At 37.9% G+C, this 132,122-nt stretch overlaps 4 protein-coding genes, 3 long non-coding RNA genes and 2 pseudogenes across 8 annotated transcripts in view; 4 read left to right on the top strand and 5 right to left on the bottom strand.

The window, feature by feature from the left end:
• LOC144642991 (uncharacterized) overlaps positions 1–1,428 on the top strand; it is a 1,813-nt gene extending 385 nt beyond the window's left edge. Inside the window, exons 2-3 of the long non-coding RNA XR_013568826.1 lie at positions 223–246; positions 848–1,428. This is a non-coding gene — a long non-coding RNA (uncharacterized LOC144642991). The remainder of the gene's footprint in view (positions 1–222; positions 247–847) is intronic.
• A 1,778-nt stretch (positions 1,429–3,206) lies between these two features.
• LOC144642988 (uncharacterized) lies at positions 3,207–5,973 on the top strand. The gene is made up of 3 exons (XR_013568823.1): positions 3,207–3,832; positions 4,422–4,500; positions 5,615–5,973. It is a non-coding gene; the product is annotated as an uncharacterized LOC144642988 (long non-coding RNA).
• A 6,329-nt stretch (positions 5,974–12,302) lies between these two features.
• Positions 12,303–49,711, top strand: LOC144642882 (uncharacterized; annotated as a pseudogene).
• LOC144641770 (uncharacterized) lies at positions 45,423–47,584 on the bottom strand. The gene is made up of 3 exons (XR_013568618.1): positions 47,221–47,584; positions 46,632–46,682; positions 45,423–46,343 (listed from the first exon to the last, which is right to left on the bottom strand). It is a non-coding gene; the product is annotated as an uncharacterized LOC144641770 (long non-coding RNA).
• A 4,353-nt stretch (positions 49,712–54,064) lies between the features above and the next one.
• Positions 54,065–79,695, bottom strand: LOC144642891 (uncharacterized). Of its 2 annotated transcripts, none has more exons than XM_078501993.1 (19): positions 79,553–79,695; positions 75,171–75,278; positions 74,474–74,802; positions 73,850–73,994; positions 72,557–72,702; positions 71,559–71,730; positions 70,835–70,950; positions 66,496–66,640; positions 65,506–65,625; positions 64,649–64,798; positions 63,536–63,760; positions 61,509–61,810; positions 60,086–60,436; positions 59,618–59,864; positions 58,759–59,093; positions 58,179–58,271; positions 57,646–57,868; positions 56,073–56,287; positions 54,065–54,516 (listed from the first exon to the last, which is right to left on the bottom strand). In XM_078501993.1, the coding sequence occupies exons 1-19, from the start codon at positions 79,614–79,616 to the stop codon at positions 54,352–54,354; spliced, it is 3,651 nt and encodes a 1,216-aa protein (XP_078358119.1). In that variant the 5' UTR covers positions 79,617–79,695; the 3' UTR covers positions 54,065–54,351. The 2 variants fall into 2 exon arrangements, with proteins under 2 accessions (XP_078358119.1, XP_078358118.1); XM_078501992.1 differs by lacking the exon at positions 79,553–79,695 and adding an exon at positions 78,007–78,140.
• Positions 79,696–83,486: 3,791 nt separating this feature from the next.
• Positions 83,487–118,824, bottom strand: LOC144642893 (uncharacterized). The gene is made up of 18 exons (XM_078501995.1): positions 118,738–118,824; positions 118,071–118,399; positions 116,886–117,030; positions 116,407–116,552; positions 115,564–115,735; positions 115,039–115,154; positions 112,856–113,003; positions 108,603–108,722; positions 106,743–106,892; positions 101,471–101,695; positions 99,789–100,090; positions 96,261–96,587; positions 94,043–94,289; positions 92,308–92,642; positions 87,724–87,816; positions 85,656–85,875; positions 85,359–85,573; positions 83,487–83,850 (listed from the first exon to the last, which is right to left on the bottom strand). The coding sequence occupies exons 1-18, from the start codon at positions 118,778–118,780 to the stop codon at positions 83,686–83,688; spliced, it is 3,498 nt and encodes a 1,165-aa protein (XP_078358121.1). The 5' UTR covers positions 118,781–118,824; the 3' UTR covers positions 83,487–83,685.
• On the bottom strand, positions 88,192–89,929 carry LOC144637960 (uncharacterized; annotated as a pseudogene).
• On the top strand, positions 89,947–91,104 carry LOC144641771 (uncharacterized). Its single transcript, XM_078500797.1, has one exon. The coding sequence runs from the start codon at positions 89,963–89,965 to the stop codon at positions 90,866–90,868; it is 906 nt and encodes a 301-aa protein (XP_078356923.1). The 5' UTR covers positions 89,947–89,962; the 3' UTR covers positions 90,869–91,104.
• LOC144637966 (uncharacterized) lies at positions 102,735–103,621 on the bottom strand. Its single transcript, XM_078497058.1, has one exon. It carries the CDS (start codon positions 103,476–103,478, stop codon positions 102,735–102,737), a length of 744 nt encoding a protein of 247 aa, XP_078353184.1. The 5' UTR covers positions 103,479–103,621.
• Positions 118,825–132,122: the final 13,298 nt, after the last annotated feature.

Below are 132,122 nucleotides of genomic sequence, written 5' to 3' on the forward strand. Positions count from 1 at the left end.
ATGTAATTGTTATTTATACTTCAATTTAATAAGAATCGCATCTTTTCATTATTTTTACGTGAGGAAATGTTTGTCAAAATATATATTGACCGTGTGGTCATTTCCGGCCGCAAAGAAATAAATAAGACCTTTTCTGAAGTTTAAATTTCTATCTTTCCATGATGTGTATTGTATTGCCAGACATATCATAGATTTACGTTTCTTTTGCATTTTTGTATACAGAACTGAGGACTTTCTGAATTACTGGTGAGTTAAACTATGGATTATATCAATTTCAGGTAGTTATTGATCTCTTCAGCCAATCTCAGCAATTCCCATCCTCCTCTCTACACACATTCACTACCTGAGACATTTTTAAAAGATCTACTTTTTGACCAGACATTTGCCTACTTTATAAAAAAGCTGTTTGACATTTTTTTTAAGGCATGTATTTTCAGTTGTTGGATGGCCTTCAGTAGCATTTTAAACTACAGCTAGCAATGTAAAAAATTCTAATGAAGACTGACATTTTTTTCTGCAAAATTATAATTAATGAAAGGAAGGGTGCAAAGAAAATTGATTTCTTCCTGGCCTGACCCAGGTAGACTGTGCAAGGTGAAACCATTATATGCTTACCCAAAGTCCCATGTTTTTCTGGAAAGATCAACAACAAAAAATAAAAATCCATAAATGTCATTTGGCTATCTAGCAAGTGGAAAAAATTATTGAATCCACTAGCCCAACACGAAAGCAGTCAGTTTTTTTTTTCACACACTGAAAAAGGCCATTTAATATACAGTGTGCATGCTGGAAAAATAGCAAATTCATAAAAAATAAACAGTTTTTGTTGTTTTGTTTCTATTTACAGGTGACTTGAAGAGTGCAATGACATTCCTCTTAGTCAAAATGAACTCAAAAATACACATTGTGTTAATGTAATGAAATTGTCACATGATTGATTCCCACATGTTGCCAGTTTAAACCTGAATATACTTTAGTGACATTTATAGCTATTTATGTAATATGAACATCCCAGAACCCAATAAGGCTACATGTGAATACTGACACTTTATTAAATGTAAGTTTTGAAACCATTCTGGGTTCATGACAAAACTATTTTGTTTTGGCATGATTGTAGAATACCCTGGCACTTTTTTTGCATACTGAACTGAAATGACTGCCCCCGCAGTCCGCAGTCACCATACAAATATCAAAATTTCATGCTGAACTGATTTTAATGTCACTGCAGTCCACGGTCCGACACAAAAAGTTTGGTGTTTAGATTGCCTGCCACCACTGTCATAGTCACCCATTTCTTGTTTGCCACCGTGGTCCGCAGTCCCATAGTGAACACATGGGACAGAATGTTTTGTGTTTAGAGAGGCCTACTTATTCATTTCGGTTAGCCTAATATGCACTTTGGTTAGCGTGTTCACAGTTAGCTATCTATAATTGTAAGGGCAACACTATATATTGTTAATAATTATGTAGAATTCTGGGTACACTATGGACTGCGATTAGGTTGCTTGCGGTTAGCCTTTATATTGTGTTCAGGATATCTACTGTTCTTAAATCCACTACGGGACTGCGGACCGCGGTGGCAGGCGATTATAACATTTACTAGCATTTCTTAGAATCGACTACGGGACTACGGGCCCCTTTTCAAATAAAACACTACGGGACTGTGGGCCCCGGTGGCAGGCGATTAGCAGACTTTGTATTATTTTCAAATAGAACACTACGGGACTGTGGACCGCGGTGGCAGGCGATTATAACAATTAAATTCAATTTTGAATCAATGGACTGCATGACTGCGGACTGCGTTATGAGTGAAATATAACTTAACAACAAAATTTCACTGCGGACAGTGGACCACGGGAGCAGACGAATAATGGCGGGGTATTCTACAATTGCTCCTTTGTTTCAATAAAAATAATGAAATTACAGAGAATTTACGAAATTATTATCGCAGGCCATAAATTTACTCTAGCACGGGCTAAAGTGTCTTCAATAGTGTAAAGGTCGGGACAAACTATGCGACAAGTCGCAGTGACAGGTCGCGGCGACAAGTCGCTCCGTGTGTACTGCTTACATCTAAGTCACTGCCACAAGGTGTTTGTTTGGTGCACAAATAGCGAATTTGGAAGAGTGGGAATGCAAACTAGTTTTCCATATTCAATATGGCGAAAATACATGACGCGCTTTCATTGGTTAATTCATATTTTGTCGCGACTTGTCGCAGACGTGTACACACGCTGCGACAACGCTGCTATCGCTCATTTTGTCGCTGCGACGTGTCGCACAAATTCAAACCAGTTTGAATTCGTGCAACACATCCCAGCGACAAAATTCTGTTGCAGCGACATAGTTTGTTGCATGTCACACGGGGCGACTGTCACCGCGACGTGTCGCCTAGTGTGTCCCGACCTTAATGGCAGTTTAATTATAATGTGTGGTTCCAAAAATATCCATACCTACCCCTTGCAAGGATGAACCCTTCCGACCCCCTGGAACTTTCAGTTTAGCTTCATACTTTCTTTTAAAAATTTGGGCTATTGCGCCCTCCCTTCGGAATTTCCATTGACCATCCTTGGGGTGAGTATGGAATTTTCTGGAACCGCACAATGTAGGCATTTACTTATGAATGTATGCTGCAGATTGATACACACTAATCTATTTTTTTAACCTTTTCACATTTTCCTGTTTTCTATGGAATATATAATTATATATTGTTTTTACCGGTTTCACTTGTAATAATAATTATAAAAACAATATATAATTATAATAAAAACCTTCCCAAACTCCTTTGCAACTGAAAAATCGTCAATGCCAAATAACTTGGTCAGTTTGAAGTCAGCAGGAGTAGTACGTCGTATAGAAATAACTCTTACCATAAACTACTTCTTGTATAAGTCGTTGGACGATGACGTCATTAGTCACGTGACATTGCCCTGAAGTTCGTTTTTGCTCACTGTGACAAAGATATTTTGTTACTAAAAAAGCAGTCATTGCAGTTTGAAGCACATTGGTGTGAGGTATTTCAGACTGCCCGGGTACCGAAAAAAATATAAAAAATTAAGGGGGCTATGTACAATTTTCAAAAAGTGGGAGTCTGGGTACAAGTGCGTATCTGGCGTTGCATTAAATGTGAGGAAGCAAAAAATTACATGTTGGTAGATATTTATATGTTAAATACATTTTTATAACTTTTATTGTTATGACGTCATTGGTCACGTGACCAGAACGGACCGCAGTTTTAAATTCGCTTGAAAACTTTACCTGTATCTCTCTCTTAAGATTTTTTTACGCCAAGTTGTAGCTTTTTAAATAGTGTTTTTAAAAATGGCCATTATTACTTTTTCCTAAAAAAGGACGGCAGTAAAAAATACAACTGAAAAGTTTGTTGGCTTCCTTCTCAACAACAATTTGCGGTAGGAATAAAAGAAAATTTTGCCAAAGGGAAGAGTGTATGCTCTTTATAATAGCGTTGTCAGTTATTTCTCATTTCAATTGCTTTTCGCGAGGTTGAATGTAATATTTTCCAGACGAAAGAAGTGGGCCTGGGGAGAAGTTAAATAGCTGCCCCTCCCCCTCCCCCTGCTGGTTGTCACCCCAGCGGATTCCCCGTGGTCCGTATTGTGGGCTCATGAAGAGCATTTTCAAAATGGCGACTATGCGACAAAATTTTGAATTATAGAGGACAGTTTTGTCGATGTTTTTCCTTCTTGACGCGATCAAAACGAGTCCCCAAACGTAGGGAAAACCTCCTTTATTTGTATTCCGGATAAAGAAGAATATGGAATGAGTAGAAACGTGCGAAAACGTGGGCAAAAGAAACTAACAGGGACCTGAGGTGAGCGTTTCTCATTGAACAATGATTTTTTTAGACTGGTTAAAGCTTATGTCTTCGACGTTTATCATGATTATCAACTAAGCTTACTGGAATTAAAGCCTGGCTAGGCGTAAAAAAATAAATGGTGAGAACAAGGCGATAGTATTAAATGGCAGTCATTTCGTCGAGGCATACAACTGTTATTTATGTTCGTTATCTGAATTTTAAGCTACTGTTTTCCAAATTAATAAGACTCGCATCCTTTCATTATTTATACATGAGGAAATGTTCCTCAAAATATTGACCAAATGGCCATTTTAGACCGCAAAGAAAAATTACGTCAGGAAGATTTTATGTGATACCTTTGAAATTGGAAGAAACGTTTCAGCTCAGTGTGATCTCTTTTTTTAAGTAAGACTAGAGACTACTTGCAGTCAACCTGGTAGCTAATCTAGACTTTAATTGAACAGTGCTACTCACGTTTTGGAATGCCTTTTTGGGTATGTTTAATAAATGAGACATTTCTTAACTCAAAATTTGTTCTTCCCATGATGTTTTATTGTATTGGTAAACATAGATTTACGTTTCCTTTGCATTTTGTGGTTTACAGGTCAGGGACTAATAGAATGCCTAATGTTTTGACAGGACATTCTGGATTACTGTTCAGTGAGTTTAACTATGGCGTTCAGGTAATTGTTGATCTCTTAGTTTTACACATAGTTATGTGACAGTCAATTCTGGCAATTCCCTTCCTTTTCTCTACACACATTCATTACCTGAGGCATTTAAGATCTGCTTTTTGTCCAGACATTTGTCTACTTTACACAAAATCTGTTTGTTTTGAAGGCCTGTATTTTCAGTTGTTGGATGACCTACAGTAGCATTTTAAAGTAGCAATGTAAAAAATCGTGAGGCGTTAAACTTAAGCAAGCCAGAAAACCCTAATCCCAATATAAAGCTAACTGCAAGCAACATGATGTACCCTTTGGCAACTAAAGTGCTTTTAAGGCTAGCCAGAGTACTATATAGGCTAACCGGAATCTTATGTAGGCTAACTGGAATGGCTTTCATGGCTCGTATGTTCCATGACACATAAGTGCCATACAAGCCAAAATACCTAACTCCAATAAATAGCATAACCTGAAGCCACCTCAGCTAACTATACTCAGGCTAACCAGGGAGCTTTTTAAGCCAACCAATGTGCTATTTGTATATAGTGGAATGGCTCTCCTGACTTGTTGGCTCGCACTTTGTCAAGACCCAAGTTTTTTTAACTCATATTAAAATTAGCCAAGCAGTAGCTGTAAATTCGATTTAAATAAACTTCAGCTTAGTTTTTGTTGGAAACTTGCTCTACAAGAATTCCAAACATAGATTTCAGTGATGTAATGCTTTGAAATGAACAGATTACAAAATTCAGTTTTAGGGTCCAAAACATTTTTAAAGATTATTAAAATAATATGACATTTTTCTGCAATAATTTATGAAAGGAAGGGTGCAAAGAAAATTGATTTCTTCCTTGCCTGACCTAAGTAGACTGGGCAAGGTGAAACCATTATAAGCTTACCCGAAGCCATATGTTTCTTTCGAAACAACTACAACAAAAAATAAAAATCCATAAATGTCATTTGGCTATCTACAGTAGCAAGTGGAAAAAAATATTGGATCCACTGGCCTAACATAAAAGCAGCCAGTTTTCACACACTGAAAAGGGCCATTTAATTTAAATATACAGTCTGCATGCTGGAAAATAGCAATTTCAGCAGAATAATAATTTTTTGTTTGTTTTGTTTCTATTTACAGGTTACTTGGAAGACTTTGCAAGGGCATTCCTGTTAGTCAAAATGAACTCAAAAATACACACTGTGTCAATGTAATAAAATTATCACATGATTGATTCCCACATGTTGCCAGTTTAAACCTGAATATACTAAAGTGACATTGATGGCTTTTTATATAATATGAACATCCCAGAACCCAATAAGATGGGAGGCGCGGTTGCCTAATGGTTAGTGCACCGGACTCCGGATCGAGCGGTCCGAGTTCGAGCCCCGGCCAGGGTCACTTGTGTTATGTTCTTGGGCAAGACACTTTACTCTCATAGTGCCTCTCTCCACCCAGGTGTATCAATGGGTACCAGCGACATAATGCTGGGGGGGGGACCCTGCAGTGCACTAGCATCCCATTCAGGGGGTAGTAGAAATATTCCTAGCCGCTTAATGCTGCAGAAACCGGGAAAAGCTCCGGCAGTGTGGGCTGCTTGGCTCGTGGCTTCTCCTTGAACCCAATAAGGCTTCATGTAAATATGACACTTAATTACATGTAAGTTTTAAAACCATTCTGAGGTTCATGACAAAACATTTTTGTTTCAATAAAAACATGTAAAAATAATGAAATAACAGAGAATTTACATAATTTTTATCGCAGACCACAAATTTTACTCCAGGTTAAGTTAATGTGTCAAGTTTTTTTGCAGCACAGGCGTGGTTCCACAGGGTGTGGTTCCAAAAAATATCCATACCTCCCCCAAGGATGGTTCTTTGGTTTGGACCCTCCCACCCCGGTTTCACTTGTAATAATAATAATAATAATAATAATAATAATAATAATAATAATAATAATAACAACAATAATAATAACAATTTAGTTAATAATAATAATAATAATAATAATAATAATAATAATAATAATAATAACTTATATCACCAACACTTCAAGTTCGTAACAGTGATAATCTTCGACCGTTTGCACATATTAGTTCTCTTCATTTCTTAGAGTTTACAAAGAACGCCAGTGATCCGCAATGAGGCGAAAAGCGGAATTCTCGGGTTATACGTCATCCGCGTGTAAATACTGTGCTCTCTGTTGTCTTAATTTTAAACAATTAGATGTTAACACAATTACTTTATTCCAATCATGTTGTTTGTCGCTTACCAAACAACAAGCTAAATGGTTGTAAAAAGGCTTCTGTACGCGAATGTCATCAAAATTCATGCATACTTCAAATTGGCGAAAATTAAAAGGAAAACTAAGGGTCAACAACGTTTAAGCATATTTTTACTTTTATGATAACATCATCATTATCAATATCATGTATCATATTACTGCCTAGATGGTGCACAAGGCTTGGACAAGTTATAATCACAGCCATGAATAATTAGAGCTTTTAGACAGATCAAAGGTTGATGTTTATAAAGGCAATGGATTATTATTGCCCGGCGAAGCTGCATAACAGTGTCTTTAGAAACAAATAACTTTGAAAGTTTCAAATTGCAGGACTGCGCTCAACCTGTTAATAATAATTTGATTTGAAGGGGAATTAAACGCCCAACACGAACGGTCCATTAGTTGATAAAAAAAAAAGAAAAGAAAAAAAAAAGCTCGTAAGATAGAGGTCATTCGTAATGCGAAATTCAATGTCCGTCGTGCGAAGAACCTGCCTCAGTTTCTCGGGAATTCATTTATTTCTTATGGTTTGCCGCATGTGACAGGTCTACATCCCTTCGAAGAGTCTTTAAGCAGCTAATTAGTCGCCACCGAAACGTATTTGTAAACAATCAAAGAGCTAACTAATGAAATGTTCACCATGATTAAACGAACCCCCTTGACTTGAACTTTGAGAGAAGTACAGAACAGTAATGAGAATTTGTATGCTGACGATGAGGCCCACAATATACTAGAAATTTCCATAATCTCGCCTTTCTTTTCTATTCTTCTTTGTTTATCTGATATTATCTCCTCGGCTTGAGTTAGTAACAGGCGAGGCATGTTATTGATCAGCCAAGGACTAAAAGCTAAAAAACCTGTCCTATAAAACCTACAAAAACCCTTAAAAGCTATAAAACCTCTGATAGCTTTCGGCGCGCCGATGTTGTTTTTGAGTCTTGAAATGAGGGGGGTGGGGAGGAGGGAGGAGAGAGAGGCTTGTTCCCATGTTTGGTTAAAATTTTCCTTGTGTTCCCTTACGTCTGTCGATTGTAATGATCCATACTCCTTAACATTTCAGAAACACAGCTTTTGTCGCCGTGTTCCCGGCTTTGTTTCCTTTTGTTTGCTTGTTTCCAATTATTTTATGGCCATGTCCCCTTGTTCCCTGACATCACTGGGAGGAACTCTAAATCAGATTGTTGGACAACGAAATCTAAAGTAAATTTTCTTAAACTGTTCTTAGTTTTGCTCGTAGCAGAAAAAAAAATCGAAGACATAGTCGTATATTTATCACATGCAACAATAATAAAAGACCCAATGTAAGATATTGAGGTTCGGTAAAAGGTCTGCTCCAAAATAAAGAAACTTTCTTGAATAGTTTAACATCTTTGTACAAAATTCATTACCTTGGTCTTTTTATTCCGTCTTTATACAGTGAATAATTAAAGTTTACCTTACGGTATTAAAATTATATTTATCTTTTTTATAGGCTCAGTGTTAGTAAATTAATGCTGCTACGCAGATACACAATGTAACGTAGTTAATGGTTCAGAAACACCAAGATTATGGATTATTTTACTCAGTACATAGAGAGACAAAGAACACCTTTAACTCTGAAGCATTAATAACTCAAGTTTTGAGGTTAAAAGTTCCGTTTGGAATTAGTCTCCCTTTTGCGTATTGTGCTTGTAACATGCGTCAGCTTGCATGACAAAAATCATTCGTCGCAAAATCAACCAAGTTTGTTTATTTCTTGAGTGCATCTCACACTTTCAATAAAATCTCTAACCTTGACCCTTTTATCGTAGCTCATATACAGTTCGTTTGGAGTGACTGATCAAATTTTGATTTCCTTTACGGCTTAAAGGGTGTATTAGGAAAAAAGTTAATTGACCATTTTGTGGGTGCAGTGATGGAATTTTCATAACAAGGTAACGGATGAAGCGTAAATTATTAGAAAATCGGACTGCATTGTTTTACTCAATTGTTCAACACAAACAATGGGTTTTTAAATCAGTGGGTGGTTCTGTGTCTTCACGAAATGCTATCGTATTCATTTTGTTAACATTTCTGAACTGTTTTAACCTTATTCTGCCTTTGCTTTTTCTATCAAGTAAAAGACGTCCCTTGGAAAACCTCAGCATACATTGTTATTAATAAAGTAACTTTGAATACGTACGTATTAGGCGATATATGACATTATTAGCATCCATTAAGAAAGCGGAACTTTTTAAACAAAAGCCAAACATTTTTTTCCGCTTTGACCGAATAAGATATTGTTGTTAACCCCACGCTCATGACAGTCAAGGCTGCAAGCTTTGCAAGCTAAAGGTTGCAGGCACGGACCAGCCATGAACAAGCTTGTGCTATTTTGCTGTCTTGTGATTTATACAAAAGCGTTCAAACTATCTGACAAAGCACTTCTCGAAGAAGGTAAAATACCTAATTTGGCGAAGCGTACATTATTGGAAAATCTGACTGCATTGTTTTACTCAATTGTTCACCACAAATAATAGGTTTTTAAATCAGTGGCTGGTTCTGTGTTGTCATCATATGTTATCGTATTCAATATTTTCTTCCAACATTCAATTTGTTTTTTCATACTTCTTTCTATTTTTGTGTTTTTCTATCAAGTGGCCCGCTTAAGGTATGCGTTTTATTTTCTTGCGTCGCTAAGTTTTCAATGTTTTACATTGTTTATAATTGTGACTTTATGGACAAAGAACGCTAATTAGTGCATTTAATTTTATAAGATCGGAATTAAATTTCCGTTTTTCCTTTACACGAGTCATATGCAGTATTTCAAACACTGGAAACCTTTACTTAAGTAAAGGTCGACTGAACTTATTTAGGACGACGTAACTTCAGGTTTGGGACGACGTGACTTGGATTGGGGCGGCGCAACTTGACGCGACCGTGCAATGGGGCGACATGACCTTATTAGCATCCAGCGTATATTGTACTCGGCTTATTGCGCAGGATTGTTTTTTTCCGCATTCAAAATAAAACAATGGGCACTAGGTGTTGTGTTCGCAAACAATTTACACTTTAACTTTTAATAACAACTAGTCTTTCGGAAGCTAGTCTAGCACTTTCACAATTTAGTTACTTATATCACCAACACTTCAAGTTCGTAACAGTGATAATCTTCGACCGTTTGCACATATTAGTTCTCTTCATTTCTTGGAGTTTACAAAGAACGCCAGTGATCCGCAATGAGGCGAAAAGCGGAATTTTCGGGTTATACGTCATCCGAGTGTAAATACTGTGCTCTCTATTGTCTTAATTTTAAACAATCAGATGTTAACACAATTACTTTATTCCAAGCATGTTGTTTGTCGCTTACCGAACAGCAAGCTAAATGGTTGTAAAATGGCTTCAGTACGCGAATGTCATCAAAATTCATGCATACTTCAAATTGGCGAAAATTAAAAGGAAAACTAAGGGTGAACAACGTTTAAGCATATTTTAACTTTTATGATAACATCATCATTATCAAAATCATGTATCATATTACTGGTGGTGCACAAGGCTTGAACAAGTTATAATCACAGCCATGAATAAGTAGAGCTTTTAGACAGATCAAAGGTTGATGTTTATAAAAGCAATGGATCGGATTTAAATTTATTTTGCCCGACGAAGCTGCATAACAGTGTCTTTAGAAATAAATAACTTTGAAAGTAAATTGCAGGACTGCGCTCAACCTGTTAATAATAATTTGATTTGAAGGGGAACTAAACGCCCAACACGAACGGTCCATTAGTTGATAAAAAAAAAGAAAAAAAAAAAAGCTGGTAAGATAGAAGTCATTGGTAATGCGAAATTCAATGTCCGTCGTGCGAAGAACCTGCCTCAGTTTCTCGGGAATTCATTTATTTCTTATGGTTTGCCGCATGTGACAGGTCTACATCCCTTCGAAGAGTCTTTAAGCAGCTAATTAGTCGCCACCGAAACGTATTTGTAAACAATCAAAGAGCTAACTAATGAAATGTTCACCATAATTAAACGAACCCCCTTGACTTGAACTTTGAGAGAAGTACAGAACAGTAATGAGAATTTGTATGCTGACGATGAGGCCCACAATATACTAGAAATTTCCATAATCTCGCCTTTCTTTTCTATTCTTCTTTGTTTATCTGATATTATCTCCTCGGCTTGAGTTAGTAACAGGCGAGGCATGTTATTGATCAGCCAATTAAGCACTAAAAGCTAAAAAACCTTCTCTATAAAACCTACAAAAACCCTTAAAAGCTATAAAACCTCTGATAGCTTTCGGCGCGCCGATGTTGTTTTTGAGTCTTGAAATGAGGGGGGTGGGGAGGAGGGAGGAGAGAGAGGCTTGTTCCCATGTTTGGTTAAAATTTTCCTTGAGTTCCCTCGCGTCTGTCGATTGTAATGATCCATACTCCTTAACATTTCAGAACACAGCTTTTGTCGCCGTGTTCCCTGCTATGTTTTCCTTTTTTTTTGCTTGTTTCCAATTATTTTATGGCCCTGTCCCCTTGTTCCCTGACATCACTGGGAGGGACTCTAAATCAGATTGTTGGACAACGAAATCTTAAGTAAATTTTCTTAAACTGTTCTTAGTTTTACTCGTAACAGAAAAAAAAAAAAATGGAAGACATAGTCGTATATTTATCACAACAATCATAAAAGACCCAATGTAAGATATTGAGGTTCGGTAAAAGGTCTGCTCCAAAATAAAGCAATTTTCTTGAATAGTTTAACATCTTTGTACAAAATTCATTGTCTCGGTCTTTTTATTCCGTCTTTCTACAGTGAATGATTAAAGTTTACCTTACGGTATTAAAATTATATTTGATCTTTTTTATAGGCTCAGTGTTAGTAAATTAATGCTGCTACGCAGATACACAATATACCGTAGTTAATGGTTCAGAAACACCAAGATTACGGATTCTTTTACTCAGTACATACAGAGACAAAGAACACCTTTAATTCTGAAGTATTCATAACTCACGTTTTGAGGTTAAAAGTTCCGTTTGGAATTAGTCTCCCTTTTGCGTATTGTACTTCTAACGTGCGTCAGCTGGCATGACAAAAATCATTCGTCGCAAAATCAACCAAGTTTGTTTATTTCTTGAGTGCATTTCACACTTTCAATAAAATCTCTAACCTTGACCCTTTTATCGTAGCTCATATACAGTTCGTTTGGATTGACTGATCAAATGTTGGTTTCCTTTACGGCTTAAAGGGTGTATTAGGAAAAAAGTTAATTGACCATTTTGTGGGTGCAGTGATGGAATTTTCATAACAAGGTAACGGATGAAGCGTAAATTATTAGAAAATCGGACTGCATTGTTGTACTCAATTGTTCAACACAACCAATGGGTTTTTAAATCAGTGGGTGGTTCTGTGTCGTCACGAAATGCTATCGTATTCATTTTGTTGACATTTCTGAACTGTTTTAACCTTATTCTGTCTTTGCTTTTTCTATCAAGTAAAAGACGTCCCTTGGAAAACCTCAGCAATACATTGTTATTAATAAAGTAACTTTGAATCCGTATTAGGCGGTATATTACATTATTAGCATCCATTAAGAAAGCGGAACTTTTTAAACAAAAGCAGAACATTTTTTTCCGCTTTGACCGAATAAGATATTGTTGTTAACCCCACGCTCATGACAGTCAAGGCTGCAAGCTTTGCAAGCTAAAGGTTGCAGGCACGGACGAGCCATGAACAAGCTTGTGCTATTTTGCTGTCTTGTGATTTGTACAAAAGCGTTCAAACTATCTGACAAAGCACTTCTCGAAGAAGGTAACATACCTAATGACAACTTTTTATATATATATATTTTGCATATAATTTAGTAGTTTTCAGGATAAAGGGTAGCAGGTCATGTCATCCCATTGCGCGGTCGCGCCAAGTTTCATCACCTCAATCCATGTCACGTCGCCCCAAAACTGAAGTTACACCGCCCCAAACCCTAAAGTCATGTCACCTTGAAATGAGTTCAGTCGCCCCCTAACTAAAGTAAGGTCTTCCAGTGTTTGAAATACCTTATATCTAGCTGAACTTGTGCAAGGAAAAAAAAAGCAAAAACGATCTAGTTACGCGAGTCGCGTAAAGCACTGTAGAAATTATAGTTATTTGGATGTTTTAACTTGCTATGTTTCGTCTACACGATATGAGTTGTTTTGGCTATATCGAAGATAGAACAGACGAAAACAAATATCATTTAAGTCGATGATACGTATGCGCTGAGTGTTTATTTACTATGCATTTACTATGCATAGAGCGACAAAATTTATTTTCTTCGATTGTCAACACATTTGCGATAATGGACCAATTTTCCATTTATACAGGAACTTAAAGGCAAGTATAAATATAGCAAACAAAACCTAAACTCATTTCAAGTAAAGTTAAAGCGTTCTCTGTAATATTTAAATTTGCTACATGGCAGCCAACATATTTACTTTCTTTCTTATTTCACATGCTTGATTTATTATGTTCATTAGGCGGGTTCGCCGTTGTGATATTGACCTTAGAGCCCGTATTAGGTCTCGAAGAATTCAGTTTACTTTCTTTGATTTAAACCTTGACTGAAACAAATATTTTTTTTTCTAAGTTGACTAGCAAAATAAATCTTGTATGTGCATAGATCAAAGACCTTTTAAACGCTATGTAACTGGACTCAACAGTTGGGCCTGAAGTATTGCGAATGTTTTCAGTAAAGATCAGTGACAGAAACGAGGAAAGTTGAAAGATTTGAACATTTTGTTTCGATAAGTTGAAACAAACGAGAAAATTTGAAATTTGTATTTGGATAAGTTGACAATGCACAAAAATCATTTTCAAGGGGCGTACATGTCTAATTGCGCAGGCGCAACAATTTTTCCGCATTCAGAAAAAAACAATGGTCGCTAGGTGCAGTCGTGTTTACAAATCGCTTTTAATATGAAGTCGTCTTTCGGAGGCCAAGTGTGCAAATCAAAAAAAAAATTCTTTTGAAGGAATTGTACCCTCTTAAAAAAAAATAAATAAATAAAAAAACAGTCAAAGAACTAAAAAACATGTTGTTTTGTAATGCGCGAAAGATGTGGAGTTCAAGAGAAGATGAACTTAATGTATGCTGACAGTGCTGTTACTGAAACAGAAATAGGAGCCTTTTTGGTATAGGGGCAATATTATTTCGTCGCAATTCGAGTTGTGATTATTATCATCATTATGATTCAACTGAGTGATCTGCTTTAGTCCTATCCAGTGTTTTTGAACCATTACGATATTTCCCTTGATTTGAAATTTGTTTGTAACAAAACTATGTAAAACCGTCATGACCTTAGAACTTTAGATTTTACTGTAAATGGAGTGGTAGGAAAGTTAAAAAAAGGTTTGACCAGATGCGAATTACGCTTCTTTAATTACCAGCTTCTGAGGATGAGATGATAGAACATGTCAATGGCGCGCTTGCTGGAGACGAAAGTCCGCTAACAGAAGATGAGAATAAAAAACAGGCGGACAGCAATAATGTGTCAATGGAAAAGTTTCTGATCAGTGGCGAAGAAGTTGGACCAGAGGATGTGGAGTTTGATCCTGCTGAAGGTCCAACTGATACAGGAACTGTCATTGATGGTGAGCAAGGAGATGAAATGCATGAACCAGCCCGAGATCAGGCTCTTTATGGTAAGAACTAAAAACCTTTATTAAAGACGGGAGAATAAACGTAATCAATGAGCAAATGTTATTTCTGTCTTTCGACTTAGACCGGTTCCCCGATCAGAAGGTAGCGGGAAAACTTGTTTCTGTTGGGTTTGCTTGCGACTAAATTGATTGAATTCATTTTTTAAATAAAAAAAAAAAAAGATAAAAAAGAAAACCAATTTTACCTTTGAAAATAAGGTATCACATTGTTTAAAAAGTTACATAAAAACTGCACTTATTAAAGAAAACATTAATGGGATGCTTGGAAAGTAAGTGATCATGATCAGAGAGTAGTTAGTAAATCTCTTTGTTTATGGCAGCCCTTAGAAGTGCAGTCATGAAAGCCAAAGTTGCTGTAAATAATTTCTTCTTTTAAATTTTCACGGCTTTTCAAAGACAGATATACAAATCGGATCAGTAAGAAAACTGAATACAAAACATTTTATCATTTTGTTTCCTAGGATGGACAAAGCACCCATTTAGCTGGTGCACGGTTCAAGGCAGGACGGAAATATCCAGAGACAGAAATAATCCTATAAATTTTACTGAATGTCAGAGACGCTGTGAAGTCAGGCAAGGATGCAAAGCAATTGAATTCTGGGAGACATACAACTACGCGTGTTTCGTCTGTACGGATACATCGAAAATAACGCCTTACACAAACAAGAATGATCTGGCCTATCCTGCACATGTCTGGGTGCAAAGTAAGACTTATTTCAAATACTATATTCCAAAAGAATAATAATGGAAATCAACTATGTGCAATAAATGTAATTTAAATTCCAACGAGCTCCCCCGATCGGTTCTATGAAAAGAAAATTGAAAGTTTTGGTTTAAAACGTGCGCTATTAAAATATCGAACGGTAGTTACTTATGAAAAGTAGTTACTTAATGTGAACGGCAACACGTTATCATTACACTTGCACGATGTCGTCATTTAACTACAACGTTAACTAAATGAATTTATTTCATTTTTTAAAATTATTATTTATATTAAAATCTTGAAACACAGGATACAAGGCTGAAATTTAAAATTTTGAAACAACAATGGGATTTAGATGACACTTATAATCAGCAAGAAAGAAACCGGAGAAACAGAAAGGTTCTGGTTATTGTAGTCATATCATAAACTCTTACGACTCTAAATTATATTAACGACAATTATAGTCAAGATAAAAACAGTAATCTTGTGGAATTTTATTATTTTCCTGCCTGGGTGGCCACGATGTAAACGTACATAGATGAATACATAAAGAAACTAAAATGTAATTAAAGTAGCAGTCGCTTATACAGCTAGTTGCTTTTCTCTCTTCAGATCCAGCCCCCCCAACAACGGAACCACGTAAGTAATTGTACTAACGAAACAAAGGAGTGTCATTTTTTAATGTTATTAAAAAAACATTTACTGACTACCCTTGCAATAAGTCTGGCAATGGTGTGAGACCACAAGGAATTCAATTCACTCTGATAGATTTTTACTATCATGAGGCAAAATCAGACAAATCGATATTCACTTCACTACTTTATTTTACGCGGAGGCCTCCCCGAGGCTGAAAAATTGTCTGACAAATAAGAAAGTTGGCCGAGAAGTGAAGCATCGAGGGCAACTGAAAGTTTTAGGCCAAATGCATTATTTACAAAGGTGTTATCCTACAATAATACCAAGTATTCAGAACCTTTCTTTCTTTGTTTTTTTTTTTTTTTTTTTTTTCATTTAGAACCCTTTGATTAAATTCTACCACGTGCTTTATCGGGGATGAAAAGAAAAACAAAGTGTTAGTTACGGCGTTATTGCAGATATCAAATCGGAAAGTTTATATTTATCAATTATCCTTTGACATTGCGCGGGATATCGCCTGATACTTAGCCGACGAGGCCGATAGCCAAGTTGGCTTAATCAGACGATATTCCGCAAGATTGAGCAGGATAACTGTTTTATAATTCAACAATTTGTCAACGAAAAACGTTTTGCAGCTAGAAAAAGACGGAAAACAGTGGTTATGCAGCGCTTTGCAAGACTTCGAACAAACCTTGGCAACCTACAATAAACCTACTTATATTGCAGGATATCCGTTAGACCTGTTATGTACGGATGACGAGTAACAAAAACATTGTGACCATGCATATGTGGGTAATGCGTGCATTTGTTGAATAATAACGTGTGAGAACTGTTTTAATTTTTTGAATCGCTTGATGTATTTTTTTTTAACTGCTTGATGTGTTTTGTCCAGTGATAGCACACGGACATATATGGTGGGCCATAATTTCCGGTAGACTGTAGGGTGGTTATATTCTAAGTATAAAGTTGAGTAATATGTGATGTTGAATATTCATCTAGCATTTGACCCATGCAACCCTGGCAGTTACAAAGAACTCAACACATACGACCGTCTTGTGGGAAACTCTGATCGAAGCTCAGTGAAATGCATGTGTGATCAGCGAGATCTCGCCTTGCCGGGCTGGTATCGCTTCACGGGTGAGGCTGGTGACCATATACCAACTAAATGTCCAAGCACACTTCGCTGTGGTACGCATGCTCCAGGATGGCTGAATGGATCACATCCTTCGGTCGCAGATGGTGAAGTCACTCGTGAAGTTTGTTATCATTGGTCGAACGACTGTTGCCGATGGAAAAATGACATTAAAGTGAAGAACTGTGGGAACTTTTACGTGTATGAGCTGCAAAAACCGCCTGCATGTTCACTACGATACTGCGGTAAGTAATGTTTTCATATATTGGCTCGATTTTCAAACAGTACTTGCAGTCCTTATATTTACAAAAGGAAAATATACTACTATTAGCGTAGCTAAAGCACGCATTGCAAAAACATACTACCTAAATTTAATTTATTTCTGTAGAAAATACACCATATTTACTAAATTTTATGAATTTATGCTCCAAAAACGGCTAAATTATGCCGAGGCAGTGCTCGTTAGCACAATCCGCCAAGGCCTACCTTACATGATAATACAAGCAGTGTTTCTAATTAAAATGAAACAGTTCCAAGCTAGATGGCTGAGCTGGCAGTTGTTTTTTAAGGGATTTCACAGTGATTATCTCTTACTATACAGGAGAGCCCTCTGAATGTTCTGATCAAGGCCACCAAGATCTTGATCAAGCTGATCGTGCAATGGGTAACGCTGACCAAAAAGTAACGTAAAATGCGATGGAAGAGCACCAGATAACATAGTGTCACCTAAGTGGTATCGCATGACGGGAGAGAGTGGTGACCAGATTCCAGAGGCTTGTGTTCCCATGAGACGTTGCGGTACTCACACTCCAGGTTGGCTTGATGGTAAACACCCGAGTGTCAAGGAAGGTGAAGTGATTCGTCAAGTTTGCTACCACTGGTCAAACAACTGCTGTAACTGGAAAAACAACATAGCGATCCGAAACTGCGGCGACTTCTATGTGTACAAGTTAGAAAAGCCTCCCGCTTGTTCCTTACGTTACTGTGGCAACAAACAAGGTAAGAATTTATCTTTACTCTTCTTGGTGAGAACGTAGAAACAAAGCAAACGCTTACCATTTCAAAGAGGGTTACAGATGGCTAAAGTAAGCTTTTGGATGTGCTGGATTTGTAATCCGGAGGTCCCGGGTTCAAGCTATCCTCCCTGCCACTAGCTGGATATCGATTTGATCTCGGCCGTCACGAGTTCAAATTTTCGAACACGCTTAGTATATAGTCAACTGGTATATCTCCATAATTTCGGGTTTTTGACCATGTTATTATTCATTTAAAATATTAGTTACTATGCCTGAAAACTACCTACAACGAAGCTAAGTGCATTAGAAGTATTAATAACATTTACATTTTACATTAATATTATATTGCATTCATTTTGTTGACATTTTATTTCTACTGTCCAGATAACTTAAGCTTTATTCTTGTTCTCTGCACTTAAGTAAATGCATTGAATCATATTTTATCTAGGTTAATGCGGATTCTGATTTCCTTCGAGATTCTTCGCAATCGAACAACTGTCAGCAATCACGTGAAAAGAGCCTTCAATAGTGTTTACAGGTGTTTGGTATAACAAAGATGATAACACTTATTCGAATAACCTTGTCTTGGTTTGACTTTAATTCAAACTTTGTAATCATTTTCAGCACCCACCACGCTGCCACCCACCACAACACCACCGCCAGGTAAGGACATTGGACGTTTCTCGCAGCTCATCTTATCAGGAGTTTCATGTGACACTGATCTAGTGCGGCATTACTCTACTTTTTGTTTTCTGTGTTGCTGGATTGCAGTCGTCAATGTTAAATTTATAATAACTAGCTCGTTACAACACTCCTCGTAAAGAGAAACTCGTCAATTAATCTTTTCCTTAACCCTATTCAGACCGGGGGGGGGGGGGGGGGGTTTTGAGGCCCGCGCTGACTTTGAACTTTTATAACTGTTTTAAGATTTAACCAAACGCTGCCAAACTGTTTGAGTTTTCCTAAAATTTATCTGGCAACAATTTGGTAGGTTTGAATGATGTGTCAGGAACTTGACATCACCATGGCAACGGCATTTTGACAGGGATGTTTTCCCAAATTTGTAAATTTGCGTGTTTCTGTTAATAAAAATCAACTTAAATGGAATTATTTTTACATTTTTACGGGTTTAAAGCACATTTTTATTTATTTTGAGTACTTTGCAGTGATTTTGGGTGGTTTTCTGGCATTTTGGAAAAATTTTGAAATCCAAGATGGCGGATCCAAGATGGCGGCTGTTTTGACATCATGATGTAATTGTCACGTGATGTGACGTCACCATCCCACGTGACATATACCAAAAGAAAGAGTTTCGGACAAACAATATATCCTATAAGTTTCATGGTGTTTGCTTAAATATTCTGGAAATATATTCCCCCCCCCCCCCCCGGTCTGAGAAGGTCCAAAAAAGCCCGGTCTGAATAGGGTTAAATTGAACTTTGTTGCACAAAACCTAACTGAGTCAAAGCAAAAAGTACTCGGTAAAATTGATAGTGATGAAAAGATAGTGACAGAAAGGAAATCATGAGCTTCAGGTGTGTTTCAAATTAAAATCCCGGAAAACAATGAAAGAACGAAGCTTGTATGCAAGCATGAACAGAAACAACGATAATTCACATACCCAACAGTAAGAAATTGCAATTTGGTCGCTAAATGATCTGTTTTTACTCAAATAGATGAATGTAAAAATTACCAAGTCCTAAATTCAGCAGACCGCGCTATAAGCAACGATCTGCAGAACAATGTAAGATGCGATCAACGGGACCTGCCTGGACCAGGATGGTATCGTTTCGAGGGGGCTGCAGGAGATCGCATACCGGATACGTGTGTTCCCATGAAACGTTGCGGTACTCACGCTCCAGGTTGGATTGATGGCAATCACCCGACACAAGCCGAGGGTGTCGTGACTCGTAAAGTCTGTTATCATTGGAGCGGCAACTGCTGTCTTTGGAATAACAATATAAGAGTGAAGAACTGTGGTGCATATTTCATCTACGAGTTACAGAAGACACCAGTTTGCTCACTTCGTTATTGTGGTAACGCCGGCGCTGGTAAGTTGGCATGATGGGTTCGTTCAGTGTTTCAGTAAAGAACCAAAAATCAGGTTACGGTTGTGGTTAATGAAACGGTTAAGGTTAAGTCAATGAGAACGCACCTGCCACTATCCAAGACACTATCCAAATATAATTAAATAAATTGGTCTTGCATTGAATCATATTTCATCTAGATTAAAGCGGATTCCGATTTACGTCGAGCTTCTTCGCAATCGAACAATTGTCAGAAATCACTTGAAAATAGCCTTCAATGGTGTTGAAAAGTGTTTGGAATAAAGAAGATCAAAACACTTATTCGAACAAGCTTGACTTAATTTGACTTTAATTCAAACTTTGCATTCATTTTCAGCACCTACCACGCTGCCACCTACCACCACACCACCGCCAGGTAAATAGCACTGATTAGAATTAATAAACTTTTAAGTTTTGTTGGTGAGGAAATTGGATGTTTCAAAATCCTGGGAAACAGAGAATGAACAACCTTATTAGGCAAGCATGAACAGAAACAAAGTTAATTCACATATCTGACAGTAAGAAATTGTAATTTTGTCGCAAAATGATTTGTTTTTACTCAAATAGATGAATGTAACAATTACCAAGTCCTAAACTCAGCAGACCGCGCTGTAAGTAACGAACTGCAGAACAATGTAAGATGTGATCAACGGGACCTGGCAGTACCAGGATGGTACCGTTTCGACGGGGCTGCCGGGGATCGGATACCGGACACGTGTGTTCCCATACAACGTTGTGGTACTCATGCTCCAGGATGGATTGACGGCAATCACCCGACAAAAGCCGAGGGTGTCGTGACTCGTAAAGTCTGTTATCACTGGAGCGGCAACTGCTGTCGTTGGAATAACAATATCAGAGTAAGGAACTGTGGTGCATATTTCGTCTACGAGTTACAGAGGACACCAGTATGCTCTCTTCGTTATTGTGGTAACGCCGGCGCTGGTAAGTTGGCATGATGCGTTCGTTACGTGTTTCAGTCAACAACCAGAAATCAGGTTACGGTTGAGATTTGGTTACGCGAATGTGTTAGGGTTAAGTTAATGAGAACGCACCTGCCACTGTCAAAGCAGTTATGCTTTTAAGTGTAAATAGCAACAAAACAACACAAAACAGAAATAAACAAAATCATGGGAATATTGGTTGAGTAATATTCTTTAAGACGACAGTACACTCCTCGTTGATCGTCTAGGGTAAATAGAAGTCAATGTCATTAATTTTACAATTAAATTTTCAATGTCAGTGATGAAACGTAACAATAGATGCTAGTTCTCAGTTTGTGGGTTTCTAGACGATCTCTTTTTCTCGCTGAAGTTTCCTGTTATGCATACCAAATGTTTGTTACCAAATTTAAGTTCAATTATAACTTTTCTTTAAGAACGCCATTTACTTTCAGTTTAAAGGCTAAACTTTAACGACTCTAAGACTTAACTTGCAGCCTGAAAATGTTTTTGTTGATACAAAATGGGGTAATTTTTAACTCTAAAAAGCAAAGCTGAATTATACTGTCTGCTGATTTGTCTCGCTAAATTCTTGCTTCTCTACCTGCAAGGTGCCATGTTCTTAAAGAATTCCTTTGAGTTGTTTTTTATTAAAAAAAAAAAAAGAATAAAATGGTCATGCATTGGATAACATATTCGATCTAGATAAAAGCGGATTACGATTTACGTCGAGCTTCGTCACAATGAAACGATTGTCAGAAATCACGTGAAAATAGCCTGCAATGGTGTTCAAAAGTGTTTGGAATAATGAAGATGATGACACTAATTCGAACAACCTTGACTTAGTTTGACTTTAATCCAAACTTTGCATTCATTTTCAGCACCTACCACGCTGCCACCTACCACCGCTCCATCGCCAGGTAAATAGCACAGATTAGAATTAATAACCTTTCAAGTTTTGTTGGTGAGGAAATTGGATGTTTCAAAATCCTGGAAAACAGAGAATGAACAACCTTGTTAGGCAAGGATGAAAAGAAACAAAGATAATTCACATATCTAATAGTAAGACATTGTAATTTTTTCGCTAACTGATCTGTTTTTACTCAAATAGATGAATGTAGCAATTACCAAGTCCTAAACTCATCAGACCGCGCTGTAAGTAACGAACTGCAGAACAATGTAAGATGTGATCAACGGGACCTGCAAGTACCAGGATGGTATCGTTTCGACGGGGCTGCCGGGGATCGGATACCGGACACGTGTGTTCCCATACAACGTTGTGGTACTCATGCTCCAGGATGGATTGACGGCAATCACCCGACACAAGCCGAGGGTGTCGTGACTCGTAAAGTCTGTTATCACTGGAGCGGCAACTGCTGTCGTTGGAATAACAATATCAGAGTAAGGAACTGTGGTGCATATTTCGTCTACGAGTTACAGAGGACACCAGTATGCTCTCTTCGTTATTGTGGTAACGCCGGCGCTGGTAAGTTGGCATGATGTGTTCGTTACGTGTTTCAGTCAACAATCAGAAATCAGGTTACGGTTGAGTTTCGGTTAAGGGAATGTGTTAGGGTTAAGTTAATGAGAATGCACCTGCCACTGTCAAAGCTGTTATGCTTTTAAGTGCAAGTAGCAACAAAACAACACAAAACAGAAATAAACAAAATCATGGGAATATTGGTTGAGTAATATTCTTTAAGACGACAGTACACTCCTCGTTGATCGTCTAGGGTAAATAGAAGTCAATGTCATTAATTTTACAATTGAATTTTCAATGTCGGTGATGAAACAGTAGATGATAGTTCTCAGTTTGTGGGTTTCTAGACGATCTATTTTTCTCGCTGGAGTTTCCTGTTATGCACACCAAATGTTTGTTACCAAATTTAAGTTCAATTATAACTTTTCTTTAAGAACGCCACTTACTTTCAGTTTTAAGGCTAAACTTTAACGACTCTAAGACGTAACTTGCAGCCTGAAATTGTTTTTGTTGATACAAAATGGGGTAATTTTTAACTCTAAAAAACAAAGCTGAATTATACTGTCTGCTGATTTGTCTCGCTAAATTCTTGCTTCTCTACCTGCAAGGTGCCATGTTCTTAAAGAATTCCTTTGAGTTCTTTTTTTAAAAAAAAAAGAATAAAATGGTCATGCATTGGATAACATATTCGATCTAGATAAAAGCGGATTACGATTTACGTCGACCTTCGTCACAATGAAACGAGTGTCAGAAATCACGTGAAAATAGCCTGCAATGGTGTTCAAAAGTGTTTGGAATAATGAAGATGATGACACTAATTCGAACAACCTTGACTAAGTTTGACTTTAATCCAAACTTTGCATTCATTTTCAGCACCTACCACGCTGCCACCTACCACCGCACCATCGCCAGGTAAATAGCACAGATTAGAATTAATAACCTTTCAAGTTTTGTTGGTGAGGAAATTGGATGTTTCAAAATCCTGGAAAACAGAGAATGAACAACCTTGTTAGGCAAGGATGAAAAGAAACAAAGATAATTCACATATCTAATAGTAAGACATTGTAATTTTTTCGCTAACTGATCTGTTTTTACTCAAATAGATGAATGTAGCAATTACCAAGTCCTAAACTCATCAGACCGCGCTGTAAGTAACGAACTGCAGAACAATGTAAGATGTGATCAACGGGACCTGCAAGTACCAGGATGGTACCGTTTCGACGGGGCTGCCGGGGATCGGATACCGGACACGTATGTTCCCATACAACGTTGTGGTACTCATGCTCCAGGATGGATTGACGGCAATCACCCGACACAAGCCGAGGGTGTCGTGACTCGTAAAGTCTGTTATCACTGGAGCGGCAACTGCTGTCGTTGGAATAACAATATCAGAGTAAGGAACTGTGGTGCATATTTCGTCTACGAGTTACAGAGGACACCAGTATGCTCTCTTCGTTATTGTGGTAACGCCGGCGCTGGTAAGTTGGCATGATGTGTTCGTTACGTGTTTCAGTCAACAACCAGAAATCAGGTTACGGTTTAGTTTTGCTTAAGGGAATGTGTTAGGGTTAAGTTAATGAGAATGCACCTGCCACTGTCAAAGCTGTTATGCTTTTAAGTGCAAATAGCAACAAAACAACACAAAACAGAAATAAACAAAATCATGGGAATATTGGTTGAGTAATATTCTTTAAGACGACAGTACACTCCTCGTTGATCGTCTAGGGTAAATAGAAGTCAATGTCATTAATTTTACAAAATTTTGAATTTTCAATGTCGGTGATGAAACAGTAGATGCTAGTTCTCAGTTTGTGGGTTTCTAGACGATCTCTTTTTCTCGCTGGAGTTTCCTGTTATGCATACCAAATGTTTGTTACCAAATTTAAGTTCAATTATAACTTTTCTTTAAGAACGCCACTTACTTTCAGTTTAAAGGCTAAACTTTAACGACTCTAAGACTTAACTTGCAGCCTGAAAATGTTTTTGTTGATAAAAAATGGGGTAATTTTTAACTCTAAAAAACAAAGCTGAATTATACTGTCTGCTGATTTATAAGTCTCGCTAAATTCTTGCTTCTCTACCTGCAAGGTGCCATGTTCTTAAAGAATTCCTTTGAGTTCTTTTTTTTAAAAAAAAAAAGAATAGAATGGTCATGCATTGGATAACATATTCGATCTAGATAAAAGCGGATTACGATTTACGTCGAGCTTCGTCACAATGAAACGAGTGTCAGAAATCACGTGAAAATAGCCTGCAATGGTGTTCAAAAGTGTTTGGAATAATGAAGATGATGACACTAATTCGAACAACCTTGACTAAGTTTGACTTTAATCCAAACTTTGCATTCATTTTCAGCACCTACCACGCTGCCACCTACCACCGCACCATCGCCAGGTAAATAGCACAGATTAGAATTAATAACCTTTCAAGTTTTGTTGGTGAGGAAATTGGATGTTTCAAAATCCTGGAAAACAGAGAATGAACAACCTTGTTAGGCATAGATGAAAAGAAACAAAGATAATTCACATATCTAATAGTAAGACATTGTAATTTTTTCGCTAACTGATCTGTTTTTACTCAAATAGATGAATGTAGCAATTACCAAGTCCTAAACTCATCAGACCGCGCTGTAAGTAACGAACTGCAGAACAATGTAAGATGTGATCAACGGGACCTGCAAGTACCAGGATGGTACCGTTTCGACGGGGCTGCCGGGGATCGGATACCGGACACGTGTGTTCCCATACAACGTTGTGGTACTCATGCTCCAGGATGGATTGACGGCAATCACCCGACACAAGCCGAGGGTGTCGTGACTCGTAAAGTCTGTTATCACTGGAGCGGCAACTGCTGTCGTTGGAATAACAATATCAGAGTAAGGAACTGTGGTGCATATTTCGTCTACGAGTTACAGAGGACACCAGTATGCTCTCTTCGTTATTGTGGTAACGCCGGCGCTGGTAAGTTGGCATGATGTGTTCGTTACGTGTTTCAGTCAACAACCAGAAATCAGGTTACGGTTTAGTTTTGGTTAAGGGAATGTGTTAGGGTTAAGTTAATGAGAATGCACCTGCCACTGTTAAAGCTGTTATGCTTTTAAGTGCAAATAGCAACAAAACAACACAAAACAGAAATAAACAAAATCATGGGAATATTGGTTGAGTAATATTCTTTAAGACGACAGTACACTCCTCGTTGATCGTCTAGGGTAAATAGAAGTCAATGTCATTAATTTTACAATTGAATTTTCAATGTCGGTGATGAAACAGTAGATGCTAGTTCTCAGTTTGTGGGTTTCTAGACGATCTCTTTTTCTCGCTGGAGTTTCCTGTTATGCATACCAAATGTTTCTTACCAAATTTAAGTTCAATTATAACTTTTCTTTAAGAACGCCACTTACTTTCAGTTTAAAGGCTAAACTTTAACGACTCTAAGACTTAACTTGCAGCCTGAAAATGTTTTTGTTGATAAAAAATGGGGTAATTTTTAACTCTAAAAAACAAAGCTGAATTATACTGTCTGCTGATTTGTCTCGCTAAATTCTTGCTTCTCTACCTGCAAGGTGCCATGTTCTTAAAGAATTCCTTTGAGTTCTTTTTTTTAAAAAAAAAGAATAGAATGGTCATGCATTGGATAACATATTCGATCTAGATAAAAGCGGATTACGATTTACGTCGAGCTTCGTCACAATGAAACGAGTGTCAGAAATCACGTGAAAATAGCCTGCAATGGTGTTCAAAAGTGTTTGGAATAATGAAGATGATGACACTAATTCGAACAACCTTGACTAAGTTTGACTTTAATCCAAACTTTGCATTCATTTTCAGCACCTACCACGCTGCCACCTACCACCGCACCATCGCCAGGTAAATAGCACAGATTAGAATTAATAACCTTTCAAGTTTTGTTGGTGAGGAAATTGGATGTTTCAAAATCCTGGAAAACAGAGAATGAACAACCTTGTTAGGCAAGGATGAAAAGAAACAAAGATAATTCACATATCTAATAGTAAGACATTGTAATTTTTTCGCTAACTGATCTGTTTTTACTCAAATAGATGAATGTAGCAATTACCAAGTCCTAAACTCATCAGACCGCGCTGTAAGTAACGAACTGCAGAACAATGTAAGATGTGATCAACGGGACCTGCAAGTACCAGGATGGTACCGTTTCGACGGGGCTGCCGGGGATCGGATACCGGACACGTGTGTTCCCATACAACGTTGTGGTACTCATGCTCCAGGATGGATTGACGGCAATCACCCGACACAAGCCGAGGGTGTCGTGACTCGTAAAGTCTGTTATCACTGGAGCGGCAACTGCTGTCGTTGGAATAACAATATCAGAGTAAGGAACTGTGGTGCATATTTCGTCTACGAGTTACAGAGGACACCAGTATGCTCTCTTCGTTATTGTGGTAACGCCGGCGCTGGTAAGTTGGCATGATGTGTTCGTTACGTGTTTCAGTCAACAATCAGAAATCAGGTTACGGTTGAGTTTCGGTTAAGGGAATGTGTTAGGGTTAAGTTAATGAGAATGCACCTGCCACTGTCAAAGCTGTTATGCTTTTAAGTGCAAGTAGCAACAAAACAACACAAAACAGAAATAAACAAAATCATGGGAATATTGGTTGAGTAATATTCTTTAAGACGACAGTACACTCCTCGTTGATCGTCTAGGGTAAATAGAAGTCAATGTCATTAATTTTACAAATTTGAATTTTCAATGTCGGTGATGAAACAGTAGATGCTAGTTCTCAGTTTGTGGGTTTCTAGACGATCTATTTTTCTCGCTGGAGTTTCCTGTTATGCACACCAAATGTTTGTTACCAAATTTAAGTTCAATTATAACTTTTCTTTAAGAACGCCACTTACTTTCAGTTTTAAGGCTAAACTTTAACGACTCTAAGACGTAACTTGCAGCCTGAAATTGTTTTTGTTGATACAAAATGGGGTAATTTTTAACTCTAAAAAACAAAGCTGAATTATACTGTCTGCTGATTTAATTTTGTCTCGCTAAATTCTTGCTTCTCTACCTGCAAGGTGCCATGTTCTTAAAGAATTCCTTTGAGTTCTTTTTTTTAAAAAAAAAAGAATAAAATGGTCATGCATTGGATAACATATTCGATCTAGATAAAAGCGGATTACGATTTACGTCGACCTTCGTCACAATGAAACGAGTGTCAGAAATCACGTGAAAATAGCCTGCAATGGTGTTCAAAAGTGTTTGGAATAATGAAGATGATGACACTAATTCGAACAACCTTGACTAAGTTTGACTTTAATCCAAACTTTGCATTCATTTTCAGCACCTACCACGCTGCCACCTACCACCGCACCATCGCCAGGTAAATAGCACAGATTAGAATTAATAACCTTTCAAGTTTTGTTGGTGAGGAAATTGGATGTTTCAAAATCCTGGAAAACAGAGAATGAACAACCTTGTTAGGCAAGGATGAAAAGAAACAAAGATAATTCACATATCTAATAGTAAGACATTGTAATTTTTTCGCTAACTGATCTGTTTTTACTCAAATAGATGAATGTAGCAATTACCAAGTCCTAAACTCATCAGACCGCGCTGTAAGTAACGAACTGCAGAACAATGTAAGATGTGATCAACGGGACCTGCAAGTACCAGGATGGTACCGTTTCGACGGGGCTGCCGGGGATCGGATACCGGACACGTGTGTTCCCATACAACGTTGTGGTACTCATGCTCCAGGATGGATTGACGGCAATCACCCGACACAAGCCGAGGGTGTCGTGACTCGTAAAGTCTGTTATCACTGGAGCGGCAACTGCTGTCGTTGGAATAACAATATCAGAGTAAGGAACTGTGGTGCATATTTCGTCTACGAGTTACAGAGGACACCAGTATGCTCTCTTCGTTATTGTGGTAACGCCGGCGCTGGTAAGTTGGCATGATGTGTTCGTTACGTGTTTCAGTCAACAACCAGAAATCAGGTTACGGTTTAGTTTTGCTTAAGGGAATGTGTTAGGGTTAAGTTAATGAGAATGCACCTGCCACTGTCAAAGCTGTTATGCTTTTAAGTGCAAATAGCAACAAAACAACACAAAACAGAAATAAACAAAATCATGGGAATATTGGTTGAGTAATATTCTTTAAGACGACAGTACACTCCTCGTTGATCGTCTAGGGTAAATAGAAGTCAATGTCATTAATTTTACAATTAAATTTTAAAAATTGAATTTTCAATGTCGGTGATGAAACAGTAGATGCTAGTTCTCAGTTTGTGGGTTTCTAGACGATCTATTTTTCTCGCTGGAGTTTCCTGTTATGCACACCAAATGTTTGTTACCAAATTTAAGTTCAATTATAACTTTTCTTTAAGAACGCCACTTACTTTCAGTTTTAAGGCTAAACTTTAACGACTCTAAGACGTAACTTGCAGCCTGAAATTGTTTTTGTTGATACAAAATGGGGTAATTTTTAACTCTAAAAAACAAAGCTGAATTATACTGTCTGCTGATTTTAATGGTCTCGCTAAATTCTTGCTTCTCTACCTGCAAGGTGCCATGTTCTTAAAGAATTCCTTTGAGTTCTTTTTTTTTAAAAAAAAGAATAAAATGGTCATGCATTGGATAACATATTCGATCTAGATAAAAGCGGATTACGATTTACGTCGACCTTCGTCACAATGAAACGAGTGTCAGAAATCACGTGAAAATAGCCTGCAATGGTGTTCAAAAGTGTTTGGAATAATGAAGATGATGACACTAATTCGAACAACCTTGACTAAGTTTGACTTTAATCCAAACTTTGCATTCATTTTCAGCACCTACCACGCTGCCACCTACCACCGCACCATCGCCAGGTAAATAGCACAGATTAGAATTAATAACCTTTCAAGTTTTGTTGGTGAGGAAATTGGATGTTTCAAAATCCTGGAAAACAGAGAATGAACAACCTTGTTAGGCAAGGATGAAAAGAAACAAAGATAATTCACATATCTAATAGTAAGACATTGTAATTTTTTCGCTAACTGATCTGTTTTTACTCAAATAGATGAATGTAGCAATTACCAAGTCCTAAACTCATCAGACCGCGCTGTAAGTAACGAACTGCAGAACAATGTAAGATGTGATCAACGGGACCTGCAAGTACCAGGATGGTACCGTTTCGACGGGGCTGCCGGGGATCGGATACCGGACACGTGTGTTCCCATACAACGTTGTGGTACTCATGCTCCAGGATGGATTGACGGCAATCACCCGACACAAGCCGAGGGTGTCGTGACTCGTAAAGTCTGTTATCACTGGAGCGGCAACTGCTGTCGTTGGAATAACAATATCAGAGTAAGGAACTGTGGTGCATATTTCGTCTACGAGTTACAGAGGACACCAGTATGCTCTCTTCGTTATTGTGGTAACGCCGGCGCTGGTAAGTTGGCATGATGTGTTCGTTACGTGTTTCAGTCAACAACCAGAAATCAGGTTACGGTTTAGTTTTGGTTAAGGGAAAGTGTTAGGGTTAAGTTAATGAGAATGCACCTGCCACTGTCAAAGCTGTTATGCTTTTAAGTGCAAATAGCAACAAAACAACACAAAACAGAAATAAACAAAATCATGGGAATATTGGTTGAGTAATATTCTTTAAGACGACAGTACACTCCTCGTTGATCGTCTAGGGTAAATAGAAGTCAATGTCATTAATTTTACAAATTGAATTTTCAATGTCGGTGATGAAACAGTAGATGCTAGTTCTCAGTTTGTGGGTTTCTAGACGATCTCTTTTTCTCGCTGGAGTTTCCTGTTATGCATACCAAATGTTTGTAACCAAATTTAAGTTCAATTATAACTTTTCTTTAAGAACGCCACTTACTTTCAGTTTAAAGGCTAAACTTTAACGACTCTAAGACTTAACTTGCAGCCTGAAAAAGTTTTTGTTGATAAAAAATGGGGTAATTTTTAACTCTAAAAAACAAAGCTGAATTATACTGTCTGCTGATTTGTCTCGCTAAATTCTTGCTTCTCTACCTGCAAGGTGCCATGTTCTTAAAGAATTCCTTTGAGTTCTTTTTTTTTAAAAAAAAGAATAGAATGGTCATGCATTGGATAACATATTCGATCTAGATAAAAGCGGATTACGATTTACGTCGAGCTTCGTCACAATGAAACGAGTGTCAGAAATCACGTGAAAATAGCCTGCAATGGTGTTCAAAAGTGTTTGGAATAATGAAGATGATGACACTAATTCGAACAACCTTGACTAAGTTTGACTTTAATCCAAACTTTGCATTCATTTTCAGCACCTACCACGCTGCCACCTACCACCGCACCATCGCCAGGTAAATAGCACAGATTAGAATTAATAACCTTTCAAGTTTTGTTGGTGAGGAAATTGGATGTTTCAAAATCCTGGAAAACAGAGAATGAACAACCTTGTTAGGCAAGGATGAAAAGAAACAAAGATAATTCACATATCTAATAGTAAGACATTGTAATTTTTTCGCTAACTGATCTGTTTTTACTCAAATAGATGAATGTAGCAATTAACAAGTCCTAAACTCATCAGACCGCGCTGTAAGTAACGAACTGCAGAACAATGTAAGATGTAATCAACGGGACCTGCAAGTACCAGGATGGTACCGTTTCGACGGGGCTGCCGGGGATCGGATACCGGACACGTGTGTTCCCATACAACGTTGTGGTACTCATGCTCCAGGATGGATTGACGGCAATCACCCGACACAAGCCGAGGGTGTCGTGACTCGTAAAGTCTGTTATCACTGGAGCGGCAACTGCTGTCGTTGGAATAACAATATCAGAGTAAGGAACTGTGGTGCATATTTCGTCTACGAGTTACAGAGGACACCAGTATGCTCTCTTCGTTATTGTGGTAACGCCGGCGCTGGTAAGTTGGCATGATGTGTTCGTTACGTGTTTCAGTCAACAACCAGAAATCAGGTTACGGTTTAGTTTTGGTTAAGGGAATGTGTTAGGGTTAAGTTAATGAGAATGCACCTGCCACTGTCAAAGCTGTTATGCTTTTAAGTGCAAATAGCAACAAAGCAACACAAAACAGATATAAACAAAATCATGGGAATATTGGTTGAGTAATATTCTTTAAGACGACAGTACACTCCTCGTTGATCGTCTAGGGTAAATAGAAGTCAATGTCATTAATTTTACAATTGAATTTTCAATGTCGGTGATGAAACGTAACAATAGATGCTAGTTCTCAGTTTGTGGGTTTCTAGACGATCTCTTTTTCTCGCTGAAGTTTCCTGTTATGCATACCAAATGTTTGTTACCAAATTTAAGTTCAATTATAACTTTTCTTTAAGAACGCCACTTACTTTCAGTTTAAAGGCTAAACTTTAACGACTCTAAGAGTTAACTTGCAGCCTGAAAATGTTTTTGTTGATAAAAAATGGGGTAATTTTTAACTCTAAAAAACAAAGCTGAATTATACTGTCTGCTGATTTAATGTCTCGCTAAATTCTTGCTTCTCTACCTGCAAGGTGCCATGTTCTTAAAGAATTCCTTTGAGTTCTTTTTTTTAAAAAAAAAAGAATAAAATGGTCATGCATTGGATAACATATTCGATCTAGATAAAAGCGGATTACGATTTACGTCGAGCTTCGTCACAATGAAACGATTGTCAGAAATCACGTGAAAATAGCCTGCAATGGTGTTCAAAAGTGTTTGGAATAATGAAGATGATGACACTAATTCGAACAACCTTGACTTAGTTTGACTTTAATCCAAACTTTGCATTCATTTTCAGCACCTACCACGCTGCCACCTACCACCGCACCATCGCCAGGTAAATAGCACAGATTAGAATTAATAACCTTTCAAGTTTTGTTGGTGAGGAAATTGGATGTTTCAAAATCCTGGAAAACAGAGAATAAACAACCTTGTTAGGCAAGGATGAAAAGAAACAAAGATAATTCACATATCTAATAGTAAGACATTGTAATTTTTTCGCTAACTGACCTGTTTTTTACTCAAATAGATGAATGTAGCAATTACCAAGTCCTAAACTCATCAGACCGCGCTGTAAGTAACGAACTGCAGAACAATGTAAGATGTGATCAACGGGACCTGCAAGTACCAGGATGGTACCGTTTCGACGGGGCTGCCGGGGATCGGATGCCGGACACGTGTGTTCCCATACAACGTTGTGGTACTCATGCTCCAGGATGGATTGACGGCAATCACCCGACACAAGCCGAGGGTGTCGTGACTCGTAAAGTCTGTTATCACTGGAGCGGCAACTGCTGTCGTTGGAATAACAATATCAGAGTAAGGAACTGTGGTGCATATTTCGTCTACGAGTTACAGAGGACACCAGTATGCTCTCTTCGTTATTGTGGTAACGCCGGCGCTGGTAAGTTGGCATGATGTGTTCGTTACGTGTTTCAGTCAACAATCAGAAATCAGGTTACGGTTGAGTTTCGGTTAAGGGAATGTGTTAGGGTTAAGTTAATGAGAATGCACCTGCCACTGTCAAAGCTGTTATGCTTTTAAGTGCAAGTAGCAACAAAACAACACAAAACAGAAATAAACAAAATCATGGGAATATTGGTTGAGTAATATTCTTTAAGACGACAGTACACTCCTCGTTGATCGTCTAGGGTAAATAGAAGTCAATGTCATTAATTTTACAATTTGAATTTTCAATGTCGGTGATGAAACAGTAGATGCTAGTTCTCAGTTTGTGGGTTTCTAGACGATCTATTTTTCTCGCTGGAGTTTCCTGTTATGCACACCAAATGTTTGTTACCAAATTTGAGTTCAATTATAACTTTTCTTTAAGAACGCCACTTACTTTCAGTTTAAAGGCTAAACTTTAACGACTCTAAGACGTAACTTGCAGCCTGAAATTGTTTTTGTTGATACAAAATGGGGTAATTTTTAACTCTAAAAAACAAAGCTGAATTATACTGTCTGCTGATTTGTCTCGCTAAATTCTTGCTTCTCTACCTGCAAGGTGCCATGTTCTTAAAGAATTCCTTTGAGTTCTTTTTTTTAAAAGAAAAGAATAAAATGGTCATGCATTGGATAACATATTCGATCTAGATAAAAGCGGATTACGATTTACGTCGAGCTTCGTCACAATGAAACGAGTGTCAGAAATCACGTGAAAATAGCCTGCAATGGTGTTCAAAAGTGTTTGGAATAATGAAGATGATGACACTAATTCGAACAACCTTGACTAAGTTTGACTTTAATCCAAACTTTGCATTCATTTTCAGCACCTACCACGCTGCCACCTACCACCGCACCATCGCCAGGTAAATAGCACAGATTAGAATTAACAACCTTTCAAGTTTTGTTGGTGAGGAAATTGGATGTTTCAAAATCCTGGAAAACAGAGAATGAACAACCTTGTTAGGCAAGGATGAAAAGAAACAAAGATAATTCACATATCTAATAGTAAGACATTGTAATTTTTTCGCTAACTGATCTGTTTTTACTCAAATAGATGAATGTAGCAATTACCAAGTCCTAAACTCATCAGACCGCGCTGTAAGTAACGAACTGCAGAACAATGTAAGATGTGATCAACGGGACCTGCAAGTACCAGGATGGTACCGTTTCGACGGGGCTGCCGGGGATCGGATACCGGACACGTGTGTTCCCATACAACGTTGTGGTACTCATGCTCCAGGATGGATTGACGGCAATCACCCGACACAAGCCGAGGGTGTCGTGACTCGTAAAGTCTGTTATCACTGGAGCGGCAACTGCTGTCGTTGGAATAACAATATCAGAGTAAGGAACTGTGGTGCATATTTCGTCTACGAGTTACAGAGGACACCAGTATGCTCTCTTCGTTATTGTGGTAACGCCGGCGCTGGTAAGTTGGCATGATGTGTTCGTTACGTGTTTCAGTCAACAACCAGAAATCAGGTTACGGTTTAGTTTTGGTTAAGGGAATGTGTTAGGGTTAAGTTAATGAGAATGCACCTGCCACTGTCAAAGCTGTTATGCTTTTAAGTGCAAATAGCAACAAAACAACACAAAACAGAAATAAACAAAATCATGGGAATATTGGTTGAGTAATATTCTTTAAGACGACAGTACACTCCTCGTTGATCGTCTAGGGTAAATAGAAGTCAATGTCATTAATTTTACAAAAAATAAAAAAAATTGAATTTTCAATGTCGGTGATGAAACAGTAGATGCTAGTTCTCAGTTTGTGGGTTTCTAGACGATCTCTTTTTCTCGCTGGAGTTTCCTGTTATGCATACCAAATGTTTGTTACCAAATTTAAGTTCAATTATAACTTTTCTTTAAGAACGCCACTTACTTTCAGTTTAAAGGCTAAACTTTAACGACTCTAAGAGTTAACTTGCAGCCTGAAAATGTTTTTGTTGATAAAAAATGGGGTAATTTTTAACTCTAAAAAACAAAGCTGAATTATACTGTCTGCTGATTTGTCTCGCTAAATTCTTGCTTCTCTACCTGCAAGGTGCCATGTTCTTAAAGAATTCCTTTGAGTTCTTTTTTTTAAAAAAAAAAGAATAAAATGGTCATGCATTGGATAACATATTCGATCTAGATAAAAGCGGATTACGATTTACGTCGAGCTTCGTCACAATGAAACGAGTGTCAGAAATCACGTGAAAATAGCCTGCAATGGTGTTCAAAAGTGTTTGGAATAATGAAGATGATGACACTAATTCGAACAACCTTGACTAAGTTTGACTTTAATCCAAACTTTGCATTCATTTTCAGCACCTACCACGCTGCCACCTACCACCGCACCATCGCCAGGTAAATAGCACAGATTAGAATTAATAACCTTTCAAGTTTTGTTGGTGAGGAAATTGGATGTTTCAAAATCCTGGAAAACAGAGAATGAACAACCTTGTTAGGCAAGGATGAAAAGAAACAAAGATAATTCACATATCTAATAGTAAGACATTGTAATTTTTTCGCTAACTGATCTGTTTTTACTCAAATAGATGAATGTAGCAATTACCAAGTCCTAAACTCATCAGACCGCGCTGTAAGTAACGAACTGCAGAACAATGTAAGATGTGATCAACGGGACCTGCAAGTACCAGGATGGTACCGTTTCGACGGGGCTGCCGGGGATCGGATACCGGACACGTGTGTTCCCATACAACGTTGTGGTACTCATGCTCCAGGATGGATTGACGGCAATCACCCGACACAAGCCGAGGGTGTCGTGACTCGTAAAGTCTGTTATCACTGGAGCGGCAACTGCTGTCGTTGGAATAACAATATCAGAGTAAGGAACTGTGGTGCATATTTCGTCTACGAGTTACAGAGGACACCAGTATGCTCTCTTCGTTATTGTGGTAACGCCGGCGCTGGTAAGTTGGCATGATGTGTTCGTTACGTGTTTCAGTCAACAACCAGAAATCAGGTTACGGTTTAGTTTTGCTTAAGGGAATGTGTTAGGGTTAAGTTAATGAGAATGCACCTGCCACTGTCAAAGCTGTTATGCTTTTAAGTGCAAATAGCAACAAAACAACACAAAACAGATATAAACAAAATCATGGGAATATTGGTTGAGTAATATTCTTTAAGACGACAGTACACTCCTCGTTGATCGTCTAGGGTAAATAGAAGTCAATGTCATTAATTTTACAATTAAATTTTCAATGTCAGTGATGAAACGTAACAATAGATGCTAGTTCTCAGTTTGTGGGTTTCTAGACGATCTCTTTTTCTCGCTGAAGTTTCCTGTTATGCATACCAAATGTTTGTTACCAAATTTAAGTTCAATTATAACTTTTCTTTAAGAACGCCATTTACTTTCAGTTTATAGTCTGGGAGCAAATGTCATAATAAAAGGTCCCGTGGGAATTTTTTGATGAAAGCAAACCAATAGTCTAGAAATGTTATTTGGGACCTAGTAGACATGAAAAGTTTTGGTGGCAACTTTGCAACTTGCTCAGACGGGAATTATGGGGGTTCGAAATTGAGACACCTGAAGACCAGCATGGAAACGAGGCTGGAATATAAAATCCTTTATAACTCGCATGAAACTAGACCGTTACTCACCAAACTTGCCTACAATATGTCACTCTCTGCTCTCAATCGGTTTTTGCTGGATTTTTATTTAATTAGTGGTCACGTGACCTTGTAGCATGGAAACGAGGCTGAAATAGAAAATTCCTTATAACTCACGTGAATGTACACCGTTACTCACCAAACTTGCCTACAATATGTTATTCTCTGCTCTCAATCGGTTTTTGCTGGATTTTTATTTAATTAGTGGTCACGTGACCTTGTAGCATGGAAACGAGGCTGAAATAGAAAATTCCTTATAACTCACGTGAATGTACACCGTTACTCATCAAACTTGCCTACAATATGTTATTCTCTGCTCTCGATCGGTTTTTACTGGACTTTTGTTTAATTAGTGGTCACGTGACCTTGTAGCATGGAAACGAGGCTTGAATAGAGAATCCCTTATAACTCGCGTGATCACAGACCGTTACTTACGAAACTTGGCTACAATATGTTATATTCTGCTCTCAATTGATTTTTGCTGGATTTTTATTTTTATTTAGTGGTCACGTGACCTTGTAGCATGGAAACGAGGCCGAGATACAACAGTCCTTATGATTTTCATATTTACCGACCGTTTATTACCAAACATGGCTGCATTATGACAATCAATGCTCCTGGTTGCTAAAAATGGTTTAAAAGTTAAAAGAAATAGTCACATGACCTAATTGACATGGAAGCGAGGCTTTCAAAATCCAGCAAATCTACTTAAGATGTGTAATTTGAAAGGCCACAGGCAAGAACGCCACGTCTAATTTGGCTATATTTAACACAACTTTTGAACTGGACTCTATTATCATATTACAGCTGAATAGAATAGCTTTCAACGTTATCTCAGAGATCAATGTCAATAATTGTTATTATTAATATTATGAAATTGTAAGATTATACCAAATTCTGGATTTTCTTCCACAAAGAAACTTAACATGCTAGTTTGATGGTGTTTTTATTACGATTTTACTTGATACTGATAAAATCCAATTTACGCCAGAGCAGAGCCTGGGTTTCAAGTGTCACCAATCAAGTAGACATCAAGGAGGCAGTTGGCCTTTATGAGTTCTCGGTAGTCCTTAGGTCTTTGTTTGATCCCGACGGTAGCATGCTGCACTGCTCAAGCAAGAGTACCCTTATGCACATTTTGGAGAAGTTCAAGGGGGAGTCAAGTATTGGTGTAACGTCTGAAACCAGTACCGAGAATGCCGACGTGCGAGTCAAGGTCGCCATAGTTGATGCAATGGCTGAAGTCCAGTCATTAGGCAAGCCGGACTGGATCAATACCTGCAAACACCTGGCAGAACACTTTAACAATCGTCTCTTCAGCAAGTATGATGACACCCAGGAAATTCGCGTAATCTTTGACAGATATGATGTCCCATCGTAACTGAAATCTGCTACAAGGACCAGACGACAAGGATCCAAAGACCCCGTTTATTATCGAATAACTGATTCCACACATATTGGCAAAGTACTGTTGAAGAAACTGCGCTCGCATACAAAGACGAAGGCAGAGCTGACCGCATTTCTGGCAAAGAAGGTGAAGGAACGTGGCGAGGCTGTTGGAAGGCAGATTGTTGTGGCGTGGGGAACAGAATGTGAAGCGACGCACAAAGACATGGCGCATCTTCAAAGTGACCATGAAGAGGCTGACACCAAGATGATACTGCATGCTCTGGATGCCACTGATGACGGTGCAACGCACTTGTCCATTCATTCGCCAGACACAGATGTGCTTGTACTAGCAATCCGACGGTACTCAGAATTATGCCCCAACACTTCATTTGTCACTGGAAGAGGTGCAAATCATCGATCTATTAAGTTGCAGCCAATTGTGGAAGCCCTTGGACCTGCCAAGACAGCTGCACTGCCCGCATTTCATGCCATCACAGGAGCTGATAATACTGGTAGCTTTTCAGGAAAAGGGAAGATCCTGTTGGAAGGAGTTTCTGGAAGCGGATGATTCCATTCTGAGCTCCCTTGGTAATCTTGGTCGAGAGGAACAGCCAGACGTCGAAATCAAGAGTGGAATTGAAAAGTTTGTGTGTCAAATCTACGTACCAAAGACAGATTTAACTACTGTCAAAGAGCTGAGGTTGTCTCTGTTTAAAAAGAAGCAAGCAGAGTCTGACAGGTTGCCACCAACACAAGCTGCACTGCACCAAGCCACACTGCGTGCTCCTTTTCAGTTGATGGTTTGGAACAAGGATGCTGTTCCAAACCCTGTGCTGCCCTCACCGAGTGATTATGGATGGGCAATGGAGAATAGAGAGTGGGTTCCTGTTAACTCTGGCACATCATACAACTTGTCAAGTGCAGGTGCTCAAAGGAGCGATGCTCGTCCAATCGATGCCAGTGCCGCAGAGCTGGGCTTCTCTGTGCAGACCTCATGTGTAGCTGTTCTGATGATAGTGAATGTGAGAACCAGCAAAATGGCGACCTTTATCAGAGTGACATGGATGAAAGTGATGAAAGTGATGATGACGAAAGCAGCGATGAGTAAGAGTCTGAGTAAAGATGCAAAGAGCAGCAAATAGTGCTGAGCAGATATCTTAAGTTATTTCATTTGAACGATTCACCTAGCACAATGTATTTATTGCTGAACACTTTAAACAGCTTTAATACTAGCCGTCTGCTAGGAGCATGTGTGAAAGAACCCTTTTTGTTTGGGGTCTGTCCAAACGTTGATGTTTCTTTCTCAAGCATTTCAACAGAGATCATGGATTTTCAATAGGGTTTAGTTGTCAGAAGGAAGTCTTTCTCAACGTGTAGACATTATCACTAGTGAAATAAATGTGGCGTGTCTATTATGACTGCTTGTCACTGGCTTATTTGCTAAATTCACTTGCCTTAGAGAAATTCTTTTTACAGCACCACTTCCATACTTTCAATAACACGTGAGCAACGTTCCAAATAAAAATGCCAAAACCGATAATGCAGCCAGGTTTGGTAATAAACGGTCGGTAAATATGAAAATCATAAGGACTGTTGTATCTCGGCCTCGTTTCCATGCTACAAGGTCACGTGACCACTAATTAAACAAAAAACCAGTAAAAACCGATTAAGAGCAGAGAATAACATATTGTAGGCAAGTTTGATGAGTAACGGTGTACATTCACGTGAGTTATAAGGAATTTTCTATTTCAGCCTCGTTTCCATGCTACAAGGTCACGTGACCACTAATTAAATAAAAATCCAGCAAAAACCGATTGAGAGCAGAGAATGACATATTGTAGGCAAGTTTAGTGAGTAACGGTCTAGTTTCATGCGAGTTATAAAGGATTTTATATTTCAGCCTCGTTTCCATGCTGGTCTTCAGGTGTCAGAATTTCGAACCCCCATAATTCCCGTCTGAGCAAGTTGCAAAGTTGCCACCAAAACTTTTCATGTCTACTAGGTCCCAAATAACATTTCTAGACTATTGGTTTGCTTTCATCAAAAAATTCCCACGGGATTACACTTGCTCCCAGACTATTAAAGGCTAAACTTTAACGACTCTAAGACGTAACTTGCAGCCTGAAAAAGTTTTTGTTGATAAAAAATGGGGTAATTTTTAACTCTAAAAAACAGAGCTGAATTATACTGTCTGCTGATTTGTCTCGCTAAATTCTTGCTTCTCTACCTGCAAGGTGCCATGTTCTTAAAGAATTCCTTTGAGTTCTTTTTTTTAAAAAAAAAGAATAAAATGGTCATGCATTGGATAACATATTCGATCTAGATAAAAGCGGATTACGATTTACGTCGAGCTTCGTCACAATGAAACAAGTGTCAGAAATCACGTGAAAATAGCCTGCAATGGTGTTCAAAAGTGTTTGGAATAATGAAGATGATGACACTAATTCGAACAACCTTGACTTAGTTTGACTTTAATCCAAACTTTGCATTCATTTTCAGCACCTACCACGCTGCCACCTACCACCGCACCATCGCCAGGTAAATAGCACAGATTAGAATTAATAACCTTTCAAGTTTTGTTGGTGAGAAAATTGGATGTTTCAAATTCCTGGAAAACAGAGAATGAACAACCTTGTTAGGCAAGGATGAACAGAAACAAAGATAATTCACATATCTAATAGTAAGACACTGTATTTTTTTCGCTAACTGATCTGTTTTTACTCAAATAGATGAATGTAGCAATTACCAAGTCCTAAACTCATCAGACCGCGCTGTAAGTAACGAACTGCAGAACAATGTAAGATGTGATCAACGGGACCTGCAAGTACCAGGATGGTACCGTTTCGACGGGGCTGCCGGGGATCGGATACCGGACACGTGTGTTCCCATACAACGTTGTGGTACTCATGCTCCAGGATGGATTGACGGCAATCACCCGACACAAGCCGAGGGTGTCGTGACTCGTAAAGTCTGTTATCACTGGAGCGGCAACTGCTGTCGTTGGAATAACAATATCAGAGTAAGGAACTGTGGTGCATATTTCGTCTACGAGTTACAGAGGACACCAGCTTGCTCTCTTCGTTATTGTGGTAACGCCGGCGCTGGTAAGTTGGCATGATGGGTTCGTTACGTGTTTCAGTCAACAACCAGAAATCAGGTTACGGTTGAGTTTTGGTTAAGGGAATGTTTTAGGGTTAAGTTAATGAGAACGCACCTGCCACTGTCCAAGCTGTTATGCTTTTAAGTGCAAATAACAATAAAACAACAGAAAACAGAAATAAACAAAATCATGAGAATATTGGTTGAGTCAAATCCTTCAAGACGACAGTACACTCCTTTTTAACTCGAAAATTCAGAGTTTTGGTGATAGGGCCTATTTCACTCCTTCACTCCTTCACTCGTTTCCTGTTAGACATTTTAATTGAATTAATTAATTAATATCAAATTGAATTAATCAATTAATCTTATGAAGTGGGTAGGGGGTTGGCTAAAATGCCAACCTTATCTGTGTTACTTTATATGAAGTACACAAAGGCTATATATTTGTTTCTGAAAACCCAATGTTCTCCTTGTGGTATGCATTCTTCCAGGCGTAGACTCAAGCACACGGAATTTTGTGCTTAACGCATGCGCATATATGAAGTACACAAAGACTATATATTTTCACCAAATCTTACTGAGAACTGGTTAAAATTCAACAAAATTTGGGGTTCGATTTATCGCCGAGTATTTCCGAAAAAAAATAGATGGTACTAGAAAAGAGTTCAATTAGAATGAAATATTCATCTATAAGCCGAGCGGTCATCAACAAACGAAAATTAACAAGCGTTTGTATTTATTCTTGGTCATTACCTTTTATTTTAGCGGCGGCTCCTAAAAAGCCATTTGGTTTAATGACGTAACGTTAGGAATTAAGTTTTTATTCGTCTTTTCGTCGTTATTTAGGCTGGAACTCGTCCTCCATCGGCTCGCTCTGGAATATTATTGTTTTGTCGGCGTACGCGATCGTCTTTTGAACTGACGAGGGCATTCGAAATCCCGAATGTCTTACACAATTTCCTCGCAATCTCTTCTACAATAATTATTTCTGCCTGAGACTGTTTCTGTTCCTTTCCTTCTGTTCCTTTCTTTAAGTTTAGTTTTAAATTTGCAAAATCACTGCTAACGTGACTTTTCAAGAGAAGAAGGGTCAAGAAGGAATCGATCTATTTGACTTGTTGTCGCGACACCAGAAACTGGCCAATCAGAAGCGGTCTTTCCCACGCGCTTGGTAAACATTATAACACGATCTGACAGAAATCGGTTGCATGTAATATTTTTGTTCAAAAGCTAAAACTTAAAATACCACGACTTCTCTGCTAAAAGAAAGCACTTCAGAAGAGTTTGATTGGATTGAGGATACTCGACAAATACTGTTAAGAGCACATGTTTCGTTTTGATGACATTTAAAGTTCTCCCGCTTGATCTGCTTGATCTTTTCGCTAGCAACTTGGCGAATTACGACGGACTGAAGATTCACTGAATCATCAGCAATCATCCCGTATTCTCTGGCGATTTTGCAGTTGTTCTGAACTGTCTCTACCTCGGCAACAACTTTCAATTTGAAGTTTTAGTTGTTTGAAAACCAGTAGTTTTTGGCATGATGATCGATAACTGCTTAATTCTTCAGAAGAATGCGTGTTTGTTTGAGATGGGATTCTGAACTCAGGTGAATGTTTTGTCACGCTTGTGTACGGTTATATTAATGAATTCATTCTTTATCAGTGATTTGTTGTTTTTCAATTACATAGTTGTGATTTCACGAATATGTTGATTCGCTGTACGTGGATTGTTTTACAGTTTGAAGGAAAAATTGGGTCTCGGCTTATAGCCGAGTGATTTGGGTTTATTTTCTGTCAGAGTCTAACTGGTTCCAAAAACTAAAAGTCTAGGGTCTCGGCTTGTAGCCGAATAAATAAATACGATACATGCATGCTTAACTACCAGCCGAAATATTGTATTAATGTCAGTTTTCTTGAAATAAACCAAAACTTATTTTTTCTGATGATATTATTATTTTGCCAACCTTCCAAACAACAAAAAGGAATCAAAGGCGCTTTGTTAGCCCACTCGTGAATGAGAATACTAAATGTATTGGTGTAGAGCTATGAAATGATTCTGTCTTTTTGTGAGCGGCATGTTAGTATAGAAGTTGTTTGAAGGGAGATATGATCACGTTGGTTTCTTGTGTTTACAGCGGACGCGGGTAATCCATTCAAAAGCCTTCGTTATATAACACTAATTTCTACCATAAAGTGCAAGCTTGCTAACGCGTTGTGTAGTGGCAATGCGTTGGCCCTCCAGTCCAGCGGCCCGGGTTCGATTCTCAGCAGGGACGATTAATTTTTTTTTTTTTTTTTTACGACAATCTATTTTACAATTTTATGCGACGTCTTTTTTTTTCTTTCTCCTTTTTTTATGAATCTATTAGAGATGCAAATCAAGTACTATACAGTATATTATTAAAAGGCAACAAAATTCGTCAGTTTGGCGAGCTTTTTTACGATAAATTATTTACGTATCATGACTATCGATTATCATACAATACGCTTGGAACTATAAAACATTCAGAGACTGCTAAAATTGGACTTTATTCATACAATTGTCCTGAAATCAACCTTTTAATACCCAACACAGTCGCTGTCCACAGTTCGTGCCTGGAAAATCTAAAAATTCGATCAAAACACGGAATGTCAGTTCAGTGTTTCGAAGATTTTCATTTTTTCTCTAAGATTATTTCTTCTATTTGTCATGTGAAATTCTTAAGGGCTATAAATCGAGCCATTCGAAGAAGCTTTACATACAAGCCATTTAACTTTGAACCTACGGTATCGGTCATCGTACTAACAACAACACAAAGAAATTAAACCTATATGCTAATTTTCAGCCCAAATGATCAGTACGCCGAAGTTGTCAAGCGGTTAGGGGTTTGGTCTTCAAAAACATAGTTGATGTTAGGAGTCGCCGGTTCAAACCTCAGAAGTGTGAAACAAAAAGTTTCAAAAAAACAAGGAAAATTAATTTATAATTTAATGCATAAATTATTATTCATAAATTAAAGTTAACAGCCCATCGACCGACCGACCGAAAATTTGCATATCACTTTCCATAACCATAACAATACTCGTTTCATTACATTCACGAGTAAAAATGAGAAGAAAGAAAACAATTTGCAACCGATGGGAACTCTATCACTTACCCTTTCGGCCTGCTTTCGATGAGCAGCTAGATGACAGTGAAACTAAGTGAAGTGATCTGAATTGTGGAAAGTTTAACATCATTTGTTTTAGCAAATCTCTATTTGTCAGTTTGTTGTTTTCGATTCTTGTTTCATAATAAATTTTCCGAGTTTAGTGGCTCATAGCCACTTTGAATAGTTATTGATCGTCTATAGTAAAGCGAAGTCAATATCATTAATTTTACATTTAAACTATGAAGAACAATTAAAACAATCGTAAATTTCCAATGTCACTGTTGAAAGAATAATTGCTAGTTCTCAGTCTGTGGATTTCTAGACGATCACTTTTCTCGCTGGAGTTTCCTTTTACACGCACCAAATGCTTGTTAGTAAATTCGAATTCAAGTACAACTTTTTTTAAGAACGCCACTTACTTTTAGTTCTGAGGCTAAACTTTCACGACTTAAGAACTTAACTTGCTGGCTGAAAATGTTCTTGTTGATAAAAAAGGAGGTAATTTTTAACTCTAAAAAAGAAAGCTAAATTATAATAACGTACACAATAAACCACACGTCTCGCTCAAATTTTAGCTTCTCTACCTCCAAGGTACCATGTTCTTAAACGATTCCTTCTAGGTTGTTCTTATGTAAAAAGAAAAAAATGCTTGGCCATGCATTTAATCTTGTTTGATCTAGATTAATGCGGATTCCGATTTGCGTCGAGATTCTTCGCAATCGAACAACTGTCAGCAATCACGGGAAAAGAGCCTTCAATGGTGTTTTAAAGTATTTGGGATAACGAAAATGATGATATTTATTCGAACAACCTTGTCTTTGTGTGACTTTAATTTATGCATTTAGGTCTTAATAACAACAAAACAACAAATAACAGAAATGAACAAAAATCATCTTCATATTGGTTTAGTCAAAGTCTTCAAGAGGACAATACACTCCCCGTTTATCGTCTACAGTAACAAATCCATACCATTAATTTTACATTTAAATTATAAAAATGAAAACAATGGTAAATTTTCAATGTCGTAAGATGGCTGAAGATCCTTTCATTCATTATTTATGCCAGGGGGTGGGCCGGCAAGAATAGTGGGTGGATCATGATAAATCCACGATACTCAGAAGGGGGGGGGGGGGGGGGGACTCATCAGGGAATCTGCATACAGAGAGGGGGGGCTATCTGTTTTATGTGTATTTTTGTTTTAATATGTTTGATGAATACATGTAATTTCATTGTTGCTTTCTGATAATGGAAAATGTCAAGAGTCTCTGAAACGATATAGTTCATATATAACAGTTTAAAGCTCATACATGAAGTAGTTCAGGTATCACAAAATGATGTCTCAATAATATATAGATTTAGGCAAGCCTAAAAGCGGAGCTCCCCAGTTATTTCCCCTTTATAGTTTTTTTAGACTGATTTTTATATTCATGTTATTTTCTTTATATATGATATCAAGAGAGGATGATGATATGTATCCCTTTTCACCATGAACAACACCAAATAAGAGTTAAAAAATTGATCAATCAAGAATATCATTAGTAGTCTATGCATAACCTTCTAAAGATATACTCGCAACTCTCAAAGTTAACCAAGAACAAAGAAAGGTTTGCTCTTGAAAATATCCATACCCTCATCATAACTGGTATGTTACAGCTGCACATAGCATACAACTGGAAAGTTTTGCATGTTGCTTACCCACCCCCCCCCCTCCCCCCAAATAGGGGGTCTATACGATGGAATGGTGACGATGACAGTCTTATTATTGCCTAAAACCAAAAATAACAGCTTTCTGCTAGCAAACTGGAGTAAAAGGTAGTGGCAAGCAAAATATTGACATTCTGTCATTCTGCCAAATAGGGTCCCCCAAAACGATAACACCTTTTTTCTTTATTTGAGTCCCTTTGCCCTTTGCTTAATTACATGTAAACTTAGCAAAAATTCTGGAGAGGCATAAATACTGTTTGTTAGTTCTAAACTCAGGTATAGATTGCTTGGCAAAAATTTTACCATGCCATTTTACCATGCATTAAGAGATTGATGAAATGTGTATCTCATTATCATAATTACTGTTCTTTGTAGTGTGGGCACTGGGAATTAAATGTTTAGGTAGCAGGATGATTTTTTATGTACATGATTGTACCTTATCTGGCTTTATTTCATTAACTTTAAAATTACACCTGTCCTTATAAATAAATTGTATTCTACACACAGTACATGTACATAAGTGTTATTTGTACATGCAATGAAGAATATATAAATATAATAATCTGATTGTTCATTTTTCTCTTTCTGTGTCTGCAACTCTGTGGAAATTCTGCTACTCGTGTTGACCCTGAAAAAGGCAAAAAAGACATAAGATTTGTTGATGATCATTCAATGGCATCAAATGAATGTTTATAATTTTAAATTAGCTTAAATTAAATTCCTCAATAAAACCACGATTTTAATGAAACATAAACTTACCAAGCAGTTGAAACACCTATCATTTCTTAAACCCCAAAATTTTACACTTAAAAAAACAAGTTTCATGCACTGATGTAGATTCACAAAAACTAAACTCTGTCACAGAGCATTTAGAGAAATAAAGGTATATATAAACTGACACTAATCTAATGCTTACCTTCATCATCACAGACATTAACTGCACCCCTTGAATTCCTGTTTTCCCTCACTAAAAACAAAATGTACACCATATCAAAACCCATAAAAGGTATGGAAATCCTAATATAGCAAGTTTTAGAAATGCAACAGATTTGCTTATATAAAATTAATGATAAACTCAAACTGCCTCTTACAACCTCTATAAATACCTGTCACTCAATTAACCTCATAAACCTTGATGTACATTTAAATGTACATGTATTTTAAATTTGCTTTAAATGATATTCTCCTCATTGCAGACAGGCCCTTTTTAAACTTTTTTTGATCTTGTAGTGTAACTGGAAATTTGCTCTTTCCAACGTTTTAAAGTGCTGTGTTCCTCCTACTTCGGTGATTTAATTACAGGATAAACAAATTTATCGCAGTAGATGCTATCTACTTTGAATACAACTCGTGTTGACAAAACGAATTTCAATAAGGTTGTATGCCCTTGTTCTGCTGACATACCGGTTACACGAACGACTGAGTGCTATTACATTGATAAATAACAGAAACTTTTCTAATCTGTTAAAAAAGGAACATCAATAATACATAAGCTTATAGCTTACCTTGGTTTCGTAAAGGGATTTTGTCTTTGACCGTCTTTGCTTTAAACTCAACAAGTAGCTTGGAAGATTTACGTCCATTTCGATCGGTCGCAATCTGTTTTTCTTTGGCTGCTATCCCGGGATAAACGAGGAATACATCCAGAAATAATTTATCTGTAATAAACTGTCGTGTGCTTTTCAATTGCGGAGACTCTCGGTGATCGTGAACTCATTCGTACGCTTGGTAAATCGGCATGTTGTGAGTTTGTTTCCTGCCTTTTGACTCTGAACCATATTCAAAATTCTGCTGTTAACCTTGCTGTTTCACGAAAGCTTAGGTATAAACCAGAATGGCCACAAGTTCCTCTGTGAAATTCTGTTCGCCACAAGTTCAAAATAAGCTTGATAAGCTTATAAATTTCATTTAGCCGAGCCGACAGCAACCAGCGCACTTCCCCAATTTCACTTTCCGCTTCATGTAATTCAAGAGCAAATGACCACAGAAAAATACTTGCGCCCGCGATTCAATGGTGAAAAGTCACTTGGTCAGCGGTCAACTTCAAAAAAACATTCGACCTCGATGTGTTCTATATCTGAGCCCGCGATATGGTCATGTGATACTGGTCAGCGGAAAGCTTGTTTTGACAGCTGTCAATTCACCATAACATTGATGCCCAATAACAAAATGTAAGTCGTTGGACAGCCGTTGACATCACAAGAGGATGGCATGCATTGTCTCCCCTCTGGTCAGGATTGCATTGGCACTCCCCTCCCCCTCCCCGAGAGTCTGTACGGACGTTCGCTCGTACGCTGACGTCATAACCAATTTTTTTCGGCTCGATGTCTTACCAAAAATTCTAAGGAATGGGGCTACGCTCTGGGAGCTCCGCTATTAGCTAATTTTATCATCTCTCAAGATCCCCTTTCAACAGAAGATTAAAGTGAGTTAGACTCTTTTACAGCTCTTGGATTTTTAGTTTCTGGAATTCAGCAGTATGACAAGGAGTGTCACAGTTGTATTTTTCGAAACTTTTCTGTTGTATTAATGTCTCTGCTGCCATTTTTCAATCTGTCCTTTTTGTGAAGATTCTTTGTCCTCTGTAGTAAGGTGAAGCATATGATCTTTCACTAGTTCTTTTTCCATGATGATTTTTTTAGAAAACAATAAATATCTTTTTAATATCACTGATTGCAAGTGATTGGTAAAAAACTATTTTTAGTATGAACTAAAACAGTGGATAGCGCTGTTGGGTTATCCTCTGACTGGCTATTCAAACTCGGGATATCCTTTGCTATTCACCTAGGAATATGAACTAAAACAGTGGATAGCGCTGTTGGGTAATCCTCTGACTGGCTATTCAAACTCGGGATATCCTTTGCTATTCACCTAGGAGCAACTTGCACGGGAAAATTGTAATCTTTGACTGGAATAAATGAGTTAAAAATCATCATTTTAGGATATTTGTATCTCAATATTTTTATAAGTACAGTCAACTCTCGCCTTGCGGACACCCCGCTATTGCGGACACTCGCTATTACGGACAAAATCCAGATCCCCGGCGAAAGAGGTTTGACTGGAAATGACTCCCGCTAATACGGACTCTCGCTATAACGGACACAAAACGACGCCCCGAGCGTGTCCGCTATAACGAGAGTTGACTGTATATACTAAAACAACCTCAGTGTTGGTGGCCAGCAGCGAGGAAAATATCCCCCACTTGCCACCTCCACCTCGATATATAGCTGTTAAATAAAGGCTAAATGTAGTTCTGTGTTTTCATTGTGGGTGGGGCAGGGGGGGGGGGGGGGCTATCTATTTTTCACATTACATATAGAGGGGTCGTGACCTTTTCTTCTTTTCCTTGCAAGGGGGTCAACAATAAATATATAATGAATGGACCCTAATAACAGCTAATGATTAGATCTTCCAGCTTATTTGTTGAACAGCTGGCCCTGTTTGTTAAAAGGATGTATAATGCTTTATACCGGACAAATCGCTATCCAGTGGATAGCAGTTTTCTCGGCACTTGTATCCACTCGATAGTGGGTTATCTGGTGGATAGCATTATCTACCATTTGAACAGCTGGGCGCTGGTTGTGAGCTCAGGCAAACTGTTGTAAAGGGCCCTCACTTTATAAACTGACGTTACCATGAGAGTATCTGAAATGTGAGATTGTGTACAAATAGATGTGTTGCTGTTGTGCATGTAAGTTTACTTTACTTTATAATTACTACTGCACGGATCGCATGACTGCTATATACTGAATAAACGTATCCGTTATTCTACTTTCAGGAATATAAAAGTGGGTTGTCAAATGACGAGGCTTGCAGAAGATAACTTGGGAGGAAGTACCGCTTTGTCATGTTTAAGATAACAAAGTTTGAGCACTAGGATGTGGCCAGTAATTAAAGATAGACTGACCAGTAAAGCACTTATAGGAACACGTAGTGTGGCAAGGAGCCACAAATAATGAAATCATTGTACGAGGTTGTTAAAAATAAAACATGCAAAGAAACACGCAACTTTGTGTCATTCATAAAATTCCAGCAGACTAGATCCTAAATCTGTTGCTCAGAGCTTGATGAAAAAAAGAAATGATGACATAAGTTTGGAAATACATTTAAACAGTGATGAATTAAACCCATTTCGATCCTCATTATATTTCAGAACATTTTTTTTTTAATTAAGAGAATTCTGAAGGGGCAAAATGGGAAGTGAGATTAAGGTAAATAATTATTTTCAATGGGAAAATATAAGTTGGCTTACTGGGACTTAGAATCACAAACAAACAAACAATAGATCTAAGATGAGGAAAATTAGGAATCAACAGGCTGCGAAATGGAATTTTACCCCCCCCCCCCTCCCCCATTTTACCTTTTTTTCAAGACCCTCTATTAAACTTCCCGTTCTTTTTGTGAATCATAATTTAAGTCCTAGAAAAAAAAAAAAGTATAATACTACAATTTAATATGACCTTCAGTGTACAATCAAAACAATGATTTTCAAGCAGATGATATAAGTAAAACCTCAGTATTCTCTAGAGGCACCATTAATTCGACCAAAACAAGACCAAGCTGATTGACATAAATGTAAGACAAGAAAGCAGTTTCTTAGAATAATTTTATGTAGCCTGTGAAACATAATTTAACATTAAGTTTTAATGCGATTTTCTCCAAAAATCAACTGATATCAACTTTCGCCGGCACTTAACCGCTTGCGGGGAAAAAAGCTGAGTGAAGCAAAATACATCTTGTATTAAGTGCGTGTTCAATAAATATGTGGAGTTGCAAAAGTGAATGTTATAACGTCACAGAAAGCTATTTATGCTGCGCGATATTAATTTTTTTTTTTAACCGTTTACGGAAACTCCCTCCCTCCCCGGAGTTTTCGTTATTTTAAGGCGTAGCGAATTATTTTGCTCTGAGAAGAAAGACCTTAGCTTACTCTACAAGATGACATAATTTTAATTAGCTGTGACGTCATATGACGTCACGTTACGTCATTAGAGCCGGCATCTTGGATCCGCCATCTTGGATTTCAACATTTTCTTAGAAAGTCACAAAATAACGGAAATTGATGCAAAATCAAGCTAGAATGCTTATGGAATGTAAAAATAAACAAATCTTGCACTTCTGTTTTAAAAACCAGGAAAAAAAGAAAAATGTTAAAAATGACGATTTTTGGCAAGACCTTACGGGGGGGTGGGTGGCATCCACCCCCCCCCCCCCCGGTCATTTGATTCAAACGTCGAACTGTTCATGTGCCGAACTTATACAGTTGCACACTTAATGCAACAAATAAGAACGCTGTTTAATGGTTTGGCATATCGCTCTGTGGTTTAAAATGAATTACAAACAGCAGTTTTTGAAGTACAGTCGCCAGGCTGGCCAGGCTTCGGTTAAATTTCTTCAAAATCGATTAATTCGGTAAATTTAACTGCTACCTTTAGCTTCTAGTCTTGTTTTTGTTTCCTTTTATTTAAGAGATATATTTAAAAGAAAGAGTCGAAACAGGATACGATCCAGAGCGTTACGTCGCGCCTAATTATTCTGCATGACCGCCTCCATGACAGCTCACTCGCCAATCAAAAACGTTCTTATATTTACAAATGTATTAGCGTAATTTATGCATTAGGTTCGGTACATGAAAAGTTCGACGTTTGAATCGGAGAGCTCCGTAGTCGCTCCACAGTCGATCTGACCGACTAATCATGTCGAACTTAATTCTTGGGTCGACCCAAATTACATCTGTCGATCTTAATTGATTCAAACGTCGATCTCTTCATGTACTTAATTGCGGGTATTAGGTTCGGTACACGATAAGTTCGACGTTTGAACCGGGCCTGAAACCTGCGTGGTTTGTAATTCCACTGCTTTCTCAACAAAGGGAACGTTCGCTGCGTCATCCGAGTCAGGACCCTGACCGCCTACCCCAGCAGTACTGTTTGTGTCATGTCAAATGTACCTCTTACCCTCTCCCCCGGGGAAAATTAGTCATAACTCCGAAGATTTAAATATGCCTTATGGATGATAAGGTCATAGGCTTAAAATTCACCACCACGCCTCGTTTACGCAAATTATTCGCAACCTTTCGCCACCTCCATGCAGTTTTCACGTGGGCATTCATTTCATCTTCGCTGCTTTGGGAATTCGTTCACGATATTTAGAAGTTTGCATTTTGAAAGCGAGGCTTGGTGGTGAAACTAGCCAGGTCGACGGAAACTTGCATAAGGGTTATTTGCCGCAAGTGTAGATTTGAATCTCCCTCGTGCATTAGCAGGAAATTGTTTACGCCGACCATGGGACTGCTTTATATGACCATCTCAAAACGCATTAACAATACATATTTCTTACGAATTTTCAACACATTTCTTGATACGGAGTAACATAAATAACCACACTTTGACCCAGGACTTGGTCATCGTCTTGCGTCATGGTTTTGTTTGCGAGGGTGTTGTGTCGCGAAACTTAAAAACGAAATATATTATCACCTTTATTTCCGAATTTTTATTTCCTAAACAGGTTTTGCTTTCTTTCTTCAGTTATTATTTTCCTGCACTAAGGCTTGGGGAGAACAGTTTGAAGTGCATGTGTTTCTTTTACTCAAATTGATTAATAATTTACTCTGGTAACAGTTATAATGAATTCTTGCAAACTTTCAAACGTCAAAAAGATATCGCAAAGAAAAGTCACGTTCATTGCTGTCATTACGACAGATTGCACCTTTTTGTTTTTGTTCTGTCTGGAAATGCTATTTTCGACAATTAAATTGCAACATGTGTACATGTACAAAAGGAGAAGAGATAAGAGTGTAAAATAAAAAGCCTAATGAAAAGAAGAAAAACAGTTTTGACATTTTTTTAAAAACGAATTTTACCTTAAGGTGATTCCATTGAAATAGAATTTGTAATCAAAAACGTCGCACAATTGTTAATTACAACTAGTACATCAGATAAATGGAATAAAAAGATGGGGTCACCATGCTTTTTATGTTGCTCTCAAGAGGTATAGTTTATAAGTAGTTTGCAAGTTCATATAAAAGCAAACCTAGCCTTGGTTGAGAGGCGCTCAATACACACTGAATATTTTGGTAGAAGTAAATCTGAATATGTTCCTTAAGTGACACAGCAATGTTACAGTAATTAAAACGCCGAACATTTGCCGAAAAAAGCAAAATTAATGGAATGAATGGGCTATTGAAGCAACTACTTGCTTCATTGAAAGAAAAAAAAACGGATCTTAATGAAGATTCAATAAGAATAATTCAAAATTGGGAAATCAAAATTCTATAAAACGTAGATATACCAGAGAGTGTCGTTTTTTTTTTCTTTAAAATTATGTAATGAATAGGGAGGCCACTGTGCTCGTTTAAAAGAAAGCAACCATTGATTTTCCTGTCGAGCTTCTCCTCTAAGCCCCGGCTAAACGATCAAACATTTTCGTTTAAAATCATGATAGAAGAGCATGTTTGACCGTTTAGCCACCTCTGTCAACATTACATTTACATGGTTTCCCATGTTTGGTCTAGATCAAACATTTTCATCCAACATTTTGCTTAACGCTAAAATGTTTGATCGTTTAGCCACCTCTAGAAACCAAACAAGCCCAAGCGGGAAAAAGCAACCAATCAGAAACCGAATCTATGAGACGTTGCGCCATAATTTCAGCGGTAATACGGACAAAGCGCTAGGTGGGCTCAATTTGGTTGATGTTTGATCAAACATTGTTTGCTCGTTTTGCCACTCCATGTTGTGTGTGACAAACACGTCACGATGTTGGACGAAAATGTTTGATCGTTTATTAATTTTAGCCGGGGCTTAAGAAACCTCGTAATGCTTTGTGTGCACGCGAACTCTTGTGCTCTCTTGATGACGCAAATATTATGCGCAGAAAGGATGCGCTATACCATTTACTGAAATCACCGTAAGCGAGTTAGAGATAGGGAAAATTGAAATAAAACAATGTTTTGAGAAAAAAATCCGCAAAATCAACATTTGAGTCCGACGATTTTGACAAAAAAGACGAATCAAATCAAGATTGATACACCGTTCCTAAACTTTTCAGAATCACTGCAAGTGAACTGGAAAAATACTTACCATCTCCAGAGATCCTCATAGCATGTGTTATCTTAGGACTTTACCATAAATCATACATAGCTCTCTGTAAAGACCTGTTCATATTTTTCATTCAGATAATGATGTTTGTCACGTTTCGTCGTAACTTGCTCTCGAGTGGCGTTGCGCTCTCCACTAAATACTCACTGACCCGTCAAAGATCCTCCTTCCCAAAAGTGGCAGGGAGGGGGGGGGGGGGGGGGGGAGGTGGGTGGCTTGTGGGCATGTAGTTTAAGGACGATGTAACAGATCATTCAGAATAATTTTAATCTGATTTATTCATTATTCATCCTGAACTTACTTTATTGCTTTACCATTAGTATAATTCCATATTATAACTTGTTCTCTCTCCGACTACTAAATACTAAGGGATACATATGTTGTTTTTAGCATATATCGGTAATCGCTTTCGCGGAAGTATTGTGGTGGTATATTGGAATTAATTAATGGCAATGACAATGACTTCTGCTTTCTATTTGATATTTCAAATCACGAAATAGGCTCTTTTTTTATTTTTCCGTTTCTCTGGTTGCTGCTTCAGGCTTCGTGAACTAAAGTAAATGGAGGCTTGGACAATGGAAATTCAAATTTGGAACTTGGAGTTTGGAAACTTGTGCATCGTGCATCATCTGGCCCTGTTGGGTAGCTATCGGTCCAGTACAGATAATGAATCCATACATTCATCTTGGTATAGCTGGATCTCTACAGAGTAAAATAATCAAACGAGAGGCTTAAAATGCGGTCAAAACTGTATAGTTTCTTGCGTGGATATACGCTTTAAGACATGTTAGAACAAAGATCAAATCAAATCAAATTAGGTAAGGGTGATATTTTCCACTGCGTGAGTGAAAGGAAATAAGTAGAAATGTTTTCACCCACACACCACTGGGTCCTGGGGTAAAGTTCTGGTCCTCTGACACGAAAAACATATATATTTTTTTTGTTGTTGTTGTCCGCCATTGTCTAACATGACCACCCTCCACCCTAGGGTTTTTTTTTTCCTGTATGATTTTAGATTTAAATTGATGTAGAGTATGTTCGACTTTCACATTTTCATGTATACTTTGTAATTGGCTCCCAGTAGTGTGCGAGAAATATATTTCGAATGGTAACCCGCGCTTACATTGAGGTTTTAACAACAAATTTATGCGTGTCGAAATATATCTGAGGAGGTCTCGTTTTATATCGGCTGCAATAGTGTCAATCAATTTATCGTCATAATACCATCATGCATTAGCAGACTTTTAAGATATGACTAATGGAAGGTGCAGTGACCTAAAGGTTGGCGCGCTGGACTCCGGAGCCGACGTCCCGGGTTCGGGCCTTGGCCCTGACCTGGGTCACTGTGTTGAGTGCTTGGACAAGACACTTTACTTTCACAGTGCCTCTCTTAACCCCGGTGTAAAAATGGGTACCGGCGAAATAATTCACATATTCGATTTTTCACGTTCCCATAATAGGCCTTGTTTACCCCCCCCCCCCCCCCCGAAATGTTGGCAAGAGTTTTACTAATGGGGGAGGAGAGCGCAGAAATCCCAAAAAAAAAAGAAAAAAAAAAAAAAGGGTATGGGAACGGTGAAAACAGCGAATGAGACCACTGCATTAAACAAAAAAAGCATAAGCTGACCCGATTTGAAAACATGTTAACAAACTGAATGCGAACCATGTAAATTTTAACAAATATGTTAAAAGTATATTAAAAGTTATAATCCATCAAATATTTTCGCTACCGCGCGATTAGTTAAAAAGCGTTTCGTGAAACAATATGCCCCAACTGAAATTGCGGATTATCCGACAGATTTTTTTTTCCCAAGTGATATTCTCCAGTTTACGAAATGAACTTTGTGATTTTTTTCCGGGTGTTCAGTTTTCAGCAGGAGTAAATTGTTAAATAGAATAGAACTTAACATTTTGATGAACCGAAAACAATATTTTGAACGCCATCATACTATTATTTTAACGTATGAGAGCTTTTAAAAAAGGTTTCTTAAAGTAAGTGGCCCTGTGTAAAAAAATTAAAGGATAATAAAAAAATAGCCTCAATTTGGCTTAAACATTTGCAGGGATATTTGTCGTTGGACATTTTCTGCTCCTCGAAGCTCATTTTTTTTCTCGATCTTCGCTGTCGGAAAAATGTTCGCTTCTCCAGACGATGTCCGCTGACAAATATCTGTGCATATTTTCGCGCCCAATGGTGGCTATTGTTTATGTGACGGCGGGACTATGGGTCGGACAAGCAAATACGTCCAGAAACTCACATCAAAGTCTTTGCAATTTTTATCCGTTATCGGTGAATTTCCAGGATCGCAAGATGCTTGGTCATCGATCGGCATGGAGAGCTGGTATGTTCCAAATGGACTTGTGCATTCCTCTGCGCCAAGAAGTGCGTCATTGCACGGCGAGTCACTGAGGTAGTGACAGCACATCGGCTGGAAGCGAAAGTCATCTTTCTCCATACAGAAAAGCGAATCCTCTAAAATTGTAATTGATTCGTATTACTAAAGTTACATTTTCAGTCATTTTTCTAAAGTGTAAAACAACTTTCAATTAGATGAAACTCAAAGTAATAACTTTCTTACAGCAAGGCGCCCAAAAGTGTGACCACGTTTAATTTATTCACATTCTTTCGTGCAGATTTAATCCAATCAGAAGTCAACTGCAAGCTATCCACGGCTTTTGATTGGATTAAATCTGCACGAAAGAATGTGAATAAATTAAAAGTGGTCACACTTTTGGGCGCCTTGCTGTAAGTAGAAAAACAATAAATGAGTAAAAATAAAACAAAAATATACATGGATGGTTATAAAGCAGAAAGATTAAGTACAAGCAGACTTATACCGATAAGAGCAATGCATATATGGACTCTATTATTGGTTCAAAACCAACTTCAAAAGCCTTGTAGGATGACGTAATTTTTTTTTATTATTAAGCCCCGGTCAAACGGTCATGATAGTTGATGAGAGTTGATGAGAGTTCCAACTATCACGCGCGTTTGAACACAAACTATCATGCACTATCATCAACTATCATCAACTATCATGCAGTTTGGACGTGCTCAAATTCGACATGATAGTTGATGATAGTTTTTACCGTTTGATCGCGGGGATGATAGTTTATCGGTCAGTAGTTCAGTCAAAGACGGGCTCAATCCAAGATTCATGGCTTCCGCAAAGGAAATTCTATCGTTCGTCGAAGAAGAAAACCGAAATTTAGATTAATATTTGGACTATAGTGAAGCTGAAAACGAGAAAGTAAGTGGGAAGAAGAAGAGTAAAAACAGCGTCGAGAAAGCACTGAAAATATCACTGCCAAAAGCAAGAGATGGCGTGAAAGCATCGCAAACAAGGAAAAAACATGAAAACATTTCTGCACCGAATGATAGTCGAGTTGAGATCGAGAAAAGCAAAAATGAAATGCGCGAGCGCATTGCGTGATTTCGACAAACTATCATCAACTATCATGGAGCGTTTGATCGCAAACATGATAGTCAATATGATAGTGAATGATAGTTGGAAGCAGCGAACTATCATCAACTATCATGACCGTTTGATCGAGGCTTTATTTTATTTTGTATAGAACTATGAAGTATCGTGTTAAATTAAAAAAAAAAAATAAAATCAAAGGTTTTGTCTTTCTATAATTTTACCAGTTGTTCTAAATGATTATTATCAAGTGTTATTAATAATAAGTAACTCTGTGAAAGTAAAAACTTCCCATTTTTGCAAGTGTAATTGCTTAAAGTATAATTATGCTTTTGCTCCTTCATCAAAATAAAGTAAAAAAAAAAAAAAAACAGAATGTAAGTAAGTGCCAGGCTTTATAGTTACTTACTGTTGCCCTTCTTTTTCTCAGCATTGCATTTAGCGGTATTAGTTATTGCGAAACGGTTGAATTCAAAATTTCGCAATGATGCCAATGGCTGACGAAATTCCTTGGTGTCTCCGCTTGCATCTCTGAAGAACGAACCACTCATATGACGCAATTTCAAATAAACATTGGCTGGCAAGTTGTTGTTGTCATTTTCATTTCCATCTCCATAGAGCTCAACATACATCTACAATGTAGGGAAGCGGTGCCATGTTGTTAATTGTTGCTTTTGTTGCTGTTTTTTTTTTTTTACATTATTGCTATTCTATGACTCTTCTGTCGGATATACTCCCAGAATCCCAAACAAAGAGATAAAAACAACATAACGACAACATAAATTGAAAGTTGTTATAAGCGAGAAAAATTATTCAATTTGAATCCCTTGGACAAATCACATCAAAGGAGACGAGATAATAAATCGTTACTTATTTGGAACTTTGGTAAGGGATTTTAATAGCTTAAAAGTTTAATTTGTAGCATTCCAATTACCTTCTTACCTTTAAGAGACGAACATTGAAACACGTGGTGCAGCTGTGAGAGAGTTTCAGAGTGAAGCTCGTGTTACCTTTATTGTGCAACTGGTCAAACATCTGAAGAAACAAAGGATGTAAAAATAAAATAAAATAAATAAGATAATACGTATCTTATAATTGATAATTATAATTTTTTCTGCAAGTTTCATGTCATCGTTAAACCATAGAAACAAGCCGTGTAAACTTTTCAAAACGACTTTGCCAAGGAAATCAAAGGGACCAGTGCAAGATGTTGTCCACGGAAGCTTCGAAATCACTCAGGTGAATACTTCTGCCCAGCAACGATTTGAGCGACGCTGTGTCCTGTGTAAAATGCAGTTAATTATCAATTATCCTGCGACATCTCGCTGATTTTCAACTGATTCTTAGCTGACGAGGCCGAAGCCCGAGTTGTCTATATAAATTCAAAAGATTGCAAGCTAAATTGTGCAGGATATTTGTCAGTTGTGCAGGTTACTGTCAATCTTCTGATTTTCTAATATGCGTGTACAAATGCATGAATGAACCGCAGTTAACGTATGCTAACTAACATACATGTACTTACCGCCGCGTCTTTGACATTGTCAAAAGACCACTTGTGGATATTAGTGGAATATCGAAACTTTGTAAAACATCTCCGTCCTTTATTTTCGAGGCCCTCGACTTCTTCAAGAGCCTTGGTCAGCTGAAGCACACCTTGTAAGCTCCGAGTGCCCGAGGCGGCTTCAGTTGCAGTTCTCTCAAATTGAACCAATTTCTCACCAACATCCCACAGAGAGCGAAACTCAAAACCTTTGTAGAACTGGTAGAGATGCTTAGTAAAACTCGTTTCCATTTGGCCATAAGAAGTCAGGAGATCATCAAAAAACATTTGCTGTATGTTGTCAGCGATGGGAGAGTCTAAAAAAAAGTAAAAACGTGTTACGAGAGTGAGTCAATTGTCTATTGTTACTTATGAGCTTATATGGTGCAGGGTCGATCAATTCCCGAGCTGTTCTCGTCTCCATTACACATATTAGGTTTAGTAATTGTTCATCGGATACAGAAAATCATCACTGATTTTTAAATTTGTCACCGGATACATTTTTTAAAGAGACGTTCTAATACCGTAAAAGCACTTCCTATATTGTACGCTTCGGCGGCATGCGTAGCGAGACTCAACTGAGAGTGCCAAGAACTTTACGATTAATTCAAAACCGTGCTCAAATTCGGCTAAACAAATCCGGCTATATCTGTACACGATCTGGGAAAAATATTGCAGAAATCAGGACGGTGTATAGATAAGGCTTACGACTTGCTTATTTTGAACCAGGGTATGATGACCACTTGTAGGGTTAGTTCGATTTACTTGTCATTCCAGTACTTTGGTCGCAAGTGTACAGACGAAACTTCTTCATTTTACATATTTAATTAGAAGTACTTACCGCCTGTTTCTCCTAGGCTTTCTATGGCATTTGACGTTTCTTCTAGGTTAGGGATATCGAAGTTATGTCCACCAATTTGGTTGTCTAAGTCGATGACCTTTGCAATAAGATCAATTCTTGCTGCGCCAGCAATGAAGAACCTCTCAATCTGTTCCTGGAACTTAGCTTTGTTTCGTGGCAATGACCGCTCCTCCAGCATGCAAACCAGGTCCGCTGCAAGTCCTTCCTTGTTCATTTCCAAGTTAGCCTTTGAAAGAGGTGCAAAACGCATTATGGATATACTTCTGTGACATTTTAAAATTCCCATAGGTCGAGGGAAGGATTATATTTTTTTCCTAGAGAGTACTGTCCTTTTGTTTCCTAGAGAGTACTGTCTTCATGTAACACAAATATATGAACAAAGCTAGTAGTGACTTTACCGATATTTGGAGGCGAAGTAAAATTGCATGAGTTCGGATATCATATTACCTTCATCACTTCCGGTACAGATCCTACGTCCATTTTGTCAAAATCAAGCTCACTTGAATCCTGTAGAGCGGCGTACTCCTCACCAAATGTCAACCATTTCTCGACTTTGTCCAGGTTCTCCTGAAGAGTACCAGTGTTACATTTTGTAGCAAAATGTCCAGCAACTCCTATAGCTGCACCGATAGCGGAGAAGGGGTCCTTTCCTTTAATTCCACTCAAGAACCCAGTAATCCCTTGGAGTATCACAAAGAGATCCCCTCGGTTAAACTGCGATGCTTGGTATACATCAGGCAGCTGGGCGACAATTTCCTCCAGAGAGCTCGTCATGCCTACTTCTAACTCTTTAATACTCTTAAAAATAAAGAAAAAAAACACAAATTTATGTATCTTGCTCCTTCTTATTTATGAAAAGATATTTGCTCAATATATGGGCTCCATTGCCACCAGGATAGATACACACCATCAGACGACTTGTATATCGGAGGATAATGTCTGATGCTAAAGGAATGTCCAAATATAAACTTGGAGCCAAACATCGACGGAACCAGGGAGTTAAGAACATTTTCATACTAAAGGGAATTGTCCTGTCATATGCGCCTAATGGAAAAGTGGAAGGCCGATTGCGGTTTAACAAATTTAAGTTACGCTTTTTCCTCGAACAATAGGCGTCCCCTGATCAATCTCCCACATGTTTCAAGTTGTTCTACATTTAACGAAGTTTGCCGAGGCTTTCCAAGCGGCATCCGAGGATTTTTCAACTTTCGGTTCATAAAGAATTTAAACTCGACGAACTCGTCGAGGACGTCATAGATATCTTCATCATTTTTCTTGTATTTAATCAATTTGGAGATGAAAAGTTATCTACATACTTCTGTTCTATTGAGGTTGCACTAAAATGCTTAGAAGACTCACCTTGGAGGAAAAATTCGCATATGTTTGGAGAACTTTTTTTTTTTTAGTTAAAACGCAACGTGTTTGATATTTTGGTGCAGCAGCTTTTTAGAATAAGCAAGCAAATTTGTGTGAAATCTCGAGCAACTTGTTGTCAGCCCTAGCCGAACTTTTTTACGGCCCTTTAATAATCAATCCTTTTCTCCATCTTATCTTTCCACCACCTGCTCGCTGTCAAGCTTAATTTTACAACTGGGATAGCGATGCGTCGGGGTATCGACATTTAAATTTCTTCAAGTAACCAAGTTAACATTCGGACTACAAGCAAATTCATACCTCCACATTCGTATAAGAGAGAGAGGGGGGGGGGGGGGGGGTTGACCCCCAAATGTTATGTTTTTTTAATGCACAGATAAAATTATTTTGAATTGAGTACTCTATATTTAGACCAACAGGATGGAGGGCTCTCCACCCTATTGGGAGTGGGTGAAGAGTTTTCGAAAATTGTTATTTTTTTCATGCCAAAACTTACCGCAACATAAGCCCCTTTTTCGCTTACTGCTATTCTTCTGGCCTCTACGAGTCTCTCTTTCTCTTTGTCTACCTGGATCTTTGCTGCCCGTGGAAGCGCCTGCATCACTTGTCTTATACCATCCTGCCGTTCAACTGATGCCTGTATTCCATTATAAGCATCCTCGTACGCCTTAGCGTGGTCTTTAATTTTTATCACTTGTTGCTTGAACGTTTCCCATTTCATCAGAGGGGCGAACAATTTATTCATTCCAAATCTGTCAAATCCCTCTTTGTTAAAAAAGGCTAGCCTTCGTTTTGCAACTAAAAGTAAAAACAAACAGGATTAAAGAAGAGATAAGAAGACTTTAAGCGAGCTGGCATTATTTACTAAATAGGCTTTAATTTTGTTCAGCTAGCTATGTTCTTGTCATGTATTTATTCATTTAAAATCGATTGATTGATTATTTGATTGATTGTTTTGCTTGTGTGCTTTATTTATCTTTCTCCTTTTTAGTAATTAACCACAGCTTTTTCATAATGTATGTGCTGTATTGGCGGAGCCCCGTTTCCTGGGAAGTATAACGAATTAGACCATTATTATAATTTTTAGCCACAAGGTTTTCCGTAAAGTTTTTATATCAAACATCAAAGCTGAAGTTATAGACACATGAAATGTAGTTTCCTAGAAAAAAAATGACGGGAATCCTGCCAATCTACTGTCACCATAGTTAATAGAGGGATTTGGTTATAAAAGCTCGGCATAGTTCTTTGTTATAGGTATTTGTTTGCTATTTTGGGGGTTGATGGTGCAAAAAACCTGACAAAATAAAATAGGTGGTTACGCGTGTTCATGCAATTAACCAATGAAAACATTGCGATTACGTAATTCATGCATAGTGTATGAGCGCAAAACAAATGATGTGCACTCTCATGGACCTTCCAACCTAAAACTTAAGCCACTGTCTGCTCCTTTGATGTTTGCCGGGCTTCTTAACCATCTCCCCCCCCCCCCCCCCCAATTAACTATGCTGTCAAACTAATGAAAGCAAGGTGTAGAGGAGGGAGGGCAGATATATCTTTTTTTTTTCTATAAGGCGTCAGCGGAAGAAGATCGAATTAAAAACGCTTGGAGCAGTAACCCACATTACAAGAAATGCCTTAGGCAAAAATCGGAAGATGATTACGTCGCAAACTAAATTTTGAGACTATAGGGCCTAATGAAGCGCAAAAGTTAAGAATACATTTAGCGACGAGTTCAAGAACGTTTGACCGCAATTGCTAGCCAATCGTGTACTAAAAAAATTCTACTAAACAACAAATTTGTTTTCTTATGTACAACCCTTCGTAAATTCAATTTTTGAATTATATTGGTGAGCGGTCCGTCTTGAACCACTCGGAAAACAAATCAAAATGCGTTTTTTCTTTTCATTGTGAATCACTTTAGACTTTAACACTAATTTGCGTTGGCGCATTCCTACTGCACACACAATTTGTGTCCCCGCGCACATCTTTGGAAACTAGACAATTGTGGTGCTGCTACCCGCTTTTAATTTGCAGCATAACGCGACGAGGAATTTTATTCTTTCATGGCATGGATGCATGCTGGCTCTATTCACATTTTTGGACATATTACCTTCTACATAAGCCAGAGCAATGTTATAGACAGTTTCAATTTATCGTTAGTTTTTATGTTGTTGCGAATTTCTTTATTTGCGGCTGTACAAGACTTGCAATGGTCCTTCCGGGAATTAAAACTCGCAAGTGTTATTCGATAGCATCAGGAAAAAAGTAAAGTTCTGTTCGTGACCATTTTAAGCATCGACATCGTCATAAGTCGCATTGCCATAAATAACAAAAACCCCACTTTGAGAAAAGCTGTGTTCTTAAACGAGCCCAACAGTCCATTCCTCAATTATTTTTTTTTAGAAAAGTTACAAAAAAAGGCAAGTGTTTAACTCTGTCTTTTGCGTTTTGCGACGATTGATATTTAGTAAGTCATTTGCGGTGATATATTTGGATCAATGTCAGTTACAAGTATAAACTTACCCTTTCTTAGTTCAGTTGCATCCGATCGTCCTTCTGTTAACGTAACTATGAAATTGAACACCGCTTCGGCGTTTGGGATCTTGTTTGCCCAAATAAGATCTTCGCCATACCTCGTCATTAACTTTATCAAAGCCAACGGATATAGATCTTTAGCGTTGCGACTGAGGTCAATTTTTTGCAGATAAGAGTTTTCCACTTGACCATCTGATCCAGCGCTTACCACAGCTAAAAAAGCACAAAAAGATAATTTATCAAAAGCAATGGGTTATATGACCCACATTAAGGACTGTGCGTCTTAATCTGTTTACTTTGGGAAAACTATTCCTCTGGATTCCATAGGAATTTTGTTCACAGGTAAACGAAAAGACCGAATCAAATTAAGAGCATCATTACTCTGGAGATGCAAAAAAGTATATACCGAACACTTAAAGAATAATTATAATTACGTCTGAGCTAGTTATCAATATCCAATAAGAACGTATAGCCTGAAGTAGTTAATCGTCATATGCCGTGTCAAAGAAATTCTTAGCCTACATTAAACCAAGTGTTTTGGTGGCATAGTAAAATTCCGCGGGTAAGAACTTATTTTTTTCATTTTAGCTTCTCAGATAAAGGGTAATTGACACACATTTAGGCTATTTAGATTTTTAATAGGTTTTTGTTTTTTGAACAACAAAAAAAATACACTGCTGCTTATAGACTTTATACCGGTATTCAGCCTCTTCCTTGTATGAAATTTGCATACCATTTTATGTTTATTTATTTAAATGCTCAATGATGTTTTATAATTTTCAACAGTCGCATTTACATCGCAACTGGAGTGATGAAGCTGTTAGGTAAAATACCTCCAAAGAGGATCCAGAATGTTGACGTATCTTATTATTATTATCAGTGTAATATATCCTTAGAAAAAGGGGTCAAATTGGCATTTTTTGTCAACTGGTTCTTAAATGTTAAGTTTTTACTCGCGGGATTTTACTGTTCATCAATTTGCATGTTATCGAGTAAAAAAAAAGTAATGTTCAAGTTATATTTTAACACGGCAAGATGAATAAGCAAAAAAAGCCCCCTTATAAAAAAAAAGCAGAGGAAGATTATTCCACGGTACTCAACTTTGCCCGTCACTTCCTTTTGCTCCAGGTGATCCACGAGCCGCTTCACTTGTCTGACCATTTGAACGACAGCTTGAAGAACATGTAAGACGACCGCATCTCTCACTAAACCGGCATCTGATGCCACGGCCTCCACGCCCTCCCTGACCCCCTATACAGAAATAAATAAATAAATAAATAAATAGGCCGCCACGTTGTTAAAGAAAAATACCACAAAAGCAACCTTTTGAAACGTTGTAGATTTCGGATGGATAGACCTACATTATCCCAAAACTAATTAATGCAGTTCTGAGATCCCTCATGAAATACTTTTAAATTGTATAGAAGAGAATTTCTCACCAGATTTGTTAGGTCATTAGTCTCGCGAAAAATACCAGCATAAACTAAAAACATAAGATCTTAGACAATTGAGAGCTCTATATTATTGTAAAATTCTAGTACTGATCGATACAAAACTCGATACGTTCTTTTTAATCTTTCTAGTCATTTGTACCCACTGGAACCGCAATATTGGTTTGGTTTGGATAAATTAGTTTTACAATATAAAAATACAATAGACTTTAAAAGGATCCCAAAGGGGTTTTACTCAAAGTTAACATTTTTACAACAATTGTTAAAGAATAAATTTATATATCATTGAAGAGGAGGAGGACGAGGACGAGAAGGAGAAGGAGAAAAAACAGCTACAGCTGAGCAATGAAGAGTGTTAGGACAAAAAGAAGGATGATAACAAGAAGAAGGAATAAGGAGGTCACGAAAGAGAGGAAGGAGCAAGAAGGTGAAAAACGAGGAAATGAGAAGGGGATGCAGGAAAAAGCAAACTGAATTCAATTTGAAACGTTAAGCAGATACACCTACCGTTCCCTCCAACCCCGTTAGAAGCTGCCTGGCCTCCCGTTCCGCGACATGTTTTCAGTTCCACTTTTCCTCGCACATTACTGACGTTAATTGTTTGGCGTCCAGCATTACCACCGTTCCCTGTTTTCGAATGAATTTTCAAACATTGAAAAAAGTAAATTGCAATAGCTATAGGTAGTTAGAAACCTTTCTATGAGCCTTGCGATATGTTTGAATTCTTTTCTCGTTTATTTATTGGGAAACGCTCTTATATGAAGTCAAGTAAAAACAAATGGGTGCCTTGTACTATCCAGTATATTAGCTCGCGCCGTCGGCTAACGCGCAACAGACCAAACTGGGATTAATTATGAAAAGTACTTTAGAATCCGCTTGCACTGATTGCAAATCAGTAAAATTACATTTTTTTATGGATCTGTAGGCGTAGCAACGTTCCGATTTCAATATTTGTCTTTAGTTCCAAGCCAGTACGTTAACCTACTAAACATTTTTTCTTCACAAATTGGCATTATTCACCAAAGGCATATTTATTTTAACCACAGGGAACCCAAACGCTGTATAAGTTATACATAATCTTAAAATAAAAATGTTTTTATTTATCTGCGTTCCCGGTGTCTTTTTTTGGCCAGTTTGGGGGCGATTTAAATCAGAGCGAAGGCGGTTTACGTTGCGAGCTTCAAACGTTAATCGGTCTGTCCCAATGTCAATACGACGCACCTCAAGTTTTAATTATTTACTAACTCAAGTTACTAACACCATAAACTATTAACTCTCCTCAATAAATGAAAACTTGAGACGTAATTGAGGCGCGTGGTATTGACATTGCGACAGACCGATTAACGTTTGAAACTCACAACGTAAACCGCCTTCGCTCTGATTCAAATCGCCCCCAAACCGGACAAAAAAAGACACCGGGAACGCAGGTTAATAAGAACATTTTTATTTTAAGATTATTTATAACTTATACAGTGTTTGGGTCCCCTGTGTTCTAACCTGATTTTCCAGCATATCCTCCGTCTCCACCTGCCCCTCCTGCTGCTCCTCGTGTACCTGGGATATTCTCAGTGCACCCATTGATTCTTCCCCACATATTTTTCTTGGCCCTTGCGCTACAATCTCTTTCTGTCTTGTCCGCTCTCTGTTAATAATAACAAGGCAATAACAATAACAATAACAATAACAATAACAGTAACAACAACAATACAACAATAACAACAATTACGATAACTGATAGATTATAATAGAAAGACTATGATAGAAATTATTATTAAAAAAAAAAGAAAAAAAAAACATACAAAAAAAATATATACATGATAAATGGAAAAATAAAATTCCTTGTGCTGCGTGGCACTTGTAAAAGTACAAAAGTATAATAAAGTTCTCACTAAATGAGTTGAAAGTGCCTTTAAAATAGTTAAAAATAGTTAACTATTTTAAAGGCACTTTCAACTCATTTAGTGAGAACTTTATTATACTTTTGTAAAATATACACATATTTGTTAATGTTTTCGGTGGAATGGAAGATCCTTCTAATAATCAATGATAAATGAAAAATAAATCTCCTTGTGCTGCGTGGCACTTGTAAAAGTACAAAGTATAATAAAGTTCTCACTAAATGAGTAAAAAGTCCCTTTAAAACAGTTAAACGTTCCAAACGTTTCGGGCTCAGCCCTTCATCAGTGGGAAGGCTGAGTCCGAAACGTTTGAAACATTTAGCTGTTTCAATTAAAGGCACTTTTTACTTATTTAGTGAGAACTTTATTATACTTGATCCTTCTAATATTCAGTGTAGAGTGGACATTTGAGCAATCGGGCATATAAGAGGGAAGAGGGAGGTGGTGGATGTTACCCCATGTCCTATAGTATGCACTAGCCTTGACAATGACAATTTATGACTATCAACTAATCTTAGAGCAAGGTATTATCTATTAACTGAAACGTTGTACTTCTTAGCTGTTTTGTAAGAAAAGTTGTAGAAATTAAAGAAGCCATGGTTAATCAAACACCCACCCACTTTGTACGCACGGTCCGTCAACATTATTTTCAAGTAGATTCGATTTAACAGTCTGTTTTTGTTGAATACACCCCTCTGTAACAGACCTGGTGAAGCTTGAAAGTTCGCCAGGTTTTTTACAAAATTCTACCAGGGCGGACAAAAGTCCACCAGGTTGATCCGATTTTTCACCAGGGAGACCGACGATTTAGGGAGCTGGCGTTTCGAATTTTTATTGAAAAAGGGGCAGCTTCACGAAACGTAACGATGCAATTTCTTCCAGCTAGCGCAAAATTTACAATTTATTTAAAATTATCGTTAGAAACATGTTTTAAAATCACTACTTATATACGCTATACTTTTTCACGAAACCTCTGTTACAGATTTCTTTTACTATGATATTTTGTGGACTATGATTTCAACACTCCACGATGCCTAACCTTAACAGTTTCGAACAGTATTCGAAAGACATTTTTACAAAGAATGTGAGCTGGCGTTTCAAATATTTGCCTGAATAAGGGTCTGTAATCATAAAACGTATTGAGACAACTTTCTTCCATATTGCAAATTATTTACAATGTAAAATTACTGTTTATAATTACTACTTATTTGAGGTTCAGTCACACAAAACTTCTATCATAGAATTCTTTGTTGTACATACTTTAGCTATAGTTTACCCTACTGTATTACATTTTAAAAATATGCAAACTAAGGCAACTTAATCTTAAAAATGCATTCAAATCAACTTTGACTTTGTATGGCGCAACTTGTATTTAAACATTGCCATTTCCGACCATAACACTAAGGAAGGGTCAAGCCTTAAACGTCTGTTCACTTTTAGTTTTCTGACACTTGAAGAGTTTTTTTTTTCAAATTTCTAGGACTTGTTCAACACTAGTCAAAATCATTTTCAACGAAATGTTATAAAATTGAAACCAAATTTCACGCTTATCCTGGATTAGCTTAATCGTGCTTTGAACAACTGGGCCCAGGGTTATTATTTTTTGGAAAATCTATTCCATTTTCCCAACATACCTCTGTAGCGTGATCGGACAGGATCGTCCACATGAGAACTTTTGATGTGTTGCCATAAGTTGTCTCGTTTAATCATGATGTCATTGAAGTGACCAAGTGACACGACTGCTGCACAGATTGGGCACTGCACAAACAACGGGTTTAGAAACAAATCTGCTGATCCATACACTTCTCAAACTCATTAATAATTCATAAGGCTAACACAATGAAAATCATAACCGTGACGGTGGTTTGGATACCCGATCTTAATTAGCATAGATTTTTACGATTTTATTTCTCCGTTTACTCCTTGGTTTTTGTTTCGATTGAGAAGATATATCAATCACTCGAGACAGTGTTTCATCGGCTATCCAAACATCTCAAATTTTGTCAAAAATACTCCGCTGCGCGTCGTATTTTCAACTCTCTTCTCGGTGTTTGGATATCCTGATGAAACACTGCCTCTCGTGTTTGATATATTACTTTCCTTACTTTTGCTCTCTTGTCGAAAACCTTTCTCAGTTCACACGCTGTCAAAAGTTTCTTGAGTTGACCAGGCAGCTCTTCTGGGCACGCTGGGACAGCAACTTTCGAAGTATGCGAAATGGGGCATGTTTTACAGTGCCTTTCCCTCCTCAGCTGTTCAGTTACAAGTTCTCTCATTGCTTCTTCCCTTGACTTTTTTGGAAGCCCATGTATATAGACACTGCTCCATTCCTTTTCAACTATCGATTTTAACACTGATACACAAGGTGACTTTGACGACACGGCGGCTGCACGAAAGCCTTTTCCAGGCTTTTTCGGCTGTACTGGAACGCCTACTTTTCTTGACAAGGACGTCACAAGTTCCAACGAAACAGTGTAATCAGTTCGGCTCTTTACGAAATGCAAGAAAGCCACCCATGTGGATTCACACAACTGAACTCTAATATCATTGTAAAGATACTTAAATTGAACGTTTTTGCGAGAAGCGAGATCACAGGCTTCTAACACTTTGTCTTTGAAGGCAGCAAAAGACGCAGCACAGCTGGAGGTTACCGAGAAATTTAAAGCACAGGAATTCGACTGTCGTTGTTATCTAACCTTATAAGCGCAGTGTAAATGACGTCTTTCTCTCGGCCTTTTCGGTTGGCGAGATGTTCAGTGGCTTTTTTGACTTTTTCTTCTTCTTTGATTTCCTTTTCTTCTTGACGATCTTGCGCTTCTTGTGCTTTCTAGGTTCACACGTGTCGGAAGAATCGCACGAATCTTCATCATATTTCCGTTTCATCCTTCGTTTAGCTCGCTTTGGACGCTCGTTGCTGGCCTCAGAAAAACTCGAGGAAGATCCAGACGTTTCGCTGTCGCTTGCACTCTGGCTATTATAAGAATCTCCACCTCCACGATCATATTTATCATCGGATGAATCATCGGCCGACTCATCCGCCATTTTCCAACACAATCGTTTGTTAGAGCCCGCACGATTTTGACCGGCTGGAGCCAGTTTGCGCATTTCACATTTTCCACTGAAGAAGGGGCAGTAGCCCCGAAACGTATGGAAACATTTTACTACCATCTGGCGCATTTTTCATTTTCATTTACATTTTCATTATCGTTTTTATTCACTAGTTATATGCGCTACACAGTCGCACGAAATTTCTTTAGAGATTTCTATGTTACCATGCCTATTTTAGCCGAATAAGCCAGTTTCCAAGCCCGCGCCATTCTCGTCCCCAGAGGCCGCGATCCTTCTGGTCAGCGCCAGAACGATCGCGGCTGGTAGGGACGTTATGTATGGGGAACTATTATGTCCCCAATATATAATTAGCACTATACTCTTGATGTACTCTCCTCTACTCTACTCTAGGTCCTTGATGTACTCTGGTTGCTTCATGTACTCTACTCGCTTGATGTACTCTAGGTCCTTGATGTACTCTGGTTGCTTCATTAGAGTACACCAAGGAAATAGAGTACATCAAGACACTAGAGTATAGTGTTAATTATATATTGGGGACATAATAGTTCCCCATACATGACGTTCCTACCTCGCGGCTGGGCTCGAGAATGAGCCAGCTCGACGCACACAAACACAGTACAAACATTTTTTACAACTAAAAAAGACTGAACAAACGAGAGCCGTGACTTTTCTTAATTACGGGTTAACAGGCATCACCAGGGAAACTAAATTGTTCACCAGGGAGCAATAAAATTGACCAGGGCCTTTTAGAAAACCCACCAGGGGCCAGGGAGGTCAAAATTTCACCAGGGAGGGCAAAATAACCCACCAGGTCGGGTTTCACCAGGTCTGTTACAGAGGGGTGTTTGAATGATACTAGATCTACAGACCTTGCCTAAGCTGTCAGCCCCTTTTCTGCCATTTGCGCCGTTTTGTCCCCGTTTTCCATTTCCACCACTTGTTACAATGTTTACGTATCCTGCTGCAGTATCAGCAAATATTTCCACTTGTAAAGAAAGAGATAAAAACAAAATTAACAGCACAAACAGCAATGACGATACCGATAACAAAACATCAGATATAATTCGTTTCTCTATTTGAATTAACCTTTTTCACTTTCAATTCTAAGCATGGATCAAAAGTACGAGTTTTAACCCTATTCAGACCGGGGGGGGGGGGGGTGGCTTTTGAGGCCCGCGCTGACTTTGAACTTTAATAACTTTTTTTAAGATTTAACCAAACGCTGCCCAACTTTATGAGGTTTCCTAAAATTTATCTGGCAACAATTTGGTAGGGTGGGATGATGTGTCAGGAACTTAACATCACCATGGCAACGGCATTTTGACTTGCATGTTTTCTCAAATTTGTAATTTTGCGTGTTTCTGTTAATAAAAATCAACTTAAATGGCATTATTTTTACATTTTTACGGGTTTAAGAACATTTTTATTTATTTTGAGCCCCCCGGTCTGAGAAGGTCCAAAAAAGCCCGGTCTGAATATGGTTAATAGAGATACAGTAATTTAGCACATAAAAAATAATTAAAGCATTGCCCCCTAATTTAACTTATTACATCTTACGAGTGGTTTTAATTCATGTTGTTAATACCTGCCTACCTATTGGCCCATGTACTCCATGCTTTCCGCCGTTTCCATCGGTGCTTGGAGGCAGCGTCGGGAGACTTTGCGACAAATCTGGAGCTCTGAGGTCTAACTGACTATCTTTCACAAAGGACACTTTACGGCTGTATATTGTCAATTTTCTAATGCCTCGCATTTTAATGACACCCTGACGAGAAAATGTTTTATTAAGAGTATATAACTCGCCACTGCGTTACCCAGGTTGACAAAAAGTAATGCTATAGTAGAGTATACAAATAGTTTTTGAAGGCTGAAAACAGGTAAGAAGTTTGGGATTTTACGAGGTGACTATAACAAAGATAGGAGAAAACCATCATTTGTAAACGCTTTTAGCCTCTAGAGTTAGGCTAAAGAGTCAAAGTCAAGTGACAGTTGAGAAAAGGGACGCAGTATTTCTACTGTAGGTGTATCGAAGTGATACGTTTTTCAATGAAACGTATTTAAAAAGGGTAACTTTCTTCTACCAAAAATCTGGTAAAAGGGTTACTGTTTCAAGCTCCGAGCCGAGCTTCACGGTTTAAAACTTCACTTAGTGTAATCCTACTTGACCGCCCCAACATCGCGTGTGTTCTTTTCTAGTAATGTTTTCTTGGAGTACTTTGTATGACTGTACATGACTGCAAGGAACAGTAAATATTTTCGTGTTTTCGTGTGTTTTTTTTTTCTTTTTTTTGCATATAGCCCACAAACGCTTACGGATTTCCAGTTTTTGTTTGACGTCTGGCTAGCTTCTTTGAATGTTGTCATTTCGCTTTATTCCGTATGCTTCTTACTCTATAAAGACTACTTTAATGATAAGGTTTACTCATGGGCAGGTTTACAGGGTGAGCGAAGGTGTGAAGTGTGGGACGAGAAGCAATGTGAGAGTTGTAAGGTTAAGTTAGGCTCGTAAGGCTATATTGCTAAACACAATGAGCAGGCAAAATCATCGATTGTCCTCGTTAATTTGTATTCGAGCAGTTTTAGTAACGTACCTTAACGTATACAGTGTCCGCTAGGACTTCAACCTCAATGTTATTGGGCCGCTCTTGGGTATCTCCAAAGTTAACGTTCTTCTTTGTTCGAAGATGCTCTTGTACAAAGTCCATATGAACGCTTCGACCAATTACTTGATAGCGATCTGTTGGCATAATAGGCAGCCGGATTAGATAATGTTTTAGCTAAATTGGGAATGGCCTGACTTACTCGCTGAATAATTATAATATTTAATCAATTATTGACAACTGACATTTTCCCAGATGAATGAAAATCTGCTGAATTTACTCCATTGCTACAAAAATTTCGCGAATCGCTCAGATCCGACAGATTACCGACCTATATCAGTAATTCCAGTTGTGGCCAAAGTTGTCAAACGGATATTCTATGACTAGTTATATAAATATAGTTATAACCCACCCATTAATTTTTGCGCGCGCTTATTGGACAAAACGCATCACGTGGTACAAAATCGGACGACGGGTATCGGCGAATATACCCCGTCCGATTTGATATCCGTCGCCCGATTTTGTCACCAGAAAACAAACGAATTAAGTCACTTTATTCGATTCTAACTTTTAATGAAATCACAGAGTTGAAAATCATGTAAGCCAATCAACTTGCATTTGTTTCAACAACAGTTAAGCCGGGTTTGTTACGCAGGTTTTTTCCTATAAATTTACTGGCGATGAAGCGCGTTGTAGAAATTAATCGGAGGGTTATAAAATAAATAAACCCCTTTTGGCTTGCTGGTATATTGGAGGATAATGCCCTCGGCTGAAAGATTGTCCGCAAAATTTCACAGTTGCCCTCGAAGCTTCGCTTCTCGGCTAACTGTTCATCTTTCGACAATCTTTCAGCCTCGGGCATTATCCTCCAATATACCAGCCGCCTGAAGGGGTTTATTTACTAAATGCAACTAAGAATAATTTCTTACACATTATCAATCTGTTTTTCGTTCTTTACACCCCACTCTTACTACTTCTTGATGCTTAAAGACAACTGGGCTACAAAAAATGATCGTGGTTTTGCAACGCTATTGTCTTGTTAGACCTCAAAAAGTCTTCGATACAGTTGATCACGATATTTTGTTACTTAAATTACAGTAATATAGTAATATGGAATACGTCGAACTAGTTATAAATGGTTTGTTTCTTATCTAGACAATCAAAATCATTTTTTTTTTTTGTCACATTAACTGTATCTGGTGAATTTTCGAATGTTTGCGCTTAAAGTGCAATATGCTGACATAATGAACAAAATGCTCATACAGTAAGCTACGCAAAACCCACCTGACAAAACGCAGCCGAAAAATTCCGCCCTCATGGAGATATGGTCGTTCCATTCTATTGGCTTTATCTGCACATATCGAGCGGTGATTGGTTGCAGCAAAACTTGGGTCACAATCCCGTCCTTATTACTGTTTCCAATAAAAACCTACAAGTACATAAGTAAATAATGAGCCTCCTGTATGAAACAAAACAATTCTTCTATATTATATAATTAATGAAAAACGAGGTTAAATCTTTTAAAAAATGATCACGCCACTATAGTAACCTGCATGATCAAAACATTTCACAATAATATTTTCCCCTTATTTTAATCTGGGTTAAACCTGGATAATGTTATAAATCTGAACCAAGTTAGTCAACCGTGCACCATTAGCGTAAAACGCCGACAAACAACCTGCAAAAAAGAAATCAAGTACCTTAATAACAACCTGCTCACCCTAAATTGCCAATAACTGTCCGAAAATACAAAAACTTTTTAGCCAGATTTAAAAAAAATGTAGGTTGTTACATGCGGTTTTTAACTGTATTTGAACTTGCTTGTTGCGCAAAGCCTACAAAAATATTTTATTAAATGACAATAATAGCCTAATTTGGATCATTTCCCATTAAAATATTCCCTTGTACCTTATCAACGCCATTCTCTTGATATGTCTGGAATGCAGAAGAACCATCCACACTGTAGGAAAGCTTGTATTTCTTTACCCACTGCTCGTAGTCTTGCCGACCTTGAGTTTGGAACTTTGTGATTTTTACATTTCGCCAAAAATCAACTTGAAGAAACTGATTTTGGTCATTAGTTTTAGCTGACCAGGCACCAGTTTTCCCTCTGGCAGCGGCAAGATTGAGCCTGGCATTTTCTGGACCATGGCTTTTTTCCCACAAGGAAGAAGCGCTCATTTGTTGATCTGTAACGAGACCGCTTTCCAAGCCAAGTGCATCTTCACCAGTGCATGCTGATAGTGAAAAGACAAAATGCTGATAAACAAGTTAAAGTGACTTTCTGTTGACAGGCTGACTTATCTCACAATATCCTATATATAGCTTCCAATATTATTGAAAACCAGTTTTAGATTATTAAAATATGAAGTAAAAAAGGAATATAGCGGAAGATTTACCTACTCCTACGACTTTTTTGCTTTGTTAATGAAGACAAAAACAACAACAATAAGAATCACACAGTCAATGTATCAAAGGAATTTACGGAGTTGTCCCAAGTAGAGCGTTTACCAGGTGAGAAAAAAGAAGGGTTTACAAACGCTCATGCGCTATGGTAGTTCGTTCCGACAATATAAGTTTAGTATCCAAAACACGGACATATTACCTTCCCCCGAAGAAACAATTGAAGGCGTTTCGAACCATTTCATTGCCTCGTATTTTATATCCCTTGTAAACGACTGATCACCTTCTCTCAGATACTCGCATCCATCTTCTAGAAGAAAAATAACAAAACAAGTTTGCAATTATTATAACTTATTCTTTATCATATAGTCAAACAATCTGTTTGCAATTTTTTTGCATGGTTTCATGGAGCGAAGGCAACGTAAGACGAGTCCGATTGAAGTCCAAATTAAACAAGAAATACCTATATAAAAGGGTTCTGACCTGGTTATTTTCTTGGGCTGTTAGCAAGCCTTCAAAGTGCAAATAGCTGAGAAACAGCCAGCGTATAGTCTACGACAGTTACTTACAATATGCGTCTCATATTTTGCTAAGATTATTCTCATAAAACATTGGCAAATTATATCGTTTTTTTGCTTTCAATGTTATTTATCGGTCTCATGTGATTTTAAAGCATGTTTAGTTCAAACGATGCTGGACCCCACAGCGTGCACGACGACGACAACAACAACAACAACAACAAAATTTGATTTCGCACCAGAAAGGAGTGAAATATGAGAAGTACTATCCTTTTGGTAGCAGAACCTCTTTTTTAAGTGTTCTCTATTTTCGAAGCTCTTTGTGTTCCCCATGGGATCGGAGTGACCCATACAAAGCTACATCGGTAGATAATGATCCACCACACTGTTTCCATTTGGCGCAAAGTTTAACAGTTTTATCCCAATCCTTTTTTTGTTGTTACTAATTTGTTGGAACATATAGGAACGACCAAGACACTATAACCATTCAAAAATCCAAGAAGGATAATGGGAATAATAAATTGTGTCCGTATATCCAATTATAAAATCTTCCATTTTTGAAAGGTTGCGAAAAAAAAAACCGATATGAAATAATTATCTCAAGAAACACTTTCTTCGGAATGAAGAAGAGTGAAAACACAAACAGTGTTTTTGTGGCGAGTTTTTTTTCTATTCATTTGATTTGTTTTGTCAGAGACAATTAGCTTGTTATAATTTACACACGCATTGTTTGATCAGCAAGTGCCTCAGGGCTGGTACCTGTGCCCTCGCTGGTTGTCAACCATAGAGATATATATTTTTTTTCAATTTTGTAGCGATTCCTTATACTGATTTGACTTTAAACTGATATAACAACGCAATTGAACCTAAGCGAAAGAAATATTATTAATCGACAGGCGGTAGTACCAAAACAAAATTATATTGTTTAGTCATACGAGTAACGTGATCTTCTTAGATCTCTAGCTTAATTAGTTTTAAACAGAATTGAGAAGAACACACAATACCTGCCATGCTTTGTAAATTCAATAATTTGACAATTATATGATCATAATAGATAGAACAATAAAAAAATGTTTTAGCCTTACAAAATGTCATATATTGCTTAAACTTAAAGTAAACGAAAGTCATCGGAAAAACAAATCATCGGAAAAGAAAAAAAAATGTGGTTAATTTTGGTCTTTTAAGTGCAAAACGAACAGTGGAAATATAAAAAAAAAATGCTGGAAAGGCATCAATCTTTAGTATGAGCAACTGACTTCCTTAAAAAAAAGAAAAAAAAATTGTTCTTGAAATTGGTGACAAATCATCGGAAAAGGGGAAAAAATGGGTTAATTTGGGTCTTTTAAGTATAAAGCGAACAGTGGAAATATATATATAAAAAAAATGCTGGAAAGCCATCAATCTTTAGAATGAGCAACTGTCTTCCTTAAAAGAAGAACAAATATTTTTTTGTTCTTGAAATTGGTGACAATATAGTCCCCTGTCATTACCAAAAACAGCAAGTAAATGACTCGAATAATGTCGATCTACTTTTGTAGTTCATAGTTAAAAATAAATAAAGTGTCCTCCAAGTTTATTTTAATATAAACGGAATGGCAAGTTTCCACTAGTTTTTGTTTGTTGCCTCAAAGGCATATATGTTTCCAAAATCATCCAACTACGCTGCACTCAGTGAAAGACACATTGGTTCAAAGAGCTTTTAAGCGCTATAAGATGCCCTTTCTTAAAGGAACTGTGTCACGGCTGAGTTAAGGCTATTTAATTAAGTTTTACCAAATACGCGCTATCATGAATTTAATTAGTGCTTGAAAATAAATTACTTCTATAGATATGAATGACAAAACTATAGCTTCAAAACATCCAAATGTGTCTTCCGAGCATTATAACTTAAAGTTACAAGCAAACGAGTTTAACTTTGAAAATCGTTCAGCCCAACAGTATTCCAAAACCCATATCGCTTTAATTTCCTTCCCCTTTGGCCAAATGTATCTTCTTTTGTATTTGCGGTGTAATTGAAATAAGTGTTCCTTCACTGTTTTAAGCGGTTATTTTCACATATCACCAAATTCGGTGGCCATTTCACACGCCTAGATTCTGCTAACAACTGTGACACAGTTCCTTTAATAGTGTTTAACAGCCTAACTGTCTATTTTTTTTTTTACCCTAGTTTCAAATCGCGAGCGTCTGTCAGGACACTTATCAACGGCGACCAAAGTAGACGGGCAATTGACCACAGGATAGAACTAAAAATATTACTACGAACATAAGCAGTGCTTATTTTCCCAAAACACTGTCCGTTTGCGTAAAACAAATGTTTAATAACAAAATAAAGCATCTGTCAGCCTCTGTAGGCTGCTTTTTCTTGTTTTACATTTACTAGGTTTTGTAAATGTCCCTTTCTACCTAGCAGGTGGAATAATTCTACAATTTAATGTGGATAATTCCTATTTGGCGAACGCGATGATATCCTAGCTTCGAAATAGGAAAGTGAAATGAGGTATAAGAAAAAAAAAAACATACCTTGACAAAATCCCAAATCCAAAATTGCGAGAAACAAAAACGTTGATAGGATATGACAACGATTCATTTGCTATTACTTTGCATCTAACGCCCAATCTAGACTAACCGATTTCCACAGGGATTGCTCTCGTCTGATGAAAGAATGGCGACTGCCAGATTCAAACGAATGCAAAGGAAATTATGAGAACAATCTCATAAAAAAAAAAACAAATGGGTAATTTCTTGACCTGTTTTCTTTCAACTGGAACAATACGCTTGGTACCTCAAATAGGTTATATTGTTATTAGGTTCCAAAGGACAAAAACACTGGTACCTGTGCAATGGTCAAGTTGCCGACAATGACCCGGAAATTATCTTGTTTAGAGTTTAAAAGCTTGTATAATTATGAACGCAAGATGACGTAACTTTGCATTGAAGTTATGTTAAATCGACTTGAACAAAACTTGGATAGAATCTAAAAAACTTATATTATACGTGTTTTGCATTTATTACACAAAATGAGCAGGAGAGTTTACTTAAAAAAAGTGAATTATCGAAATTAAATTTCCACATTCCAGAAAGCTTTTCTCTGGTATTTTGTGCCTTATTGTAGGACGTTTTAGTAACACTTTTAGTTTTATTAAGTGCGACTTATGTAAGCGCAAAAACGAAGGTAAAATCGATAATCATAATGCAAAGAGAGAGAAAAAAATAGTGTCACAATATATGAACAAAACACAATTAAGAGTTACGGGGGTTAAAGCACTGCATTTTCGTAAATAACGCCGCTTAGATAAACGCGGTGTGAAATCCAAGTTAACTTCGCGAAAGGTTCACTTCCCATGACAAGGTGTAAGTTATGATTAGAGGTGTAAATGTTTTTCTATATTTTACAAACATTGTTTGATCTGCAATGATGTTAGGGTTGGTACCGGTTCCCTCACTAATTGAATTGGTGACTTAATTTACAAATATCCCTCTTTTCCAATGTTACTGTAAAGAAACGTAAGTTAAAATTAAAACATCAAAATGAAAAAAAAAGATGGAAAAATAACCCAACACCACGAAAAGAAAAACAGCGGAGCACAAGAAGTTCATTAAAAAATTACCAAGTCAACTATATATTGTCAACTAATGGTGAATAAAGCAAACAGTAAATTTGTTCTTTCAGTACTAGTATAATATACGATTTTTTTCTACATGGTGTTGAATATCACCTCACATGGACAAAACCACATCACCCATATAAGCGAGATTGGTAACTAGTATACGTTGGTAGGGGCAATAGAAGTTAAAAATAACAAATATTTATCGCGGATGCCAACTTCAGCTGTTTTTTAGAAACACTGGATAACGATAAGCTGCCTCTATTTAGGACGTACTTCACTGAATATTGCATTGTACTTTATTTGGTTATATCCCACCTCTATTGTCTAATTTGTCTCGATGCTAAGTAGCACAATGCAAGATATTGCTATTTGTCTTGATTAATCTCACGTATATTTTGCAAATAGCACTTTTCAGATTAAAATACATGATGGGTGTCCCATTCACAAATTGAACCCACCTTGTCCGATTCCAACATCCAAGACTGTTAGAAGAATGAACGTAGATAAGATAAAAGCATGCATTGCGTTGCTTATAGCTGAAACACGGCAATAGCACCCTTTGATATTCCCCAGTGTCCAAAGGATAGAAATGGGAGACAACTATCGCTGCAGCCTCTCTTGAGATGAAAGAATGGTGTACAAAGATTTTGTTACGAAGGTTTTGTCAGTGTTACCTGATGAATAAAGAACTCGAGGTGCTCTCCAAGCAATTCAAAGCCGTGCTGGTACCAGTGCCCCCTTGTCACGGATGGGAGGCATTTGCAAAATTAAGCGATGGAAGCTCTTCTGACACAAAATTAACACGGGAGATTCGCGGTGGAATTATCTCACTCAAACCAACCAGGTGTTGGGATTTATTTATAATTTTCTTTTTTACCATTTTATAATTCTCCATTGTAATATATTGTTTGTTGTAATTGTTCTGATGAAATTATTTTCAAATTTTCATTTTGAAGCTTTTTGTTCTCTAAATTGTTTTTGTAGTTCTTTCCGACCGACTAAATTATTAAATTTAACATTTAATACTGTTGTTATTTTGGTGAAATAAGAAAGGATTTTTTTCTTAAACACGTCTCTACTTGGTAAGAAACCCGTGGCTATAAAGAAATGCATGCCTAAAAAAGAATGAACTCAAGAGCTTCCCTCAAATAATAAAGGAACACAAATACAACTTCGACAATTGAACGAAAAGACTTTCTGAACCAAGTCAGATAAAACCAATTACAATGAACCAGTGACATACAAACTGGAAATTTTTCGAGGCTATTTAAATGTTTTCCTTAAAAACAGCCAAGCAGAAGAACAAAAAATGACCATGTTTTTCTTAGGGAATGCGGAGGACGATGTGTTATTTGAACTGTATCCCACTGCCCAGGACGCAAGAAGGTAAGAAAAGTCAGCTTCGTTAAAGTATTTTTCGTTAAGTGTATTTTCGTTAAACTATACGACGAGTGATGTAGTACATAACTCTACGTTAATTGATATAAACGAAAATACCTGATGTGATCGCGTTCTTATATGAAAGCGCTTGTATGAAAATATTTTTGTTCAGTTGTTTATGGACTGTGAGAAATAGCTGCGCAGGAGGCACCAAGAGTCTTGACTGCTGATCAACTGCTGCTATTTCTCCCTTTGACTTTAACTATATAGCTATATAGTCGTGTTTGGTTAGAAATCTCACCCAGACCTTGAGAGACACGATGAAATTCTGAAACTTTTTTGAGAAAGCGAATACAAACAGGCCAACATGAAAACCAACTTAAGAAACAGGTACCCAGTGACAAATTCACAAGAGGTACAACTAATCGAATACGAAACGATATATAAATGGAACTTTCACGGAGATCAGAGGCAAGATCAGTAGACAACCCAAACATGATCATAGATTCAGGCTATTTTAAGAGCCATAAGCTCTCGATAAACTAACATCAACAACTCGGAATTGGTTTTTGGGCTATCGGTCTTTGAATTAAAAGACTCGCACGGTAGCTACAAGAACACTCCAATCGATGATAATAAACTAAAATAACTAAATTCTTAAAATAATGTTACACTTCACAACAAAGCAAATTAGCAAATAGATTGTCCAATTGGTGTCAGCAAAAAATCGGGTAAACAGAACATGTTTTGTGTGTAATACGAGTTTACAAATGGGTAAGCGTTTGTAGATAGCGTTTTCTTTGTATAAGAGATCGTTCTTGTAAACGAAAAAAAAATGAGGTCTGTTCGTTTTTCCAACATAAGAGGGTATAAAAAATGGGTAAATTGTTTTCCTTTGTTGACTTAACCCTATTCAGACCAGGCTTTTTTGGATCTTTTCAGACCTGGGGGGGGGGGGGGGGGCGGATTCCCCCCCCCCCTCTCCGTAACTTCCAGAATAGTTAAGCAATTACAATGAAACTTACAGGATATATAGTATGCCCGAAAATTTAACTTTTGGTATACGTCACGTGGGATAATGACGACACATCATGTGATAATTACATCATAATGTCAAAACAGCCGCCATCTTGGATCCGCCATCTTTGATTTCGAAATTTTTCCAAAACGTCAGAAAACCGCCAAAAATTACTGGAAAGTACTCAAAATCAATAAAATTGTTCTTTAAATCCGCAAAATGGTGAACATAATTGCATTTATGTTAATTTTCATTAATAGAAACACGAAATTTAACAATTTGGGAAAACATGCCTGTCAAAATGCCGTTCCCAGATAAATTTTAGATAAAGTCGTAAAATTTGACAGCGTTTGGCTGAATATTAAAAAAGTTATTAGCGTTCAAAGTCCGCGTGGGCGCTTCCCTCCCCCCCCCCCCCCGGTCTGGATAGGGTTAATATACAGATTTAGCCAGACCTAGAAGCGGAGCTCCACACTTATTTTTTAGTTTTGCACTAAATTTTGTGAAAACACTCTCATTGAAAATACTGTTATTGAAGTGCTACTACTCAAGAAATATCCAAATCTGAAATACTCAACTCCAATCGAGAAAAAAATGCGCTTTCAAAATCCTGTTATTACCCTGGACAAAACGAGTAAGATTTGAGCCCGCGATATGGACATGTGATACTGGTCAGCGGATACCTTGTTTTGACCGTTGTCAATTAACCATAACATGGACGATCAATATCAAAGATACAAGCCAAAGTTAACCTCAACGTTCCTTGGGATAAGGTGAGATGACATTCCCCCCGGTCGGTTTTCTTTGTGACTCCCACCCCCCCCCCCCCCCCACCCCCAGAGTCTCTAGGCGCGGGCGCGCGAACCCTCACTCAATGACCCTTTTCTCGGTTTTTTCATGGGTTTATTAAATTTCCTTACCCATGGTGCTCCACTGGCGCGCTTTGCGCGCAGGAGCTCTTCCTTTAGTTCTATGGGGAATGCTTATATTTAGGAAGTGAACAATATTTACAAAGTTCTTAAACCGATTTTTTTGTTTGTTTTACTATACATGTTTCTGGGGCTGTTGTAAACACATACACGGTACGTTAGTTCCGACTTCTATAAAGGCCTTTTACCGAAGTTGTTTGAACTCCGCTCGAGGACCTGTGCATTTCTTGAAAAATACCTTTATCTGGTGTATTTGCATGTTGTTTGATTGTTGTTTCGTTGTTGATCGAAAGGCATGAATATGGACAACTTTCCGGGAGGTTCACATGCCCATGTTTTATCCGACTGTATTTAAACGAGCAGCTATTGCGCCGCACCTCGTTGAAAATACTCACTATCCCGCGTTTAACCATTTCTCCCCCTCCCCTCCCTTCTGGTTGAATATGATTCTACTGGCTTTAACACTTTCCGAGTATGTATATGGTGTGGCTTAAATTTATCTCTCGTTTAAGGCTTTTCGCACCAGTTTTATAAATATGATTACTATTTTTTGGCTTTTTCATTGTCTCAAATTTTCTATCATAATCTGAATAGACTTCTTTCGAATGGAACGCAGGCTGGCCCAGTGGCTTTCTGGCAATTTTTTTTATAGTTTTGTTTTTGAGGCATTCTTCAAGCGGAATTTTGCGATATCCATTCTCTTTTAGATAATTATTCCCAAAACAAGTACCATGCGTGACAATCTGTCACATATTTTACCGTTGCTTGCCGACTTGTTATCATACAAAGCCCTCCTTTAAGTAATTTCGTCATGAATTCGTAACTGGTATGTCGCTCTCGAGTGGTTCTTGACTTATTTCCCGTACTTAACTCGAAGAGCTATCAATGATCATTTTTACCAAAAATGGTGGTGTAGAGTTTCTTGTGTGCATGTAGCTTTATCCTGATCTTGTACGCCCTGATAGCCAAGGACAATGCAACAAATAATTGAGCATCGGTTTATGCTGATTTATTCATTTATTATATATCTTGAAATTGCTTTACAATTTTATCATTAACATAGTCTAGTTCCTGCACTCTACAACTACTAAAACACTGAAATATCACGTTTGGTATTATATCGGTAATTTCCTCCCTCGTGGAAGTGCCGTATGAGTGGCATAGTGGAACTAACTGACAATGGCAAAGAAAATAACTTCTGCTTTCTGTTTAAATTTGTAAAATCACTTAATAGGCTCCTTTGTACGTTCTTCTCGGTACTGCTTTAATCTTCATGAGTTGAAGTTAACGGAGGCTTGAACAATGGAACTTTAGATTTGGAAATTGGAGTTTGGTAGCTCGTACATCTCGCATCGTCTGGCCCTGTTGGGTAGCTGCCGCTCCAGTACAGAAAATGAATCCATACATTCATCTTGGTATAGATGGATCTCTATTGAGTAAAATGATCAAATGAGATGAAAAAATGAATTATAACCGTGTTTTTTATTCCCTAAACGTACTCTTTATTACGTATATTTAAAGAAAACTACCTCAGGTCAAATTATTTAATGGTGATTTTCCACTTGCTGAGTGAAAAAAAATAATTGAAAAATGTTTTTCTCTTACAAAGCAGCGGCCTGGGGCGGGATCAAGGTCACGTGACACAGAAGCCAGGCAGTTATTTCTGTTGTCCGCCGTTGTTTGGTCATATTTTCTTTCTACTGGTTGACTTTTGGGTTCAAATGATGCAACATAAGTAAGCATTTTTTTTTTATTTTACATGTACGTACATGTATACTTCGTAGGCATTTTTTTCAAGCTGTCATTGCGAGGAATAAAGTCAGTCTTAATGAGATCTATTTGACGATAAGCTTTCATTGGTGCACAAGAAAGAAATCGTGAACGTTGAGGCACACATCAAGGTTTAAACTATATAATTATTTATGTTAGTGTTGAAATAGAACTGCCAAGATTTCATTCTCTATTGGTAACAATAGCGTTGAGTAGTAATAATCATACATAGCCAGTCTTTTCAGAAATGACTGAGGATTTCTGCATTTTTGAATTTAAGTGAAGTAGGGTCAATCCATATGCATGGCAAGTGACTTATGTGGATGACATAATCCAAACAATAACCAAGGTAATTTTCGTGCGCTGATTGGTCTACAGTTATGGTCGACGAGAGACCATGAAAGTGACGTTAAAGCACGCCACGCACAAGCGGGCTAGAAATGTACAAGTTTGGTCTCCATCAATTTCAACTTTTTTTGTTTGTATCAAATACACATTTGCTTTCGGAAATCCTGATTGAACTTTTATTCAAGCGATCCCTTGAAAGAAAATTTACCAGGTTTCTGATTGTTTTTTTTTTTTTTTTTTTTTTTTTTGCCTGAGAGGAAAGGTGCTAGCGAACCGGCGGCGAACTCAGCGAGCTGTCGACGTTTAGAGTACGAGCGCTAACAAGATCGTCAAAAATAAGACTCATCTTACCCCCTTCTAGTGAGAGGCAGACACTCTTAGAGAGAGAATAAAAATAATGTTAAATTGTAATTCTTAGAATTCTCGTCCATCCTCTGTTGTATCATTGTCGTTTTTTCATGTCATAAATCTTAACCCCACGCCGGCGAAGTTTTTTCATAGCCAGGCATCGCTTTTGACAAATAATAAACGTGTTATCGTTCCTTTTTTTTGTTACTTGTTACTTATTGTTATTGCATAAAAAAATCGACCAAATTTTTGCATGGTCTACACTTTAGAACATAGAACATAGAAATGTCGCTATTTTATGACGTCATTTCTCTGTCTATATAAAGAGTGCAGACCATAGAAAAATGCCGTTGATTTCTTAAACACATCATCCACAGCAGTTCATTAGAACGGAATCTGATCATGAACTGTGTAAAAAAATGACGAAGGGTAAGACATATAAGTACGTACAAGGACATCCCAAAAACTCACATCAAAGTCTTTGCAATTTTTATCCGTTATCGGTGAATTGCCAGGTTCGCAAGATGCTTTGTCATCGATGGGCATGGAGAGCTGATATGTTCCAAACGGACTTGTACATTCCTCTGCGCCAAGAAGTACGTCATTGCACGGCGAGTCGCTTAGGTAGTGACAGCACATCGGCTGGAAGCGAAAGTCATCTTTCTCCATACAGAAAAGCGAATCGCCTGAAATAGTTTTTATGCATATTATGCAACACTGAGGCATATAAATAAAATAAACAAATAAACAACTTGTTAAGCTACTTACTGTTGCCCTTCTTTATCTCTTCATTACATTTGGAGGTATTAGTTATTGCGAAACGGTTGAATTCAAAATTCCGCAAAGACGCTAATGGCTGACGGAATTCCTTGGTGTTTCCACTTGCATCTCTGAAAAAAGATTCACTCATGTGCCGCAATTTCAAATGAACTTTGGCTGGCAAGTTGTTGCTGCTGTCATTTTCATCTCCATAGAGCTCAACGTACATCTACAATGTAGAGAATAGATACCATCGATTATATTTTTTATTTAAAATATAATTATCAACCCTCGGACGTACGATTTGACCAAAATGGGTGCGCAAATAGTATCAGGGATTGCGAAAAAAGCCCGCAAGTGGGTATCGGGAGGTGTGATAAATGCCTGTAAGGTGATTGGTCAATACGACGCAAGATGAACGAATCTCTGCGTGGTGATTGGGTGATGATGACAATCAATCAGCGAAAACACGTGCGCACTCGACAACAACGCTTCGACGTTTTTTTTGCTTGGAGTAAAGATAATTTGAGGTTTTACAAAATGTTTTATTCGAGGCCTTTTCATTTCACAATGTCTACAAGCCAAAAGCAATGCAATTATTGAAAAGAATATAATTCGCAATTATTATCTCGCAGAGAAGTAAGAAAATCCACATTTTTACTTCTGAGTGGTGCGCTGTCATTTCACAAAGCCCCGTATATCTTCAAATTTGTTCGCGATTTACGATAAGCAAGCCTTAGTTCAATACCGCGATTTACCAGGCGCAAACTACTTGAACAGAGAAAAGTCTTGATCAGCCTGCCTCCGAACGAGGTTTACAAGATGATATGCGGCATCAAGAAAAGAAATTCGAAAGAGATCTCGAGATAATAATTTAAGACTCCCGTCCCGGCAGGTCAAACCGGAAGCGAGAAACGAAAGACTTTTAGAAAGTCCAGCGTTTGCATTGACAAAGGCGAGAAATTATTTCAGTGTCCTTTCCTTTTTAAAAGTTGATCGTTTTTCTGATCCCCTTTGTGCCAGAGGTTTTTTTTTTCTTTTTTTTTCAGGAAAGACACTATTTGTGACACTATTTTTTTTTTTTTGCTCGTTCGATCGTGGCTTCGCCACTTTGTCAACGATCGCGGCTTCGCCGCTCTTTGTCGCCGCAAAAATTAAAAAAAAACCCTCTGGCACCCAGGGTATTCTTCTGAAGACGAAGACGAAATTTGTCTTGGAACGCGTACGAACAAGATGACATGCGACATCAAGAAAAGAAATTCAAAAGAAATCTCGAGATACGTTGTGATTATTTAAAACAAGTGGCAGGCGTTTGCATTGACAGAGGTGAGAGATTCTTTCAGCATCCTTTTCTTTCTAAAGGTTGATCATTCTCATGCCATTCTCTATGCTTGGGCTCTCAGCCCATATATTTAGAAAACAATTGGGCCGGCTCAAATAGTAATTTTAAAACGTTTTGCTGTTTCTTAAGTTTATCTTCGCTGAGATCAAGACTTCCCACAGTGAATCGAGTTCGAGCCCGCAAAGCGGCCCATTGAGCGACGAAGTCGCGAAAACGAGCGACGCAAGTCGCGATAGGTTGACATTCGTCGTCATTCGTGTCAAATTAATAAAGACGAATGGCTTTTTCTAAAGTCTAGCTTGAGTTTAGCTGAGATTTCTCACCACAGCAAAACATGACAAAATGATGTCAAGATGCTGCTGTCGCGTTCTTGTAATTAAATTTACCGTATCATAAATCTTTCGGAATTTTTGCTTAATTTCGTGTTGTTTTGTATGTCCTCTTTCCATCTTGATGAAGATTAGAAAAGATTAGAAAACACAAGCCAACAGGGAGCGTTTTCTTCATAAACATCCCAAACAGAAAATTAATTTCCAATAAAATGTCTGAAATGTAGAAAAAGATGAACAGACAAGAAAACTGATTAACACCGGGGGCAACCTAGTGTCAGATATTTCTAGTAAATAATGGCAGGATTTTTTTCCAATATGAATCAGGAGTGTGAGAGATTATTTAATAGAACACTAAGATGCGACTTTTCTTTCTAGATGTAAAATAAAACAATAGGTTTTTTACCTTTAAAAGGCGAACATTATAACAGGTGTCGCAGCTATGAGATAGCTTCAAATTGAAACTCGTCTCCCCTTTATTATGTAGCTGTTCAAACATCTGAAAGGAAAAAGGTTCGTAACATAATTATGCGTTTCTTTTATAAATTTCTGTTTTAGTTGGGTTTAAAGAAGCTATTAGCTAGCATTGCCTAAAGTTTTTCTAGTTTCCTAGAGACAGACAGATTTTGTTATGAAATTTAGCGATATAAAATCACGACGTTTCGACCTCTCCGAGGTCATTTTCAAGTGCGAATAAAAATATAAAATTAGCATAAATATATTAAAATAGTAAAATAGGCAAAATTGTCACGAACGCTGAAATGCGATAAAATATGTAAAAATAAGTGACAAAATATTAATGAAGTTAAAAAGGGTTAAAAAAAACTTAAAAATACAGAAACGATAAGAGTAATTAAAAAAAAGAAAAACCGACCTAAACAAATAGTTTTGCGCGGATGGAATCGCATTGTTTGTTCAGAGTTGGTTTCAGTTCTTTGATAAAAAACATTTCCTAAATAAGGCAGTCAAACTTGCTCTGACACTTCTTCAAAATTCCAAAAAACTGCGCAATGTCATCGGGGGCCTTATCGTGTTGTTCCTTGAGGTGATTACCAATGGCCGATCTCTTGTGTTCTTCAGTTCGTTGGTGAAGATGTTGGCACGTGTATCCGACATACCCTGCATCACACAGGTTACAATGGAAATTATACACAACGCATTGTTGATTCACAAGGGGTGGCTTGTCTTCCCTCACTTTGATTTCATCCTTGATTTTCCGACTCGTGTACACGGGGCTGATGTCTACCTTGATCTTCCGGCTGAGGTCTCCAAGTTGTCTGCGGACCGAATTTGCAGATTTCTGGTCTTTGAAAGGCAGCACGATTCTGATTGGGTCTTGCTTCTCAAGATCGTTTTGTTGGGTAGGTGCACCCTCGGACACTTTAGACTCAATAAATTGACGGATGGTAGACTGTACAAGTTCTTCTGGGTAGCACAGACGGGAAAAGGTCACTTTGAGGCGTTCACACTCTTGATGAAACAATTTCCACGAAGAAGAGAGCTTGAATGCACGGTTGAGCATGGTGTTCAATAGTGGTCGTTTATATCTTACATCCACATGGCTATGATAGTGTAACAACAGCCCGGTGTCCGTAGGCTTTCGGTACACCTTCGTGTTTAAATGGCATCCATTCCTGATGATATCCATTCCCAAGAAGGGGAGTCTGCCATTTTCTTCAAGCTCCATTGTGAAGTTGATAGAAGGATGACTGTTGTTTAATGTAATTAAGAACTCAGAGGCTGTTTCTACATCAGGCATTGCGCTAAGCGTATCATCGACATAGCGTTTGTAGAAGGCAGGCATCTCGTTTCTGGTTTCTAATTGTTTCTCGATGTTGCACATGAATGTGTTAGCCATGAGAGGTCCCAGTGGCGAACCCATAGCAACACCGTCCACCTGTTCGAAAAGGCTTCCTTCGAACTGAAAAAGCTGATTTTTTCGTCGCAACTCGTAACAACTCAATCAGATCCGACTTCGTGATGTTAAGATTGTGTTCTTTGTTAAACCAGTCGTTTTCAAAGGCTCTTTCTGCGATGTTTTCAATGGTTTCATCTACAGGTACGTTGGTGAAAAGTGAAGATACGTCATATGACACTAAGATGTCATGGTCGTTGATTTCCATCCCATGGAGTTCATTGGCGAATTGGAAAATGTCACTGACGGTGTGGTCGTTGACGGACAAGGGTTTCAACTTTTCATCCAGCCACTTTGCAAGCTTGTAATTGTATGTTCCAGTAGCCGACAGTATCGGACGCATGGCTAGCTTCTTCTTGTGGGTTTTTGGCAAACCATAAAGATGGGCAAGTCTCGAGCCTTTCTGGATTACTGAATCAGCAATAGCTTTGGGCAAGATTCTTTGTACCACCGAGGATAACTCTTTCTCTTTCTGAAGCAACGGATGGAAATGCTTCGGAGGTCTTCCTCGTGTTCTTGGTCTCTCGAGGCCTACGGGCGTGAACTTTGTCTCGTCATTAATCGCATTTCAGCGTTCGTGACAATTTTGCCTATTTTACTATTTTAACATATTTATGCTAATTTTATATTTTTATTCGCACTTGAAAATAACCTCGGAGAGGTCGAAACGTCGTGATTTTATATCGCTAAATTTCATAACAAACGCTATGTCGATGATACGCTTAGCGCAATGCCTGATGTAGAAACAGCCTCTGAGTTCTTAATTACATTAAACAACAGTCATCCTTCTATCAACTTCACAATGGAGCTTGAAGAAAATGGCAGACTCCCCTTCTTGGGAATGGATATCATCAGGAATGGATGCCATTTAAACACGAAGGTGTACCGAAAGCCTACGGACACCGGGCTGTTGTTACACTATCATAGCCATGTGGATGTAAGATATAAACGATCACTATTGAACACCATGCTCAACCGTGCATTCAAGCTCTCTTCTTCGTGGAAATTGTTTCATCAAGAGTGTGAACGCCTCAAAGTGACCTTTTCCCGTCTGTGCTACCCAGAAGAACTTGTACAGTCTACCATCCGTCAATTTATTGAGTCTAAAGTGTCCGAGGGTGCACCTACCCAACAAAACGATCTTGAGAAGCAAGACCCAATCAGAATCGTGCTGCCTTTCAAAGACCAGAAATCTGCAAATTCGGTCCGCAGACAACTTGGAGACCTCAGCCGGAAGATCAAGGTAGACATCAGCCCCGTGTACACGAGTCGGAAAATCAAGGATGAAATCAAAGTGAGGGAAGACAAGCCACCCCTTGTGAATCAACAATGCGTTGTGTATAATTTCCATTGTAACCTGTGTGATGCAGGGTATGTCGGATACACGTGCCAACATCTTCACCAACGAACTGAAGAACACAAGAGATCGGCCATTGGTAATCACCTCAAGGAACAACACGATAAGGCCCCCGATGACATTGCGCAGTTTTTTGGAATTTTGAAGAAGTGTCAGAGCAAGTTTGACTGCCTTATTTATGAAATGTTTTTTATCAAAGAACTGAAACCAACTCTGAACAAACAATGCGATTCCATCCGCGCAAAACTATTTGTTTATGTCGGTTTTTCTTTTTTTTAATTACTCTTATCGTTTCTGTATTTTTAAGTTTTTTAACCCTTTTTAACTTCATTAATATTTTGTCACTTATTTTTACATATTTTATCGCATTTCAGCGTTCGTGACAATTTTGCCTATTTTACTATTTTAATATATTTATGCTAATTTTATATTTTTATTCGCACTTGAAAATGACCTCGGAGAGGTCGAAACGTCGTGATTTTATATCGCTAAATTTCATAACAAAATCTATATCCAAGAAATTACTTAACAGACAGATCGCGGAGTTAATTGTCGACAATCATCTAAGATCTTTCATTAAAACAGAAAAATACATGTCGACTACTAACTGGTACATTGATGAACTTTACTTTTCATTCCTGTGTGTGTACATACAGTTTTCTTTTTTTTGTTCTCTGTCTGTTTGTGTGTGTGTGTGAATGGAAATCGTGTCCCGTTTTTTTTTATACTCTGTAACTTTATTGCAATATTTTTTTTCCGCTTGGCCCAGCCACTTAGCTCGATTAGCCTTAGCTATTTCTAAGTGGCTGTGCTCTTTTTTTTTTATTGTTAAATATTACTCTTGCATGTATTTTCTTAATGTAACTCTTCTGGGCACAAATAAAGATTGTTGTTGTTGTTGTTGTTGTCGACAACTTAAAAAGCCAAAGTGCGAAGCAAGTTATCCAAAGCAAAATGTAATTTGTCTAATCAATGAAAAGTTTTAACTCGACGTGTTTTCGATAGATGTTTAGTAGTAAACCACCATCAGTTTCTACTGCGAGCGGATCCAGGGCCAAAGCATGCATTCTAAAGGGCTGGCTAAACTAGAAACAGTGTTTCAAATGCAAGTGTTTCTGCCTCAAGTCAAAAAAAATTGTTTTCCGCACACAAATTTTGCTCCCGAAACACATGTTGCCCAGTTAAGCCACTATGGAAGCAATGGTGACTAGTTTATGCGCATGCGTGACACTTTGTTCCCTAAACATTGTTTCTCAATTTAGCCACCCGGGCAGCAAATCATTTTCCATGCATGTCGCTAATTTAGCCACCTAGAAAACACGACAAGAAACAATCTTTTAAACAATGTTTCCTATTTTAGCCAGGCCTTAACATGCGCAGCGAACTTATTTACCAATATCTCTCGTTAAAATTCAGGTACTGATAACTACGGATCGACGGAGCACCGATTGTCAATATTAAAGTTGTCCACGTTTAATTAGATATAAAGTCTGCGAAGTTTCTAAAGCTCCCTTACGACGGATACAAAATGTTGCGCGCACTTACACACACAAGCTCTACACTGCTGCTTTACACCACGCATATATGAAGGTAAAAATGCGTGAATATTGAGAACTAAAAGTGTACATGACAAACGCTTTTTTACGGTTTTGGGTCCGAGCTTAAAAGATTTCCAAAGTTTTTTCGAGTCTGTCGCGTTCAAAAATGCATATACTTACCGCCGCGTTTTTGACATTGTCAAAAGACAATTTGTTTATATTGGTGGAGTACCGAAACCTGGTAAAGCATGTCCGTCCTTTACTTTCAAGACTCTCGATCTTTTCTAGAGCTTTGGTCAGCTGAAGAACTCCCTGTAGTGATCCAGTACCCGGCGCGGTTTCGGTCGCAGTTCTCTCAAATTGGACCAATGTGTCATCAACATTCCACAACGTACGGAACTCAAATCCTTTGTAGAACTGGTAGAGATACTCAGTAAAGCTGGTCTCCATTTGTCCATAAGAAGTCAGAAGATCATCAAGAAACGTCTGTTGTATGTCGGCAGCAATAGGAGAGTCTAAAGATAGCACAAAATAAAGTTAAGAAAGATAATCGTTTTGTATTGCCTAAAAGCCAATGTCGCACAAGCGCCACTTCCAACGTGGGGAAGGTTTCCATCTGGTGTACATGCTGTATTTACTGTCGTTTAACGCGCGAGTTTTTGCTGGCCAAAAGTACAAGATTTTCACAGGCACAAGTATAAGGAATTAGAATGGCTACCAGTGTCAGAAAAGAATTAGAATGGCTACCAGTATCAAGCCAGCTTTACTATCGAAGCGCCACTTTAGACTTCAAGTGCATGACGGGCTGTGCTCCTGAGTATTTGACCTCTATTTTTATCAAACGTGCAGACATAAGCACGCGTACCACTAGGAGCTCTCAACAATTAAACATTCCTCTATTCAGAACTGCCACTGGCCAAAGAACATTTTATTATAGGACAACTACCATCTGGAACTCATTGGACCTTACCTTAAAACTCAGTAGATCTATTTCAATTTTTAAAAAAGCATTGAAACGTAAATTAATTGTAGAGTTTTTAAATTCGTGATTATCTTAATTAGAATTAACTTAATTAGAATTATTAATTATCTTGTAGAGTTTTTAAATTCGTGATTATCTTAATTAGAACGTACTAGTATTAATTTTAATTTTAATTTTTAGTAGAATGTAATATTATTGGTTTTAGTAGCATATTATCTTCGAAAAGCCCCCATGGGGAAAGATAATAAAGTATGTATGTATGTATGTAAGGAGAATACGGAAATAGGAAATAGAAATAAACATGCATATCCTTATGAGGACAGCATAAGAAGAATGAGTGTGTTTTTTTAGGCTTATGCTTGTGCGCATGCCCCCTCAACGATATTATAAAATTTTTAAGCATATTTATCGAATATCAATGTGAAAATCAGAACAAAAAAAAAATAAACACTTTATACGACATGCGAAAATGTGAAATGTGAAATGACCGTTATACGTCTGGTTTCCCTTCTATCGAGTCAAACTATGTATGACCGAGCTTTTAGTTTCTTTCTGGGTTTTCTTATGCTGTCTTGAAATACAATTTTTAGAAGGAATCGTACACCTTTTTCTATGCTTCTGTGGCATAACAGGAAACTTTGGTCGAGCCTTTGTTTGTATTTTAGCGAGTTATAATCGTGCCAAAATACCTATGGCGAGCGTTAACGTACCAAAAAGAGACGATTACGTATTGACCGTACTCAGAATCGCCCAAAAATCTGTCAATATCAGGTCAGCACATGGATTCAGAACGGTTGACGAGACTTCGGGATGCCTTATTATTAAGTTGGGTAGGAGTCGATTTCGGTGTCATAGCAACTTTGGTTGCTTGTTTACAGACGGAACATCTGAATGTTACAGTTATGTTTTTTTAAAAAGACAAGCAATTCTTACCACCAGTTTCGCTAAGGCTTTGCATTGCGTTGGATGTTTCTTCCAAGTTGGGGATATCAAAGTTATGTCCGCCAATTTCGTTGTCTAAGTCGATGACTTTTGCTATGAGATCGATTCTTGCTCCACCAGCAACGAAGAATCGCTGAATTTCTTCCTCGAGCTGCGCCTTTTGATGAGGTAATAACCTCTCTTCAAACATGCAAACCAGGTCCGCTGCAAGTCCTTCCTTGTTCATTTCCAGGTTTGCCTTTGGAGTAAACATAACACATTCCATGATTCTATTTTCATGACCGCCTTAATTCCAGTATCAGAGTAATGTTTTTACGAATCACTAAAAGACTACATTAAAAAAAATAAATAAAAATAAAAAATAAAAATATCAAAAGAAAACTCATTTACTTCCACTGTCACGGGAAGTTTTGTTGTCCTTTAGTTCCGTTTTTATTTCTTTCTGTTATATCTTGGTTCTTAAAATCCTTTAAAAACCGAAAAACGTATGTCGTTTTATTTATTTTTTTGTTTCTTTATTTTACTTATTCCTCCACTTCGTTCTAAAGATTGAAACGTTATTCACGCGTCCACTGGAACATTCATTCTGAAAGTTGAAACTTTTTTCACGCGTTTCTTTTGGGTCGATATTGTAGCCCTCACCAGTAAAACCCTGTACTGCAGTGTTTTTGTCCGTTGCTGTTGTAACAGTCAACTTTTGTTTATTTATTTTTATTTTGTTTTACAAATTCGCCGTACGGCAGGTGAGTTAACAAAAGAACGCTAAGTCCCCTACAAGGTGGACCCACCACCAAACCATCCCCCCAAAAAATCTATATCCCATTTTCTTAGAACCACAATATTAATAACAATGAAAAAAAAAAGAAATAAATATTCTAAAAGAAAAGAGCGAACAAGAACAACGTAACAATGTACAATAGTATTTTCACGGCGGCACTTTGGACAAACTAATTTATACGTACGAATGTCATCGTGATGGAATACTGAACGTAGTCTTTCATTAAAATACGATTTTAATTCTTAAAGGATGCATGCTAACCTCACCTCCGATCTTATTGCGATCGGTATTGCGTTCCACAGACTGGTTGTACGTACGAAGAAGGAATTACGGAAAAGAGATGACTTAGAAGTTTTGTTATTAAGAAACAGCCCAGAGGATCCCCGACGGGAACGCCCACTACAAAATCGAACGAAGTTATCTAGATTAATATCAATAAGTCCAGTGTTACATTTATAGAAAGATATTATATCAAGATATTCTAGCCAGTAGTTGATGGGTAGGAGGTTAAGGATCAAGAGTCTGTCCTTGTATGATAGTTCGGAGTTCTTGCAAATAAAACGTGTAGCTCTCCTTTGGATATTTTCTACTTCCGGTATTAATGTAGGAGACTGCGGCGCCCAAAGCTGTGAGGCATAGCATGGGTTAGAACGCACAAGGGAGATGTAAAGCAGCTTCAGGGACTCCTTATTTAGGTCATGCAAGCATTTCCTTTTTTTAGAAAACCCAGCATTTTATTAGACTTTGCAACAGCACGAGCAATGTGCGCAGTATTCCCAAGGTCGTTCGCAGAAGGGACAATTTTAAGTTCCTCACCCATTAACCTATATAACCTTTCGGGGCATTCCCACGAAGAAGAAAGACTTAATCTCCAATCAGAAATCGCTATCCTCAAACAAATAACTGTTTTTTCACACTTTCTTCCGAGAACCCGAGAACTTAAAGCTTGGAGAAATGATATATACACAAGTAATCGTGTTATGCTATTTTCGTGACATTAAGTCGCATATTTCAACTTAGTCCTTAAAGACCCAACTTCTTTTTGTTTTGAAAAGCTTGTTCTTGTCCCAAAACACTCCAAAATGGAGTAAAACTAATTGAAATCGATGGTAAAACAGTCAAATCGCGTTAACCGAAAAGCGTGTAAACTACTTAGCTCAAAAACCAACGATGGAAGAAGTTCGAAGAAATTCAATTTGTTCCACATAAAATGGTGGGCAACAATTTTCATATATGAAAATTGTTCCTTGACGCACAATGCATCTACGGTGAATGTGAGCCTATAAGAATAACCTGCTGCTGTTAAACTATTGCCACACAATATTATGAACGACGTAGTGTTGTTCTTACAACTAATATCAATCTGAACAGTCTAATACCTGAAAAGGAATAAGTTGCTCTTTCAGTATGGTAGTTTAGGTTTTGTATTACCTTCATCACTTCTGGGACAGATCCTATGTCCATTTTGTCAAAATCCAGATCACTGGAATCCTCTAGGGCTGCGTACTCCTTACCAAATGTCAACCATTTGTCAATTTTGCCCAGGTTTTCCTGGAGAGTACCAGTGTTACACTTTGTAGCAAAATATCCAGCCACTTCTACAGCGGTACCGGCAATGCCGTCATAGAATCCAGTAATCCCTTGGAGTATTACTAAAAGATCTTGCCGGTTGAATCGTGCTTCCTCATTTACATCAGGTAGCTGATCGATAACGTCTTGCAGAGAACTCTTCATGCTTGCTTCTAACCCTTTGATACTCTTACAATCATAAGAGATAAAACAATAATGAGAAAAAAGATAAAACGCAGATTAATATGGCAAATAAAAGTTATCAATGATAAAAAGCATATGAAAGCATGTATAAGTAAAGCAATAATCCTGGAATCCTCACAAAGAATTTGAATTGGAGAAATTGCAAAGGACGATGCCAGTAAAATTTAAAGTCAAACTGATTTTCGCAATTTTGTGCCGTGCGCAGACATTCTAACTACACACTGCGATTTCATCCACTTTCACTTTCGCATTTTTTTTTTCACCAAAATAAAATACTGTGGGAATCAACACAGCGGCTATTAATTAGGCGAGCATTTTTTAGTGCGCCTGATAATTCGTCTGTGTATAAATACGGGCAAACAGACGGATCATCCGTCCAGATGAACTATCTGGCAAGTTCGTCTTGGCAGACGAATTATGCAGAGAGTTCGTCTGGACGGATGATCCGTGTGTTTGCCCGTAATTATACACAGTCAATTTATCAGACGAACTAAAAAATGCTCGCCTAATTAAAATGCAAGTTCGTCTAGACGGATCATCCGCCTCTAGTATAAATCGAGCCAATTGACTACAAACGTAAATATCTAGAAAATTTGTTGTAAGTGCTTTTCAGTACGAGCAGTAGGTTTAATTAACTTAAAGAACTCACAAGCCGAAATGGAGTTAAAAGTGTTTAGAGACTAGTTGATTGTTTTTACGATTGTATTGGTGCTATATTAGTCTACATTGTAATGGCGAAGACTGCGTTCGATCGAAGGGGCCCATCAGGGCGGAGCTTATCCCGGTTTCAGTAGCATGAAACGACTAGGAGTATTTCAAGTACTTCCCCCGGATGGGATGCTAATTCATCGCAAGGTTCCCCCCAGCAGTAAAGTCGCCGGTACCCATTTATACACCTGGGCGGAGAGAGGCACTGTGTGAGTGAAGTGTCATGCCTTTGACGTATTATTCCGTGCGTAAGTATAAGCAAATTAACCGTTTTTGGTGGTAAGCTATATATAATAGCCAACAGATCGTTCTTCTCTCTAGCCGAAGCTTAATGATCGACACAACATCGGATGCGCGCGTATAATACAAACACATTTTGCAGAAGAAGAAAGAAAAATAAATACCCTATTTACAAGCTTTGGGTTGGTCTATAAACTGAAAAAAAATGCAACCTCGGCCTTAAAAATGCTGACCTCGGCCTGTGGCTTCGAGCAGCATCTAAAGACTTCGGTCACAGTTCACACTATACGGACCTCCCAGCCGGCATAACATATAAGTCTTAACTTAAGAATGAAATATTTGTGCATTCAAGTTAGGTTAAAAAAAAAACACAAGAGGGTCTCATGTGGAGAAATTATGGACACGCACGCGCAATAAATAGGGGATTAAGATTGCGTAATTAAACAGACATGGCCGTCTCAAGAAGAGACTTTGTATGGACCAAAAAAGAAAAAACAATTCTAACCTGTTTTCGTTTCAATAATTGCAAAATGTTGCATCTCTTCCGCGTCCGCTATTCGGCTAACTCATAATTGCCATAAAAAATAATGCACTGTAAAGTATAATGATCACGGTTTTGCGCCAGAAAGAAAACCACCAAAAGTCCACGAATCGCCCATATGTTGTCTCTAATTTCACAAAGAGAAGGCTTACTAAAATCCGGTTCCCAGCGATAGTAGAAGAGGTATCCAAAATGTTGCATCTCTTTTCCCCTTTCCAAACGATGTTCTTTGAGTAACAATCAACAGAAATACTTCAAAACGAATATCTGCTGCGGTTTTGAGACATATTTTCGCTCAAATTTGCATTGCTAACATCCCTCGAAAGCGAGACAGGAAGCGAATTTTCTACGAAGAAAGGCATCACTCGAGCGTCTTTCTGGTATTGCTTTTGGCCGCCATTTTCATCTTAAAAACAATAAACTTTGTAACCGCTTCTCTTGGTTTCCAGGCTTCAAAGTTGCTTTCGATTTTCTTGACCGTGTAAATCTGGGACCAATAACATTAAAAATACAAAATATCGGCAAGTAAAATTGCATTTCTCGCCAAGGTCAGCGACCGTGAAGGATATATATTGTCTTATAAACCTCTGTAAAGGATGTCAGACATTTCTCCTTCTCTGGAGGATGTTGATCTCCTGTTGAATGGAGGAGTCCCTTTGAATAAGCTTAATTACATCCGAAAACAGGCCATCTCAGCCGACCACGTTTTGTTTACTCTGGCGATCCGAAACAGACTCTTAATTCGCTGGTCACGCTTTCTTCAAGACAGAACGAATAGAATCGTGTACAATAAACCAGCAAACTACTAACACGCAAGTATTGCTTCTATTAACCTCTTTATTTCAGATGCAGTGGAAGCTACAACACACACGCGCACGTTGGCAATTCAAAACAAATAATTATAACTTAAGCTTCATGACTCAAACTTACAACTCGTCCTTCACGGCAAGTTATAATTCGGTCAACAGTAAAAAGCCGTCCTCCCTCGATCGTTTTCTGCCTCCGCTTTCTTTCCTGGGTGAAATCGGCGGTGGAAAGGCAGTCAAGCGCTCGAAAGAATCCTTCTGAATGCTCACTTCTCTTACTTCTCGCCGCCATGTTGAATTTTAGCTTTCGCGATGACGTAGGGGTGCTTATCCAATGGAGAGCGAGAATTTCAGTGGTATGATTGGCAGGTCGCCGGAGCTCCTAAAATCAAACTCCTCCCCCTCATGTCCAAAATTTCTCCACATGTTAATTGAGTTAAAACAGCCATAAAAATATCCACGGAAGTGGAAGTCTTAAGATCTTTTTAACTTAAAGAAACGGACCGTAAGCCGTAAAAAGTAATAATTTAAAATAAACAAACAATAAAAACAGTTTGCCGTAAAAGCCGACACTCCATTAAACCCTCTGAGTCACACGACGATGAGGTCTTTTGTGTAGGGAGACGCTGAGAATTGCAAAATTTCGATTTCACGGAAAGTAAACTTTAAGCTTTGGCTCGATGACCGATTTCGACCGATTTACGTTACTAGTGATTAATTCAATTAAGTAATTATTTATTTATTTAATTATCCACCACAGATTCCGACGAAGTATGATAAACCAATTTTGTACCCGTGGTCACAACTCCCTTGGATTTGACTTACACTTTTACCATTATTTTATTTTATTTATTTTTTTTTTGTTCTACCTTACAGGAAAAAAAAACTTACTGCGACATAAGCCCCTTTCTCGCTTATTGCAATTCTTCTGGCCTCTACAAGTCTCTCTATCTCTTTGTCAACTTGAATTTTTGCTGGTTGGCCAAGCGCCTGCATCACTTGTCTTATACCATCCTGCTGTTGAACTGATGCCTGTATTCCATTATAAGCATCCTCGTACGCTTTAGCGTGGTCTTTAATACTTTCCACTTGCTCCTTGAACGTTTCCCATTTCATCAGAGGAGCAAACAATTTATTCCTTCCAAATCTGTCAAATCCCTCTTTGTTCAGAAAGCCTAGCCTCCATTTCGCAACTAACGTAAACACAATCAAGTTATAAATTGCAATGCTCAGTCTTTGTTTGCTAGTGTAGTGATATCGCCTTCAGTACCTCCCAATATGTACAAAACAAGCTACTTCATGTCACGCATGTAGAAAAAAAACACCTATTTTAAATAACAAATTCTTATAAGAATTAGTGTTCTTTTGGAGAGGTTTAATCCGCCTTAGTATTGGCAATTATATGCAGGTGTCACTGAATTGGGCCATTGCGTCATGGTGTAATCTTCACCTTTTTTGCATATTGATAGCCATTTGACTTCTTGAAACACTGCCGTTATCTTTAAGCTAGATTCCCAAAACAATTTCTCCACCCATTCCACCCCTACCAACATCCAATTGCTTCTAACACGAGTCAGATTGCTGCAGGGAAGAATACTTTTAACAAATCTGAGAGAAGAAAGAGTTTTGGAACAAACGACTTTCGATTCACGGTTAGGTGGTGTAGGCTACAGTAACGAACATTAATTTTTTCGCAGTATGGGGCAATTTATATTAGGGACACCCATTCACGTGCAGAGAATGTCAAAAACGAAAAAAATACTACATGGTTCCAGGACTCACACTACCAGACCACATAATCAAAATTCAAAACGAGTCCAAAACAGCTGCCATCAAACAAAGCATTGAACGTTGGTGTTGTAACTTTAGTTCGATACTTCGTTGTGTTTCTGTTATTTGTGCTGTGGACCCAATAAGCTTATCGGCCGCGTCTTTTGAGTACGAGGGAACAGTCGCCATTTTTGTAGTTTTTTGTGTAACTTGGACTTTTCACGGAAAATCTCCAACATAATGTAAGTTTTCAGATAATGTTCAATTTAAGATTTACAGGCTTACTCATTGCTCGATAATATTTGATTTGTTTAGCGAATCGTAGCTCGTTAGCGATCTCGATGGTTGGATAGAATAAAGTTGTGGATTTTACGACCTCGGTTGGCGAAATTCGCTTTTAGTTTTCTATGATTATTGCTGAGGGCCCCATGTTGCTAAATCGAGACTTTGGGTGGCTTTTTGTAAGCGAAACATGAGTGCGCGCTCAGAGCCGTCTATCGATCGATAAACGGCACATGTAAAGCCAATCAAATAGCGTGTTTTGTTATTGGTCATCCAGTGGGTTACGCTATTAAAGGACTATAGTGTCTCTCCGCGGATAAAAAGTATCGGGGAAGTAATCTATTTAAACCAATCAGGATAGGAGAAAATGTGGTGAAAAACGATTATACCAAATAGCGATCAAGCTGCATCCGAATACTTACTGTCGAAAGATGAAAATGTGAAGTGAGACGTGATTTTTTGCTTGCTGGTTGATGCTGATGTCTGATAACGGTTAACGGTAGTCACGCGGATAAACTTACCCTTTCTGAATTCAGATGCATCCGTTCTTCCTTCGGTTAAAGTAACTGTGAAGTTCAACACTGCTTCAGCGTGTGGGATCTTGTTAGCCCAAATAAGATCGTCAGCATATCTCGCCATTAGCTTTATCAAAGGCAATGGATATTGCTCTTTTGCGCTGCGACTGAGGTCCAATTTTTGAAGATAAGTGCTCTCTACTTGGCCTTCTGAACCAGCGCTTACCACAGCTAAAATCACATTAGAAAATTAACATTGTAGTCTCTAAATGCCTGTGAAAAGGAATGGGTTGAGGGAACTTTGTTACTGCATGGTCTTTCTATCTATCTATCCATCTATCCCTTCATCCATCCATTAATCATCATTAATCATATATTACTCATTCATATATTCATTCATCCGTTCATTTTTAATTCATTTATTTATTTATTTATTTATCTAGGGGCAACCGCACAAACAAGATAGTGACAATCATTTTTGTGATTTTCGTGGTCGGTTATAACATTTAACATTATTTCACTGTTATTGACTCTCCGAGATCATCCGCTTACATGTAGTTAAAAACTACCATGAACGGCATATCCATGAAAGAGGAAAAGTAGAGCGGTACTACTTATCGGGGAGTCTCACGGAGACAATACAGAGCGGGATATCCTCTTTGAGACGTGTGCCCGTGAAAGAAACATCTTCAAACTGATAATGGATACGGACTGTCCGAAACATGTCTTTGAAATTTAGAAGTGTGTTTATTTTTTCAAATGTTTAATTTATTTGAAAGGTGCGATAGTCTTTAACTTTCTAAACATGCACGATAGTGGCCCAACACCACTTATATATCAAACAACGTAGCTGATAGCTTCCTAGTCAGCAAAGGAATCAAATTGTGTACAATTTTTGCTGGACGCACACTCTTGGGACTTTTGCCCAGCAAAATTAAGATAAAGATATACGAACGAACATTTCGCTCGCATAGCTTGATTTCTCGGTGGTTTTTTTTTTTTTTCTACACTACAAGCGTTCCAATTCTATTGACATCAGCGGTTGAAGTCTTACTGAAATAATAATAATAATAGTAATAATAATAATAATAATAATAATAATAATAATAATAATAATAATAATAATAATAACGACTTTATTACAGTATATCCATTTGACATGGCTCTTCATCTGTAATATGCTAACTACAAAAATAATAATAAATAAATTAAAAAGCTAAATATTAAACAATAAAAAAAAAAATCTACATTATTTCTCTTTTAACTAGACTTAATAAATATTTAAAAGTGTCCTTTGAAAATTGTTTGTGTTCTTTCCATTCCGTAAGGTGATGGGCAATTTATTAAAGGTTGACGCTACTTGGTCTTGGAAAGTGTTTGATGTCAGCGGTATTTCTTGCGATATTCCTGCGCTTGATCGCAGTGTTCTTTCATGTTTAAACCTTTTCACGTCCAGGTACTTAGGCCAATTTGGGTCGTGTAATGCTTTGTGCGTGATCTTCAGAGTATGCCATTCAAGTTGTTGCTTCACGGGTAACCAGTTCAATTTAAGGACGTCTTCCATGGACACATATCTTCCATATACAAAGCTAGCAGCTGCTTTCTGTATTTTCTGCATTCGCTTAACTAACCCTAAAGTCATTGGATAAAGTACACAATCATTGTAAAATAACTTAGATAAGACGAGAGACTGCACAATAGTTTTACGAATATTAAATGGCAGAATGTTCTTGAGTTTTTTCAGTGTAGCCAGAGTTGCATAGCAGGATGCTGAAAGATGTTTGACGTGCTCATCCCATTTAAGGTGCTGATCAAAAAAGATTCCAAGCAGTTTTGTTTTATCTACACAGTCAATGTGACTATTGTTGACTCTAAGATCTACATCTGCTTTGTCCAAAGAATGGACTGTTGCTAACTGTTGCGTTGAGATCAGCATTCCTTTCGTTTTGCTGGGATTCAGGACCAGGTTGGCTTCTTTTGACCATTTATCAAGCTTGTCGATAGTTGTGTTCATAGAGGAAACGCCATCTCTAAGATTAATTGGCTTGCGGTGTACATAAAAAGTTGTATCATCGGCGTACTGATGGCAAGTTAAATCACCTGATTGTTCTATGCTTGCTTGAAGATCAGAGACATATATATTAAATATAAGAGGACCCATTATTGATCCCTGGGGTACGCCAAAAGGGACCATAGACAACTCCGATCGTTTATCATCTATATGCACGAAGTGTTTCCTGTTGGTAAGATAGTTGACTGTCCACTGAAGAAATGACTTCGAGAATCCAAGATAATTCATCTTTTCGAAAACGGTTTTGAACTTTATAGTATCAAAAGCTTTTGAGTAGTCAGCCAAGACCATGAGTGTCACCTCACCACGTTTCATTGCTTTTGCTATATCATTTCTTATTCCAAGAAGTACTGTCGTTGTTGAGTGTCCTTTCCTATAACCAGATATATTGTTCTTAAAAATTGCCCTTTGATCAATATATTCAATTACTTGTTGGTGGACAAGCCGCTCAAATATCTTGGACAAAGCAGGTAGGATAGATATTGGTCGCAAATCCTGTTCAAGAAGAGGGTTGTCGATTTTAGGAATCGGAGTTATCCGTGCCTCTTTCCAGATAGTTGGAAATGTAGATTTTTCAATGCATGTATTGATAATGTCAGTTAGTGGGCTTGAAATATATTCTGCCACGGGCTTCACAAACTTGACCGGTATCAAATCAGAGCCCGTTGAGGTGTCAACACGTAAGGCTTTTATTTCTCGTAGAACTTCGTGATGAGTAACCTTTCTGATGTTAAACAGCTCGCTTTCGGTATTAGCAGATTGTTTTAACTCATCGACGTAATTCAAAGTAGCGTTCGGCGTTCGATCTCAACATACTGAAATATAAAAATTTACTGTTGCGTTTTTTCAGTCTTTAAACTTTTAAATATAACGGCATATTGACTTTAAAAAAAAAGAGAAAAAAGAAAAATAATGGCTTCCATTTGGATTTGAACCAAAGACCAAGGCATACACAACTTCCGTAGAAGTGTTCTCTACCAACTGAGCTATCGTAACTTTGTATGGTACAGAATATTTTGTTTTGTATATTTTAACTGATATTATATTTGGACGCGCTTTAAAAAAACATGTTTAATTACTCGGTTATGAGTAAGCAAAACACTCAAAAATCGCTTTCTTTTAGTTTGTCGTACAGAGATAATTTCCACCAAATTTCTGCACTGCATGTCGCAATAATATTCAAGCGTAGCGAATGATTTAAATTTATGCAATTACAAAGCAATGCATGGGCACGTTGCACAGAATTGCTTATTTCTCGACTCTTGAAAGATCCACACCAAAAACAAAAATGTAGGGTTATTAAGAGTCATACAAAGATATTTCATGCCAAATTTTAGAATGAAAGGTGTAGTATTCGAGCGAGAATTATTTAATCACAGAGATGATTTACATAATTACAGAGCAATGTATAGGTACATCACAGAATCGCAAATTTCTCAACTCTTGAAAGATTTTTATCAAAAATCAAAACGTAGGGTTATTAAGAGTCAAACAGAGATACTTCATGCCAAATTTTAGACTGAAAGGTGTAATATTCAAGCCGTAGAATTATTTAATGGTACTTATTTAATTATAAATTACAGAGCAATGTATGGACACGTTGAACAGAATTGCTAATTTCTCGGCTCTCGAAAAAGTTTCATCCAAAACAAAAGCGTAGGGTTATAGAGAGTCACACAGAGATACTTCGTGCCAAATTTTAGACTGAAAGGTGTAATATTCGAGCCGGAAAATTATTTAATCGTACTTAATTATTTAATTATTTAATTTTATTTATTTTGTATCTTGTTTGTGTAATTATTTATATTTATCCATACATTTTGTTAGTTAGTAAGTTACTTAGTCAGTCAGTCAGTCAGTCAGTCAGTTAGCTAGCTAGCTAGCTAGCTAGCTAGCTAATTGGAGAGATGCGTGGAAGGTAAAATTAAATGTGGCAGATTGAATTTCTATCATCCGTTAAGGTCGCGCAGGACCCTTGCTCATTAATATATTCATAAGCCAAATTTCTTGTTGGAGTGCTATCTTGTAAAGCTTTAATTCACTACATTTTTAATATCGATTCCTCTAAAATTTAATAAGGATACTCAGGGATGATGGAATTACATCATGATTGTCCTTTTACTGTGAGATGACCGTTGTCTGTGATGTTACAAGCCCTTAAAAGTTTAACTGAAGATAATGCGATTTTGTGTCCAAGTTTTCAGCTAGCACAGCGCACCAAATTAAATGATTATATAGCCTAGTGATAAATCGTAACTTCTTTTGTGCTCCCACTAGAACAAAATTTTCGATTTCAAAAACTGCTACAAGTTAATGGCCTCTAAGAGAGTAAAAATGTGAAATTTAAACTTTGAAACATGCTATCTTCATTTTGAGAAGGAAATTTAAAAATTCGCTCTAGCCAGAGCACAATAGAGTACACCAAGTTTATGTTCCTCGCGAATCAACTCTTGAAATTCTATATCGGCGAAGAAAACTTGGACACAAAATTGAAGGTTTTGAGGCTTCCGAAGACCTTCCGAGTCAATGTTTACAACAACGTGTGATATATTCAAAGCTGTGAATCTATTTATGATAATTCCCAATGTTCCAGCGCACGTGGCACAAAGCTGAGAACAATTACTAGTGATTACTTGTACAAAAGAGTTTAAAAATAAACATTATCATGAATATTTCGTTTGTTGTCAGCTTCAGTCGTCCGGCAGTTCGTGCATACTCTTTAAATAAATACATACTAATGATTGCAAGGGTCCTGCGCGACCTTAATTCTCTCAGTCTGCAATTAAATTGTTACCTCATATACTGGTATTTAAAAATTTAACAGTTTAACCAACTACATCTTTTGCCATTCACTTCCTTAATTGTCTTAGTAGTCTTGAAACTACCATACAAATTAAATGCTCCAAACATATGATAAAAAAAAAGCTGATAATGGTGTGTGTTCATACATGATTAAACATGATATTGGTTTGGTCTGAGTCAGGAAAATAAATTGAATCACGTGGTCACTCTGCTTGCTTCATAACGATAACAAAATATTTGTAGTTTTCAATATACATCACCCGGTGCTAATTTAGTGGACTGCATAAAAAAATCCTGAGCTGAATAGGGTTAATAATAAACATTCTCTTTTTGTGGTAAGAAAACATGTAAAGTACTTTGACTGCGATGTACAGCAAGTAAAAAGAGGCCTGCTGTGGTACTAACTTTGTCCGTCGCTTCCTTTTCTTCCGGCTGGTCCACGAGCCGCTTCACCTGTTTGTCCATTTTCTACACAGCTTCCATATTTTGTAGAACGGCCCCATCTTTCTGTATAACGGCAATTGATGCCACGACCACCACGTCCTCCCTCGCCCCCTTAAGAAAAAAACAAATGTCTTTCTCGCGTACTCAATCAATCAATCAATCAATCAATCAATCAATCAATCAATCAATCAATCAATCCGCCAATCAATTCCTACATGCATCATTATGCTAAAAACTAAGCAGCGTGTTAAGTCACGGTCATTGTGTTTCGGTGACACGGTCATCACGACACGGTGACCGTGTTAATGCCCAACTTCCCTAATTTCTTCTAATATGTTTTTCGGAGAACCCTTTTTATGTTCAAAGCGTGTGTTCGCTTGTCTAAATACCACGATGGTTTATAGGTCTCAGCACGGGTTGGTTCCAGACTACCTATTCTCTAAATTTGAAAAACGAGAAATCGCATACAACCTAAGGGACTCTGAAAACAAACTTAATGTTCCATTACCGCGCACTAACTATTACAAAAATAGGTTAACCTATAGCGGCGCAATCTTATGCAACAGTCTCCCTATTAACGTGAAACAAGCAGAGTCCCTTGGGCAATTTAATCGCACGATAAGCGTGTCGTGTTAGGACCATGCGAACGTGTGACTTCCGTGCCGAGCGCGTGCGTTCACCTTATTCACTGTTTTCTCTTGGTTTATCCATCCATGAGTAGGCCTTTCTCGATTATGCTAGTAAAACTGGCATTTAATGCTACTAGAAATTCTCGCATAAAGCTAAAAAAATGCTAAAATAATGCCTGATTTCTTTAAAAAATGCCTTTTGAATTCCAAAGAATGCTTTGTTTTATTTCAAACAAAACGTACAAACTCTTACATTATATGCTCATATAAACAACAGGCGATACTTAATAATTGTTTGTTTATAAAAAAAAAAAAATTAAAAAAATTAAAAAAAAAATAGTAAAAAATTATTTAAAATTTTTAAAAAAGATAAAAATAAAAAAAACACAGACACAAGTAACACAACACAAGTACACAAGTAACACAACGCACAAACAGTCGAAACAGACAGAAAACAATCAAATTAAGTAATCAAAATTGTGAAACTTTAGGATTATTTATCCTTCTGAGTTCTGAGTGCTGAAATCTGGATCACAGTCATGAAAAATGACAGAAAATGCTAGCAATTCTTTTTCAAGAAAAAAAAAATGCTCGTTTTCCCAAAAAATGCCGGAAAAAATGCTAGCATAATCGAGAAAGGCCTATCCATGAGTCAATCAGTCAATCAGTCGGTCAGTCAGTCAGTCAGTCAGTCAATCAGTCAGTCGGTAGGTCGGTCGGTCGGTCGGTCAGTCAGTCAGGTAATCAATAAGTCAAACAATCAATCAATCAATCAATCAATCGATCAATCAATCAATCAATCAAACAAACAAAGAAACAAAAAAACCATGTTCCTGTGGCAAATCAGGGCGGAATACAGAACTAAGAAGCTAGTTAGCTTCTTAATTCTGCGCATGACTTGAAGTTAAAATATCATGGCTCCTCTTGCCAAATGTTTATTATTACCTACTCAATAACTCAAAAAAAAAAAATGCAAGGAAATCCTAAGTTCACCATGGAGCTGACAATTACGGCAGAAAAGTAATGAAAAAAAAGAAGTAGGGAGAGAACAAAGTCGAGAGAGGGCGACGCACGACATACCAAATAACCCTTGTACACGTGTTCTCAGTTTTCTTAAACAAATGTTATTTCTTTCTAGTGTACCGCGTGAGTACTATGAATTCACTTTAAAACCACGAGCAGCTAAGCCTACCTTCTCCTCCAACACCGTTAGTTGCTGCCTGGCCTCCAGTTCCGCGACATGTTTTAAGTTCCACCTTTCCTTGTACCATTCTGACGTTGATTGTTTGGCGACCAGCATTACCACCATTTCCTGTTTTCAAAAAAAAAAATCTCCTTAAGTACAATAGTCAAAATCCTAGAAATTTCAAAAAGTATTTTAACGTATTTTATGGAATTAATTGGAGAATTCGTTATAGCCTTCGGCGCCGAGCCAATCAGAACTGCAAACCAAAACATTTTGCGTTATTCCCTTGCTAGCAGGCTGCACTTCTAAAGACATTCGACTCAAGGCGCTGCCATTCGCAGCTAAAAAAGATATTGTTTATAGCTTAATTGAAAATACAAAAACAGCTAAGAAACTTAACAAAAAATGGAAATTCGCAGATAGATGATGAATAACATATCGCATATCGAAATATTTCAATTCCTACTTTCTCCAAAGAAGTTAACTTGATAACATATAGACAGTTTAAACATTTTAATAGCGCAAATTTCTATGCGGATATTTTAGCCCAACCCTGGTATGATACAAAGAAATTGTATGATCCTAATGATATCTGGAGGAAGTGGAAAGAATTATTCCTGAATGTATGTGAAAAGCACGCACCGATGAAGACCAAACGGACACGAGATTCTAAATCACCATGGATAACCACTATTTTAAACTAGTAATAGTTCTCACTATCAAACTGCCCCCGCCTTTTGATAACTTGTTTTACAGCAATACAATCTAGGATTAGTGGAGTCTTTTTGTCGCCCTTAAAATTAGGCTTTTTTTACTGTGCCATGTACGTCAAGACATTCTGTTTGCTGCGAAATTTCTTGTTGTCTGTCACCATTGCGTCCTAAAAATATTACAAAGTTCAAGTCGAATATATTACCTAGCGCGCGGAAATAACACCTAGCGGAAATAACTCACAACACATTATTCGTGGTGACAACACGCAATATTATTTCCGGGCTTATAACATTCACAATACGTGATGGTAGCTAACAAATACGTGATAAACATTACAGAGGATACAGGGAGTTTCCTTTGTGATAAACAACGTAATTACGGCATAACCACAATTTCACAGATAGATTCCGAGCAATTGTGTTTTGATAATCCACACAACACGTACTGAAATATTTTCACCCTTAGTTTAACAACAAAAGGGTCATACAAAGATAATATTTCCCATTATAGCTATGAAATGAATGTTGTCTCGAATTGCTATGTAACGCTAATGTTTTCTTTGCTACAGAAGCAAAATACTTGAAAGAATTATTTAAACTTTCTTTAGCTTTAGTAAGTTTAAAAGGTGAAATTATTATATGATCGGAAGTTACGTTACAAATAAATTAGCAGTGTGTGATAAAGTGTCCACGTTGTTGATTCAGTTTGTGTCTGATCATAATTCATTTTCTGTACCGAAAAAAAAAAAAAAAAAACAATACAGCTGAATAACTTTTTTACGATACAAAATACTCTCATAAATAACCGCCACTTGACTGACGAAGCTGATAGAACCAACCGGGGCGCTTTACAAGCAAAAGCCGCGAAAGCTTTAACTAATTTCGTTTTGTTTAGTGAGCAGCACTCTGCGAACGATATTTGATTTGTAAAACTGATATATTTCTCCTAAGTGTTTCGTCCGACTGTCGCGGACTTCTTTAGGGAGTTTTAAAAATGAGAATTACATGCTTGTACATAGTGTAAACCGTACAACTTATTTTTACAGGTTATTTTTTTCCCAGAGTTACGTACAGGATACAAATGTCAGGATACAGCGGCTTAATTTCTACGCAAGGCGTTACTAAGGTGTAGCATATGTGTGACATATTTCTGTCATGACATATTTCCTTGCAGAAAGCGATGGGCAGAGTAACGCCTGTTCAGTTTTATTATCTTAAATTTTTTGTCTAATGAAACTATTGCAGACTCCCTATTTACCTTTTTTATAATCTTTCTATGTGTGCCGGTTTATTTTAATGTATCCATGTTGTTGATTTCTCTCTCATAAGTCAAGTTCTGTACCGAAAAAAATCCAATACTCGGCAATAACTGTTTAGCTTTGAACGAATTAGCAAATGATGCGATGTAAAATACTCGCCTTGGAATAACACCGGCAATAACCGCGACTTGACTTGAACGAAGCCGATAGAATGCGGTTTCGCATTAACTTTGTAGATACGCTCTGATAAATGAACAAATAGCCGAATGATGAAAGATCTTGTGCTAGCAGAATTACCCGACACCACCTTGCGCACTTTACCCGACAGCACCTTGCGCGCCTAGTTTTGTTCAAATCGAGATGTTTTCGCATACTATACCAACATATTTCAGATTCAGTTCTTTATTACGCGGGGGATGTTAAGGTGCCTCCTCGGGTTTCGGCCTCTGGGACGGAACCCTGCGGGGGCAAAAAGCGGATGAATTTCAGAAACCGCCTCAAAAGAAAGGCTATTAAGACAAAGGATCCATTTATTTGGAGCCAATTTCGAATGGTTAAAAATCAAGTGAATTGGGAAATTAATAGCGCTAAAAAAGCGTATTATGAAAATGCCTTCAACAATTGTTGTGGGGATCAAAGGAAAACATGGAAAACAATCAATGAACTGACCTCACGAAAATCCAATAAAACTGTTATTAATGAGATGGAATATGGTGGGGTAAATTCTGAAGATCAAACAGATATAGCAGAAATGCTAAACTCCTTTTTCACAGAAGTTGGGCCAAGCCTTAGTGGAGACGTAAGAGAAGTCGATAAAACCTTCGACGAATTTCTTACCGCAACTGATAAAACTTTTGTTTTTGAAAAAACAACACCTACACGTGTTTTTGCACTACTATCAAAACTTTGTAGGTCAAAGGCAACAGGATTAGATAATATTTCAGAGAAACTTCTTAAGGAAAGTCCTGATTTACTGGCGGAATCTCTCACTCATATATTTAATCAATATTTTATCTAGATAATCGAACACAGATTTGTCATTGTAAGTCAACTCCGAAATGTCTAAGATGTGGTGTTCCCCAGGGAACAATTTTGGGACCTCCTCTGTTTTTGATATATATTAATGACTTACCACACTGTCTGACATATTCGGAACCCAGAATGTACGCAGATGATACTAGCCTAACACTTGCTAGCACTGACATTGAGCGTATAAATTATTGCCTTAATCACGACCTGAGAAATGTGTACGAATGGCTGTCTGCTAACAAGCTTACTCTAAATATGACAGAAACTGAGTTTATGCTTATTGCATCAAGGCAGAAGTTATCACAATTTACGGAAAGTCCCTCTCTTACTATAAATGAGAACGCAATATAACAAGTAACCTCCGCTAAATCCCTCGGAGTTTATGTTGATCAAAATATAAACTGGGAGTGTCATATTGAAAACATTTCTAAGAAGATAGCTTGTGCCATTGGTGCAATTAAACGAATTCGGCATCTCACTCCATTTAATATTTTAATCAAAGTTTATAATAGCCTTATTCAACCACAATTTGATTATTGCAACGTAATGTGGGGAAGCTGTAACAAGGGCCTTTCTGAAAAACTGCAAAGGCTTCAAAATCGCGCAGCTCGTTCCCTAATGCCTGCGAGTTATGATAGTAATTTAGATGATTTGTTCCGGACACTGGGGTGGCGAAGACTCTATTATCAAAGATTGGAACAGAAGTCTATCCTAATGTATAAAACATTACATGGTATGATTCCTGACTATCTGAGATCAAGATTCGTATATCATGACGATGTTAGTGCTTATCGTTTAAGGAATACCGAAAACAAATTAGTTCTTCCACAACCTCGAACTGATTATCTCAAGAAAAGTTTTTCGTACAGCGGAGCTCAGTTGTGGAACAACTTACCTATAGACCTAAGACAAGCATCTTTCACTGGCGGATTTCAAATCTAAATTAAGTCGGCACAGTTTAAAGTAATATCTAAATTTTAAGTAAATTTTAGACACGGCCTGGAACGTCAAAACAAACTCGGGGGGGGGGAGGGGGGGGGGTAAGCTTTCTTCATGTATTGACACCAGCTCAGCTCAAGCAAAAATACTAAGCAATTACAACAGCTAGTTCGCTGTTAGTTAAATTTGCACTCTAAAAAAGAACTTCATTGCAACTCTACTCGTGACGATTTCCGAAGGATACAACTTCCATTTGGACACAGTGACTGCTATAGAAACCCTGCAGCCTGCGCTATTCAACAATGACATGTTAAAACACCTGAATTCCCAGCATATCCGCCATCTCCACCAGCCCCTCCTTGTACACCCCGTGTCCCTGGAATATTTGATGTTTTGCAACCGTAGACACTTCCCCAGCTGTTTCTCGCTTCATTTGCTCTACAGTCTGCGTCTGTCTTGTCCGGTCTCTGTTTACAGATAAGAAGAAAAATGACGATCCCACGAAAGAAGGGACACTCCGATGATGATGATGATGATGATGATGATGACGATGATAATGATGATAATTAAATATAGCCTAGCCTTTTTTATAGTCCTACCTATGGAATAACTGTTTGCATGTAAAAATGGAACGCTACTGAAGAAAGTCTCACAATACGAGTGTTTAGTAAATTCTCAGCTCCGACTATTGCATTTCTAGCTCTCTGATTGGCTCAAAAACTCCGACTATGAGCCATTAGTCGGAGTTTTACCTAGTATAGGAAATAGTGCGCCGAGTTTTAAATTTTTCACACGAAGTTTTTAACTTCAGCTCTCCATAATGGCCAATACTAGCAGGTTTCAGGAGTTGTCTCACACTAAAATTCAAGAGTTATTAGACAATGCTGTTCCAGAAAATACGATGAAAGCCACAAAGTTCGGCATGAACATATTTACTGGTTCGTATCTGGGAATTTCACTCAAAAACTAGCAACAATTGTTAAGTTCACTCTTTGATAATTTTATAACGGCGTAACAACGACAAAAATGCACACCTCATTATTTACAGAATGGCTGTCAAGTCCTGTTGGCACAGAATTTTCCAAACGAATTTAAGACATGTCCAAAAAGAAGCTAAATAAATGCCTAAAATGTTTCAACACCGAGCGAGCGTAGAAGCTTTCCGGCAGGTTTTCTTTAACTGCAATGTTTAAGTTCACAACTATAACAGAGGCGGAGGATCAGGAAAATCTTTCTAAATTTAGAACACTATTTAAACACTTGAAACCTTCCAAAATCGTCTTTTTTCCTTGCATTTGTACAGTTCATATTTTCAAGGTTGATTTTCGTCAACAGTTGTCCACAGTTTTCCTTTGTGCAGCTGTCAAATTTCATTCAGCTCATTCAGTGATGTAATAATCAGGTGCTCACGGCGTGCGTGTGACTGGAAGTTGTATGCTCTTTTGGCCTCTTTGTAAAATTGATGAAATAAAAATCGGCGGCAAAAAAGCGGTTTGAGAATTTACTAAAACAATTATTCAATTCGAACTTGGTGGATATGAAGTGATCATAACCAACTTGCGCTCCGCGGTCGTTGGTTATTTAGGGGTGGTGAATGGTACTTCAAAAACTGCGTGTCACGCAAAATTTTAGGGGGTCTATTTTAGGGGTCTAGTCGCCTCGAATTTTTCTTTAACTCCTTCTCGCAGTATCGATTTCTTTTGCAAGGCTAAAAAGGTCTCGGGCTCGTAGAAAAGATATCAGTCTCGCCGTCTCGCAAAGTCTCGCATTTACCATTCGACACCCCTTTATTTATCACTTCATATCCAACGCGGTCTCATGGAATAATTGTTAAATAACTTTTCTAATAAAGCGAATTTCAATTAAAAAAACATAGAATCATTATGTATGTGGACGTTCTTAACCCTATTCAGACCCGGAGGGCTTTTGAGGCCCGCGCTGACTTTGAACTCTTATAACTTTTTTAAGTTTCAACCAAACGCTCCCAAACTTTCTGGGTTTTCCTAAAATTTATCTGGCAATACTTTAGTAGGGATGAATGATGTGTCAGGAACTTGACATCACTATGGCAACGGCATTTTGACAGACATGTTTTCCCAAATTTGTAATTTTCCGTGTTTCTATTAATAAAAATTGACTTTAATGGGGATTATTTTTACATTTTTACGGTTTTCAAGCACATTTTTATAGATTTTAAGTACTTTGCAGTAATTTTGGTTGGTTTTCTGTCATTTTGGAAAAAAATTGAAATCCAAGGTGGTGGATCCAAGCTGGCGGCTGTTTTGGCATCATGATATAATTGTCACGTGATGAGACGTCACCATCCTACGTGACGTATACCAAAAGAAAGATGTTTGGAAATACAAAACATCCTATAATTTTCATTTTGATTGCTTAAATATTCTGAAAGTTACATACCCCCCCCCCCCCCCCGGTCAGAGAAGGTCCAAAAAAGACCGGTCTGAACAGGGTTAATCTTTCAATTTATATTAAATATCGTACCTTGTCCATGCTGTTATCACCTGGGTGACCATTAGCGCCATTCTGCCCCGGCTTTCCATTTCCACCACTTGATATAATATCCATGTACCCTGCTACCGTATCAGCAAATATTTCCACTTTTATAAACGAAAAAAATAAGCAATGTTAACAAAAATTACAACAAATAGTAATCAAAGGCAAGTGCAATTCACTGAAGAAAAATGTTGCGAGAAACCAAAAGCATCCTCGCGAATAAATTTCGGGAATTTCGTTGAAATGTTTTGGGCTTTTTAAACACATGGGAACAATTATTGCTACATTGTGTTGGGGCAAGTTAACAAACACAATCATCATTATCATCATCATCATCATCATCATCATCATTATTGTTATAATTATTACTATTGTTATCATCATCATATCATCATTATCACCATTATTAGTATTATCATTATTATCACCGTCATCACTTTAATTATTGGTTTTCATTTTTGTGGACTTTTTACGGTGTTTTTCATATATGTTAAATAAAAAATATCATTCTACCTGTTGGTCCATGCAAGCCATGCTTTCCGTCATCTCCATCGGTCCCAGGAGACTGCGTCGGGAGATTTTGTAACAAACTTGGTGCACTGACATCCAATCGACTTTCTTTCACGAAGGACACTTTACGACTGTACAATGTCAACTTTCTAATGCCGCGCATTTTGATATCGCCCTATTGAGTGATAAAAAGTAAATGCACCCGTGTTTAATGTATATTTAACCCTCACATTACATTACATAACATAAACTTTATTTTAACTCGAACCTTGAAATATATTTTCATTGTGCGAAAAATGTCATGCGATTGGTCATAAATGGAAGCTTGAAAATGGGGTTCGTCTCTTTGCAAAGGACCCTACAGCCGGCTTGCTGCACCTAGCAGTTTGTATAGCTTTACTTACTTTTCTTTAGTTTGTCAACACAAAATATTACATATTTTGTCAGGAGGAACACCTGACAGGAACTATATCCCTCATTGAAGGGTTTCTTATGTTAGTTTCGAATTCCGACGACGTATTTCAATATCAAAACCCGTTTAAACCCGAGTCTACGTTGCAGACGACAGAGAAAGTTGTAGTAAACGAATGAGAAAATAAAAAAATAACGATAGGACAAATGGTTACTGGGTTCATGAATGAGAAGGTGTATAAGGTTTGCAGATATTTTGGTCAGAGAAAGTAATCAAATAAACGTTTGATGTTTTATTTTTTTCTTCTTCTTCTTCTTCTTCTTCTTCTTCTTCTTCTTCTTCTTCTTCTTCTTCTTCTTCTTCTTCTTCTTCTTCTTCTTTTTGCATTTCAAATTAATAGGCATAATTTAATTCGGGTACTTTTAGCAACCTACCTTGACATATACAGTATCTGCCAGGATTTCAAGCTCAATGTTATTGGACCGCTCTTGGGTGTCTCCTAAGTTAATATTGTTCTTTGTTCGAAGATGCTCTTGTACGTAATCCATATGAACGTTTCGACCAATTACTTGATAACGATCTGTTGGCATGGAGTTCCGGAATACATATCAATGTTTACAAAAACAAGTACATAAAAAAATAAACTGTCTTCTTACATTCAAATTTGGCTCACTTCTTGTCAATTGGTAGAGATGTATTAGAAAAGGTGATGTATCCTGAAAATAAGAGGGATCACCAATCATGATTTGTTTCCCAGAATGTAAATTAATGTATACTCGTGCTCTGGGATCTTTTTCACTCCCTTTCAGTCACAAACTGTGATGTGCTCCAATGGCAGGGAGGACGCCCCGCACAAGATTCACCATAAAGCAACAAGCTAATGGTTCAAAGGCTAAGAGACACCAAACCTCACCAGAGAGTACGCAGCCGAAAAACTCCGCCCTCAAAGAGATGTGACCGTTCCATTCTATTGGCTTTATCTGCACATACCGGGCGGTGATTGGCTGCAAAAGGACATGGTCCACAATGCTGTTTCGATCGACGTTTCCAATAAATACCTGTAAGTAGGAAAAAGAATACAGAGGCTTTCTTTGATGATGTAAAATACGACCATAAAACAATATTATTTCACGTTGGTTAACAAAAAAAGTTAGCAAGTTACGTCGACGTTTCGCTATAAAAGGCGGTTAGCTACCCATTCCCACCCGAAAGCCACAGTCAAACACCAAATCGAATCAAGGAAAATAGTGCCTTTTGTTAATCTAAACCGCCTTTGGCTTTTTCGTTGTAAAGTCCCAGTTAATTACTGTAAATCAAAACTAATCTGACTTCGATTTCGATGCCAACATTTAATTGGCGTCATTCTAAAATACAGATCTAGAGCAATGGCTAAAGAATTGATTAGGATAGTTTTTGTCACCATGCCCAGTTAGAGTATTGATTTTGATAACGCCCAATGAATTTATGGCTGGGAAGAATTCGACTTTTTGTCCGTGCGTAACTAGTGCCAACCCGTGATTTAGAATTTAACATCTCTAAATTTTGGGGTAGAGTTACGAGTATTTTTATTTTTTGAAATAATAAGAAGAAACATTGCCTTTCTCATAGACCTGAATTTTCCGTTTACATGTACAACATGCCTGCGGTATATGTAAAACATGTATGCGGTCAATGATAAAGCCAGAGCCAAATACAATAATGCCAATTCAAGAAGAAAATAAATACGAAGCATTTAACATGTGGACGTTCTTTTTTTTATTTCTTGGCATTGATTTTAATTTTTTAGATCTATATGGCTTTCACTTTCTGGAAAAATAAGGCCATAACCATTCTGAACACATTACTAGACTAGGTACTAGGGACTGTAGAAAATGTTGGGAACTTGTGTAGTTATACATCACTTAAATGTGTGTGTGAAGATGTAGTTTAAAAAAAAAACCGCTTCAATGGTTTTTTGACGTTATAAAACTTATTTGGCTTTTATGTGCCCTTTGCTAACTAATCTCTCTCAGGCTATGCAGACAAACTATCTTTCGGCCAATATCTCCAGCGTCGCGATAAACATCTAACATATAATAAAAAAAAAATAATCTAGTACCTTATCGACGCCATTCTCTTGATATGTCTGGAATGCCAAAGAGCCATCTACAGAGTAAGAAAGTTTGAATTTCTTTACCCACTGGTCCATGTCTTGCCGGCCCTGGGTCTGGAACTTTGAAATTTTCACATTTCGCCAAAAATCAACTTGGAGAAACTGATTTTGGTCATTGAGTTTAGATGACCAGGCACCAGTTTTTCCTCTGGCAGCGGCATGGTTGAGCCTGGCATTTTCTGGACCGTAGTTTTTATCCCACGAAGACGACGCGCTTATTTGTTGATCTGTGACGAGACCGCTTTCCAAGCCTAGGGCATCTTCACCAGTGCATTCTTATAATTAAAAAAAATAATATAAAATAAAAATAAATAAATAAACAAAATAATCATTTTGTCAATTTCTATTTTTTTGAAATCATCTCCTTCCAAAGGAAACAGAAAGCACATTTTGGCGAATTCTATTATTTTTTGGCCCCTGTTTGTTGTTTATCTTGGAGTTCGTGTCAAAGTGGGATTGCCAGAGTAAGTGAGTTGTTCCTTACGGAGCTTCTTAACATGCGTGGCACTAGGGTTGATTTTCGTCCTTGTAAACAGGGCCTTAGTACAATAAAAATTGCCACTACATTATATTCCATTCCAGATATTTATAGCACAAGCGATAGATACGTTACCTTCCCCGAAGGAGACAATCGAAGGCGTTTCGAACCATTTCATTGGAGCATATTCGATGTCTCTAGCGAAAGACTGATCTCCTTCACGCAAAAGCTCACATCCATCTTTTATTAAAATGGAGGAAAAATGATTAAAAAATAATGTATATATTATTATAACATAATATTCAACTGCACCAAGTAGAGTATAAGTTGCGCGAAAAACAATTGCAAATACCTCGCGATATTGTATTACTAGCTATTTTGTTCAATCAGTTACTACTTTCGTGGATATAAACGCGCGTTGCGTGGATGTTCTCGCGCGTTTTTGTAAAGAATGCAAAGGCCAAAACATGGTGGTCGGAGGAGTGGGATAATTCTAGTCGTCCCCTGTAAAAACCCGCGAGAACTTCCACGCAACGCGATCGCGACGGTATTCAACCCAACCTTCCCATCGTGCGCTGCGGTCTTAATCTCGATGAAATGTAGTAAGCGTATGGCATGGTATAAAATAGTTACAGAACACTTTCTCGTGGTATACTATGGAATATCTCACTTGTCACTTGTATTTTCTTCGTAAACACAAAAATTAATTCATTACACGAAAAACATACCCCAACAAAACAAAACTTCACGTATAAAAGACACAAGAAAAAATTATTCAAATAACGTGGACAGAACATTTTCAAACAAAAACAGCTGGAGAGTTTCCACGTGACTGAATCAATTATTGTGGCGGGATTGTCTCCTCGTAAACCAACTGTTTCAATTTTATGTAGTATCTACAGCAAAACTAAAGTCTTGATAGTCAGTTACGTTTGTCGTAGTTTACCATTTTACCTTGTATATCAAATGGACTTTAACGAACTTAGGATAACGGAAAATATCAGTCTAGGGGTTATTATTAAACATGACTTGCTACCATATGCCGGAAAACGTGAGATTAAACTGGCCCGTGAAATCGTTTCTTATGTCACGCATCTCCTCTTTATCAGTGAGCTGCTGTCATCTGTAGGCAGTACATTAATCTCGCGCCAAATTATAATGCCAGCGTACAATTTAACATAACCAAATCACTTAAAGAAATCACAGAAAGAAGTTTGTCGATGTCAGTGTTCTACAAACCGGCAGGGGAGCCTGCACATGACCAAATCGACTACAGTGGTAGAATTACCACGCTGAAAAACGGCAGCTTCTATTACATGTCTTATGTAAGCTACAGAATCTTGCCGTTTTGCTGGTTCGCTTCGACACGGAGTTGGTAAGCTGTGTAAGTCAGAATGAAATTTACAAGACTTTTTTTCTCAACTTAACATGTGCCTTTTGTTTGACAACAGTCATCTGAACAATCAGTCGCGGAGAGTCACCCGGTAGTCACCTGTTGGAGATGTATCTGTTTCACATGTAAATAAGACTTGTTTAGACTTTGATAACACCTCGCCTCCACTTTTATAAATTTCTTTTTACTTAACCTTAAAATACAATAATGCTGAAAAAATGAAGTTAATGAGGCGAGGCATCTGAAAATTGACACCTATATCTTACGTACAGGAAATATCTGACTAAAGTTCTAATTAAAAATTATTCCATGAGCCTGCGTTGGATACGAGGTAGTAAAAAGCTTTTTAAAGTGTAAAAGGAATGGACATTTCATTTTGATGTGAACGAATTGATGCTATGAGAAGGCAGGGAAATTTGTAGCGTGGTGTTTACTTCTTGAGTTGAATGAAACACGCAAGGAAAGCGAGCGAGCACGTTTTCTTCCAAAGATTTTCCTCGAACAATCTCCTCTAAAGTCGTCTTAATACATCCAAGAAAATTGTGACAACAATTAAGGTTTACGGGAAGATCCGAAGCAAAAGCTTTTCAAGAAATTATACGCTTTGTGCAAGTCGATCGATGCAAGGGTTTACATTGCATTTGTTTACGGCTCCACGGCCGGTCATCAAGACTACTATTCTGCTAAAACGAAATTCTGCTCAGATTTGGTCGAGTTTATTGAAGTATAAAAGGTCAAGACTACTATTGAAAGGTAATAAACTTTACTGAAGTGTACATTATTTGTTCAGGTGCTTCTCTTCTTCATTCAGTCGCTGTTGTTGCACATTTACATGTATATAAAATTAAACTTTTCGCACCAATCCTTTTGTTTTGCTTAGTTGAGTAAACTATAGCATTTTTGTGGTTTCTGTGTTGTTTTGGGGAAGGCATTGCCGATTATTTCTTGTACTTCTTGTACTTAAGGCTCGCCAAATTATCGGTGACAACATACAAAGGAAGCAAAACTCTTAAATGGAGCAGTAACCCAAAATCGTGTAAAGCAAAATAGGTTGAATATTATTGGAATGGTTTTTGTACTCGAACTTACTCCATCAAATAAATAAGTACATCAAATAAGTACGCCCTGCCCAAGCTGTCTAAGATTGTCTGAGATAACCCTATTGATCATATAATTATTAATTGGACCCACCTTGTCCTTCGCCCAAATCCAAGACCGTAAGAAGAAGAAACGTTGATAGGAAATGGAAAGGATTCATTGCCTTCCTTATATCTGAATAGCTGAAATATAGTACTCTATGATATAGGCCAGCGTTCAAATAAAAATAATGTGGGGAACGACGATCAGGACGGTATGTCCCTTCAAATGAGAGAATGTTGAATGAGTATTCACCACACAGTGTTCAAGATACAGTTTCGTCAGAATTATCTTATGAAAATGAGGTCAAAGCATTCTTCTATGCCATGCTGGTACCAGTGAGCTTTTCAATCGAGTTGTTTTTTTTTCGATGTTACAACGACCATTTGCACCGCTCAAAATAAAAATTTAAACTAATTACACGAAAAGCAAAACACAACAAAAACTTGGCTTCACGTACGTATAAATGACACAAGAAAAAAAATATTTAAATAAAGTGGAAGAAGCCTTTTTACATAAAATCAGCAGGAGAGTTCCACCTGATGAAATCAATTATTGTGGCGGGATTATCTCTTCGCGAACCAACAGTTTCAATTGTTTATAGTAGTAGCGTTAAAGTCTTGATAGTTAGTTAATTTTTTCCACACTGATTTACCATATAACATATATCATATGTTAAAAAAAAAGAACGCTGGACTCCGAAAATGTCGAGTAACGTCACATCAACCCGTTTCTCGCAGAACTGCTCTTTTTGTCGCGCAATTTCTGTTTTCGCAGTTTCGAAACGCCACCATGTGGTCGAATGTGTTCAGCGTATCTTCTTATAAAGCTTTATTTGCTAAATTTTCATGATAGCTTTCTATGATTTCTCTAGAAACACTGATCTGGGATTTTTATGGCAGTGTTACACAGCGAAGTTGGAAAAACTTATCATCGATCACTGATTATCTATCAACGGAAAGCCGCATATACAAATCGACTTCGGAAAGTCATACAAGCTGGCTTATAGCAAATGAAGACGAGTTTGAACCCCAAAAGCCCCTTTAAAAATGTAAAAGGGCTAAGTGCATTAAATGAAACATTTTTGTTTTCTCCTTTTGATCATTGTTACCAATTTAATTTATTCTGGCGGGGAAAAACTAGGTCTGCGGAAACGGCGGTTGCGAAAATCTATCCACTACGTTATGGAAGTAAGATCAAACAACATCGATAAGTTTTACTGGAAAATGTATATATTATACTAATAGAAAATCTATTTGGGGAATAATAAACTCAACTTGGGTGGTCTTTTTTAGGCGGTGACGCCTATATGTTGTCGCCCGTGGACGGGCAATGTTACGATTACTCCAACCGAGTTGCACTGGGAACTATGCACTTTGATTGTTTACTCAGTTTGGGTACGCCATCTTTGATTGTCATGAGTATGAATCAACTTAGAGCGTACAACATGCAAAACGCGTTTGATTTCTACAGTGGAACGGAGGTATGGGGTCAGGAGCGAATGATGTACTGGATAATTGTGAGCTCGCTTACAGAACTTTTTAACCGTTGTACGTTTGTTCATCAAAATCGGCATACGCGATAAGAATTTGACGAGTGAAGGCCGGTTAGTGTCATAACTTTTGAGACCGTTCCAGTAAAAAAAGGCCGGCCAACCGATGGCAGTATCTTGATTAGATTGCAAAGGTGAGCTATCTGATCTTTGTTTGTTTTGGCTTGCATTGTTATCGATAATAATGTAAGTTTAGGTTAATGTTATTTCCTCTTTCCTTCGCGACTCGCCATCTTCCTTTTTCTGTTTTAGATAATATTTATCTCAAGCCATTATAAAACAGTGACGGTATCCGTATTCCTATTTGTATGAGAAGCCAGAATTCTAAAAGAATTTCTACCCAATTGCTGATTTAGCTGATCTAAAATGTTTTGTTTGATATGTTGCATAAATACATGCAAGTGATTCTTGTTAGCGGTGTTGACTTGATTACATTTCAATACGAAAATGTCACACAATCTTCAGTATCGACTTTGTGTGGAAATCAATCCTGGGCCTTTCTGTTGCCAAATGATGAAGTTCATAATAATTAAATGTGGTTATTTTATTATACTGTACGTATGTAATGTATTGCAAGTTCGTTTTGTAGTTAAAGCAAATCAAAAATTAAAATAAATAAAAAAAAGGAATTTCTGGGATCAACATTGTAAAGCGTCATCGCCTGTGCATGCATGTATGCGTGCCGGTTATTTGTTAACTGGCACGAGCAATATTATAAACTTCGTATCGTGCTAAATTCACGCACAACTTATTTTGCCACACGAGGGCAGAAAGTTCTTTTTTGAGCTGTTGTGATCTATTCCGGAATGTTAATCTCGAGAGAAATTATTCTGCTTAACTTGGATAGTCACTTGTTCATTGAACTGTCGTTATCTGAATATATGCTTTAACCAGCTCCTGCTTAATTTATTCTGTTTTACCTCTGGTACCGTACGGACTGGTGAACTTTTATATGTTTTGCCTAACTTACTATCAGTTATCAGTTCCATTGTACAAGTGCGCACGGAACTCCTTTTTTATGTTTTGTTTTGACATTGAGCTGTTAAGCCAAGGAAAATAGAGTGAAATTTACAAGAATTATTTCTCCATTTTAAGATTCACCTTACGTTCGACGATATTTATCTGAACAATTGCTGACAGGCACCCGGTAGTCACCTGTTTAAAATGTATCTGTTATGCATACAAATTTAACTGCTTTAGACTGGAAACAGTTTTGTAAATACAATGTTACCTTTACTTTTAAGTGCAGTAATGCTGAAAATAAAATAAATCTTAAAGTAAAATTAATCTTGTGAAGCATGTGAACATAGACCAACATGTATCTATATCGTAGGTCACACATATAAAGGAGACGTCAGACTAAAGTTAATATATAGATTTAGGCAAGCCTAAAAGCGGAGCTCCCCATTTATTTAATTTTCACTGGAGCTTACAATGTTTTCATTCTAGTGAATAAGCGGCCAAAGTACTAATGTTTATGGCGGTTTATAGGTTCAAGACAAATTTAAATAGCTCACGGTTAAACCGAATGTCAGCAGTACGACAAAAATAATAATCTTAATGCGGTGCAAAAACATTACTCATGGCACGAAAAATTACTTTAGAGTACAGTAAATTATCTGCTTTCTAGCAATAGAAAATAGTTTCGCGATCCTGTTATACTTTCGCAGCAGTTTAGTAGACTCCACAATATCTATTACATTGATATAGGATATATTCAACGAGTATCGCAGAGTCTGTCGGATTAGCATGGAGGGAACCCTCAACCAAGACAATCAGCAATTTCCACGCTCCTAGCAACTGTTACAAAACACAATCTCACTGACATCTGGCGTGTACAACCCCCGACAACGCACGCTTTCACATGGACAGGCAAACATCCCACCGATCATTCACCAATCCTAACGCGCATAGATAAATTTTACATCGCTCATGCTATCTCTCACTTAGCTGTTAAAAACTAATATTAACCCATACCCACACTCTGACCACGACTTAATCTCTATGCATTTCGACCTTACACGCACCCCGCGTGGCAAAGGTTCCTGGCATTTTAATAACAATTTACTTAACAACGCATCATTTAACACTGAGCTCATCGCCTTTTGGAATAATTGGCTAACTAAAAAAGCTGACTTTGATAACCTTCTAATATGGTGAGATAAAGCCAAATTCAACTTTAAACAAATAGCCATCTACCATGCTTCAAAACTACGCAAGATCCAGAATACACAACGCGCCACCCTGGAACGCCGGCTTGTTAACCTACAACACAAAGCTGCTTCCGGTCTTCCGGCAGATGTCGCAAATTACCTCACCGCAAAACAACAACTGAAACAATTTGACCTCGACGACCTGGAATCGGTCAAAATCCGCACAAAAGCTCGCTTTGCCAAGGAAGGTGAGAAGAGCACGCGTTACTTCTACAACCCTGAAAAATCCCGACAGGCTGACCAGACAATAAAAATACTAACGAAAGACAATTTAGACACTATTACCGACCCCTATGACATCCTGACTGAAGCACGCAATTTCTACAAAGAATTATACACCGCTGACAGACTTGACGAAACCGCCCAAAAAGAAATATTTGATGTAAACACCCCCATTTTAAACCCGCGGGATCGCAAATGTTGCGAAGGGCTAGTTACATGTGCCGAACTTACCAAATCTGTTAAGGCCATGATCCCTAACAAATCCCCGGGCATTGATGGGTTAACTGTTAATTTTTACCAACACTTCTGGGACATCCTCGCCCCCGAACTTACCGCGGTGTACAACTTTGCGTACCACCATGTCATGCTATCCCTTTCACAATCCCGCGGTGTTATTACTCTGATTTTTAAAAAGGGAGACCGTACCCGCTTAACACAATGGCGCCCAATCTCACTTCTTACTACTGATTATAAAATTCTAACGAAAGCTCTTGCTGTAAGACTAACATCTGTTCTACACACGATAATCCACTCTAACCAAACCGCATGTATCCCTAACCGCACCATTAACGATAATGTCAGTCTCCTACGAGACGCCATAACATATGCTAACGATCATAACGTACCACTTGCTCTAATCTCGATCGATCAACTGAAAGCTTTTGATCGTGTCTCACATTCCTTTTTGTTTCAATCACTAACCAAGTTCGGCTTTGGTCCACAATTTGTCCGGTGGATCCAGATAATCTATAACAATGTAACAAGCAGTGTAAAAACTAATGGCTGGCTAAGCGCTTTCATCACACTCGAGCGTGGGCTTAGACAAGGATGTCCCTTGTCAGCCCCACTCTATATTATAACTGCAGAACTAATGGCTATTCACATCCGACGTAATCCTAATATTCATGGACTTAAACCGCCTAACTCAACAGAGGAAACTAAACTATCGCAATATGCAGACGATACCTCCCTACTGTTGACCGACGACCACTCAATACGTCACGCATTTAATACCCTACAACTCTACGAACGCGCTTCTGGTGCAAGAGTTAACAACTCCAAATGTAAGGGGCTCTGGTCCGGTGCTTTTAGGCATCGCACTGACCAGCTCTTCCTTTTCGACTGGTACAATGACTACATACCGGACAAAATACTTGGACAATACTTCGGGAACATCGATTGTACTCGTCTTAATATTCAACCTCGTCTAACAAAAATCAATAACACAATAACTGCTTGGTCCTGCCGTGATCTTAGTTTTAAAGGCAAAACTTTGGTCATTAATGGACTATTAACCTCAGTGCTCTGGTATCACGCCACGGCTCTAACAATTCCACCATGGGCTGTTCGTGACATCGAACAAGCCATCTATCGTTTTTTCTGGTCTAACAAGAAGCCACTTGTTAACCGTGACATTCTTGCGCTACCCCGCGACGAGGGTGGGTTCAACGTACATCGCATTGGGACGAAAATAACGGCTCTACGCCTCACTACACTACATCGTTTACTTAGCCCCGAATCTGCAAGTTGGAAATATTTCGTCTCTCATTATTTACGTGTAGCCGGGCTCACACTGGGTTCCCGAACCTTAACTACCTCTTTCAAACCCCTTCATATCGACCAGTCACTCCCCGCTTTCAATAGGGAACTATTAATAGCGTGGACAAAACTCCAACCCCATGTTTCACGGGACCCACTCCCCGCATCCCTCATCGACATTTTGGCCGAACCTCTATTCCTAAACCCCAATATTACCAGTTTAGACAGCACGCTCTTGTTCAGACATTGGATTACATCTGGTGTCACGCAAGTGCGTGACATCTGTTACCTCGCTATCCCCGGCTTACTCCCTGCCCGCGCTATATGTGAACTCCTCCCTGACATCCCACCGGAACAGGTTTTACGGGAACTGCAGACAATCCAAGCAGCCCTCCCTGACGCGTGGTCCCGCCTAATCTCCACACAGTGTACATTCCACCGCGCCACCACCCCAGTTACTTTTACCCTTAACACCCCGCGGACTCCACTTGCTAACCTCACTACACGACTCTTCTACCTTATACTCACGAAAGACTCAAACACGGAGGCCCACGGCCTACAGTACTGGAAACGGAATCTTCACCCCACTCCGAACTTCACTGCTTCCTTTTGGAAGTCATTATACTGCCCCCCTGCTCCCCAGTAAGTACGGGGACATTGCTTGGAAAATAGCCCACCGTGTACTCCCCACGGCCTACTCACTCTTTAAAATAAACGTCTACCACACGATTACTTGCCACAACTGCACTGCAACTGAAACAATAGACCACCTGTTCCTACAGTGTCCAACAGTACTGCCTTTCTGGTCAACAGTAAAGGCTTATATCAGTGACATCTCAGACAAAACGATTACTTTGACAGACCAAATTATCCTCTTTGGAATTCAACTTAAGAAATCAAATAAGCACATAAGGAATAAGATCCATTTAATCAACTTTCTATTACATATGGCAAGGTATGCCATTCATAAATCTGCGGTAGAATACCGTCTTCATAGCAACATTATTCCTATCTCAGCAATTTTTAAGTCTATGATTAAACAAATTATAGCTCAAGATTTTAAATTACACAACGCGAAAGGAACACAGTATCTTTTCCCTTTCAAATGGTGTATCAATAACACAATCGTGACTGTAGTTAATGATAAGCTATGTTTTAACATTTAATGTAAGAATCTCTCTTTAGTAGTCCTTAGTGGTTACCAATAAGCTGACTTTCTGTTCAACCTGTAAAACAACGAAAAACACTGCTGTAATTAATCTGTAGAAATAGCAATAACGAATACAAACTTAATGTACTCGCTCTGAAAACTATCTAGTTAAGTCTTAAAATTGTAAATAAACAGCTCACAAAAGAGCTGTCTTAGCAGAAATAAAAAAAAAAAAAAAAAAAAAAAAAAAAGGTGCCAGTCTGCGGATCGGGAGGTCGTGAGTTCAAATCCCAGAGGGTCAAGTTTTTTTTTTTTCTTTTTTTTTTTCTTTTTTTTTTTTTTTTACCCCGTAGCAATAAAATGGTTTGTTTATTATATCAACCCGATTTAGCTTTCGAATGCTCCTTCATGTACGATGCTGGCTTTACAGATAGACACGAAAGTCATCGATCGATTATGGCTCTCAATGTCCACTTTTTTGGCGGTCGATTACTTTCTACACGTAATTTTCAGCCACATTTTGTTTCATTGCTTCTTGTTTTTCTTTTCAAACCTCTCTTAATTTTAAAGGCCGCCTTTATACGGCCGCCTTTATACGCTTCACTCTTTCTACCATCAAACTATGGCCGCCATGTTGCGCGACTCCGCACGCCGTACGTACGCGCCCGCGAACCATGCCGCTATCCATGTTGACCATGAGAACTCATTTCGATAGTGTTCCTTCTTTCATGGTTATGGTGCTACGCTTAGGAGCTCCGCTATAAAATACATTATTATATATATAGCGAGAATTTTAATCAATAAACCTTGCAAATAGAATTCTATATTTGCTATATTTCACATGTGGAAAAAGCGATACGTCCAATCAGCTTCGCGTATAGCTTTCTTCACATGTGAAAAATAATATATAGATTTAGGCAAGCCTAAAAGCGGAGCTCCCCATTTATTTAATTTTCACTGGAGCTTACAATGTTTTCATTCTAGTAAATAAGCGGCCAAAGTACTAATGTTTATGGCGGTTTATAGGTTCAAGACAAATTTAAATAGCTCACGGTTATACTGAATGTCAGCAGTACGACAAAAATAATAATCTTAAAGCGGGGCAAAATCATTACTCATGGCACGAAAAATTACTTTAGAGTACAGTAAATTACCTGCTTTCTAGCAATAGAAAATAGTTTCGCGATCCTGTTATAGTTTCGCAGCAGTTTAGTAGACTCCACAATATCTATTACATTGATATAGAATATATTCAACGTGAATCGTTGTGTCTGTCGGATTAGCTCAATCGGTAAGGTGCCGGTCTGCGGATCGGGAGGTCGCGAGTTCAAAACCCCAGAGGGTCAAGCTGTTTTTTTTTTTTTTTTTTTTTTTTTTTTTTACTACCCCGTTGCAATAAAATGGTTTGTTTATTATATCAACCCGATTTAGCTTTCGAATGCTCCTTTATGTACGATGCTGGCTTTACAGATAGACACGAAAGTCATCGATCGATTATGGCTCTCAATGTCCACTTTTTTGGCGGTCGATTACTTTCTACACGTAATTTTCAGCCACATTTTGTTTCATTGCTTCTTGTTTTTCTTTTCAAACCTCTTTAAATTTTACAGGCCGCCTTTATACGGCCGCCTTTATACGGCCGCCTTTATACGGCCTTCTTGCTTCACTATTTCTACCATCAAACTATGGCGGCCATGTTGCGCGACTCCGTACGCCGTTCGTACGCGCCCGCGAACCATGCCGCTATCCATGTTGACCATGAAAACTGAGAGGCAAGGTTTTCCTGCATTTGATCTTTTTTTTTCTTATTTTATTGTGCTGTTTTATGGGTATGGGGCTCCGCTCTGCGGCCCTGCGGGCCGCTAAGGAGCTCCGCTATAACCAATCAGCATCTAGAGTGGTACGACTCAACCAATCACAGCGCGAGAATTCAAATGGTTTCCAACGAGGTTGAGACAGCGAGCGGCAAGTTTGCTCTCGACGGCAGTTTATGTTTTGAAAACATGGCTAAATGTTTTCTTCCCTTACAAAAGTTTGCCTTTTTTTAAAGGCAAACAATGAAAATGCGAGCCAACAGAAACACGCTAAGCAAATCCTTTAGAATACAGCAGTGATAAAAATCATTCTTCAAAGGCGAAGTAAAGACAGGCGAAGGCGAAGTGTCGACATGTGAAAGCGAAGACAAGACTTTCATCGGAACTTACAACACATCCGCGGACTTTCTAAGAATATTCAGGCACTTTTGGGATCGCCTTGGTTAAGTAAATTGCATTTTTAATCTGGATTTACGTCGTAATTATTGTTTAATTAACCGACTCCTTGTGTTGTCACAATTTGTTCAAAATTCGCCAGTTGATTCGCCAGTAGTTTATTCGCTTGTGGCGAAGTTTCCTCGATGCAATACGAAGTTTTTAAGGTAAATGTAACGCAGTGTGTTTATTTAAATAAAGCTTTTGTCTAGGAGAGTTTGTCGCCAGTAATTTATCTTTTTTGCAAGTATATTATTGAAAAGCGAATTCGCTTGTAAAGCTTCGTGCTTTTGCAGCTTTGTTTTCTCGCGCCGTTAACTGCAGCTGTTGTATGTCAAAGGCCAAACTGGAAAAATCGGCGTAAAGTGTTCAATGGTTGAATTCTCGTTATATATATAATAAACAAATTACAGCATAGAAAGAACTTTGTGCGGATTTTTATTCACTCGTTGCAAAACTTTGGAAAACTCACTCGTTCGCTATGCTCACTCGTTCGCTTTCCAAAGTTTTGCAACTCGTGAATATAAATCCGTACGGCGCACTTTCTATGAAGTAATCTATATATATATCGTGGTCAAGTTGTCCAATGCTAGAATCCTATATTCTAATGCTCCTTATTCTTGGAAGTTGGCGCTTGTTTTTATTAAGGTATAATAATTAGAAGCACTTTTAATTAACCGGCGAATGAAAGGTGTCCAAAAAAGGACGCACTCGCTAATCCAAAGGTGCAAAGCAACAAAAATACAAGCAATGAAGCGTTACACATCTTGTAGTATTCTCTTATTTATTTATAGCGGTAACATATTTTTGGTGTTGGAAATTTGGGAAATTTGGGATATTCTTTTTAAGAATTTGAGGGTTTGTTGTTGGAAAACGGGTACTTGATTAGGGCGTTGTGGCCCCCTGCTATTGTTTAGCCAGCAGAAGTTGTTGTTGGCGCGAGTGTGATCTTACTGTGAATCTCTATAAACTCTTAGTTTCTAATACGCTACTTATTATGAAATTAGATTTTTTAGTAGAAGTAATTGTTGGTTATCTGATAGCCAGAACCAATGCAGGATATTAGCTGCCGCTCCCTAACATTTTTAGCACCTGTTAGGTTTAGATTTTCACCTATTGTTTTAGTCGCCTACGCTTTTTCCTGAGTAAACAAGGCTATAACTTCAGTGTTTTTACACAGAGCTTTTTACGCTTCGCTGAAGTTCCGACCTAGCCCAAACCTTCCTTCCCTCAAACTCATTAAACATTCACCCCTATAACCAATCCTTCTACGGGGCTTCTTCTAGTCAAAACTCGTTCAATTATTACTGAAGTTTTACCAGGGGTAACCACCGCTACCCTCCATTAGTTCTGAGCCTGGAAATTCGATCTTTGAAGTAACAAGCCTAGCTTAATTAAGCACTGATGCAAGTTCTTAGATAATTACCTGTAAACTAGCTAACGAATACAGCTGAAAAACTGCAAACGACAGAGAATTGTAAAAACCAGAGACTCGTTCAGTTAAAACTTCATTAAAGCAGATCCAACCAGAATTCCAGAGTTCTTGTAGCATGACTTGAGTGTTGGGGTAGGAAGAGCTAATCCCCTTCACAAGCCTAGTCTAACAATTGAACGACCGTTATCTGTTCATGGGCATTAACCAGCCCCCGCTAAAATTATTTCTTTTTTCTTTTGGTACAGAGAGAGTGTTGTTTTAGAAAATATCCAGACCACGACACCATAACTGGTACGTTACAGCTGTACATAGTAGCAAGTAGCTCCCACCAATCAACCCCCCCCCCCCCCCCCCCCGCACCCAAAAAAATTCCCTATTCGATGGAATGGTGTAACAGTGTCAGTTTTATACCTGCCTGATACCGAAAATAACAGCTTTCGTGGAAAATTTTAGTAGACAAACCCAAACATGATTACTGATGGAAGCTATTTTTTAGAGCTATAAGCTGTTAATAAGCCAACATAAACAACTTGAATTTGCTGCATGGGCTTTCGGGCCTTACTATCAAAACACTTGCACGGTAGCTGCGCGCAAGATGACAAACAAATAAACGATGATCATAAACTAAAA

This window comes from Oculina patagonica, chromosome 2 (assembly GCF_052425735.1).
Source record: "Oculina patagonica isolate OP01 chromosome 2, crgOcupat, whole genome shotgun sequence".
NCBI classification, from domain to species: Eukaryota; Metazoa; Cnidaria; class Anthozoa; order Scleractinia; family Oculinidae; genus Oculina; species Oculina patagonica.

Excerpts from the sequence above, each read along its gene's own strand:
- LOC144642891 (XM_078501992.1), bottom strand. The coding sequence starts at position 78,073 with ATGAATCGTTGTCATATCCTATCAACGTTTTTGTTTCTCGCAATTTTG. Across the intron at positions 63,761-64,648 it reads AAAAGGAAGTGACGGGCAAA|CTGTGGTAAGCGCTGGATCA; the intron begins GTTGAGTACCGT and ends GTGCTTTTTTAG. Across the intron at positions 56,288-57,645 it reads TGAGAAAAAGAAGGGCAACA|AGGATTCGCTTTTCTGTATG; the intron begins GTAAGTAACTAT and ends TTACAATTTTAG.
- LOC144641771 (XM_078500797.1), top strand. The coding sequence starts at position 89,963 with ATGCCTGATGTAGAAACAGCCTCTGAGTTCTTAATTACATTAAACAAC.
- LOC144637966 (XM_078497058.1), bottom strand. The coding sequence starts at position 103,478 with ATGAACACAACTATCGACAAGCTTGATAAATGGTCAAAAGAAGCCAAC.
- LOC144642893 (XM_078501995.1), bottom strand. The coding sequence starts at position 118,780 with ATGAAATGGTTCGAAACGCCTTCGATTGTCTCCTTCGGGGAAG. Across the intron at positions 115,155-115,563 it reads TGGCTTGCATGGACCAACAG|TGGAAATATTTGCTGATACG; the intron begins GTAGAATGATAT and ends CGTTTATAAAAG. Across the intron at positions 106,893-108,602 it reads TAACGGTGTTGGAGGAGAAG|GGGGCGAGGGAGGACGTGGT; the intron begins GTAGGCTTAGCT and ends TTTTTTCTTAAG.